This window comes from Lycorma delicatula, chromosome 1, assembly GCF_047948215.1.
Source record: "Lycorma delicatula isolate Av1 chromosome 1, ASM4794821v1, whole genome shotgun sequence".
Lineage (NCBI taxonomy): Eukaryota > Metazoa > Arthropoda > Insecta > Hemiptera > Fulgoridae > Lycorma > Lycorma delicatula.
Window position 1 is genome coordinate 379,275,576 of NC_134455.1, and position 144,179 is coordinate 379,419,754.

General features: G+C 30.2%; 2 protein-coding genes across 5 annotated transcripts; both read right to left on the bottom strand.

Annotated features, from left to right (window-relative positions):
* Window positions 1-22,398: 22,398 nt before the first annotated feature.
* On the bottom strand, window positions 22,399-62,053 carry LOC142317306 (uncharacterized). 3 transcript variants are annotated; one of them, XM_075353743.1, is made up of 7 exons: window positions 61,918-62,053; window positions 54,607-54,856; window positions 41,296-41,454; window positions 31,495-31,692; window positions 26,164-26,298; window positions 25,041-25,169; window positions 22,399-22,564 (listed from the first exon to the last, which is right to left on the bottom strand). In XM_075353743.1, exons 2-4 carry the CDS (start codon window positions 54,740-54,742, stop codon window positions 31,628-31,630), a joined length of 360 nt encoding a protein of 119 aa, XP_075209858.1. In that variant the 5' UTR covers window positions 54,743-54,856; window positions 61,918-62,053; the 3' UTR covers window positions 22,399-22,564; window positions 25,041-25,169; window positions 26,164-26,298; window positions 31,495-31,627. The 3 variants fall into 3 exon arrangements, with proteins under 3 accessions (XP_075209858.1, XP_075209859.1, XP_075209860.1); XM_075353744.1 differs by having other exon boundaries at window positions 22,401-22,564; window positions 31,579-31,692; XM_075353745.1 differs by lacking the exon at window positions 31,495-31,692 and having other exon boundaries at window positions 22,405-22,564.
* Window positions 62,054-62,823: 770 nt separating this feature from the next.
* Window positions 62,824-96,396, bottom strand: LOC142317305 (uncharacterized). 2 transcript variants are annotated; one of them, XM_075353742.1, is made up of 4 exons: window positions 96,295-96,396; window positions 87,973-88,122; window positions 70,186-70,318; window positions 62,827-63,354 (listed from the first exon to the last, which is right to left on the bottom strand). In XM_075353742.1, the coding sequence occupies exons 2-4, from the start codon at window positions 88,117-88,119 to the stop codon at window positions 63,332-63,334; spliced, it is 303 nt and encodes a 100-aa protein (XP_075209857.1). In that variant the 5' UTR covers window positions 88,120-88,122; window positions 96,295-96,396; the 3' UTR covers window positions 62,827-63,331. The 2 variants fall into 2 exon arrangements, with proteins under 2 accessions (XP_075209856.1, XP_075209857.1); XM_075353741.1 differs by lacking the exon at window positions 70,186-70,318 and having other exon boundaries at window positions 62,824-63,354.
* Window positions 96,397-144,179: the final 47,783 nt, after the last annotated feature.

Consider the following 144,179-nt stretch of genomic DNA (forward strand, 5'->3'; position numbering starts at 1 on the left):
ACATAAAATTTATAAATATTTAACAATTAGAAACATGTGTAAGCAGAATTATTTTGAATTTATTGGAACCTGTTACATATAAGAAAATATTTTACCCATGGGATTTCCCTTATCTGCTTTAATGTCAAAAATATATTGCAGAAATTTGATAATAGAACAGTATATGGCATAAATCACGTATATTAAATTTTATTGTGGGTCAGATTCGTGGATGATAATTTATTTATATATGAACCAGTTATAGATAATGAAGTAATTTTAAATAAATTCAGTTCAGATCATAAAACTTTATAATTTATATGAAATGGAACATAACAGAAAAATAAATTATTTAGATATATATATATATATATTAAAATAAAAACAATCAAATAATAACTGAATTATATAAAAAACCTACCTGAAATGAAATTTTTATAAATAGGAATTCTAATCATATTTGGTCCCAGAAGGTTAATATTTTTAAGTATGTACTTAAGCAGAGCAATAAAATACATAAACAACAAATGGGAATTTTGTAATTTTAGTATAAAGAATATAGCTATAAAAAAAGGATATCATATGTCATTGACTGATATTAAAAATATAATCCAGAATTTTTCAGTAATAAAAATATTACTACATTATTACCCATAAAAATAGTGAAATGTTTATCTAAAATACCCTTATACAAATAAAATTATAGGAAACTAAATTGATGCGTATACAAATAAAAAATACAAACCTGATAATCATATAATAAAACATTAAAAAGTAAAAAATAAATGTGGGTCTTCTGGTATTTATAAAATTAAATGGAACAATTACGAAAAGATATATAAAACAAATAGATCATTTAAAAATAGATGTAATGAACATTTTAAATCATTTAAAAATAGAATAATAGGTTTCTCGAATGTTGCTGACAAATTTATAATAATTTTGATTATTATTTAGTTTAGAAGGTAATTTGGAAATAGTTGAAAAAATTAATACTGAAGATAAAAAGTTTAACCTGCTAAATAATTAATATATACGAGTTCACAAATGAACTGCATGGAATCCAAAATTTACATGCAAGGCCATAATAATGAAAAACAATACAGTAGGATGCCTTAAACCAAACTGGACTGCTTAAATCCAAATTAAGAAATTAAAGAAAAAATAATACATTATTTGAAAAATAAATCTTTACTTCAACCGGAAATATTTTATTTATGTTTATTTTACTGAATTTTTCAATTGACCTTTTTGCAATTCATTTAGTAAAAACATATATGTATTTTAGCCTTTGTAAAACTTATTAAAGTAAATTTTTACCCAATTATCCAGATCTGGCCTTGTAAAGGTTCATCTGGACAATTGGTGTTTTCACTGTATGCAGAATCTAATATCCTTACTTACCACTTCATTTTTAACTTCTAAATTTTCTGATTTATACAAATTGGTGTCTTCAATTGCTAAATGATCTTTTTTGATATCAAGTAGTTCCTCTTTCAGCTGCAGTAAATCTACTTGCTGTAATAAAAAACAAAAAAATGAATGCTACAAAGTAAAGATTTTTACGATTTTTTTGTATAATTTATTAAATATATAAAATGGCTCCTGTAATTTGCTTAGCATACACATATAGGACAGCCACAGTTAAATTATTACTATTATTATTAGGTGACTTTAATATGCCCGATTTTGCCAAATATTATCAAAAAATGTTTCAACTCATCTTATAGATTTTTCTACAAATTGTAACCTTTTACAATCAAATAATCTGTTAAAACTGTAGTGGTAATTCTCATGAGTTTGTTTTTTCTAATCTTACTGACATATTATGTTAATAATGCTTACAGTAAAACGTTTTATCATGGTAAATATCATTTACCTTACAGATAATGTTGCCTAAGATTTTGAGTTAAATCTTATAGCTAAACAATTCTTACCAGATATTTTTATAACATTCACCATTTACTAAATAGGAGTTTGATTGTAAATGATATTTATTTATTATATTGCCATATAATATTGAAGTTTAAGAGTGAAACAAGGAAACTGAATTTAGTAGCAAATGAAAAATGCAATACCTGACTCGGATTTGATATTTATCACCAATATAGACTTTTTTTTAGAACTGCAACTACATATTAACAATATTGTTGATAATCATGTACCAAAAATATTTATATATAATGTAATTTTTGAAGCAGTTCTCTACTGAGAATTTACACAATTATTAATGAGAAAAACTTCCATAAGCTTCAAAAACAACATAGATCTACCTTATTATTAAGATATATTTAAGAACAAAATATTTGTAATACTCTTAGTCAAGATTTATTTTTTAATTATACTGTTAAAGTTGAGGAATCTTTATGCAATGGTTCCAAAGATTTTTTTAAAATAAGCTAACAAAAACAATGATAAATCTATTTTAGGTGGCCACAAAGGCGGAGCGAATGTCCTCAACACTGATGAGGCTAAGGGCCAATGTCGGAGGTCCCAGAGCATCTAAACGCAGGATATTAGCATCTACGGTGGTGTTGGATATATAGCCAATACTATTATTATCACATACAATATTGTATGTGATGGTGGTAAGGTGGGAGGCCTTCAGACTGAAGAGCAAATATAGGAAGTTGGCAATCAGGGTAGCCCAATTATATAGGACAGTTTCCTTGGATGCTTCACTAGTGGTGGTGTGAATGCCACCATTGGACCTCATAGCCAAGGAAAAAAGGGACAGGATCACAGAAGGCAAGGAGGAGGCAAGGACCCGTATGTTTATTGAATAGCAGGAGGTGGAAGAATCCAAAAGTACATTACAGCTATATTTTGATCCCAGAAGTAGCTGCTATATTGGTCAATAGACCATGGGTCATTTGGGGTCTACGTCTGCAGGATTGGAAGGAGGTGTACAGATCAATGTCAGTATTATGAAGAAATTAACAGAATGGAGCACATCTTTTTCATGTGTCCCAGGTGGAAGGAAGAATTGGCATGTGATGGTTTGGACTCGCTTGGGGGTCATGCAGTTGATGCTCTTCTTCGGTGAGAGTTGGACCATGTGTTCACAGTGGTTTCTGGTCAAATATTATTCAGTCGACTGAAAAATATTAAAAAATAATGAGTAATATTAAATAAACTTTGAACACTTTCTTTTTGAATATCTTGTTAAAAAATTCGGAGATGTATATACACAAGAAAAAATTTTAGCAGATGATGAAAGTTTACTGGAAAGGTAGGCTAAATTTCATTCACTTTATTAGAATAAAAAGAGCACACTTTGACATTAAGACATTTCAGAGTCAGAAACAGGATATATATAAATAAAACTTAATAGCATACGTAGATGCAGGCACACAAATTGTAAAAACTCCTAATCATGGCTACACCACTTTTATTGTCATTACTCTTTTTGAAACCAGTAACCAACTAGTGAACAATAAAGCTACCCCATGAACGTCCACTTAAATGAGGATGATATGTATGACATGTAAACAATGTGTAGACTTGTACACTCAGGCGTAACATTCCTGTGACATATGGTTTATTGAACCCCAACAATCAAAGTCTATAGGTATCCATGGTTTAGATTTTAATTGTCTATAAAAGCAACTAAATTTTACTAGGATTTGAACTTTACAATCTTTTGACTCAAAAATCAGCTGTTAAACAGCAGTGTTACTTAACTGCCTATTTGCAACTCAACAAATATTAGTAACAAAATATATATATACATATATATATATACCAACCTTTGTAAAACTGATTATAAAAGCAAATGTCTATATAGTGTATTTTTTGTACCATATTACTATCTCTTTTTCTTACACTGTACATAGTATTTTCATTTTTCAAATTTCTTCTTAATTTAACTGAAACACATTTACGTTTTATTTTTTTTTACTTATTGTATTACCCATTAAATATAGAATCACACAACCTTTTTTAAATTACCCCTTTCAATTATCCAGATTTGGCCTTGAAATGTCCATCTGGATAATTGGTGTGCCACTGTATATAAAATCTAACACTTACCACTTCATTTTCAACTTTTAAATTTTCTGGTTTAACTAAGTTAAACTCCTCAATTGTTAGAGATCTGTTTTGATTATTCATAATTTCAAGCAGTTCCTCCTCTTTCAGTTGTACTGAATCTATTTTCTGTAATAAAAAACAATAAATAAATGCTACAAAGTAAATATGTTTATGATTTATTGTACAATTTATAAAAGTAAAATAAATTGTATATGTAATTCGCTTATCATACACAAACAGCGCAGCAACAGTTAAATTATTATTATTATTATTAGGTGACTTTACTGTGCCAGGTTTTGTATGGGAAACCTAAGAAATGTTTCTTTTGCTAAATGTTGTCATACAAATCTAAATATTAAAAATGCTGTTACTCACCTGACAAATGGGTGTTGAGAACAACACCACCTTACAAGATGATGTTTTCTACAAATTGTAAGCTTCTGCAATCAAATAATTTGTTAAACTGTTGCAGTAATTCTCATGATTTAGTTTTTCTAATCTTAATGTTGCAATTTGTTCAAATAGTTAACAATAAAACTACCCTATCATGGGCCAATTAGATGAGAATGATATGTAAACAATGTGTAATCTTGTAGCAAAAGCTACAAGATGCTGCTAACTACTGCTTACACATGACTTTGTGCCAGATGCTTGGAAGGTTGCTTGGTTGGTGCTATTGGAAAAGGGTAGGAATCAGGAAGTTAATGTCACTGGCTACCGTCCTTTGTGCCTACGGAGTACACTTGATAAGCTATTCGAGCGCCTTCTTGTGGGTAGATTGACGACGGAGTTGCATGCTAGGGTAGGTAGTATGGTTTTTGCAAAGGTAGGTTCACAGTGCATTCTCTCAACCGAGTAATGAAGCTGGTCGATGAGGCTGCTTCTGGATCCTGGCGTATCAGGATGATTCCGGTTGTTGAAAACGCTTGCTATAGCCTGCCCTGGCGAGTGACTCATGATGAAGTGGGTAGACGTGGTGCAAGTGCGTACTCCAGCGGATCATAAATCTGTACCTGTCCCGTAGGTATGTAGCCGCCAACTCTGAAGTAATGCAAATTACCCATGAGTTGGAGGGTGATGTGTCGCACAGGGCTAGGTCTTCTGCTATGGAACGTCGCATATGATGTTGTGTGAGAATCGGGTATCCGGAAGAGGTCATGGCTGTAGGTTTTGCAGATGACCTGGCCCTGGTAGAATATTATTTACATTTATAGAAATGTACATAGTACTGTATTTCCAAAAAAAGTGTTTCTATTATTTTTACACCAAAGTTTTTTTTTTTTACATATGAAAAATGTAAAAATTAGAAATGAAATAAAATTAATTATTAAACCAAATTAAATGTACTTGATTAATTTTATTTTAACTTAATGGCTAACAGAAGTGTTAGTTCTCCGTTTACTATATTTATTTCAATGTTGTGCAGTGTACTTTGTCAGTCATTTATTTATTTTTTTAAGCGATTTGCAGTACAGCCAAGCTCTTTACCACATCCTGACCCCCATAGGGGAAGACCCCCTCCGCCTTGTGATAATCCCAGTCCCTCCCCACACATCCCCCTCCGTTCCTAGTCCTGATGGGTTTTACCATTTTACCAGAGGTCATCTTTTAGACCCTCTAAACCTGATAACACTTCACAGTCATCAGTCTGGCCTCTGTCAGGAAGCCAACAATGCAAATGCCTCTGCAGACACTTCCATCATTGTATTTACACAACTTACCATTGCCTTCTTCCAACCATGATCCACCTACCATAACTTACAACTCTCAATCAAATAAACCGATTTGCAGAAGTGTGATCCCCATGCCTTCCTCTAACACTGAAGGTTTCACACAAAAATTCTTCCCTTATCTAACTTCAATTAGAATGTGCACTCAGATCATTACTTGGTTGAGTCTTTAGACACCAAAAGTACTACTCTCACACCAATTACGTCTTGTGTTATAAAACAAAACGTTGATTGCAACAATAATTCTGTCTTGTAATTCAATTTACTCAAAGTCTTCTTGTTTACTCAAAAATCAAGAAACAGATTCACAAATTTAATAAACTTCTAATGAAAACTTACCCTATTTTTCTCTGCTCTGGTCTGCTTTCAGAAGCAGGGTAAATGCCTACACCCTCCCATATTGCAGCTTCATCACACATTTATCCAAAGATCCATTCTCATCCCAACAGGCAAATATCTGAGCTTATTGGGACGTCATGCCAAAACACCTACCTTGGTGAAGTAAGCACCCAGCCAGGCCCCTAGCTACACAGGTTGCTATACTATAATAGCATCAGACACCCTCAGCCATCCTCCGCAGAGCTAAGAATCTAAGGAAGCCAGCAACTATGTTCCACTGCCTTTTGTTCTTCCAATTTACTTGCAGATCAAAAACAAAATTGATTCTTGCAAGCTTTCTAACGGCTTTAGTATGTTCAGCTTTGTACCTGGAGCACACTATAAAACTTGGTACACATCATCAATGGGACTACACTCCAGAAACAAGCTGAATTAATAACCAAACCTGTTAACCAATTTTGTGAAGCACCATGTCCAAAAAGAGATTTTGTAATATGCTGATCGGGGGAAATCCACCTAACAACCTGAATACTTTTTAAAAAATCCTAAGCCAACTGAAAAAAAAACTGTTTTCGAAAAACCTTACATCTGGGTTGAATGAATACTGCACATGTAAACACCTCACATGTTTAACATATACAGTGGTGTTTCACATGCATGAATAATGTAAAATATCAGACTATTTATAATGTTTAAATAAACATCTGAACGATTAAATAAATATTTGAATAAAAAAATCCCTTCGACATGCTGGAAGGCAGAGGTAGATTTCATCAGTGTTAAAAAAAATTTCCACTTTAAAGTTAAGAAAAAACTTCAAATTTACTCAATATGACAATAGTTGCATGTGAAAAAAGTTTCACATGTTTAGCATATAACATGCCTCATCTTTTTACAACTTCAGGAGCATTTTGGTCATCCCTTGTCGTAAGGGTAGGTGATATCAAAAATTCTTAAAGAACAGAAGTTTTAGGTAATGTTTAGAGCACTAACAACTAATTTAAACCGATTGCCTACTGTGCCTAGGGACAGTTGATTGCCGACTGTGCCTAGGGAGGGTATAACCTTTTATCTTCAAAACTACATTTTTACACACCCTGGGCCAATGGTTGGCGATATCAAAAAACTTTACTTATATAAGTTTTAGGCCCTTATCGATAGAGTAGTAACAACTTTAAATGAATTCTATATTTTTCTTAATAATTAAGTTATAGTGATATTTTGAAAATGCACCCCCCTTTTCTGATTTTGTACGTTAATGAACTTAACTGAGATTTTGTGACAAGTTATTTTTAAGTAACAATTTGAAAGTGAAATATATATATAAGTGAAAAATATTTGGAAGACAAAAAAAATCCTACCAGAATGGCCACTCTGCCCCAATTCATCCTTGACACAAAAGAGGAGACAAAATTTACAGTGGAGTCAATAATTACAGAGGAATGTTTCTCCCTTTAGTAACCTTTAAAATCTTATAAAACTTGTAGAGAATACAAAGAGAAGAGGCACATCAATAAACAAATTGGGAAATATACCAGGGTGGGTTAGAAAGGGAAGATTCTGTGTGGAAAAAATAAATAGTAAAGAAGAGATTTTTTTGCCTTAACAAAAGATCGGGCAAGATTCAAATACAAATGCTAAATGTAATTGCTGAAATATATTTCTTAAATTATATATCAAAAAATTTCTTAAAGAATGTATCGGAATATACCAGTAGCAACAAAGTATGATCTAATCTTAAAGATTCTTAATTTTTTTAGGTGTTAAAAAAAATGTAATTTTTTTACATTTTCTGATATTATATATTTTGAAAAATATTTTGATAAATTTACAAGCATAAATTCAAAATAATTGCAAATTTATACACATTTAACTCTTAATTGCTGTCATCTGGTCATTTTTAACCCGAGAGGTATATTTTTGTTGGCTATGTTGCAATGACAGTTGCTACTTCCCAGATTTTCATTGTCCACTGTATTCAAGGGTGTTTCAAGGTCAGCTATAGTGCCATGTACAATGAAACTTATTGGTTTATCTTTTACGAGTGTTCACAATCAATCCGATGATAGTAGCAATGTTACTTTTTTTTTTTAGTAATAAAATTGTCATTGTATTTTTTACATTTTTAACAAATTATGAGTTTACTGAGTATAAGTACCTCTTGTGAATGTAGTAAAAGCTTGAATGAAAATGAAATTGAAGATATCTTAATGAACTGATGATCTGTAGGACCGTGAATATGATAGCGATAGTGAATGTGACATAGAAAGTCCTGACAATGTATGTGAAATTAAAAACAAAAACGCGATGAGTGTATCCGATGAATTGTTGAAGAGGAAATTAGACAAAAGTCTGTTTATGAAAAAAATTGTTATAAATGGAGTACTGAACTAATGTTATTAGGACTCATCTTTCTCAAATAAAAGGAACTGCTAAAAACTTGAATCACTATTAATTCAATTTATTATTGGGAATTACTGTTTACTGATGAAATGTTATACATTATATTAGAACATAAAATTATTAAATTATCCCTAAAACTACTGCTCCGCAACTTTCTTTGTTAATCACACTGATAATACTGAATTAAAAGCTTTAATGGACTACTGTATTTATTTGGTATATTTAATTCTAGTAAAGAAGATGTGAGGAATCTACAGAAAGTGATGGAACTGGAAGTGTTATATTCAGGGAAACCATGTCCCTTCAGCGGTTTTTATTTCTGTTAATTTTAACGGCACTAAAGTACACTCCAGTATACAAGATGGTGACAAAACTGCTCATATTTTCAAATTATTTAAAATGTTCCTCTCAATTGCCAGTCCAATTATCTAATTGTAGACAAGATGCTTGTCAGTTTTCAGGATCTATGCACCTTACGAATGTTCATGAAAAATAAGCCCAGAAAATATGGACACATATTTAAGAAAGTCACTTGCCTTAACTCATATGAGACGTCGACTTGAAGAATTTGGACTTCCAACATCGCTGACTTTATTAGAAATGTATTAAAAATTAAAAAAGGAAAAATCGAACCTGAATTGCTACAGAAAAAACACAGGCAATGTCATATGTGCCCATCAATCAATGACAACAAACATCTCAACGTCTGTAGTGAGTGTGAGACCATGTATGCAAGTACAAACAACTTCATAAGAAATGGTTGCAAAAATGAAGATCTTGAATAAAATCTTGCAATTTTTTTCTTCATTTAAAATTTTTCAATACATATTTGTCTCCAATTAGGTTTGAAATATCACAATTTATTGTTATATATATATGTATTATATATGTGACATATATTTCAAAATGTTAGTTTCTGTTCATTATCAAGTTTATGAGCACGTTAGTGTGTAACAAAAAGAGGAAAATAAATCACAACCAGGAGATAAGATAAGAAAACATTTTTAAGAAATTGACACATGAAAGAAGCAGTCATTTTTTTACATGTTGATAAAAAATTAAAAATAAAGTTTTTGAGGTCAATACTGACAACAGGCTCAGGAATCCTCCTATTTGTTTTTAATATGCGAGTAAACTTTAATACAAAATCAGAATGAGGTGTTATTGGTGAAAATGCATTTGAGAAAAACACATGTAATGTGTGATTTGTACAAGAAGTTTCACTTGTGAACTTCACAAATATTTTAAAAATTAAATGACTTTTGACAAAATTTACAAATATAATTTTTGTCTTTAGTATGAATATTAAGATGTTGCTTTAAATAAGAAGGATAATTAAAAACCTAATGGCAGAAATTGCAAACATAATTTTTCTCCATGGTATGAACATTTAAATGTAACTTTAAATCACAATTTTGATTAAAAGTCTTCTGACTGAAGGTACAAACATAATTCTTCTCTTATGTATGAATATTAACATGTATTTTTAAATTGGCTTTCTGATTAAATGACTTTTGACAAAAGTTACAAATATAATTTTTGTCTTTAGTATGAATATTAAGATGTTGCTTTAAATTGCTTTTGTGATTAAATGACTTTTGACAAAAGTTACAAATATAATTCTTCTCTTTTGTATGAATATTAAGATGTATTTTTAAATTGCTTTTGAGATTAAAAACCTTATGGCAGAAATTGCAAACATAATTTTTTTCCTTGGTATGAATATTAAGATGTATTTTTAAACTGCTTTTGAGATTAAATGACTTCTGACAAAAGTTACAAATATAATATGCTTTTTGTTAAACTGCTTGTTGCATCATTTAGCTTCGGAGTTACAGACTGGTGTGTCTGATATTAGTCAGTGACCTGTTCACGTCTTTACAAAGTGTCGCAAATTTCATTCTGTTTTTGAAAGTGTTTATTAAATAAATAAGTTTTCATTATTATATTAGCAAATTTTTAAATTATTTAAATTTTTACATTATTTTTCAAGTAAAACAATGGAAGAACAATGTCCCATAGTAATTTATGTGAATGAAGAGTGTCAAAACATTGTACTGGTACAGTGCCAAAAGCACTCATTAAAATTTGTGAATTTACTGATGAAAACCAATAACTTATTTTTTTACATGTTAATTCAGATGTTACTAGTGTTTGTAAATATCATGAAAATGTTTTTGTCAACATTCAGTCACCTGCATTGACAGTTCTGTTGCAACCCTTTGAGAACTCATAAAAAAACCAGTTAAGAAAAACTTGACAAATAACATCAGAGCAAGTTCTAAAAGAACACATTTTTCCAAATTTAAATTTAGTACCTGGAAAGTCTCTTTGTGTTAACTGTTTCAACAGTATTTTTTCTCAGCAGAACAAAAAACTATACGAATGTAAAGACTAAGAGCAATATATTGCCCCATATCACAAAATTGAACAATTGGATGCTGGTCGTAGCATTTTGGGTGTATCACTTCCATCAAAATTAATTAAAAATTAAGGTATTAGAAGCTACCATAAATATGTTTTTGTGACAAAAGGCATTGTAAGATGTTAGTTTACTTCAGACTCCAAGGACTAAGAAGATCATCTGCTGTCAAGTATTGCACCACTTTCACTTAGAGAACTCATATTACTTGTGTGTATGACTATCAATGGTGGATAGAAGTGGTAGATATTAGCCTTGAAAATGATGATCTGCAGGTTCATTTTTCCAAGAGAATTATTAGAACAGATACCACAGCTGTTGCTTAACCACACTAAACAATAAACTTACATTGCTACAAAAACATACAATTTCGTTGAAGAATAATTAAAATTTTGCTACAATTTATTTTTTGTATTAACTAAGCTCTTCAATCATTCTTTAATATCTTGATGCATTTTATACTGATTTTCGTTGTGACATTGGTGTAGTAATATCAAATTACTTATTAAAAAACTTGCTGCGTGTGGATTTTATAATAAATTGTTGTCTTGGATACATCTATTTCGTACAAACAGAATTCCTTATGTTGAAATTGATAATTTTATTTCTAAGCCTATTTATGTTAGATATGGGATTAAGACAAGGGATGCATTTGTGTTCTCAAATTTTCAATGTATTTATAAATTACTGTTTATTCATATGCTATTCGCATTTTTTTTATTTTTTGCACATGATATATGAAATTGTTTAAGCCGATTACAAATCTAGTTGAGATTCAATTACTTCCAATTAACTTGAACTGCCAGCAAAAATAGTATTTCTGCTAACTTTAAAAAAATTAATTTCATATTCAATTTGGAAGGTTTCAAAATGTTGATATAATTGTGCAGCTGAATAATATAAAATAATACTGCAATACCAAAGGTATCTTCTATTAAAGACTTAGCTGTATGTTTTGATAGCAAGTTATCCTTCAATGAATAAACTGGTAATACTGTAAGTCACTAAAAATGATAAATTTTATTAAGAGATTCTCTACAAATTTTAATTAAAATTTTAGGTCATGCATTTATGAAGTACTAAATTAAAATTAATAAACTCTGTTGTATGGTGACCTTTTGCTGACTTGCAATTAAAATTACCTGAAATACCACATAGAATCTTTCTTACATGTGCTGCATATAAAATCAGTGATTCTATGCACATTACCAATCATAACTTTATTCATATTTTTAATTTGTTAAAAATACCAAGAATTGAGTGATTTCAAATCAGGACAGATTTAATATTTGCTACTAAAATTTTTAGTAATTATTTTGACTATCCTAATTTATTGGTTTTTTAACTTTCATATTAACTACATTGCTTGGTATAATTTTCAAAATTTTCATGGTCAAATCAACTCACATAGATTATCTATATTACTATGCTACCAATACTATGTAAAGTATACTTAATACCACCTTAACCTTATCAAGAGCTATTCTAACTTATGAATGATAATTTTGTTATGAAATTATGTTGGTTTTTTTTAATATGATTTTGTATTCACGGGTTTCATGCATGTCTATATCAATTAAATAAATAAATACAATTTAAAATTTACCATACATACCAAATAGCAATTGTACAGTCTTTGATTTAGGGTAAAAATAGAAAAGTAGGCCACAACAGCAAAGACAATTCCAAAATTCCAGCAAGTACTTTAAAAGATCATTAAACTACCAAGAAGCCAAGGTAACAATTCAATTCAAAATCTAGCAACTTGAACTGAAAAATCCAAACAAAATAATTAAATCAAAATATGCAAAATCAGCCAGAAATTAAATAACAAGGTAGCAAGGGTTAATTTTACTGCAGCAAATTACAGAAACAATCATGAAAACAACACATGAAACAGAATGAAATAACGACAAAGGTATTTCCTTCTTACCTTTGACAAACAAAATCCTTTCAAAATATTACTGAATTAAATCAAACACTTAACAACATTACTAAACAGACTCTTCCAAACACCTCTCATAGACAGCTTTCTTATAATTCCTTAATGACTGTTCTTTATGTTTTATAGTGGCTTGAATGAGGTTATATTTGATATTGATTCATTTGTGATGGCACTATTAAATAATTACTCTGAACATGAATTTTTAATTAAATTTAAAAAAATATTTTTTCTGCATCCTGATCACCTTGCTATTTCTTATTAATATATTTACCTAACATTATTTCATGTCTTTTATTTAAATAATAAGTTAAAAAAAAAAAGACATCATGAAAACTAGAACTAAAGATCGCCCAGTTATAAGATTTGAACACTCACTATACCACTTGGTTCCTGTGACTAAAAATATACAAATAACTTACTTATTTAATAAAAATGTTTAATTAAGTTTACTACAAAACATCACGAGTTGGAAGCTGCCATTTTGGATTTAATGGAGGAATCCCCACCAAAAACTATACAAAAAGGTAATAATAAATTCCATTACAAGCTAAACCACCAGCCCACACTCTTGTTTTCGAAAAACTTTTTCTAATTTGTATGCCCCATTTTAGAATACACATTTTTTTCAACATGCCCACAATAATAAAGGTTACCAAAAATAGGGAAAAATACTAACATTATTCAGATTAAGCAGAATTCAAAAAACAATGCAAGCTTGTTTAAATATATAGATGTCAATAAGCATAGGTTCACTGAAGTTCTTTTTATTATATGTCAGTGAAATAGATTGATAATATTGGTTTGTAAATCTTTGTTTACACACATCTTTGTTCTACATTTCAAATTATGTGTGTGTGTATATATATATATATAAGGCCAACCTTTGTAGACGCGTTAACCACTAGACCAGACCGGTGGGTTAAAATTAGAACAATTTACATGACTGGTTAAAGTTCACACCTATAATTGATCAATACAAAAAATTCAAACTTAAATTCTATTGATTTATATTTGAATAGCATAACATTACTTACTTAGTCAGATAAACAAAGTAAACACCAACAAATACACAATAATAAAATTAGAACATATACAACAACTCTTCCTAACAACCCTTTCCCACAAATTGATCAGTGATGCCAACACATGCAATTGTATACTTTAATACATACGACCTCTGGATATAATCTAGGAAAAAAATATATATATACATACGTATAATATTGCACAACATACTTAAAAATAATTTTTCATTCACGGAAAAGTTAAGTGGTTTAATGTAAAAATAAAAATTGTACTGAAATTTTCATAAAATTCTTAGAAGCGATTGTAATATATTAAAATAAAAAAAAAATATTAAGCCAGCATTTAATAATAATAACAATGTTCTCATATACTTGTTAGGAGATGTTTATTGGTCCCAGATATCTTGAAACATGAACATCTTTGTACGCGCATCGCCGACAAAATACAGAATGCATCACCCTAATCCGAAGTCAAATGTCTAAATATCTCTTAAAGAAAATGATAGAGGCCTCCTCGACCTATAATCACTTTGTAACAGACACATTGCTTCTATGAAGTGATATTTTCTCTCCAGATCTGAAACATCATCATAACACAAAGCAGTAATTGTATCTGACAAGGGTTACTCCCTTATAAATCTGAATGTTGACAATTTCTACATAGTATCATTACAAGTAGACATAGGATCCAAGCATGGAAATCTAAGGCGCTCCACGGTAGATTTGTCCATTCCCACGAAAATGCTAATAAGGTCGCATAAACGCGTTGGCTGAGGGACGGACTTCTATTTAGAGAAACTGAAGGTTTTTACATGCCATCCAGGATAAGATCGTTGCGATGAACAATTACAAGCAGTTCATAGAAAATCAGTGATGAGTGTGGGATGTGTCACCAATTATCGGAGACAATTGATCATTTTATAACTGAGTGCGCCAGTCTGGCTGACAAGGAAATCTGCATCACCACGATCTTACATTAAACACTGTTCATCAGGCGTTCGCGTTGAAATTAGGACTCGTAGATGACAGGGAGCAGTGTCCTTGTTATGAATATAAGGCGAGGCCTGTGCTGGAAAATGAACACTATAGACTGTGTTAGATCTCTCGGTAAATACTGATAAAATTATTGCTGCGAATAGGCCAGACGTGGTTCTCCACAACATTAAAGAAAAGACTGCTCTTCTCATTGATATCTGATCACAATATTATTAAGGCTGAGTAGATAAAATAACTAAGTACAACCCTCTGGCAATAGAGTATAAGGAAATTTACAGACTGAACTCAGTAAAGTCATTCCCGTTGTGATAACAGCAACTTGATTAATAAAAATTCGAAGAAGTGGTTAGAAAAGGTTGGCCTGGATCCTATACTCAACATTCCAAAAGATCGGTAATTCTGGAGAAGTGTAGGATTGTACAGACTATGTTAAATGTACCACATCACTAAATGAGGTACGCCTCAATGGCCTCTCGTACTGGAGTTACGGATGTGAAATATCGCTGAGATGAAAAGATAATAATAATGTTTTCGTTATATATAAAAGTAATACAAAAATGTAGTAATTGAACATAAAAGTTCAAATAACATTGTCGTTAATAAATTAAACAAGTAATAATTTTAATTATTTCATTGCTTTTTTCCATGACGGTCGGAGATGATATTAATTTAAAAACACATACTTCCGTAACAACAAACCGAACAAAATTTATTATCTTTTTTTTTTTATTAAAAATATGTACTTCAGATATATTATAACAGTTTTGTTGTTTTTTTGGTGTAGGCTCTTATCATCTAAACTCCCTCCCCCACAAATAACTCTTGAAGACCGGACCTGTCAGAAAGTGGTCGGCAAGGAAGACAGTGGAGCCCACAGGTACCGATAGAACTCGTACATCCGCAACAGGCCTCTCCTTACTCTTTTTCTTTTTATCCTCCGTAACCAATGTAAGGTATTACTTCATTGTATATATATGAATGTAAATGAAATGTAGTCGTGTACAGTCTCAGGTAGACCGTTTCTGAAATGTGTGTTTATTGAAACCCAACTACCAAACAACACTGGTATCCATGAACTATTGTTCAAATTCACATAAAAGTAATTGCCATTCCTAGGATTTGAACTTGGATTCATCCACTTGAGACACACTAAGATCACGTGCTCAACATCATCAAGGGTGCCACAATATAAACACAAATCTTACTTGCTGCGCTCCCTTGTGAGCATATACAACCTGAAGCAGCGATGACCCAACAGGAACTTAGTAAGGAAATAGTTTACCTTGCAGCTGTTTCACATTGGTGTCAGATGACATTATTAAGCGGTTTATTTTTTAAATTGGTATAAACATATTTTAGAATATGTTCAAAAAAAATATCAACTGATATAAACTTTTTTAATGCAAGTAGATATCTATAATTTGTTTGTTCATGATAATGTATAAATGAGGTGAATGAATGTTTGTAAATGTCTTGAAGGAGAGAAGCTCAACAGCAAATCTCAACAAATATTTACTTCATTCTTCTCTTAAAGGATTTATTCTTAAAAATCTTGAATTTTAAAAAAGGTCAGTAGAATGTAAGTGGCAAAAATGGTTTAAAAGGTTAATTGTCGGAACATTTGGATGATTGTTGGGTTTTGATTAAAAAATTGAGATTTCTTCTGTTACTCTAAGTATGAGGAGAGTTATGTACATTGTTATTTGTAATGGACCAAGCTAAATCTCTGAGCTGTGAAAATTTTAAACGTAAATAATTACATTCGATTTTATTATTATTCCCAGTAATCGGCTGCCATTTAAGTCCTGATTGGATTAGGGATAGCTTTGTAAATAATAATCTTTGAACTAGAGACTTTGAAGAACCCTTTAACATAGATTTTGTTTATCTTTTCTGGTGTCAAGTTCCTTAGTCATTCATTACACCATCATTCTGTACCTTTATCCTTGAATCTGTCTTCTCCAAAGTATTTCATGGGTTTTAACTTGATGCCCACTATTCATGTAGTTATTATTATAATTACAAGGTCATCCAGAAAGAAACCAAACATTTGATATTCCATATCATCATATTTGCCTATTCATCATTTCATTTGTGTCATTACAAACAAATAAAATATTATTTTTAAAGAATCCTACTTGGTTTTTAGAAATAAAATTTTGTTTGTCATGTTTCCAGTCTGCAAATATGTCTCTAATGAGATTGTAAATTTTTTCTTGTATACAAAAAGGGATTAAAAGTTTTGAAGAGCAACTTGTTTGTATAATATTGCTTTAAATTTGGAAAATACTTATAGAACCTGATGAATTTAGATCTAAATTTACAAATGTCATTACTAATTATGCTGGGTTTTAAAATCCAGCTATCATGAGTGCTTCCAGACCATACGGCTTCGGTGCTGGATACTTTGTTGTCCACATTACAATGTTGTCTGGCAAATCCTTTTAGTTTATATAATGAAATATAATTATTTTTTTCTACAATCAACAGCACCAATTACATATCGAATTTTGAATCTAATACTCCACTTTCCTTTGGCTTTAGCAATTTCAGTTGCATTTCAGAAAAAAATTATCCATCAATTTTCCTTAAAAACTGCTTTTTCGAGAACATAATTGAATGCTTTTGTATTAGTTCTTCTGTATGAAATCCTTGCTAACACCATTCTGAAATCCTGGATATGATTAATGTCTGAGAAAAACTTCAGTTTTTTGTTGCATGCTTAAAGTAACTCTTCTAGTTTCATTTGTTTCAGGTAAAAAAAATATTGTCAAAAACTCAACAGATTCTTTCACAAACACAAATTTTCTTGTACTGATCACCACTGATTGTTCTTACACCACACACTGTTTTTACAGTACAAATGCTCATAAATGCAGCCATTTTATTAAACTGTAAATGTTTTTAGTATGGTTACTACTAACAATCAACGAGCTAGTAATAACTGATAAATTTAAGTAAATGAAACGTATTATTCCCCCAAATTTCAGTATTTACTTAGTAGTATCGGTAAATAGTATTTCAATAAATACTGATAAAATTAACTGAAGTAGTAATTGCTTTTTTATTCACAAATACTAAATAATTTACTAAAAATATAGCTAGTAATTACTGGTTTTCATTCCCCTTCCTCAGTGTGATAATTAACATTTTCTGCTATTATTTTTATCTTCCGTAAAAAGAATGACTGTTCTAGGATAACCTCACTCCAACTACTTCCACTACTCGCTCTCCTTGTATTCATCCTCTTAATAGACATTTTTTTTACAAAATTATTAAAAAATTAGAATGTAAAAAATTTATATTTATTGGTACCTTTTTTATTGCAGGCCATATTGTTTCAGAGGTGGCTGTAACCCAAATCACAGTTAAAAAGTTAATCTTGTCCTATCTTGACCTAATCAACCCTAAAATTAATGTGGAAACGTTAGCAGTTTACTTTGTAATTTATTTATATAAACAAAAATTATTTTGTTTAGCAAACCACTTATTTTGCATTTCACCCTAGCAACACAAATTTTCAACCATTCTTTCATGGATTACCACCCCCATGTCCTTGCGGAATGTGGATTCATTTTTAAACTGTCTTTTACATACACATCCTTATGATTTCATTCTTTATTTACCCTTAGCTGAATTGTAAATAATCGTTTTTATGTTTATATCAATAATTTTATTTTTACATTCCTTTATATTAATTATTTCACGTTCAGGTATGATAACAGAAACTTTTATTTTCACAATGCTTTAGATTTCTTGTTTCATATAATATTTTAATAAACAAATATCCTGTCAACCCTTTATATACATTAAATTTAAAAATAAATTTTCTAAATAATTAATATTTTTATTGTCTTCTTATCAATTCTTTCAATATTTATGATTTTATCAACCCATTCTTGGTTTGCTATAATTAATTGATAGGCACATATGTAATAATAATTATTATGTCAACCTTCTGAGCAGATTAAATTTATAATGTCTTAAAAGAAAAACATATCTTATCATTTCGTTAATGCTTGCTGAAATATAGCAACATTAACATGTACGCAAAAAATAAATGTTACTAACAATTACTATACTAATTGCTAACTACTAACATTTACATGCTAGCTACACTAATATTTATAGAGATTAACACTAACTATAACAATATATATGTGTTTACTTAAAATAATGGGTAACAGGTTTTTTATGTACGTTATTCATGTTATTAATAAATATTTAAGCGTAAATTAGGTTTTAGCATAACTGCTGATGAGTTTATTGGATAATAAACAAAGTATTCCAAGAGTTAATTAATGTCTGACTGTTTGAGTTTACAATAATATAATTATTAAATATACTAAAAAAATTTCTTGATAAGTTTAATGATTTTATTTTTTCATCTTTGGATTAATTTTTAATAAAATATTTATAATAGAATACTGGACTAGATGGCATCACCATTTAGTCCATCTAGAAACACTGAGTGATGCAGTGCAGGTCCTGGTCAATGTGGTCCCGCAAAAGCTACAAGATGCTGCCAACTACTGCTTACACATGACTTTGTGCCAGATGCTTGGAAGGTTGCTCGGTTGGTGCTATTGGAAAAGGGTAGGAATCAGGAAGTTAATGTCACTGGCTACCGTCCTTTGTGCCTACGGAGTACACTTGATAAGCTATTCGAGCGCCTTCTTGTGGGTAGATTGACGACGGAGTTGCATGCTAGGGTAGGTAGTATTGTTTTTGCAAAGGTAGGTTCACAGTGCATTCTCTCAACCGAGTAATGAAGCTGGTCGATGAGGCTGCTGCTGGTTCCTGGCGTATCAGAATGATTCCGGTTGTTGAAAACGCTTGCTATACCCTGCCCTGGCGAGTGACTCATGATGAAGTGGAGAGACGTGGTGCAAGTGCGTACTCCGGCGGATCATAAATCTCTACCTGTCCCGTAGGTATGCAGTCGCCAACTCTGAAGTAATGCAAATTACGCATGAGTTGGAGGGTGATGTGTCGCAGGGCTCGGTTCTCGGTCTTCTGCTATGGAACGTCGCATATGATGTTGTGTTGAGAATCGGGTATCCGGAAGGGGTCACTGCCCTAGTAGTACAACAAGAAGTGGCTGAACAGGGCAATGCAGCAATTTGCATGGCAAAGGAGTGGCTCGAATCAAATGGCCTTAAATTAGCAGAACGGAAGACGGTAGCAGTGGTCTTGGCTGGCAGAAGGCTTGACCCCATTGTTTCCGGAGTCGGTGAAACTGATGTTGCGACAACCAGCAAGGCTAAGTACCTTGGTGTTTGGTTGGACAGGCGGAGGACTTTTCTTGAGCACACTCGCGAGGTGGTTAGCAATGAGGACGAGTTAGTGCCCTAGCGAAGCTAATGAGAATTCTTGGCAGCCCATCTACCAGCAAGAGGAGACTCCTCGCCTCTGTGGCGTAGTCGGTGTGTTTGTATAGGGCTCCGTATGGATTACAGCCCTTAGCACCAGGCGGGCCAGGGAGCACCTGGATGGGCTGCAGAGAATGCTTGCCTTGCAGATTGCTTGTGCGTACAGCACTGTATCCAAAGAGGCGGTGTTTTTCATTGTCGAAGTTCCACTCTTGAGTCTCGTAGCAGATGAGCGGGGTACGGCGGCCGGTGACGCGTGTACATGGCTTATCAACCAGTGGCAGGAGAGATGGAGAGAGTCGAGAACGGGTGAATGACCATACCCCTCATCGCAGAAATAATTGTCTTGGTGAGGAGGACGTTCTTATAAGCTGACACAGTTTTTGAGTAACCATGGCTGCTTTGGGGCATATCTTCATAGGATTGGGAATTGGGCTTCTGCTCTATGTCAGTATTGTAGGGTCGTTGACTCCCCATAACATGTGCTATGGTGTGGGCGGTGGCATGATGTAAGGCGCCCAGTAGTGGAAGAGTTTGGGGAGTTAAGGGTCGGGAATGTAGTCCCTAATATGCTTGCCTCGGAAGCAGTGTAGCGGAGTAAAACTGCCATGGTTGAAGCTTTGTGCGTGGATGAAAGGCAAAAAATGGCGAGTAGGAGTACCTCGCACGTTGTGTTGATGTGCTCTTTTTCGGTCGGGGCTTGTGTTTTATTATTGTGTATTTCATTATTATTCATTGTATTGTATATTAGTAGATATATGTAGCTGGGCGAGATTAGTTTCTGTATGTATTAAGTGTATTGTATTTTTATGTATATAGGTGATATTGCATCATCTGTATCTAAATTTGTATTTTATTAATCATGTTTTATGTAGGCAAGTATTTGGTCGGGATTTATGTTGTGAATTATATTGTTTTATTGTAGCATATTATGCGTTTATCATAGTACTTCTCAGTAGTATTATGAGCAATTTCCTAAAAGGGTATTTATTACCGGTTTTTATTTGTAAGAAATTACTTTCGGGAGCAAGGGAAAAAAGTGTGTAGCATAACATTGTTCAGTACATTAAAATTGTACTGAAAAATTATCTGCAACTGTGTGGCCGTAAATTATACGGGATGGCCGTTTTTGCAGGGTGGTAACTGAGTTAACCTTATAAACCGGGTATATTTCTTTACAATCGTAACGAGAAAAAAATTATTTTTCGTAAGCCGTAGAATTCATGTTTTTCTTAAGTTTGTTGTTTTACTAAATTTAATGCAGAATAAAAATATAAATATATTTATAAACATATAAAATACACATTTTATCCACAAAATATTTTTATCCTACCCTGTCCTGTTAGTGTAGCTGTAAAATATATTGACTCAAAGTTGTTTTGAATATGTTGCTGAAGGGAAGGGTTTACATTTATTTGTGAATTTAGAGATTTTTTAAAATCTTATTGACCGATGCTAGTTAATATTCCAACCATTCACACCTATCTTCGTTCAATCAAATAATTATTAATGTTATTGTTAATATATAGCCAATCAACTTTATTTAAAATTAGATTTCAACTGCTTTATTCCTTTCTCCCTATACTCAGTTGTATTTTTATTTTTATCTGTTTTCTTTTAAAATATTGCGCTTTGTCATTCTGATAGTAGAAATCATTTGCTTTGTAATTTATTTATTTTTAAATTTAATGAGATCATTTTATTACTTCAAATGCAAATAAAAGTTCATTATTCTCTATTTATTCATATTAAATCATCATTCGAGTACTAGATTACGAAAGAGGGTTTGAGTGGCAATGCATGAAGCATTATGTAGAAACTTCTGGAATGACTGAGATGATTAAACGTGAAAACAATATAAATTTTTGATTAAGAGCTCACCAAGTAGGTATTGGATTCTTATTTTACCATATTTCTCTATCCTTTAAAACTCAGATTCATAAAATTAAAATTATCAGGAAGTTCAAAAAAATTAAATCCATTTTTACATTCAAAATAATGCAAAGATTCATTTTCTTGTTTTGGGATCGCTAAGCTCAAAAAAGGAATTGATTAATTAATAACGTCAGTATGTGTATATTTTTTTATATTTAATTCAACAGAATTTTTAATTTGTAATCTATTAATCTTACATTCAGGGAAGTAAACTTCTGATTCTACAAAGAACACAATTTAAAAAAAAACAAGTTTCTTTAAAGTAACTAAAAAACATATAATTAAATGTTAAATGTAATTTGTATGAGTTTGTTTTATCCCTTAATAAATTACAAGCTCAGTTACAGTTTTGATAATTCTTCTTAATTGTCCAGTATAGTGTTCACCTACACAAAGACAGGTCAATTAATTTATGTCAATAAAACAATATAGAAGTAAATCAATTATATTTGCAAAAGGATTTCAATCAGATCTACTCTCTTTCCTATCTTCTTGTTCAATACGAAACCTACTACTCCTTGCCTGCCCTTAATTTGAAGCTGTGTTAATTATTCTAAAATCACCTGACCAAAAGTCGTTTTCCTCTTCTTACCAAACCTTGCTAATTCCTGCTACATCTACACTAAATCTATTCATTTACCTCTTTAAATTTTCTAACCTACCAACCTTTTTTAGACTTCTAACATTCCACGATCCGACTCATAAAATGTTCTTTTTTAATATTTTACTAAGGTAGGCGTAAGTATTAGTTAAATATCTTTACTATATATGAATATGCAGAGAGTTACATTTTCTTGCAAAAAAGCAGCTGTGGTTTTCCATTGCTTTCAGCTGCGCAGTAATCAAAAATGAAAGGGACACACCCAAAGTCAATGTCTATTTATGATGAAACAAAAATGGTATAATCAGACTGATTTTTTTCATGCAGCTCACTGTGACAGGGCACATTTATCTCAACCTGTTTGAGAATTTTCATGTTCGTCAGATTCCTGCCGGATTCAGTTTCCAACAAGATGGTGCTCCAAAACACTTATATTGAGATGTTACCATATTCCTGACAACACTTCCCTAGATGTAGGATCAGATGAAGTACCAACTGCATGGCCAGCTAGATCTCTCAGATATAACTTCTCTAACTTTTTTCCTTGAAATTTCATTAAAAGTTGTTACAAAGGAAAGTTTGAGATTTGGACGATTTAAAACAAATTGAAGGCGTAGGTCTAATAATGAAATAATTATCCTGCATATCAGTTGTATATAATATAATTAAATAAAATTACATATCAAACATAATAGAAAATTAAAACTACAATCATATATAAAAAACGTATGAAGTCGGTTAAATAAAATAACTACTTCTACTATAAATAACAAATTAAATTTAAAAAATAAAATAAATAGAATAAATTTACGCTATGTAACCTAGAAAACCAATTTACATTACTGAGTGGATTTAAATCACGCTATTTATAAAAATTATAATCATTTCTTTTTTTTATCTATAAATGTGCTGCCATCTGTTGCTGCTTTTTTAAGTGTCATCATCATATTCTGTCTGAAAGTTGATCAAGTAGGAATCTTTTGTATTTATATGTTTAAATATCTGAAAAATGTCCTAACTTTACCTAGTATTATTTAAATTAAATTTCTTGATATTTTAATATTAAAATTAACTATTTACAATATTTAAATTTGTTATTATGTTTGATATGTAATTTTATATAAATATATTATATACAGCTGATGGTGAAGGATCCTGCAAAGGTGCTTTTGGAATAAAAAACAAGGTAAGTGTCATTTCATTTACTTTATAATTCTGTACTGGGGTTGTTCGAGTTGATTTTTTTATTATAAAAATACTACATATATATACATATGATCAAACTGAAAAACATGATTTATAATGTATAATTTTATAACAAATAAAATAAAAATATATATTTTTTAAATTCTTCTAAATTCGCATCCTCTTTTAACAATATATTAAAAACATTTAAAAACTTGTAAATAAATGATGATGTGGTGCGCATGCAAGAAACACTAATATATATATATATTTCCACACAGGGCAAGAAACTTAAAAACCAAACTGAGAGAGCTTAACTACAGGTATTTGAGGGTTACCTTTTACACTGCTCCTATTAGCACTATTATTGGAGGTGTATATTACTGCTCTAATCTATTATTGTCTGTTGTAAACTATTCATGCTTCAGTGCAATAATTTTCGAGAACAGTGGTTTTCCTTGTCAACACCATTTGTCTAGTGCAATTCTGACTAGACGATTTGTCTAGTTGCAAGTCCTACACTATCAATAACTGAAGGCATTGACAACAGTTTGCATCAGGTGACTCTCAATAATATTACTTTAGCATTGATGCATCAGCTGTGCAGGGTGATAACTTCGGATATCTTTTGTCAAAATATGGTAGATATGTTAAGTCTTCCTAACGTAATCACAAAATTAGATTTTATATTATTTTCTTTTCATTTACAGATTTTATGTCACAACCATGTTTAGTCTGTACCAGGTCCAATTTAAACTGCCTATCTGATAAATATTGAAACATGAACACTGAATACAATTAACAACAAATCACCCAAAGCTTACTAAAATGTCAACTCCATCAACAGGTTAAAATTCACATATTTCAGTCATTAATGAATTTCAAAAACACACTTTGCTCTCACACATTGACCATTTATCATTCACAAACATCTCAATAAATCGATATTAATTAAACAAAACAAAATACAGTTACAAACATTTTTTTTAAAACGAACACATTGAAATATATACACAGTAATGAAATTAACAAGAGACAAATCATGTTTGTTACAATAGCCAATAGCTTATACTTACACGGCATGGATAAAATACCATCCCATCTTTTGTCTTCACTGTGTGAAAATCTTTTATTCGAAGTTCATTGCTTTTCATATTAAGATTAACCTGTGGTGAAACATCATCATTCAATAAGATCTCAGATTCCTTTAAAAAAAAAAGATAAAGAACACAAATTACAAACTAAGTAATTTCCAATAAATGTTTTTTTTTTATTTTATTCTGACTGGAACTTAGTAATAATAAAACATATATACAAATCACATACCATAAAAATAAATATTTTTGGCAGTAAATACCATTAAAATCTGTCTTGCTAAAATTTTTAGAAAAATCCAAGTATTATGACAAAATTAGGCCAAAAAAGAAGAAAATTGTTTTAATTTTATTTTTATATGAATTTACTATTTAAAGAATAATTTAATGGTTATATATATATATATATTATACACTTTATTTTCTCAATGTGTACATTGTAAAAAATAACAAAATAGCAAACATATTAATCACAAATTTAATCCTGAGAAAATTGATTTTATAAGTCAATTTAAAACAAATATGGGGGTTGTTCAGGAAGGTTTTGAAGAATTTTTTTTTTAAACTTTCAACTTAATTCTCTTACAATTTGATTCATTTACCCAGATTTTCCAACTTTTTTTATATTATCAGTATGATGTGATGTGTCCAACTCTGCGAAATAAGCAGTTCTCTCACCTTTGCATCATTAGAAATAAATCTTTGTCCAATGAGCCATTTCTTCAGATTTCGGAGAAGGAAGTAATTAATTGAAGCCAAGTCAGGTGAATACAGCACATGCTTTCAGATGACATTGTCAAAGTGTAAATTATCATTGAGTTTTGCAACTACTATCAGAGACATGTGTACCGGCACATGATTGTGGTAAAAGAACAGTATCTTTTTGGCCAATGTGGCAGTACATATCAATCAGTCTAGTAAAACATCAGAACTGTAATGATCCTCATACTTGAAAGTTCATGTATTACTAAAGAATAAACCAAAACATGGTAAAAAAATGCATTGAAGTCAAATTAAAACATCAACATTAAGTGCTTACATAAAGTTTCACTCACATAACTACTCCACTAAATTCACTCTGAAAGGGCGAGTAAAACTAACTTACTGCTTCATTGTTGATTTTATGATCTTCAAATTTAATTAGGTTGGTCCCTTCAGTTACAAGAGGATCTGTCGCTTCATCAAAATTATCACACCCATTACTGATCGGCTCCTCTTTCACTTGCAAAGATTCACTTTCCTGAAACACAAAATCAATAATTTAATGTTATAGTTCAAGGCATGATGATCTTTCCATATGACACAAAAAAAAGCAAAAAATAAAACAAATACTGTTAGAGGGCAAAGCTTCATACACGTAGATATTCTTTACAGGTACATCCATTATCTTCAAAAATAAAAACACTCTAAGTTAAAATTTAAGTATTTATAATAAAAACAACAAAGTCGCTGAAAACTGTAAAACATTTCATATATTGAAATTTTTATTTATATTTATTTGTGTGTAACTTTTTTTTTTACGTGAATATTTAAGAACTGAATTATAGTTTGTAATTATTATATATAAAATATTGTCAAGTGAATGATTAATGCGAGACCTGACATTAGACACATCACTAATAAAAATGGCACTAGTCATTCTCAAGAATGAAAGAGAAGAAGAGGTTTTGCAATATTTTCTTCATGCAACAAATATGCACAAGTGTTACATAAACATGATATTACCACTGAAATAAAGGTGATAATCAGCCACACACAAGCAGCTCAATTATTTATACCACAGAAATTTATGTACAATGGACATCAAAACTGTCAGAGAACATTACCATGACTGTGCCCAGACGTACTTTAGTTGCTTCACATGAAACAAAATCAAACCTAGGGCAGACAGTTTAAAGCAACCAACTAATGGTCTTTTAAACAGAAAATTATAAATTATATATGACTCCATTCACTAAAAACATTAAAAAGGTGGAGCTACAATTTTAATAATTTTTTTTTAAACCTTACAGTCCAGTACACTCTTCTTCAATTCAGAGAAGCCCCTTATTGAACAAAATGTTGAAATTCATCAAAGTCACTCCCAAAAATTATAGGCTCTCCGTAGGAGATGATCCTCTCATACTCTGAGAATGACATTCCCCTGTCGTATATTCCCGATACAGAATAAAAATTGCACCTACAAGATGTGTTGTTATTATGGAAACCATATAAGTAAGGAATCACGATATTATTGTTGTGAATGTGATGTTGGTATTTGTCCTGCCCCTTGTTTTAGAAATTTCCACACTAAGAAGGAAAACATTTTCATATTTCAAAACATTAAAATTCATTTAAAAAAAATAATTTATAACTAGTATTAAACTGAAATATAGTAATAACTCTTTGAACAGGCAAACATGAATCTAAGTTATTATTCTGTGATCTTGAACTCTGAATGCATAAATTTATAAATATTTATGAACTATTTCTATAATTTAATAGTTTTTACAGTTAGATGAGAAAAGTATACATAGAAGATTCACAACATGTAAACAAATTTCACCATGCCTCAATGAGATAATGTTATGTATCAGACTACACTTTGTTTAGTTTGGTAGAGACTCAGATCATCCATTCCTGAGACATATGGTTAATTAAACCCCAACCACCAGAGTACACAGGTATTCACTGTTAAATTAATAAATCTTATAAAAACAACTTTTTTGTAATGAGTTAAACACTAGATCAGCCTGGTGGGCTAAATATATATATTATTATTATCTTTTATGACCGCATAGGATGATTTTAGTCAGTCTGTTATGCATGTCTCTTTGATGGGACTGTTTGGGCCTTGTGGTCCTCCCATTACTTTTTCATACATTTCAATCTTTGTGCCCTTTCTAGTGTTGAAAATGTTTGTGTTGTGAGGTTTTATCTTATAAGAGTTTTTGTTCATGAATTTCTCATTTAATTTTATCGTACCTGTGGCGTCTACTGATGTAATGCCAATTTCCTTCAGATCCTATCTTATTTCTCTCAATCATCTGCATCCTGCCTTTGTATTTTCCGAGTCGAGATTGTACTGCATTAGCAGTTTCCGAAGTCTTGAATACTGCATCCACATGATTATGTCGAAAGAATCCTAATCTCCTCTTATGCATATCAGTAATGGGTTCTAACTCTTTGTACATGATTTTGTTTGGCACACTCCTACCACTGCCCATCTTTCAGATACTTTTTATCCATGCAAGTTCTTCTAATTTTTTCTTTCCTTCTTCTGGAATCTGTCTGTCTTTCATTGTTTGTTCAGGTGGAAGAGTGTTTGCTGCATAAGTGGTTTATGGTTTTATAACTGTGTTTAAGTGTCTTATTTTTGTATTTATTGATAGGCATTTTTATTATAAGTGTACCAGGTTAATTTTTGTGCTTCAACTAGATTTTTCTTCTTATTCAGATAAAGGAATGTTTGTTTAGATTGTTTGTTACTATTTCTTGTTGTTATATTTAAATTGGGTTACTAAATTTTGGGTCCAATTTTATTTGTAATGTTTTGAAGTACTAATATCCGTGATTTAGTTTCATCAATACCAATTGCTACAAGTGCCAACTCGTCAGCAAAACTAGGAAGGTTTGTTTCAATTTTTCCACCCATTTTAACTTTTGTGAGACAACTTTTTGAGAGCTTGAGCCATTCCCTCATCACCATTTCTAAAATACAGTTGAACAGTAGTCGTGAGAACTCATTGCCTTGGCGCAGTCCTGTTTTGATCTCAAAACGTTCTGAGAGCTCACCCCAATTTTACCTTTGACACAGTTTGTAATCCATTATTAGCTTGAAATTCAAGATGTGTTCTGGGCAGCTCCTCCAGGCTCTGAAACCTTCCTTGTATTCTCCTGGTTTTTTTTTTGAGTTGTGGTTTGCTCCTGTTGAGGATGATTCTTGAAAGAATTTTATATGTTGTGTCTAGGAGTGAGACTCCCCAGTTAATTGTTAGGGTCTGTTTTGCCCGCATTTTTGTGTAGGAAATGGAAATGGATGAGGAAATGGATCGTCCACTGTTCTGGTAGTTCTTCTTTGATCTAGATGTTGACAAACTGTAGATGAAGGACAATTTTTGCTGATCTTCCTGCATGATTTCAGATCTTTCCAAAAGTCTGATCTTCTCCTGCTGCTATGTAATTCTTCATCTCACCCAGTGCTTGGTAGACTACTTTTATTGTGGGAGGGTTGATGTTTTCTGGTGGTGTTGGTGTTAAAGTTTAAGAATTTTGTTGGTTCTTCGCAATTTAGGATATCGTTAAAATATTTAATAAGGATTTCCACATTGTTTATATTTCTGTTAGCCAGTTTCTTCTATTGACTTCAGTGTTTCTTAATGATGTAGTCTCTTTATTCTCCTTAGGGGTCAGGTGGTTTATCCACCGGACCACTAAGATTATCCAAACATACCTTACACCCAAAAACTTACAGGTTTTCCAAAATTACAAAAGAAAAGTATACCAACAAGACGATTAATTAATTTCAAATCAGCCCTAAGTTATATTATTACTAAAATTATTGTTAAAGCAATTAGATCAAAGATAAATTTAGAATATAAATATAATATAAAAAACAGGTACGAATTAATAAATAAAATAAGTTAAAAATTATTAAAACTATAATTACTAGCTTTGATATAATTAATATGTACCCAGATAAACCCATTGATTACACAATCTCAAAAGAAAATAAATTAATAAAAGCAGGAGAAGACATAAAATTTATAAATATTTAACAATTAGAAACATGTGTAAGCAGAATTATTTTGAATTTATTGGAACCTGTTACATATGAGAACATATTTTACCCATAGGATTTCCCTTATCTGCTTTAATGTCAAAAATATATTGCAGGAATTTGATAATAGAACAGTATATGGCATAAATCATGTATATTAAATTTTATTGTGGGTCAGATTCGTGGATGATAATTTAGTTATACATGAACCAGTTATAGATAATGATGAAGCAATTTTAAATAAATTCAATCCAGATCATAAAATTTTATATTTTACAAATGAAATGGAACATAACAGAAAAATAAATTATTTAGATGTATATGTTAAAATAAAAACAATCAAATAATAACTGAATTATATAAAAAAAAACCTATCTAAAATGAAATTATTATAAATAGGAATTCTAATCATATTTGGTCCCACAAGGTTAATATTTTTAAGTACATGATAAACAGAGCAATAAAATACATAAACGACAAATGGGAATTTTGTAATTTTTGTATAAATAATATAGCTATAAAAAAATGGATATCATCACATAAGCATGAAGCTTGTGTGGTGCATGAAAATGTAATTTTATAACATATGAAAAATGTCATACCTGACCAGGATTTGATATAGAACACGATATAGGAATTTTTGCTGATGAATCGCAACTATGTATTAATAATATTGTTGACAATCACATACATAAATACTTATACAAAAATTTAAGAAGAAGTCCTCTAGTGAACTTATTACCGCAATTATTAATAAGAAAAAACCCATAAGCTTCAAACACAATATAAATCTATTTTAAAATTAAATAAAAATGAAATTCATTCAATGTGTGATTAGGAGGGTAAAATGATGTTGAGAAGATAAATGGGAATCTTTATCTTCCTTAAGTGGGAAGATAAATGACATGTCTTGTGTTTGACGACTAAACATAAATAGTGTAGTAGAAGTATGGAAAGGAAAGAAGACTATAGTTCCAAAAGTTGCCAACGATTATATTTTTATAGACCGAGTTGATAAGGTGGATCAACTGCAAGCGCATATCTATTCAAAAGAAAAAGACAAAAAGGGTATATAAAAGCAGTTCTGCCAACTTTTAAATATCACTGTATTTAATGCTCATAGTTTACATAAGAAAAGTGCTGAGAAGTACAATCATCTTCAATTCAGACAGAAAATTGTTGAAATTCATCATAGGCATTTCCAAAAAAGGTAGGCCCTCTGAGAAGATCCTCTAATTCTCTCTCTGTGTAATGACATTTCCAGTCAAATATTCGGGATTCACAAAAAACCTACACAAAATAAGATGTTTTTAGTATAAGAAACATAAGAAATGAATTGCAACTTTATCGCTATGAAGATGATATTGGTATTTGTGCTGCCTCTTGTTTTAGAAATTTCCACACTAAGGAAAACAAACATATTTCTAAAATAATTTTCATATTTCAAAAACTTTAAAGCTTAAATTCAGATTAGACAACTTAAAAAAGCTAACACATTGTTTGAAAAAATTTTAACTTATAATTTCAATTTTTTCAAATAAATCTTCACTTCAATAGGGATTTTTTTTATCAATCTTAATTTTACTGGTTTTTTAATTTAACTTTTTTCACTTCACTTAGCAAAAACATATATGTATTTTTTTAGCCTTTGTAAAACTTATTAAAGTAAATTTTTACCCAATTATCCAGATCTGGCCTTGCAAAGGTTCATCTGAAAAATTGGTGTTTTCACTGTATGCAAAATCTAATATCCTTACATACCACTTCATTTTTAACTTCTAAATTTTCTGATTTATTCAAGTTAGTGTCTTCAATTGTTAAATGATCTTTTTTGATATAAAGTAGTTCCTCTTTCAGCTGTAGTAAATCTACTTGCTGTAATAAAAAACAAAAAAATGAATGCTACAAAGTAAAGATTTTTACGATTTTTTTTTATAATTTATTAAATAAAAATAAATTGCTACTGTAATTTGGTTAGCATACACATATACATATAGACAGCCACAGTTAAATTATTACTATTATTATTAGGTGACTTTAATATGCCCGATTTTGCTAAATATTATCAAAAAATGTTTCAACTCATCTTATAGATTTTTCTACAAATTGTAACCTTTTACAATCAAATAATCTGTTAAAACTCTTAAGGTAATTCCCATGAGTTTTTTCTAATCTTACTGACATTATGTTAATAATGCTTACAGTAAAACTTTTTATCATGGTAAATATCATTTACCTTAGAGATAACGTTGCCTAAGGTTTTGAATTAAATCATATACCTAAACAATTCTTACCAGATATTTTTATAAAATTCACCATTTACTAAATAGGAGTTTGATTGTAAATGATATTTATTTACTATATTGCCATATAATATTGAAGTTTGTGAGTGAAACAAGGAAACTGAATTTAGTAGCAAATGAAAAATGCAATACCTGACTCGGATTTGATATTTATCACCAATATAGACTTTTTTTTAGAACTGCAACTACATATTAACAATATTGTTGATACTCATGTACAAAAAATATTTATAAAAAATGTAATTTTTGAAGCAGTTCTCTACTGAGAATTTACGCAATTATTAATGAGAAAAACTTCCATAAGCTTCAAAAACAACATAGATCTACCTTATTATTAAGATATATTTAAGAACAAAATATTTGTAATACTCTTAGTCAAGATTTATTTTTTAATTATACTGTTAAAGTTGAGGAATCTTTGTCTAATGATTCCAAAGATTTTTTTTAAAATAAGCTAACAAAAACAATGATAAATCTATTTTAGGTGGCCACAAAGGCGGAGCGAATGTCCTCAACACTGATGAGGCTAAGGGCCAATGTCGGAGGTCCCAGAGCATCTAAACGCAGGATATTAGCATCTACGGTGGTGTTGGATATATAGCCGATACTATTGCTATCACATACAATATTGTATTTACTGCTTCAATTTCATTGTATTCTGTACTCAAATTCAGTCATCTTTCACGTAATGCATTTCACACTGTGGGTTTAAGAAAAAATTTAAAAAATATATTTTGTCTTATGCTGCCTAAGCTACTTAATGTAATTGTTTTACAATACTTATCTCAAAATTTTAGCCAAAGATTTCATTTTCATAGTTTGCAATTGTTATTTTATATTAGTTTATGTTCAAAACAAAACTATATCAGTTTAAGGATAAAATCAAAACCTAAACTGACGATTGTTAACGTCTATATGCCTACAAGCGCCCATGATGATGATGAGGTAGAGTGCGTATACGAAGAGATTGATGAAGCAAATAAACACGTAAAAGGAGATGAAAATTTAATTATAGTTGGAGATTGGAATGTAAGCATTGGAAAATGCAATGAAGGAAATATAGTGGGTGAATACGGGCTGGGCAAAAGGAATGAAAGAGGGGACCGACTTATAGAGTTTTGCACGAAGTATAATTTAGTAATTGCCAACACCCAATTTAAAAATCATAATAGAAGAATAAACACTTGGAAAAAGCCAGGCGATACTGCAAGGTATCAGATATATTATATCATGGTTAAGCAAAGATTTAGAAATCAACTCGTTGACTGCAAAACTTACCCTGGAGCAGACATTGATAGCGACCATAATTTGGTGATAATGAAATGTAGATTGGGGTTTAAAAACCTGAAGAAAAGGTGTCAGATGAATCGGTGGAATTTAGAGAAGCTTGAGGAAGAGGAGGTAAAGAAGATTTTTGAGGAGGACATCGTAAGAGGTCTGAGTAAAAAAGATAAGGTAGAAAATGTAGAAGAAGAATGGGAGAATGTTAAAAAGGAAATTCTTAAATCAGCAGAAGCAAACTTAGGCGGAATAAAGAGAACTGGTAGAAAACCTTGGGTTTCAGACGATATATTGCAGCTGATGGATGAACGTAGAAAATATAAGAATGCTAGTGATGAAGAAAGTAAAAGGAATATCGGCAATTAAGAAATGCTATAAACAGGAAGTGCAAACTGGTGAAAGAAGAGTGGATTAAAGAAAAGTGTTCAGAAGTGGAAAGAGAAATGAACATTGGTAAAATAGACGGAGCAGACAGGAAAGTTAAGGAAAATTTTGGGGTACATAAATTAAAATGTAATCTGTTAAACAAAGATGGTACACCAATATATAATACGAAAGGTAAAGTCGATAGATGGGTGGAATATATTGAAGAGTTATACGGAGGATATGAATTAGAAAATGGTGTTATAGAGGAAGAAGAGGAAGTTGAGGAGGATGAAATGGGAGAAACAATACTGAGATCTGAATTTAAGAGAGCATTAAAAGATTTAAATAGCAGAAAGGCTCCTGGAATAGACGGAATACCTGTAGAATTACTGCGCAGTGCAGGTGAGGAAGCGATTGATAGATTATACAAACTGGTGTGTAATATTTATGAAAATGGGGAATTTCCATCAGACTTCAAAAAAAGTGTTATAGTTATGATACCAAAGAAAGCAGGGGCAGATAAATGTGAAGAATACAGAACAATTAGTTTAACTAGTCATGCATCAAAAATCTTAACTAGAATTTTGTACAGAAGAATTGAGAGGAGAGTGGAAGAAGTGTTAGGAGAAGACCAATTTGGTTTCAGGAAAAGTATAGGGACAAGGGAAGCAATTTTAGGCGTCAGATTAATAGTAGAAGGATGATTAAAGAAAAACAAACCAACATACTTGGCGTTTATAGACCTAGAAAAGGCTTTCGATAACGTAGACTGGAATAAAATGTTCAGCATTTTAAAAAAATTAGGGTTCAAATACAGAGATAGAAGAACAATTGCTAACATGTACAGGAACCAAACAGCTACAATAACAAGTGAAGAACATAAGAAAGAAGCCCTAATAAGAAAGGGAGTCCGCCAAGGATGTTCCCTATCTCCGTTACTTTTTAATCTTTACATGGAACTAGCAGTTAATGATGTTAAAGAACAATTTAGATTCGGAGTAACAGTACAAGGTGAAAAGATAAAGATGCTACGATTTGCTGATGATATAGTAATTCTAGCCGAGAGTAAAAAGGATTTAGAAGAAACAATGAACGGCATAGATGAAGTCCTACGCAAAAACTATCGCATGAAAATAAACAAGAACAAAACAAAAGTAATGAAATGTAGTAGAAATAACAAAGATGGACCACTGAATGTGAAAATAGGAGGAGAAAAGATTATGGAGGTAGAAGAATTTTGTTATTTGGGAAGTAAAATTACTAAAGATGGACGAAGCAGGAGCGATATAAAATGCCGAATAGCACAAGCTAAACGAGCCTTCAGTAATTAATATAATTTGTTTACATCAAAAATTAATTTAAATGTCAGGAAAAGATTTTTGAAAGTGTATGTTTGGAGTGTCGCTTTATATGGAAGTGAAACTTGGACCATCGGAGTATCTGAGAAGAAAAGATTAGAAGCTTTTGAAATGTGGTGCTATAGGAGAATGTTAAAAATCAGATGGGTGGATAAAGTGACAAATTTTTTTTTTTTTTTTTTTTTTTTTTGAGGGCGAAAAACGCTTGTGCGTTATCATCGCCCGGATCCTTTTTTTATATAGAAAATTAAATGTTTTAAAACTATTCTAAATGATGAATAAAACTTATAACTAATATCGAAGGTAAAAACTAATATAAGATCAAAGTAAATAGAATTTTACAAAGTCCAAGATGGGTGTAAAGGGCCCATTCTTGGATAACAAAAGACTAAAAAAAAACTAAAAACCATAAAAGATCTAATATAAAACTTAAAACTAAAACAACAAAATGAAATAAAATTTAGGACTAACACAAATTATATAATTAAAACTAGATTAAAAATAAAAATTAAAAAGTTGAAATAAAACATAAAACTAACATTACTAAAATCTTACAACTAATATCACAGACAGTCTTTAAAATATTAAAAATAAAAAAATAAATAAATAAAATAAATAAAAAATAACTATATAAAATTTAACAAATTCCGATAAGGAGTGTAAAAGGCTCCTAATCGGATAAAAAAAAAAAAAAAAATAAAGAATAAAAAAAAATCAAAAACTCAGAAAAAAAGAAACTTATTTAAAAACTCTTCTAGCATTAAAAAATATACGCAACGATATTAAATTTTTTGCATTAACCCAGCACTTTGAAGAAATAAAAACAACCGGGTTAAAATTTCATTATCATTGCACAAGACACCACGGATGTTTCTGGGTAGATTAAATTTACGATGCAGTGCCGCATAACATATGCAATCCACGAGTATATGGTGCAGTTGCATCGTGCGCATAGGGGTGCTTGTCCTCTTATCATCAGGTAATCGTGTGTGATCCTCGTGTGTCCTATCCGCAATCGACAAAGGACTACTTCCTCACGCCGAGTTTTTCTGTATGAGGTGTCCCATGGTAACACAGAATCTTTAATCTGTCTGAGTTTATTATCAACGGTAGAAAGTGACAAATGAAGAGGTATTGCGGCAAATAGATGAAGAAAGTAGCATTTGGAAAATATAGTTAAAAGAAGAGACAGACCTATAGGCCACATACTAAGGCATCCTGGAATAGTCGCTTTAATATTGGAAGGACAGGTAGAAGGGAAAAATTATGTAGGCAGGCCACGTTTGGAGTATGTAAAACAAATTGTTGGGGATGTAGGATGTAGAGGGTATACTGAAATGAAACGACTAGCACTAGATAGGGAATCTTGGAGAGCTGCATCAAACCAGTCAAATGACTGAAGACAAAAAAAAAAAAAGAAGATATTTCTTGTTCACGGTGGAGCATATATGTGATATCAAGCAAATATTTAAAAAAATTATCAACAAATTATATGGTGATTTATAAATTTGTATATAAGAACTTAATCTCTGGCAGAAATTAAACATGATAAAATTTTACACTTGTTTATTTTTAAAAAAATGTATAACCTGATTTAATGTTAATTATTATATCTACATGTATAGATAATAAAATATATGAAATTCAAAGTTAATGTCCTCTAAAACTGTAACAGAGATGTTTAAATATAACAGGGAACTTTTGTAATTTAATCTCAACAATTTCTGAATATAAATTTTTAAAAAACAAGAAAACCCTCAAAACATTAATTGTTAAATAACTTTTTTTTGTAAAAAGATATACCTAAAACTAAAGGGCTATTTCAATTATTAAACAATCACCAAAAGATACTGAGGAAATAGTACATATGTAAAACAATTACATGCAAAAAATGAGGAAGCAACAATGATACATATAACAAAACAAAAATAGAATTAGAAGTGTTCATCTTATAGAGTTATCATATTTCAAATTCAAAGATGAAAATACAAGTGAAAAAAGGTAAGCAGAATAAGTCATGAAATAAAATCTATTGCTGTGTCCAAACTGAAAGTCATAGGGAGAAAAACCGAGTACAAACATAAGGGTTTTTCTCATTCTTCATACTATAGAAAAGTGCTCCAGCAATACTAATGGCTACATCATGTTTGAAAAATCTAAAAAGATAAATTATAAAGATTTATGAAATCGAGACTAGAATTCTGGAACTTGTTCAATACAGCAGGATAATAAAACATGAACATATAAATGAAATATTCTCTCAGAAATTTTGCAGATTATTATCCGCTTTAACTGGCTTAATAAGGAACCATGTCTTGACAAACTGTAAAATCTAAAACTGAAAATAATGTAAGAAATCCACCAGGAAATCTTTATAAAGCACTCATCTAAACTGAAATTTTCCAGATGGGCCAATTTTTAACAATGAACAACTTTCGAATTACCATAGGGAACTAGCCTACAACGTTACAGTTTTTGTCAACAAAAATAAATTTAATTTGTTTGGGTGAAAAACTGAATGATTTTTATTAAAAGGAAGAACACTGAAGTTTAGTTAATAATTTAATTTAATTAAATTTTAAGTTAAGTTTTAGTTAGAAAAAATGTCTTAAGACTTCTTTTGTTAAGGTCGATGGGCAATTCAAATTATTTGATTACAAAGTAATTGAAATGGGTGTAATTAAGGATTATTTTAATTATTTACCATATAGAAGAAACACTCTTTAATATTTTTGACCTAAACATTTAGCTTACTAAGCATTTTGATGAATTACTATATATATACTAAATGATTGCAAAACTATATTCTTTTTTTAATTAAAGTCTTGTCTAGAGAAAACTTTCAATTTACCTATATTTATTAATAGTTACAAAAAAATTAAGAAAAAATTAACTAAATAAATTGATGTTTTATGAGTAATTAAAAGTGAAAATATTGATTTTTAAAACTACTTCATACAATATGCAGGAATGTAATAATATAATCTGTCTGAATAAAAAAAATAAAGGTCAATTACTAACATTAATGGCTAGTTACTTACTGCTGCTTCAAATATCAATTTAAATTATTTTCTTAATTTTTAATATTTATTTGAGTAAGTTTAGATATTAAATAATACTACTATCAAAGATCTAAATATAAATATATTTCTGAATAGTAATAGTAATACTTCAGCACTATATTAATATTTAAAGTAAATAAGGTTTTATATCTTGCATTAATGAACTACTCGAAAGGAAACTGAACATATATCATGTATTGATCATATACTTAAAAAACAAATTAAGACGATATATTAAAATACACAATAAGCGATAAACCACTATAACAGAGCACTATGCTGTAATGTTCCACTAGGCATTCAATAATAAGCTAGTCAAAAATAGTTCTATAAATAAATTTAGGAGGAAAATGGATATTAATCTACTGATATAACTCTTATTACAAAGTCATGGAATTTCATTTATATCTGTAGTTCAAGAAAACCAAACTGAACAAGGGTGAGGAGAAACCAAAAAGCATTGATGTGCTTCACATAGCAACAAGTAATAACATTTCAAAACCATGCAGCGAGTTGTGACGCACATTGACCTTGAATGACAAGAGGGGAAATTGCAAGAGGGGGTACACAACCTGTAACTGTGCAGGAATTGCAGTTGAGATAAAGGCCAACCACCAGTGCATACATACATATGAATATGCTGCTGACAAAGGTTACCAGAATATTCATCATCAAGGAATATTACACGCAGGGCGGATCGATCAAATGAGTGCAAGAAAACTTCTGTGCAGAGTACAACAGTGATTCATTCATACACAAATCATCCACAGATGAGTTCATAAAGTTGGAGTAAACTGGATCTGTGCTTGAAAAGAAGCATCACTACCCACCTGTTGAAAGGACCAAGACGCAGAAGGAAGATATTCTCACCAGCACACCGTAAAGGAACAGAAACTGAAGCCATACAAGATCATGGCTTTGTATTGCACACGACTACTGCAGGAAATCAAAAGTGGTCAACTCGACCCAAACCTCTACTTCATGACGAATGATGAGGCATGGTTCCACTTCAATGGCTACATTAATTTGCAAAATTTATGATACTGGTCCGGTTACAACCCATACAAATATTCAAGCTATCGCGGCATGATGTAAAGATAGGAGTGTAGTGCGCTGAGTCGGGAACAAGAATCATTGGACCCATTTTCTTCAAAGACACTGTGAACTCAGTGCATTACATTGCCATCTTCCGGCCCATTGTAGAGCAACTGACACCAGATTAACATTTTGTGTATTACCAGCAGGACAGCACAGCAGCATATGCCTCCTTGGCAGTTGTGTACTTAGTTTTCACAACTGACAGGACTGTCTTGAAGGATTCACAGTCTCCACAGTTGCCTGATCTATCCAGTTGCAATTTTTATTTGTGGGGCAACATGAAGGGCAAGGTTTACCAAAACAATCCATGAACTCATGATGCATTTCAACAGAATACACACAACGCCATCAACAACATCCAATGTGACGAATTACAGTAAGTCGTATTCAACATGATTTATTAGGCCAAACTGTGCCCAGACCATGGCAGTAAGCATTTCCAACAGTACCTGTAGAGATGGAGGAATCTGTGTAAGTAGGGTTTTGTCTTTCATTTACTTGTATGAGGCATATTCATAAAGTAAGGACCGTTTAATCAGATTATTACAGGAAAAGAGTGCACGAATGTAAAAACAACAATGTGAAACTGGAAATACAGCAAAAACTTATTTGATATCAATGTACCCCACAATGATATAAACGTCAGCAATAACTAATTCCTAGCTGGTGTTGGTAAGCAAAATGCTGATAATATTTAAATCCAATTATCTAACTCTTAATGAACTCATATGACAACCGCAATTTTTTTAAATTCTCACAGTTTCTAATTCCAGTCTCTCCTTAAGAAATACAGTCAGTAATTAATAAAGTAAAAAAATACTTACTAAAGTAAGTATTTATTTACTTTTACTAAAGTAAATAAAGTTCTAGCCTCGAATTTAGTTCCCCACTTATTTCACAGCCTCTTTCTTATATTAAAAAAAAATATATTTTGGTCATTATAACTTTCTGCATATTTTAAAAATGTGAAAATTAAATTGCTTTACAAAACAGGCAGGCCAACTTTTTTTGAAAATTACAGACCGATTGATTACTTTGATAAATAATGTAGCTAAGATAATAGAAAATTAATCAAATTTGGGTTAACTAAGTTTATAGATCAGCACAAATTACTTGATTCAAATCAGTATGGATTTCAACTGAACAAATGCACAGAAGGATGCATTACTACAATGATATTCCAAAATACAAATATTAATAGGAAATAGCTAGCAGTTTTTTTAGACTTGATTAGAGCCTCTGATAATATTCCCAATAATGCCTTGTTGCTTAAAAATGAAAAATATGGTATTACAGGAGTAATATTAGATCTATTAAAAAATTACTTATGGAGCATTTCAAAGTCTTATTTATTAATTCAGAACAGAGTACAGTCAATGTAACAGATTTTGGACTTCCGCAGGAAACTGTTTTATCATGTATACTATTTTTACTTTATCAATAATATGCTTAATCTGAAATTGTGCAACTGTAAAGCCATCTCTTCCGTGAATGACATTGCATTAATACTTTACTAATGATTCATGATTCAGTGTCTTTTACTTGTAGAAAGGGATAATTGTAATATAAAAGTGGCTTGATAATAATAGTTTTAAGTCCCAAAATCTGAAAAACTAAGCCAAAAAACTGAATAATATTGATCTTTTAATAAAATTCTTTAGGTTAACTCAATAATAATATTAACTTAATCCTACACTTAAAACTATGCACTCATACTAGGATATTTTGTTCATGCATTGTTTTAGAGAAGGTGAAAAATATTAAAAATAAGTTTAACAGCTAATTAAAATTTCAAACAAAAAAACATGTAAAACTCATTTGAAAAAAAATAAAACTAAGATTCATATTTTACACTTAATTTTTTTTAATATAAATAAAAATTGACTGTTACAGTTAAAACACACAGTTGCATTATAGAGAAACAATCAAATCTCTCACTCCCTATATTTCAACCTCATTCTTTGTTTTTAATAATGTATAACAGGTACTAATATTAATTACATGACATACCAGGTTCTTCAGAAGATATATCTGGCAGTATAAAAGTATGTACAGGTGTTTCTACAAAAAAATCTTGCTCTATGTTATCCAACACTAGCTCGGATCTAACTTGTGATACCAAATTAACATTATCTGTTGCTCTTGATATTCCCCTATTTAGCTTTTTATCTGGAATAAAGTAGAAAACATGGTAAATTTTAATAAAATATACATAGATTAAGACAATGATAAGAATTTATCGTAATTAATATTGGGGACTTACTGGGAAACAATACAAATTTTAAAGGGCAAATCTAAAAGTGGAGTAATTATTCTAGGAGAGAAAATAAAAATTACATATAAGTCAGAAGAAATGGATTTATTGCTAAGAAAGAAACTAATTCAGAAAAAAATAATAGCAGGGCACTGACCTCAAGTAGCGGTCATGTAAAGTTCTCTCATGAAACTCAGATTCTAGCTGCCTTTTTTCAGTGATTTAATCATACTTTTTAAATATAAATTTAATACCTACTGAATGACAATATTTTGTTTTTCACAGTGGTCTAGTCATCTTTATGAAAGGTATGCTAATTAGTCATAAATATTACAGTTATTATTTCAGTTCAGTAGTTACATCTTTGTAGTTACTGAACCTTGTTCAGAAACAAGCTCAGAGATTAGAAATTTATCTGAAGAATATATGTCAAGATACAAATAGTGGGGAAAGTAATTCCTTACTATATTTGCTCGCTTGGATTCTACACAAACAAAAATATCACCTAGTAGAAGTTAATAACAAACAACTACTTATGCAGAAAATCACACTAAAGATGAGGTTGATTAATTATTTACTGAGTTAAATAAACACAATAGAAAAGGGAGTAGTCATGAGAAGCTAATAAAAAAACAAAAATGTTAATTAAAAAAGGAAAGGTTTGAATTAGAACACCCTACTGATGGATGTCCAGTTTCTGTTCTAAAGTTTTACTGAAATAATAAAAATCCTTGTGGGATCTAATGAAGATTTATTTTCACATATTATTACAACATTAAAACTACATAATGTTACTACTTAATGCTGAGATGACTGATATTATTTATAGATGGTAATGATCCAATAAGCTTTAATTATTGTTAGATACAAATTTTTTGGAAAGTGTAAATTTAACAAAAATCAATTTATAACACAAACTTTTAAATTTTGAAGGGCAGGGTCTAATTTATATAAACAAGTGATTATTGCTTATTAATATAAAATTTTAAATCAACGGAAGTTGAAAAAATGGATGGTAAATAGAAAAAAGGAAGGTATTTGGAACATGGACATGTACTCTCAAGGTAAGGATAAACTTTCTGAAAATTCTATGCCCATATAGATGATTATTGGACGATTACTGGATTACGTTAAATCTCTATTTCGCGGTCCTTAAATACCTGTTCCTTCTACAGCTGAATTTAATATTGCTGTATGTGATACTACTCCTTAATTTTAACTGCTAGGTCAAATACTTCAAAATATCCTGAAAAATTCTGCAGTTGAAGGTTCAATGAAAAATCTTTTAGTGAAGACATCAGGCAGGACACTGGAGGAAAAGTGTTAGCCTGCGTCAAAACATCCAAGAGATAAAAATATTAACAGCCAATGGTAGTGCAATTAATGAAAGTGCAGCATATGAATAAGTACAGTTTTGAAAATGTGTTGTGGAGTGCACATGCTTTCTTTAATGTTAAACAATTAATTTTCTCAATTAGTTTTCAATTTGTGCTTATAAAACAAGGGTCGGTAATCATCAAATTGATTAAGGAAATGATTTAATAGTCAAAAACTACTTGTTTTTGACAATCCAATATAAGGTCACTTAAACTTTCTAATAAATATTGTGGATGAGCAAGTTAAATGTTCTTTCATATTCTCAAAAAAAACATCTGTAGTGAAGGTTAGAACAGGCCCTTTTGATTCTGTGTACTCCCAGTCATGAAATTGATTTAATTAAAACTTGATATTAGCCATTTATTGAGGACTACAGACTGGGGAAATTTCACATATTTAAGACTTACACTTGAAGTAAGTTTTCTAGATTAACAATCCCTCATCTTTAGAAAACAATATGGCACATCTAATGGAATGGAATTCTGAAATGATACTTAACATACCAAGGTTATTTCATTTGTAATGTGAAGGTATCCTTAAGTTTGGGGTTGTTATTTGACACGCCAATAACATAAAATTTACTTATATGTAAACTATACAACCACATTCCAAGAGTTAAATCTTTTTTAAATACCCACTAGTGTGGATTGAAGGCCAAATATAAACTTAATAGCTGAATATTATTTTATTAAAAGTAAACTCAAGGACTTTTCAACATCAAATTTTACATAAAATTGTTTAAGATCATTTAAATTACTAGAAAATAAACGTGAAATATTTAGCCTTACCACATTGTATAAAGATAATGAATTAAAAAGAAAATAAAGTGATATGTATGAACAGAATACTTTTCTGATATTACAAAAAATATATCCACACTGTCAAAACAGCACTTTATATTTAAACAGAATTTTGAGTACATATAATTACTACTATGTTCTTTACAGATAAAAATAAAAACTTTATTGTCTTACTTTTTAGTATATTTGTTATACAACAGGCAAAAAAGTAATTATTGTATTGTGTATATAAATATCACAAAAACTCAATGCAATACAAACACTGCATTTTTTTTTTACAATCCACTCTTAAATTAAAATGTATAATATAACTTTAGAACAGGCTAACAGCTGTTAGCATGAATTTATATTATATACTGATAAATTAGAATATCACCTTTTTCTGAGAGATCAACACTGAAATACATTCATAACTTTCAACATGTATAATTATAAATTTTCATATCTAATAACTTCTAATAATTGAAAAAAATCAAAAGGTACATACATGGTGATACCATTTAATCACAACTAATATTTGGCAATAATGCAATAAAAACTCAATAAATATGTCATATGTTTGGACTTTTGATTAATTCAAACTGGTATGGATGGTTTGAATATTTAAGAGAGTAAAACATAAACATAAATCACAAAAACAATAAACAACTTATTTGGAGAATAAGATAACAAGAGAATGTATATTTAACCAGACAACACTAAATTTAATCATGTTAATGTAGACAGACACAAATTCCAAAGTAAAATTCTGGGGAGAAATCAGCAAACTCAATTTAAATATTTAACTCAATTTTAAATATTTTTTATATTTTAATATATTTAAAAACAAGATTAATTATAAATATCATTAAAACTAATGAAAACACACAGCAAAATACTATGTGTTCTTTCAATTTCTTATAAAATTCTTATCTTTTTGTTTCAATGCTCCTTTTGGTGCTTTTTCTTTTGTCTCCCAACGGGTCATCCCTTTTTAACATCCAACAAATAGCCAGCTATTGTGCTCAGTTCCATCTTCCTTGATATCTCCTCTCCATCTCTTTCATGTCTTGGTGGAACCTTTCACCTTGCACCAAGATTTTTGGGAAAGTAATAGAGGAGAGAATCTAGGAAATGCACCTTTAGCTTCTCATTTTACAGCTTAAATCTTAGAATTTTTTAACATATTTTGAACAATATTTTTAAAATCTTCATGTTTTTTGTTGTCAAGAAACTCAGTAATTGTGTTCTTGAAGGCTTTCCAAGCTTGTTTTTCTGCTTCCTCAATTTTAGATTCAAATATTTCATCTTTAATAAGTTTCCTTATATCTAGCCCAACAAAAACACCCTCTTATCTTTGTTTCTGATAAACCTGGAAACTGACTGCAAAAATATTTGTAACACTCACCATCTTTTTTAATGAATGAGATTGACAAACTGTTGTGTAATATTTACGTGAAACAGGAAGTTTTGTCAGACTTCAAAAAGAGTGTTAGTGTCATGATACCAAAGAAAGCAGAAGAAGAACAATGTGAAGGATACTGAATAATTTGCTTAATTAAACATGCATCAAAAATCTTAACTAGAATTCTGTACAAAAGAATTGAGAGGAGAATGGAAGAAATGTTAGGAGAAGACCAATTTGGTTTCAGAAGTATAGGGACAAAATTAATAGTAGAAGGAAGATTAAAGAAAAACAAACCAACATACATAACCCACTGGGTTGGTCTAGTGGTGAACAAGTCTTTCCAAATCAGCTGATTTGGAAGTCAAGAGTTTCAGTGTTCAAGTCCTAGTAAATACTAGATCATAGATACTGGTGTTCTTTGATGGTTGGGTTTCAATTAACCATACATCTCAGAAATGGTCAAACTGTGACTGTACAAGACTACACTTCACACTCATACATAAAAACCTCATTCATCCTCTGAAGTAATATCTGAAAAGTACTTCCTGGAGGCTAAACAGGAAAAAGAAAGAAACCAACATACATGGCATTTATAGACTTAGAAAAGGCATTTGATAACGTAGACTGGAATAAAATGTTCAGCATCTTAAAATGTTGACGGTTCAAGTATAGAAATAGAAGAACAATTGTTAACATTTATAGGAACCAAACTGAAACAGTAATAATTGAAAAATATAAGAAAGAAACACTAATGAAAAAAGGGAGTCTGACAAGCAGGATGTTCCCTATCCCTGCTACATTTTAATCTTTACATAGAAATAGCAGTTAATGATGTCAAAGAACAATTTAGATCTGGAGTAACAGTGGAAGGTGAAGATAAAGATGCTATGATTTGTTGATAAAGTAATTCTAGCCGAGAGTAAAAAAGATTTAGAAGAAACAATGAATGACATGGATGAAGTCCTTCGCAAGAACTACCTTCCACATGAAAATAAACAAAAACAAAACGAAAGTAATGAAATACAGTAGAAATAAAGCAGATAGACTACTGAATATAAAAATAAGATGAGAAAGAACTGGGGGTAGAAAAATTTTGTTATTTTGGAAATAGAATTACTAAAGATGGATTAAGTAGGAGCAATATAAAATGCTCAATAGCACAGGTGAAATGGACTTTCAGTCAAAAATATAATTTCTTACAAAAAAATTAATTTAAACATCAGGAAAGCATTTTTGAAAGTATATGTTTGGTGCATAGCTTTATATGGAAGTGAAACAAGGATGATCGGAGTACCTGAGAAGAAAATATTAGAAGCTTTTGAAATGCGGTGCTATAGGAGAATGTTAAAAGTCAAGTGGGTGGATGAAGTGATAATGAAGAGGTGTTACGGCAAATTGATGAAGACAGAAGCATTTGGAAGAATATTGCTAAAAGAAGAGACAGGCTTATAGGCCACATCTTGAGGCATCCTGCATTAGTCATCAAACCAGTCAAATGAATGAAGACAAAAAAAGTATTATTTAACTTATAAAGGGTATAGTTTAATAACAGACAGTTCTATGATAAAATCACCAACTGACTTAGAACAAATACTGATTTATCTATAATAAATCAACCTGCAAAAAACTTCTTGATTTGCAAATACACCGTGCTTGGAAAGCAATGCTCTTTGCTAAACATCCAAGGAAGTTGATGAAAAAGGATTATTTTTCTTTAATTAACTCTAATTATATCCAAGCTAATAATGAATATTTACTGAACAAAATAAGCTGATAATTTTAGCTTATATTGTTAAAATCACTGATTTTTAATATTTATATGGGCATGTTGTTCCTGAATTTTATTGAGAACAAAATGACATGAAGAACCTGTACTGTAATAACTTGTAATATACAAGAACAAGTGAGTTAAACTCTGGCTAATTGACAGAAGTACAAACTACCCAAAGTAGCATTTTAAACAAAGGAAAGGAGTTGAAAATTGTTTTACTTATTGATTTTCTTAATTACAATCTCCATTGACTACTTTGGTAGAGTTCTCTGTTTCTTCAGAGCCAATTCTTTATTATGATTTTGTAAAAATAAATAAAGTTAAAACTTTCAGGAAATGTGGGAACTTCTGACTTCATCAGGATGGTTCTGGCACTTAGTAAACAGTCATAGTTAGGTGGACTAGTCAGGTTTTGGGAACATAGCCTTAAAGATTAAGTGACTGGTGTAATTCCCTGCTCTCCCTCAGCAATAAGTAAATACATAAATTCTCTTTACATTTTAATTTGCATATAGAAGAAGCAAAATGAAGGAGATAAAAGAAAATTTTAAGGACACAGTAACAATTCAGAGATTAAACAGTAAAAACTTTATTACGATACTGTTTATTTAATTGAATGCAGGAATGGATTAGATCTAATGAATTAATTCAATGTTGATGGAGAAATTCAATTTAGTACAGGGTGATTCAAAGAAACGGGAAATTTTGAAAGTTGTGTTGGTTTGGAAACCGTGGGCGATTGGTACCACTTGATAAGTGGCGCCAGCCTCTCTGTTGTCATGGATCCTTGGAGTGGTGCGTAACGTGCATTTGCTATCAAAGCGTTTTACAAAAACAATGACAGTGTGGAGGGAGCGTGTAGAGAATTTCGCCGTCATTTTAATCTGGGATGGCACGACCGTCTTCCATCAGCACATGCAATTAAAACATGGATATCTAATTTTGAGGAAACCGGTTCGGCAATGAAAAAGAAACCTCCAGGCCATGAGCGAACCGTCCGTACACCATAGAATGTTCAAGCTTTACAAGATGCTGTCACACGAAGTGCACATCGGTCAATCCGTTGTCTTTCAGCATCTTTGCAATTGCATAGTTCAATTGTTCGAAGAATGTTAGTGAAGGACTTGCAATACCATTCATACAAGTTGCAGATCATCCAGGCACTGAAACCGAACGATGCAGTTGTGCGAGCACAATTCTGTAATGTAATGCTTCAGAAGATAAATGATAACGAAGAGTTTGTTCACGAACTGTGGATGTTAGACGAAGCGCATTTCCACCTCAGTAGATTTGTTAACAAGCAAAATTTCAGATACTGGGCACAAGGAAATCCTACGCAGCTACACCAGCGTCCGTTGCACAGCCAGAAAGTGACCGTGTGGTGTGCTATGTCATCTTACGGTGTTATAGGCCCTTTTTATTTTGAGGATAACAACGTTCTTGCGATTACAGTGACGTCGGCTCGTTACGTAGCCGTGCTTGAATCCTTTGTTGTGGAACAACAAAAGAGTTTTCTACCGATTCTTAACACAGCCTGGTTTCAACAAAACGAAGCAATGTCACATACTGCATGAATATCGATGGCAGCTGTACGCCGATTGTTTGGACAACGTGTCATTTCACGAAATGGTGACATTAGATGGCCTCCCAGATCGCCTGTTCTCTCAGCTTGCGATTACTTTTTGTGGGGTCACCTTAAAAGCAAAGTGTTCCACAGTAGACCTGCTACAACAGAAGAACTGAAGGCAAAGATCCGAAAAGCAATTTCGGAAATTCCAGTTGAGATGTTATGTCAAACCATGAACAATTTAACGAAGAGACTTCGTGAGTGTTTATGTAGAAGAGGAGGTCACCTGGAAGATGTCATCTTTAAAAAAATAAACTAAAATGTATGTATCCTGAAATGGCAACATTTGTACAATTACATGAAATAAAATTAATTTTCTAAAAAATATTTTTAATATTATTTAATTTTTAAAATTTCCCGTTTCTTTGAATCATCCTGAACATGACTAAAATAAAGATAATGAATAAGACAGAATGGAAATAAATGAGCACTAAATATTAAAATTTAAGAAAACACACAATAAACTAAAGTTGCAGAATCTTGTATTATGGTAAATCAAATTGCAAGGAATGGATACTTGCCCTTTTTTTGTACAGAAAATAAATTTGCTGCAGTAAACACAGATTTAATAGAAGAAAATTTAAAAATATAAGGTGTATCTGGAAAGTAAAGATAAAAAGCCCTTAAAATTTTATTGAAGTATTTATTTACAGATCTTTAACTGACTACTACTTACAATATATGTCTTCATTCTTACATATTCAATATAATCACTGACATATACAATCATGTAACTAACTTTAATTCAGCTTACATTTTGTGAGAAGGCAAATGCTATATGTCCAGCATCCCTTCTTTTGTTCTGAATAGCCCATCAAGAATGTCATGATAAGTACTGATGGTAATTGAAACAATTAAAACATTTTGCGGCATGAAGTCAGGAAGAATGCCTTTCCTCTCTCAAAAAACAGAGACTATAATTGTTTTGGTTTAAGTTAACATTTTGAATTTTTTACTTTGGAAAATGATCTGCAATAACTGCAAAAATTGTTGCTTCAATTCAAGAATTCAGAGATAAACCCAAGCTTTCATCCTCATTCCAACTGAGTGTAAGTAAAACTTAAGTGCAGAATCAATCTGTTTTTTTTTTTATGTTTGTCAGTTAGTTAACATTTTTGGCATCTAAAACCGTACAATTTTTTACAGTCTAATTTTTTTTCACATCATGAATCACAGAATTAAGATTCAGAAATCAATTTTATCAAATGTTCATCTGTATGAATACAGTCTTCAATTCTATGAAGAAGACTGCATTTCTTTATGAACTATTCACCTTTCTTCCAAAAACTCAAAGCACCACTTCACGACATTTTGTCAATTTATAACATCACCATACTGCAACAACTAATTCCTTCACAACCTTAGAGGATTGTTTCCTTACTTTCCAGACATGCTGTGTTTTTTCATGAAGTATAATGATTTAAAGCAAAAATTATGGTTAATTGAAAAAAGAAACAATGAGTGAAGGTATCTGAATGTGGATAAAGAGAATTTCCAGTTAGGTGGGTTGATAAAAATTAAATAAGGTTTCAACAAGAGTTAGAAAGAAGGTATGATCAGGTCAAAATCTTGAAAAATGATAAGTTTAGTGGCTGGTACTCTAGAAACTAAAAAGTAAATATTAATGAATTAAGTTCTAGGAGACATTATAGAGATAAATAGTCAAGACTGATGAAGATTAGAATGTATGAGACAAATAGTGATGACATATAAGATATGGTAAGGCTCTAAAACTGACACTGGAAAAAAGCTGCAGAGATATGGATTAATAAAATGCAGCAAGAAAAGAGAATAATGTAAAAAATGGCAGCCGAAAGAAGAACAAGAGCAACTGCAATATGATTTGGGATCAATAAGCTGTGTAAATATTAGTACTATAAAAGTATTTAATATTTTACGAATTACTGTTTAACTATATATAAGCCTATAGGCACATACATACACTATATATATATATATATATATATATATATATATATAGTAACTTAAAATAGGTTTATATATATATATATATATATATACAATCAAGTGTGAATTTCCATATCTATTGTATAAATATTTTTTATACTGTTCTTTCTAAAGAACAAAAAATTCAAGGCCAAATTTATATTTAATAAAGTTAACTGTCTGTACATAAAGATAAGAATATTTTTTGACAAGATATACTTCTATTAGAATCAATCTGTTTTTTTTTTTATGTTTGTCAGTTAGTTAACATTTTTGGCATCTAAAACCGTACAATTTTTTACAGTCTAATTTTTTTTCACATCATGAATCACAGAATTAAGATTCAGAAATCAATTTTATCAAATGTTCATCTGTATGAATACAGTCTTCAATTCTATGAAGAAGACTGCATTTCTTTATGAACTATTCACCTTTCTTCCAAAAACTCAAAGCACCACTTCACGACATTTTGTCAATTTATAACATCACCATACTGCAACAACTAATTCCTTCACAACCTTAGAGGATTGTTTCCTTACTTTCCAGACATGCTGTGTTTTTTCATGAAGTATAATGATTTAAAGCAAAAATTATGGTTAATTGAAAAAAGAAACAATGAGTGAAGGTATCTGAATGTGGATAAAGAGAATTTCCAGTTAGGTGGGTTGATAAAAATTAAATAAGGTTTCAACAAGAGTTAGAAAGAAGGTATGATCAGGTCAAAATCTTGAAAAATGATAAGTTTAGTGGCTGGTACTCTAGAAACTAAAAAGTAAATATTAATGAATTAAGTTCTAGGAGACATTATAGAGATAAATAGTCAAGACTGATGAAGATTAGAATGTATGAGACAAATAGTGATGACATATAAGATATGGTAAGGCTCTAAAACTGACACTGGAAAAAAGCTGCAGAGATATGGATTAATAAAATGCAGCAAGAAAAGAGAATAATGTAAAAAATGGCAGCCGAAAGAAGAACAAGAGCAACTGCAATATGATTTGGGATCAATAAGCTGTGTAAATATTAGTACTATAAAAGTATTTAATATTTTACGAATTACTGTTTAACTATATATAAGCCTATAGGCACATACATACACTATATATATATATATATATATATATAGTAACTTAAAATAGGTTTATATATATATATATATATATATACAATCAAGTGTGAATTTCCATATCTATTGTATAAATATTTTTTATACTGTTCTTTCTAAAGAACAAAAAATTCAAGGCCAAATTTATATTTAATAAAGTTAACTGTCTGTACATAAAGATAAGAATATTTTTTGACAAGATATACTTCCCCTCCTATCATATACTAAAAGAGTGTATCAAATATAAAAATTAAAATTATATAAATTATTTATAAAATATATAAATATAAAAATTTATTAGTGTTTACAAATAGAAACAGAATGATATCAACCTAAAATACCCAGTTTACACAAGTTTTATACACACACAAATTCTAAATTTATAGTAAAATGAACTAGATCTAATAATATGGTTTAAAAAAGGCTACAGGAAGACTTTAATAATATTCAGGAAATGTTTTACTTGCCAGTTTCAGAAAGATTATGTACACAATCCTAAATTATTAATTTAAGAAGACAAAAAACAGACTTTTGAAAATTAATAGTTACTCTTGATAGTAGATGTCTCAGTAAGTAAAGGAAAATTACACTTTGAAAACTAATCCCATGAAAAAAGACACTACCCATTCTTCTTAACTATGTGCCTAAAATAACACATATTGATGGTATGAAAAATAAAAATTTAGCACATAATGGTTTTGATTCAAAAAGGTGCAACAACAAATTAATACAACACTGCTAGTGTGGGACTAAAAATAGTTTTCTTAAATACTAAATTCTTATCCAATCTTATTCATGTAAATTAAGAAGATTCAACTTTACCAATGATGCAAATAGGTTTAATTTTTGTCGTTTTCTTTATTTGTAACTTTTTTTGGTCCATTCCAAATGAGTAAATACAAAAAAGGAATTTATTTTCATTCAAAAGGGCCCAATAATACAGGTTTGTATTAAGATATAATAGCAAAAATTTAATTATTTAAAATACCAATTTTTATTAAAACAGTTAGAATTCAGTCAGATTTACCTGTGGACCATGAATTTAACATGTTAACAGACATGAACTAATGGGTTTTTTATTTTTTTTTTGTATGAAAAACAAGGATAACAAGAAAATAAAATACTATCTGAGCAGTTTAGCGAAAAATAAAAATTTCTATATAGTATATAGAAGTGCTTGATAGAAAAAAGTTTGTCGTATGTCTACTATGAAAATTTTTAATAAAAAATCCTAATTAATAGCTGATATCTTGAGAATATATTTACTTGATTTGGATGAATGGCATGCTAAACAAAAAGTCAGTCTATTTTATAAATCTAATCTGTATAAAATCTATAGCTATAGATTTAGTTAGCCTCAAATCATTACTACATAAAAAAATTATTAGAGAAGATTACTAGAGAAGAGTATTTGATTTATGAGTACGAGAATAATGTTAAGATAAGTTGAAACAGATTGGTCTAAATGATGGTATCATGAATATAATATAAAAAAAAGGTGGACCAGCCTTTTACTACAGAAGTAACACACACAAGATCTATTCAAAATGTATTGAAATTTATTTCATTTCTTGGTGAGAAATAAAATTTGTTACTTTCAACAACAATGGATAAACAAATTATAAAAAATGGCCAAACCTGCAGTCAATTTCAGTTGACGGTGACAGCATGCCAGAAAGCTATCAACAAACTAAAATCTAGCATTAACTAAGCACGCATTTTATCAATGACTGACAGACCACCCAAGAAATTGAAAATAGTTCTGAACATGTAATTTTAATATATTTAATGGTACTTATGTACTAATGCCACCGCAGCTACAGCTTTATTTAAAAACAAAGTAGTCAATCAAAGTAATCAACATAGATTCAAAACAGTCTCTTTATTAATTTTAATAAATGGTTATTTTTATTTATTTTATAAATATAATTTAACCAAACTTAACCTACGCTCGCTAACCTTGACTAATTAACACCGTAATTTTTTGAGTATTTATTTAATAAATTCAGTAATTATTGTTATTTAAATAATTACAATAATTACTGAATTGATTAAATAAATACTCAAAAAATTACGGTGTTCATTAGTCAAGGTTAGCGAGCGTAGGTTATGTTTGGTTAAATTATATTTATAAAATAAATAAATATAAATAACCATTTCTTAAAATTCATAATGAGACTCAATAAAATAAATACTCAATTTTAAATAAAGCTGTAGCTGCGGTGGCGTTAATACATAAGTACCTATTTAATATACTAATATATTAATTTTAATATACAGAGTGATTGTGAAATTGATGTCTGGCAAAAATGAATTTGTATAAACAGAAATAGTTATGTCAAGACGTTATACAAAATGAGATGTTCTTAGGTGGTCAAACTTATATGCCAGTGGTAGTCCTGATTTCATGAAGACTATGATAACTGGAAGAGTTTTGGATAATGGGTATGACTCAAAAATTAAGGCATAGTCATTGTAGTAGAATTCTTTATAATCTCAAAGAACAAAGAATGCAAGATCAATGAGGAGAGGCTAATGAAAGTCAAAGAGGTGCTGACTTATTAGTTATACAGTCTAATGAAAAGATTCCAGTTTCAGTTGAGTAAACAAAGAACATAAAAACACTAGCTGGTAGCCATATTAAAAGAGAAATTCCAGAAATGTTTCCAGCAATGGAAGAAGTACAGAGTTAAATGTGTAAAGTCATAAGTAAACTACTTGGAAGGAGATTAGGCCTGGAGACCAATAAGCAAGCAGTTTTCCCTGGTCAAAGGTCAAATACTTTTTGAGTAACCCTTGGGAATAGGTTATTAAAAATGAGGAAAAATACAACTGCATTTAAAAAAAAAGTATATTACCTATGAATAGTTAACGTTACATAGTCTGGTTACAGAATTAAAAAAAAAAATTATTTAAAAAATTTATATAAATATTTTTACTGTACACAAATATTAAAAAAAATGAATACAGTTAATAAGAATTACAATAGAATAAGTCTTTACATAAAATGTAAAGACTTAATAAATATTAGATGAAAAGGAAATACTTACAATCATTTGTATCAACAGCTTCACTCCTTTTAAGAGGGTAACTCTGGGTTGCAAACATTTTGCTATCATCTGTTGAATCACCGTTGCTTGTTTTATTATTTTGTTTAACTATATTGCCATTTTCTTCATCTTCCATAATTCTAGGTGAAGAAGGAGTGGTGGTAACTGGAGGGCTAGGGTTACAAAAACCCACAAGCAACTGTGACTCGGCCACTTTTAAGTCTTTATTTGTCTCCAGTACAGAAAAAAACTGCAAAAAACACAATAATAGATAGTGCATGGCAAACATATCTCAACAATAATGAAATACTAGTATAGAAATTAAAGATAATAAACAAAAATGAAAATTATTAAGCTCACAGAAATTTATTAGCACATATAAACATTATCATCAACAAATCATTAATAACAGTAAAGTGAAAAAATTCTATTGCAAAGAACCAGTGATGTAAAGAAACTGTGATCTTTCACTTAAAAAAGCTGATGTGGACATCACATGACTTCCTTGTATGCCTATTAAATTAAATGTATGCATTTTTTGCTGCACTTCATTTAAACTTATTTCATTTGAAAGTGAGATAGTATCCTCCAATTATTTAATAAAGTGGACAGTTACACAATTGTATTGTGGTAGACACCACATCATCAAATTTTTTTGTGGTGTCTGTATCTGCATTTTATATTAGTTTATATATTAATTTAGGTGAAAATGTGTCGGATCCATAACCATATTGGTTTTTTATCTGACTTCATATACATATATTTTTTAACTTTTCTTTTTTTAATTTAAATATACTGATTTATTAATAATTATTAACCTCAGTAAACATTTTTGAATTAAAATGAAAAGTAAATAAAATTTTATTTCACTAATAACTTCTTTTTTTTTCTTATTGTTATTGAATTATTTCTTGTAAATTTTTCTTTCCAATTAAGGTTTATCAATTAATCAATATATTTAAATTAAAAAAAGTAAAAAAAAATATGTATATAAAGTTGGATTCAAACCGATGTGCCTTCCGCTTGGAAGATCCAGGTACATAATTAAAATTTTATTTGGCTATAACTCTGGATCCAATGAAAATAAGTACCACTTATGATATATTGTTGAAAAGCTCTCAATGAGGGCTTATTACTACAGTTAATAAAAAGTCCAAAATCGAATTTTTTTTGATTTTGTGCTTTTTTGACACTTCTGGTCAGACGATTGCAATCAAAAGAAGAGGTACACAACTAGATGTTACAACAGTCCTAAATCCAAAATTTCAACAACCTATGGCTAATCGTTTTTGAGTTATGTGAAATACATATATACAGATATCACCCCGAAACTAGTCAAAAATGGATTCAGGGAAGGTCAAAATGGATATTTCCATTGAAATTTGTAAACTGGAATTTTTCACGATCACAATACTTCTTTTACTTCATATAAGGAAGTAAAAATACATTAGAGTTCAATAGAATTCAAGAAGACTCAAGAAGACTATAGCACTATCAGAAAAATAAAAGTATTAAGATAGGTAATAGAGATTTTAACATCACTTATTGTTACTGATGCAGGATATAAATTTTGAAGGTCATAGCTCTTATAAGGTTATCACAGAGCACTACAACATGAGGCAACTTTAAGTTCTTATCCCAGGCTATAATTATGAAAAAATCCAGCAATGTTAGAAGTTGTCATATTAACTATGGAAAAAATTATTCTGTATAAAACAACATCAAGTTAATACTGATCATTTTTTTTCAATGTTCTAAGCAGTACAAGCCTCCTATATTCTAGAATATACATTAACTTCAACTCTTATTTAAAGAACAACATTTTGAATTCATAGAAGAATTATAAAAGAAATTATACCAGCACCCTACTGAATATACCAACAGGAGTATTCAAACTATATGATGGAACCACTTTATAGAAACTATTGCTAAGAAAGGAAAACAATTAAAAGATAATTAGCAAATGTAACCACATATTCTCTGAAGAATATTCTTAAGAGCAGCATCCAAACATCATTGGCAATCAAATAATAAAACAGTATTTAAAAAAAAAAAAATAGTTCTTTTATATTAAATAAATATACAAACTACAAAAATATGTAACAGTGTTTTTAAAACAAACATTCTTCAAAAAATTGTTCTATTTTATTAAGAGCTAAAAAATTGACCCCAAAATTTGATCCAATCCCAAGCTATATTTATCAGTTACCATCATAATTATTTTGGGATAGAGGAGTATGGTCTACATTCAGCCCTCATAATTGGAGGATCAAGGACCCTAGCCAAGAAAATCCAATTCTGGTATAATTCAGAGAATGCAGAGATTGATGATATAGAAAAAATAATAGAAATGGGAAGAGCACTGAAAAGATTTTTATAATTACAGTTTATGTGAAAAGCCAAAAGCTACAACACTAAGAATTACATGCCCTGTTACATTATACAATTTTACGGCTGTTAAAACCTGATGTATGATGATTCTTGGCAACTAGAGAAAGCTGTTAATACTTAGCAGTGCTGAGGGAGATTCATGCCTAACAGCTTCACAGCTTCAGAACTGGAGATTATGATCCAGTGAAAAATTCCACTCACTGATAATGAAGGAATTAATTATAAATATAACAGTCATCAAGTAGTGTGAATAAATAATGACAGACGAAATCATATCAAGGTGATTTTCACATCACATTTAGTTTGAAAGTGACCTCCAAGACCTTGAAAATAGCTACTGGACAATATCAAGAGAGATTAAAGGTTTGGAAAGGAAAGACTTTTAGAGGAGTTGCAAGACAGAACAAAGTAGAGAATACTACTACAAAAACCAAAATTCTTCACAGATTCTAATGATCATCAAAAGCAAAGTAATGTCCGAGAGCCAAAAAATATTTTTTTTTTAATTGGAGGTTTTCTGACCAGTCTTAATGGGGATTTTCAGAGGTTTGGAAAATATTTAAGCAACCTTTTCACTTTCTGATTAGACCGACATGTGATGATGTATAATTCTTTAATTAATAGTTAATCGTTAAATAGTTTATAAAAACAGGTAGAAATACCTTCTTTGTAAAATTCCATAAGCCACTTTTTTTTTACATACTATCAGAACTTGTATTATTTACTTTGTAAATATATTCATTTGTTAAGCTTTATATTCATTTTTGTACTTAAACTTTCATAAAATGTTTGTGTCTTCTTCGTGAAAAGTTGCCTCAATCTTATATATATACAAATAGGGTATAGCAAATGTAAATTGAGCCTTTAAAAATCCAAACGGTCAGTACATTTACATCATCCAGCACTGTAAATCCAAATGCTACGGTCTGTATAATTACTGTACATAAATGCAGTATATAGTACTCAAAAATACAGCAATACTTATTTCATATTATGTAAATAAGTCATTAATTTTTATACTATTTTGGTCAAGGTTATACACTATGTGACCCATTCTGGCAAATGGAAGGACAGTTACTTTTTTATCCATGGAGTACACATTTATCAATTTCTGAGATGATCTGCACAACATATAATTACTTACCGATCAATATAAATTACATATCGATTATTTATACATAATCTACTTAACAATATTACACCACTTACATCTCCTCAATGGCAAAAGAGAAAATCGTTTTAATGAACAAACCTCTTAATTACTAACAATGCTCACTTACAAAATGCATGGAAAATATTGTGGGCTTTTCTAGAGGAAACACACACAAACCAATGATCAAACTCAAGTAACTGAAAGTGTTGAAATACAAATAATAATGAGATGACTAATATTTTTCATTCAATTCCCAGATTTTAAGAATGTGATGAAGATGGAAAAGAATGATTGAAAATGATGATGAGTTTTTATCTCTTATACATGGATGCAATAGTAAAGCCTGCAAAAAACACTTAGGCAGTTGAGAATGATCTGTCAATGTCTATAAAAATGTGAAAACACTTCACCTGCTCATGCAGAAGCTTTCACTATACTAGAAGTTTAATTAAAGTGTAAAGAGCATCAACCTAAATATTTCAAATATCGACTGTTACCAAAGGAGACATCTGAAAAATGTTCAAAAAAATAATAATTTTTCGGAACCTGTATTTTTACTTAGGCTATTGTAAAAATATATATAATTATTTTAGGAATTATCTATATACATACATGTACAGTATTTAAGTTGCCAGTATTTGCTTTAACAATAAAGTATGTGAGTGTAACTCATATATTAATATTACTCATATTTTGCTAAAATTAATCTGAATGTTAAATTTTTCTGTTATTTTAATCATTTTTATTGAAAAATCCAAAAATAATCAAATAAAAAATTTGAATTTACATAGATCCCAAAATAATTTGAATTATTTCGCAGCATAAATTAAAAGGCAGTCCACAATCAAAGAGTGGAGTAATACTGCCCAAACCTAAATTATCATTGAGATGATACTATCTAGATGGTTCCAATTGTTTTAAATAAATTACCAATTGAAAAAAAAAGAATTATAAGTTCAAAGATGAAATTGAAAACCTGTGGAGTGATACTGGTCAAACCTAATCTAACAATGTGAAAATTCTACATAATTATTTTTCAATAAATTATCAAAGATATTAAGATAATTAATACGTTCAAAGTTGAAATTAAAAAACCTGGTTTACTTGACTAAGGTGATGTAGAATTCTTATTTTAAAAAAAAGAAGTTTTCTTGTTTTTATGTTAATAAGAAGTACATAATAATTATGTCTTCATATATTTAATATTTAACAGGTTACAAGTACTTATAACAAATAGTAACTTCATAAACTATTTGTTAATGAACATTATTAATGTTTTTAGCTACCGTTTAGATATTAATTGTATCAAAAATTTATTATTAAAAGTTTTAATATCATTATCCTTATAAAATAATCTCTTTTATCTAATTAAAAAATATTTTAATGGCTATTTAATATTGTTACAATAAATTTTTAAAAATATTCTTAAATACATGAATATTTTTTCAATGAGTTACATAAACTGCCAGAGTTTGCTATTTTAAGGTATATATATATATATATATATATATATATTTTTAGTAATCTCTTATTTGTTTTAAAAACATATTCCTAGTTGAAAAGTTAAATCTGGAAATTCTGAGCAATTACTTAATCTTTATATACTTTAGATTCTTTTCATACTTTAATATAATGTAGTAGAAATACTTAGGATTAGAAAAACATAAGATCTAAATGTCAGAAAGCAGGTTTGGACATTGGGTACCAAGATCAAAGTCTGTGCCAGATTATCAGTACTTTTGCCAATTAGCAATCAGTTTTGTGAGTTATGGCGACCTGTTCAGATTTGTAATTTGATTTGTAATTCGTTCTGTGGGGAGAGATTAGGGGCAAAGTTCAGGTACGTCATCATACTAAACATCATTTTGTAGGTCACTGAATTGAATTTATATTTAAACATTAATACAGTCACTACAGAGAGAGATTGCACCAGCTTTTGTGCTATTAGTCATGTGAACTATGAAGAATCATCTTATGAAGAGCGCGTCAGTCATCTTCAATACGGGGGCTGAGTCCAACTTTGACTATTAAGATAAGTTGGTGGTTTATTTTGCACTTCCGACACTTAATTTATGTTGATTTCTTTTTCTGTCAGTGTAGAAAAATTAGACAATCAAGTAATTGCTCAGTATAAGTTGGAATTGTTAATTCACTGCATGGAAGTACTGGTTATTAAAAGTATATACATAACACTCAAAATTTAACTAAGTATTTTTGTACTTCAGATACACCATATGTTCAAAAATTAAATTATAATAATTAAATATAAGAAATTCAAAATCAGAACTGTATACATTTCATATAATAAGGTATGGCATTACATTATAAAGTTACTGTTGATAAAAAAGAATTAAAAAAAACACAGAAAAATGGGAGCTTAAGTAATTTTAAAAAAAAGTTTAAATAGATTGAAAATTATAAAAAAAAAAAAAACACTTTCCCAATGTTAGTTGTGTGTAATGAGCCAATTATGAAATAAAATATTTATTGATAAAATGACTGAACAGTAAATAATATGATGTTTTATACTATTTAAATAATGTATAAACTGTGGATCTTTAAAATTTAAAACTGCACTTATGATCCCCAAAACATTTAAAATGGGATAAGGTTTGAAATGCAATATAACACAGCATGAAAAAACTTCATATGTTTGTTAATAGAACTAAACAAATATCTTTTAAGATAGTCTACAGTCAGGAGACCTTGTGTTGTATGATGAAAATATTCCTATATACACACACACATTAATTGGAAAAACATAATAAGAAATTTAGGTAAACAAACCACAATTAATCAAAAATTTAAAGGTTATATGACCTGAATATGAAGTGGTCAATGTCAACAATTATGATAGATTTTATGTCTTTCATCATTTTTATCTTACACAAATTAGAATAGTATGTTTTAGGGCTCCGGAAAATAGAGTTCAGTCTTGGAAATTTTATAATAGGTTCTATATGTTTAGTTACAAAAACAGGTACAGCAACGAAGCAAAATTTAACAATAGTAAGCAAGCCTTTTATTAATTTAAATCTAATAAAGAAACATTTCAAAAGTAAAGGTCGAGCAAAAAAAACAAATTACAAAAAGAACTGCACAAATCATAATTAATTATATATATATATATATATATATATGTATAATTACATACACACATTGCATAACTTTGTAGTTTATTAACACAACTTACAGGTAAATCACATAAAATTTGCAAATTTTGAATATGAAAACTGAAGGAAAAACGTATATTTATATACTTAATTTACACTAAGCACAAATTAAAGGACTGGAACCGTTAATTAATAGATACAATTTGTACAGCGTTTTTGGGATTTCTGTAGCAGGGGTCACAGTCATAATTTCGTTAAACACGTGAATAAACTAGCACCATAAATCACTCATATAGTTACAATAAAACGCAGAAAACAATTGCGCACATATTCAAATATATATCAATAATATTAAACTTAGCTTCAATAAAATCTCTTCATTTCTCTAAAACACGTAGGTGTATAGTGGAAATTAACCTACATAATTTAAAAACTGTTATCAATGTTTTTTTTTTTACTGATCAAGAATTCTGATTTTGGGTTAATATATTTTGAAGGTCACGACAATTTGCAGTTAAATTATACATTTAAAAACAAACTTATTCAATTTATGAAATTGTAATAAAAACAACCTCAACTAAAACATAAATCGTATGTCATTCACCTTATAATTAAAATAATAATTTAAAAAAATTCTACGCATGAGATACGCACCAATCCAACAAATACGCAGTGTTTACATAACTGTCAACATTCCAACATACTGACAACTGTACCGAAATGACCCTGGATGGGGAAAAAATACATTAAAAATGATAACTTAATTATTTAATTACAACATTAAATTAAAAATGTAGCGTTCGCACAGCTTATTTAATGAATAATTCTTCTACAACCAAATTTATTTTCCTAATGTTAATTCAGATGTCACAGAGTTTCTTCACTATTATATTTAAACCAGTAGATAGCCATATTTAATCCAAAATGTTAACATTATTTAAAACGTATTAAATTTATGTCTGTTTCAACTAAAATATACACTGGTATGAAAATTAATTTATTTTGTCAAATATAAAGTTTTATATGTAATAAATGACGGATTTAATAAAATTAATCTTATGTAATCCTTATAACATGGCGATGAACAAGTAGATACTCTAGGCTTTTTAAAATTATTACATTCACTGTTGCAAAGATTTTGTAAATCTATATTATAATAGTAAGCTGTTACGTAGAATATGATTAAAGTGTAAAAAATGCAATACTCCTTAAAAATACAATACTCTATGTCATTAAAATGTGACCACACTTAACCAAGTCTAACTTGCATCGTCAACTTAGTTGAGAATATTTACAATAATATCTTAAATTATTTTTTCAAAGTTGCAGAAAGTTAATAAAGTTTCATTTAAGTATTTACCATATTTATTTTAGATTATTAGTTATCAGTACAAATTGATATGTGTTACGTGTTTACCAATATCATTTGTCTGAAAAGATATTTATAGACCTCAAGTAAAAGTGACGTATTTATGACCACAAATTCCTTCTTTTTTTTGTGTGCCGTATATCATAATTTATTATGTGTTTCAATACATCGATATGTTGCTAGTAAGATAAGCTATTTTTGTAAATAATAAATAAATCCGTAATCCTCATAGCAATTATAGTACACAAGTCACACATACATACACACAAGCACATTTCTGAGAAAAAATGGTCATATTTTTTCTAGTCTAAATAAAACATTTTACATTGTATAAACGTCGTTCAAATTGTGTAATAAAACTGATTCCTTTGTGAATATAAAAAACAAATAACCGACTTAAGATGCCATATAAAATGATTTTGTAACAGCGTTTTAAAACTGACGCCATACATAACCAGCTCCAAGGCTACATGATCTGAAAAGGTTAAAACCCCACCATTATTACTAAAATCTGCAATAGACAAAGTGTAATAAATTAAACTACAAACAACCAAACTAAAGCAACTTGCACATGTAGATTTTATGCATTCTTCTGTCTGATTGACAGGCAACAATAAACAATCTAATTCCTTGTTTTCTTCCTCCTCTTTGATTTCAATTTTAACATCAGTGCTTAATGGGTCTTCTTCTAAACATGATTCAATTATTGGTGCATTCAATATCTGCAACAAAACAGAATTTCAATCCATATTAATATTATTTATTAATCAACATTAAATAAATTAAGAAAGTATAGCAACTTATTTAAATAAACTTATCAGTTTGTATTAATTAAATATATTAATATTTAGCAAATGTATAACTAGCATATAGTTTTTTAAAAAGCTTTTTTGGGATAGACTGTGTTGTAAGCCTTAGCAAGGTCAAGGGAAGTTGTTTTAATTGGTTTATGGTACAGAAATATAAGAAATGAAATTAACAGAAAGTACAAAGCAGAAAAGGAAGACCGATTGAAAGTGATATAGTTATGTAAAAAAGTAAATACGAGGGTTGTCCAGATTGTAAACAACATTTTGATATATAAAAATTAATTAAACAATTTTTATTTTATATTTACAGGAACCCTAAAACTACATTTCAACATATTTATCACATAAATTCCAATACTTGTGATATCATGATACCATTTCTTGATCCCCTTCATTGTACACTTCTACCACCAAGTTCAATTCACTGACAACTACTTTTAGATCATCACTGTTTTGAAAGTATCTGCTTCCTAAAAACTCTTTCAATTTGGGGAATAAATGAAAGTTGCAAGGGGCCAAGTCAGGGCTGCATGGTAGATGCTGAAAAATATCCTGGTCAAAACATAGAAGCAAAGCTCTAGTGTCAGCAGCTGGATGCAAGCAAGCATTTTCATGGACAAATTGGGAGGGACGTTCAATGACATGTGCACAATGTCTGAAAGGACCGGAGACACATGCCAAGGTCAAACAATCTTACAATCAATGTAATGATATGACATATAAGTGTGTGGAAAAACGAGAATATTCTAAGGGTAATTAAATGAAAATGTAAAACTAGCAGAAATGTGGATAAAATGCTACTGTTAGCACGTGAAAAGAGACCTAAGTGGCAGAAATACATACAAAGATGTTATAGAAGTATCAATTTAAAACAAACTTTTTTTTTTGTATAGAGGAACACTACAATTTTATCTTTACAGTCTGAAAGATTCAAACAATAATAAGATTGTAACTGATGACATACCGTCTCAAATATAATTCTGTTGAAACAGAGAATGCAATAATTTATAAAAAAAAGGCACTAGTAAAAATGATTTGGTTCTAGGAAATGCATGAAAACATGACAAAACATTTTAGCCCTCACATTTATTTTAGAAAGAACGTGATGAAATACAAAATTTTTAAAGGAGTTAATTATGTAGAGTAGAATAGAAAACAATAGAAAAAAATTGAAGTATTAAGAAAGAAAAGAAATTACTTCAAATAATTCTATGCAAAGTAATTGAAAGTGATTAAGAAGAACATCAAATGATTTAGTTCTTGTTTGTAGATACTAACAACATGTATACTAACTTTTGGAAATCATGAGTTCTTATGTGAAAAGTATAATGCTACAATGTAATTGAATTTCAGTAGTCTTGAACCTTCTTCTATATTTCCTGTAAATATTATATTTTTTTTCTATATTTTTCCTACAACCATTTCACTTACTTTGTATATTCTATTCTGTGTAGTTGTTAAATACACTGTCATTTATGTAACTTTGTCTACAATAATTAATCCAATAATTTTGCATATTTTATGGAAGTGATTAATTTTCTTTTAAAGTAATGCTATGAACATGTTGACATGTTATGAATAATATTTCTTACATGCCATCAATGCAAAGTGATGGAATATAATATGAACTTCAATGCTATACAACGTATCAAATTTGGAACGGTAGTTTCTTGGCCTTTCATCTGGTGGTCCTGGGTTTGACTACTAGTCAGACATGACAGCTTTCATACACTATAAATTTCCATTTTCATATTCCCACACACAAATTTCTTTGTTGGCTTCTGCAGTGAATTAATTCAGCAGTAAAAAAAGAAGTAAATCTTTGGTTCATTGCCCATGAAATTTTTTTTTCTACACATTTCCTATAATTATTTTCTTTTTTACAGCTCTACATTATATCACAAAGGACATAATTTATATTTTCTCATAATTACTCTCTAACCTAGTTACCAAAACATGTAACTATTTTGGCTGTTTTAAAAATTGACTATATGAACAGCACTTCTTCTAAACACAGCTAATTAGTATACACTAAATTTATTGAATATTGATATTGTGTATATTTCAAATTATAATGACTTTTTTTTCTAAAACATGTGAAAAAAGACAGCAAAAAGTAAGTGGTAAAAAATTTAATCTAAGTATTTACCAACCAAGTGGGTAATCTAAGTGGTTTACCAGCAAAAAATAAAAATAACCTTCTTGTTTCAGAAAGAAGCAATGTGTAATAGTTCAAAAAAGATAAATATTGTACAAAATGTGATTATGCAGTCATGGTTTAAATCTATAGTTACTTTTTTGTTTGATTATACACATCTGCAGTAGCATAAATTTCCTGTAAAAGCCTATTCCACTGGCAGTGAAATCAAATGAGCATTTACATTCTTTTATTACTTTATCCATAGTGTTACAGTAGTTTTCAGGAGCTGAAATATTACATTTGAAGTAACTTCACCTAATATTTTAATATTGTATAATCCAACTTCTCTTCTAAACTATAAACTACTCATTGCTGATATGAAGCTTTGATAGTTTCACATAATTTTGCTTTAATGTTTGAAATACTGAAAGTAATATGGCTCTGAAGAAATAGATTCCTGACTAGAGAAATATGGCTGATTGCATTATGTTAAAAAATTTGCTTCTATTTGAGGTATAAGACTTTCAAACATCTGTTATTGTGTTTTTTAATCCATTAAAGTTAAATTGAATAACTTAAACTTTGAGCTGTTTCATTTACTTTTATATCAAATTTCTTAAATTTAAAATCTGCTTACAGTAACTTACTTCCTTAGATCTTTTGAAGAGATTTTTGATTTCCTTTTTTTGGTAACAAAATTACTAAAAATTACATCCCTATAAAGGTACATTAAATACCATAACTGTGGTTTTAAAATTTATTGAATGAATTTTATTAATTAGGATGAACATAAACTTTTTTTTTTTGTCTTCAGTCATTTGACTGGTTTGATGCAGCTCTCCAAGATTTCCTATCTAGTGCTAGTCGTTTCATTTCAGTATACCCTCTACATCCTACATCTTTAACAATTTGATTTACATATTCCAAATGTGGCCTGCCTACACTATTTTTTCCTTCTACCTGTCCTTCCAATATTAAAGCGACTATTCCAGGATGCCTTAGTATGTGGCCTATAAGTCTGTCTCTTCTTTTAACTATATTTTTCCAAATGCTTCTTTCTTCATCTATTTGTCGCAATACCTCTTCATTTGTCACTTTATCCACCCATTTGATTTTTAACAATCTCCTATAGCACCACATTTCAAAAGCTTCTAATCTTTTCTTCTCAGATACTCCGATCGTCCAAGTTTCACTTCCATATAAAGCGACACTCCAAACATATACTTTCAAAAATCTTTTCCTGACATTTAAATTAATTTTTGATGTAAACAAATTATATTTCTTACTGAAGGCTCGTCTCGCTGGTGCTATTCGGCATTTTATATCGCTCCTGCTTCCTCCATCTTTAGTAATTCTACTTCCCAAATAACAAAATTCTTCTACCTCCATAATCTTTTCTCCTCCTATTTTCACATTCAGTGGTCCATTTGTTATTTCTACTACATTTCATTACTTTTGTTTTCTTCTTGTTTATTTTCATGCGATAGTTCTTGTGTAGGACTTCATCTATGCCATTCATTGTTTCTTCTAAATCCTTTTTACTCTCGGCTAGAATTACTATATCATCAGCAAATCGTAGTATCATTATCTTTTCACCTTGTACTGTTACTCCGAATCTAAATTGTTCTTTAACATCATTAACTGCTAGTTCCATGTAAAGATTAAAAAGTAACGAAGATAGGGAACATCCTTGTCAGACTCCCTTTCTTATGTTCTTCAATTGTTACTGTTGCTGTTTGGTTCCTGTACATGTCAGCAATTATTCTTCTATCTCTGTATTTGAACCCTAATTTTTTTAAAATGCTGAACATTTTATTCCAGTCTACGTTATCGAATGCCTTTTCTAGGTCCATAAACGCCAAGTATGTCGGTTTGTTTTTCTTTAATCTTCCTTCTACTATTAATCTGAGGCCTAAAATTACTTCTCTTGTCCCTATACTTTTCCTGAAACCAAATTGTTCTTCTCCTAACACTTCTTCCACTCTCCTCTGAATTAGTTAAGATTTTTGATGCATGACTAGTTAAACTAATTGTTCTGTATTCTTCACATTTATCTGCCCCTGCTTTCTTTGTATCATGACTATAACACTTTTTTTGAAGTCTGACGGAAATTCCCGTTTTTCATAAATATTTCACACCAGTTTGTATAATCTATCAATCGCTTCCTCACCTGCACTGCGCAGTAATTCTACAGGTATTCCGTCTATTCCAGGAGCCTTTCTGCCATTTAAATCTTTTAATGCTCTCTTAAATTCAGATCTCAGTATTGTTTCTCCCATTTCATCCTCCTCAACTTCCTCTATAACACCATTTTCTAATTCATTTCCTCCGTATAACTCTTCAATATATTCCACCCATCTATCGACTTTACCTTTCGTATTATATATTGGTGTACCATCTTTGTTTAACACATTATTAGATTTTAATTTATGTACCCCAAAATTTTTCTTAACTTTCCTGTATGCTCCGTCTATTTTACCAATGTTCATTTCTCTTTCCACTTCTCAACACTTTTCTTTAATCCACTCTTCTTTCGCCAGTTTGCACTTCCTGTTTATAGCATTTCTTAATTGCCGATAGTTCCTTTTACTTTCTTCATCACTAGCATTCTTATATTTTCTACGTTCATCCATCAGCTGCAATATATCGTCTGAAACCCAAGGTTTTCTACCAGTTCTCTTTATTCCGCCTAAGTTTGCTTCTGCTGATTTAGGAATTTCCTTTTTAACATTCTCCCATTCTTCTTCTACATTTTCTACCTTATCTTTTTTACTCAGACCTCTTGCGATGTCCTCCTCAAAAATCTTCTTTACCTCCTCTTCCTCAAGCTTCTCTAAATTCCACCGATTCATCTGACACCTTTTCTTCAGGTTTTTAAACCCCAATCTACATTTCATTATCACCAAATTATGGTCGCTATCAATGTCTGCTCCAGGGTAAGTTTTGCAGTCAACGAGTTGATTTCTAAATCTTTGCTTAACCATGATATAATATATCTGATACCTTGCAGTATCGCCTGGCTTTTTCCAAGTGTTTATTCTTCTATTATGATTTTTAAATTGGGTGTTGGCAATTACTAAATTATACTTCGTGCAAAACTCTATAAGTCGGTCCCCTCTTTCATTCCTTTTGCCCAGCCCGTATTCACCCACTATATTTCCTTCATTGCATTTTCCAATGCTTACATTCCAATCTCCAACTATAATTAAATTTTCATCTCCTTTTACGTGTTTATTTGCTTCTTCGTATACGCACTCTACCTCATCATCATCATGGGCGCTTGTAGGCATATAGACGTTAACAATCGTTGTCAGTTTAGGTTTTGATTTTATCCTTAAACTGATATAGTTTTGTTTTGAACATAAACTAATATAAAATAACAATTGCAAACTATGAAAATGAAATCTTTGGCTAAAATTTTGAGATAAGTATTGTAAAACAATTACATTATTAAGTAGCTTAGGCAGCATAAGACAAAATATATTTTTTAAATTTTTTCTTAAACCCACAGTGTGAAATGCATTACGTGAAAGATGACTGAATTTGAGTACAGAATACAATGAAATTGAAGCAGTAAAAGCACCGCTGAAACACAAGAGTACTCTCAGTTGGGTGAATGTTTGGTCAAATGAGGCAAATGAAACATATTCTATTACTATTATAAGCAAATGGACAGCCAATAGACAGTAATAAATTCCATTTTTCTGGATGACCAGACAACAATTCTTTTTTTTTGTAAATGTAGTGGTCACTACAGCAAGTAATCACTTGTATAAACAGGGATATGCTAAATACGCTTTTGTGAATGATGACATGAAATATGATGGTTAAAAGAAAAAATGTTATTGTCATCAGCAGTAAAAAATTTGGTCATAAGAAATCGTGTTGTTTGACATACTTTCATTTCATAGCAAATAGTTTGTTCCTAGTATGAAGGTTGGTGATTTTTTTTATATCTCTCAGCAATAAAGCAGGAAAACATTAAAATTTAAATGAAAATACTAAATATTAATGTTAAAATAATATTAAATATGTTTAAAACAAAAAAAAAACTAAAATTGCTATGAAATTTAATTCCCACTTACTTCTTACTGTAATAATATTCAACAAAATAAAGTAGCAAAAAACATTTATTATGAGTAAAATCATAAGCTAGTTTCAATTTAAATGGATATATCAAGAAACATATTAGAAATGTAAAATGAACAAAACATGTATACAAATTTTAAAAAATATCACAAAAAACTGACAACTTTTACAAAAAAAATGAATAAAAACACCAAGAAAAAGGAAAGGATAAATAGTTGAAGAAGAGAAGCAGAGAGGTAAACAAATGGTAAAAACAGAAAAGGTAAGTGAAGCGCGTAAAATATTTCATTTATAATTTTGAAGCCAAGCAAAAATTTGAAATCTCAAATTAAAATATCAGAATTTTTAAACACTTTTAAGAGCTTACTGGAATATTTTTTTTTTAACGAACATTATAGAATTTTTTTTCATAGTGCAATTTTGAGTTTTAAAAATTGAAAAATTAATATTAATCCACAAAATAAATAATAAAGAGAAAAATATGTTATGTATATGTAGCATTTAAATTGTCTTACCACTTCTGTGGGCATTAATCTGTTGACCTTTAACTATGGGGACTTCAAGATTAGCGGGATTCAATGGAATGTTATCATTCTCTATGTGAAATGGCTTTATTTCAGGTAGTGTTAAATGTGATTTGTCAGTTACCTGTAGCACAAAAAAAAATAAATCAAATATAATTATAAAAAAGTATGGGTTAAATTAATAAATTATCTAAGTTTATTTAATTTTTTGTAAATAGTTACTCTTAATAAAACAAAACTATAAAAAAAAAAAAATTACATTTATTTTCATACTTTGTTCACATTTTCACTTCCTTGTATGAAGTAAAGGAAATAATGTGATCGCGAAATGTTTTGGTTTTCATATTTCAACGGAAATATTCATGTTGACCATCCCTGAATCCATTTGACTAGTTTCAGTGGGACGTCTGTAAGTACGTACATGTATGTATCTCGCATAACTTAAAAACGATTAGCTGTAGGATGTTGAAATTTTGGATTTAGGGCTAGTTTATTTAATTGTGCACCTTCCCTTTTGATTGCAATCAACTGAAGTAAAAGTGTCCAAAAAAGCCCAAAATCCCCAAAAATTTGGATTTTGGACCTTTTCTTAAATGCAATAAGCCCTCATTGAAAGCTTTTCAACGATATATCATAAGTGGTGCTTATTTTCATTGGTTCTAGAGTTATAGCAAAATAAGATTTTAATTAATGAAATATTTGGACTAGGGAAGGCACATCGATTCGAATGAGACTTCATTTTCTTTTTTTTTTTAATTTCTTTTTCAACTTTTTTTTAATTTAAATATATTGATTTATTAATACCCGCGATTGTAAAAAATTACAATGTGTTTTATTACATATGTGTATATGTACTAGATTTGGTGAAACATCTGATTATTTTATATTAATTGAAAATTATAATTTAGAATCATATTATTTTTGTTTTTTCTAGTTTAATTTTATTTAATTATTCTGGAATTTCTGTTAATTTTTATCTACATTAAAGTTAACTACAGAATGACTGAAAAATAGACCCTCACAAGAACAACATAAACACGAGACATACATGCTTGATCTTTAATAGATTGCAAAACATTATCTTTTAGTTTATTACTTCTCTGATATTGTCAGACAATATTCTCCACAAGTCAGAATTGATCATCAGTATCTGTTTTTTGTTGCCAATCATTTAATCACTCTTTGGTTTGATATAATTCTCCTAATTTTAATTTGTGTAAATGTTTTCTAAATTTCAAATTTTCTCTCTATTTTCATCATCCTCTCTTAATCTTTTTATCCTTTCCTTGGCCTTAACATTTTCTTCCTCTTTATACTAATCATCTTCTCGTAATCTTTTTATTCTTTCTTTAGTTTTAATATTTTCTTCTTCTATATTTATCATCTTCTCTTAATGTTTTTATTCTTTCTTTGCTTTCAAAATTTTCTTCCTTTTTATTCTTTGTTTGGTTTTAACATTTTCATCCTCTTTATAATTATCATCTTTTCTTAATTTTTTATTTTTCCTTTGGTTTTAACATTTTTTCTTCTTCATACTTATTACCTTTTCTTAATTTCTTTATACTTCCCTTGTTCTTAACATTTTTTCCTTTCATATTCATCTTGTTGTTTTTTGACATATATTTCTTCGTGTTATTTTTCTTTTTCCTGTATGATTGTTTCTTTTTCATTTTTGATTATTCACCAAATAATCCAATAATAATAACTGAATATTTTACACTTTAAGGTTGATATTAACATTTGTAACCAGTATATAGTTCACTAAACAGAACAGTTTACTTATTATTAACTTTTATTTACATGACACATCAGAAATCTGAAACTTCTGTTAATCAGCAACTCATGAAGATACAAATTATACTGAACTAATAATACGAGTAACAAAGGGACTTTTACTCTATCCTTATATGTCATGTAAGAATATTGAATTAATAATTGTCTAAATATTTGATGTTAATAGAAACTAATATTTCAGCAATTGTATGACTGTCCACTTTATTAAAGAATTGGAGGATTGTATTTCACTTTCAAATGAAATAAGTTTAAATGAAATGCGGCAAAAAATGTGTATATGTAATTTAATAAGTCATATGTCCACATCAGATTTTTTTTAATAATCTGTTTGTATGCGTTTGTAATTAACACTGTTTAACAAGAGTTAATGATGAAGAAAAATTAATCAAACATATAAGCAGATATGTTAAAATACTGTAAGAACTCTTATCAAAGATTTTATATGAGGTAGAATTTATACAAGACTTTACCCTGTCTTGACAACAAAAAAAAATCTAGTCTCTAAGAATGTAAACTTGAAAAGAAAATATAGATAAAAGTAAATAAATCTTCTAATTTAAAGGGGCGAACAGGTCTATTATTTAGCAAAAAACAATGGTATACTTCAACTGAAACTTTGAAAATATTTTATGCCATTTATTAGAAAACCTGAACATTTTTCTAAGATATATAACCAACAAAAAATTCAATTAGAGATTTATTATAATGGGGCACACTCAATAAATAAAAAATTAATCAGGATACGTATAAAATTTCATCATTCAACATTGTAGAAAAGCAAAATTTTCAACTCATCTTATTACAAACTACACTAACTACAGTACATATTGATATACTTTATAAATTAGCATTACAAAATACAATTCATCAAATATATTAATATTTCCACTTATAACCATGATCTTTGCAAGAATGGAAAGATCCTTTATGAACTGAGAGGTTTTTTCCAACGTTATAAAACAATCATTTTTATAATCAGATAACAATTTTTAATTCAATTTTTTAAAGTTTAAGATTTATATTAAAGAGTATAGTTATAAATGAAATATGATAATGAATGGAAGTTATTCTTTATAATTTTTTTAATAACTTCAAAATGTGCTGTCTGGCAACAGTGCACTAAAAGAAAAAAATAGAATCTATAAAAAAACCATATGTGTATATATATATATATACAATATACATTTAAAAATTTATCAGATTATGATTTTCAAAATATAATGTTGATTTTGAATATAACAACCAAAACATATCAAAAGTGATTTGTTGTTTTTAAATATAAATTTATGAAATTGTGGTTCAGTGTTTATACAGATAACAATGTGTTTAAGATATAAAACAATTTTATTTATCCTTATCAATATATAAAAAAATCAAACATTTGTATGCTAAACTGCAAGCGCATACAAATATGTTGGTATGAATATTCTCACGATGTGACTAATTCACTCATGACAACCACCAATCACCATTAACAATTTACAGTGTCTGATGAGTTTACCTATTAAATAATTAACATCTCTGGTCTAATTATGATGCAATAAAACTTATACAGAGATTGGATGTCATATTAAAGCATGATATTATACGATAAAATAATTTGCAAACAATTTTAACGTTTTTTTACAAACTTACGTTATACTTTTTAGTCATAGATTAATTATTATTTTACATTGCGTGAGTTTAATAAGTAGGTTAATTTTAATTTAAAACCCCGCATAGCCGTTTTGCAGACTTTGCAATTTTTTTACACCTGCATCCTTAATTTACTCCTCGACAGGGGGATGTTTACAAAAGTAATGGTGGAATATTGTATTGTCACACGATCTTAGTAGCTGTGGATAATTTCATCAGTCGCCAAAGTCAGGAAGTATGTTAAATTAAGGATGCCAGATTTGTGGACAAACATGAAAAATAAATTTAAAAAACACTATGAATTAAAATAAAGCAGGGAAAAATAAAAAGAATTTTGGTAATTTGAGAAGTCACAAAAACGACATTGACCTTGAAGCCGAATGGCACTTCTTTGGATCATCCCTTGGGAAAAGTGGGATCATCCCTTGTGATGGTGTGGGATTAACAACAAAACGAGAGATGGCAAAGGTATGCTTGCAAAGGCGATTAAACAGTCAGATAATAAACAATGAAATGTATTCATTTTGTAATCACAAGCTTAAAAACCTCAAGTATTTTTTGATTAAATCAGATGGGGTAGCTAAGATTTCAGAAACTCTAAAAAAAACTGTTTTGACTACTGTGAAAGAGTTGTTGGTAATAGAAGCTACCACAAGTATGTTCTGGTCTCAGAAAGCTTTGTAAGATGTTACTTTACTTCAGACTCCAAGGACTATGAAGACCTATGAATACTATGTGTCAAGTATTGTACCACTTTCACTTAAGGTAAAAGAAGACTGTATTGCTTGTGTGTATAACTATCAATGGTGGATAGAAGAGGTAGATATTAGCCTCGAAAATTACTATGTGCAAGTTCATTTTTTCCACTCAGCTGGACTAAGTATGTAATTTCAGAAGTCTCAACTACACAAAGTGTGGGTATCAATCTGCAAAGTTCTGAGAAAGTTGACTTCATTTGAACTAACTGCAGTGTGAGGTCGTTCTTACACAATTTCAAGAGAATTTTCAGAAGAGATATCACAGCTGTTGGTTAATCACACTAAACAATAAACTTTCATTATTACAAAACAGGCTATTTTATTGGAGAATAATTAAAATTTTGCTATAATTTATTTTTTATTCGATAGTGATTACAAAAAAAAAACCAACATAAAAATAAAAATCCAATCTTGAAAAAAGATGTAGGCTACTCATTGAAATTTCAGTTTGGGTAATTTCAATCAAATTTCAAGTATTTTTGAATCAAAAATGTATTAGGTTACTAGAACTGGTTAAGTTATTAAATTACGACCTATCATTAATAATTAAAAAAAAAACTATATTGTAAACATCAACTTCCACAACATAGAAGCTAAATATAAAAAACGTAAAGTGCAAAGAAAAGACACTCCCTTGGAACACTTATTTAACGAATCAAAATGGTATCACTAATAACAGGTTTTTCATGATTTTTGAGAGGTTATAACTTTTTTTATTAGTACAATACACAAGAAACTTTTTTATTTGCCATAAACATCTACAAAAACACTGTCAGTTGTCCAAATTCAGAGATTTTTATCAACAGCTCCCATCAGAGTTATTGGAAGCCAAAATTTGTTTTTTTTTTTTTAAATTAGTTTTCAAAAATTCATAAAAATGTAGGGGTAAGTAAATCACCATTTATATAATTTACGGTAAAAATACTAACATTTTTTTTTTGTCTTCAGTCATTTGACTGGTTTGATGCAGCTCTCCAAGATTCCCTATCTAGTGCTAGTCGTTTCATTTCAGTATACCCTCTACATCCTACATCCCTAACAATTTGTTTTACATATTCCAAATGTGGCCTGCCTACACAATTTTTCCCTTCTATCTGTCCTTCCAATATTAAAGCGACTATTCCAGGATGCCTTAGTATGTGGCCTATAAGTCTGTCTCTTCTTTTAACTATATTTTTCCAAATGCTTCTTCTTCATCTATTTGCCGCAATACCTCTTCATTTGTCACTTTATCCACCCATCTCATTTTTAGCATTCTCCTATAGCACCACATTTAAAAAGCTTCTAATCTTTTCTTCTCAGATACTCTGATTGTCCAAGTTTCACTTCCATATAAAGCGACACTCCAAACATATACTTTCAAAAATCTTTTCCTGACATTTAAATTAATTTTTGATGTAAACAAATTATATTTCTTACTGAAGGCTCGTTTAGCTTGTGCTATTCGGCATTTTATATCGCTCCTGCTTCATCCATCTTTAGTAATTCTACCTCCCAAATAACAAAATTCTTCTACCTCCATAATCTTTTCTCATCCTATTTTCACATTCAGTGGTCCATCTTTGTTATTTCTACTACATTTCATTACTATTGTTTTGTTCTTGTTTATTTTCATGCGATAGTTCTTGCGTAGGACTTCATCTATGCCGTTCATTGTTTCTTCTAAATCCTTTTTACTCTCGGCTAGAATTACTATATCATCAGCAAATCGTAGCATCTTTATCTTTTCACCTTGTACTGTTACTCCGAATCTAAATTGTTCTTTAACATCATTAACTGCTAGTTCCATGTAAAGAATAAAAAGTAACGGAGATAGGGAGGGAACATCCTTGTCAGACTCCCTTTCTTATGTTCTTCAATTGTTACTGTTGCTGTTTGGTTCCTGTACATGTTAGCAATTGTTCTTCTATCTCTGTATTTGAACCCTAATTTTTTAAAATGCTGAACATTTTATTCCAGTCTACGTTATCGAATGCCTTTTCTAGGTCCATAAACGCCAAGTATGTCGGTTTGTTTTTCTTTAATCTTCCTTCTACTATTAATCTGAGGCCTAAAATTGCTTCCCTTGTCCCTATACTTTTCCTGATACCAAATTGGTCTTCTCCTAACACTTCCTCCACTCTCCTCTCAATTCTTCTGTATAGAATTTTAGTTAAGATTTTTGATGCGTGACTAGTTAAACTAATTGTTCTGTATTCTTCACATTTATCTGCCCCTGCTTTCTTTGGTATCATGACTATAACACTTTTTTTGAAGTCTGACGGAAATTCCCCTTTTTCATAAATATTACACACCAGTTTGTATAATCTATCAATCGCTTCCTCACCTGCACTGCGCAGTAATTCTACAGGTATTCCGTCTATTCCAGGAGCCTTTCTGCCATTTAAATCTTTTAATGCTCTCTTAAATTCAGATCTCAACTACTATCATATACCTACATATAAAAAAATAATTCAAACTGTATATGCCATCCCTGCCTCTTGAAAAAAAATTACCAAAATTGAAATTTCACAGTTTTTCATGTTCAACTTTATTGGTAATTTTCTCATACAAAGAAGAAAGACAGGTAAATAAACCACTGCACCAATCTTTTACCTTGAGAAAATATGATTAAATTGATTTTTGTTTCATCCTTCCAGGACCAATAGTTTTTTAGTTATGATTTTTCCCACAAAACCCTATAATAACAAAAATAGGTGTGTGCACCATATCAAAAATGGCTGCAACAGATAAACTACTTAAATAAAAAATTAAAAAAAAAGTTTTAAGATCATGAGACATGTTGAAAACAGGTGAATAAGTTTCAATTTTTTTTTGAATTGGTCAAGCAACCTTTTGAGACACTTAAATGGATTGACCCGATACTAAACTGTATATAAGTAATTTTTTGAGTTGTTTTCACCTAGTCATTTATCTGGGGGCCAGCATTTTATTATTTATATTCAGAGATTAAATGTTGCTCATTCTTGAAGACTATGAGAAGTAAACTGGACTTCTTTTCTGCCTCTAGATGCTGAAATGGCTTGGATGTCTTTTTCAGTTTTTTACTTCCTTGTACGAAGTAAAGAAAGTATTATGATGGTAAAAAAAAATTTCAGTTTTCAGATTCCAACAGAAATAACCATTTTGACCATCCCTGAGTCCATTCCTACTAGTTACAGAAACATCTGTATGTACATACATATGTATCTTGCATAACTCAAAAACGATTAGCAGGAGAATGTTGAAATTTTGGATTTAGGACTGTTGTAACATGTAGTTATGAATCTCCCCTTTTGATTGTAATCAACTGGACCAAGTGTCCAAAAAAACCAAAATGCAAAAACATTTGGATTTTGGAATTTTTTTTAATTTCAAAATTCAGCCCTCATTGAGATCTTTTCGGTGATATATCATAAGTGGTACTTATAAGTATAAAATTTCTGATTCTAGGAGAAGCGTCAAAATTATCTCAATACCAAGGCCAACGGTTTTATATAAAAGCCCGCCAAATTTTCACTCGTTCATATTGCGTTCTTACTGTGCACGTGTTACTCCGCTATTTCCTACTAGCAATCTTTAATTTTCATCATCTTTATTATTATAGGTAAATGAAACAACATTCTCAACAATTAAATATTAAATAATTATAAATATATGTCTTAGTGTAATTCCACCAATTATATACGAAATTATAACATTTCCAAATAAAATATATTAAATGTAAGATATAGAAGGATTACGCACTTTAAAATAATACTTTTCTGTCTTTTAATTTCAGCAATAAATAATAATTATATGCACTTGTAAAATATATTAAATAATTACGCGGTTTAAAATAATTTTATTTAAGCTAGTTTAGCATAATTTAAATAATCGCTAACTTCATAGCAAAAACGGCGTGGTGTTTTGGGTTTAATCTATAGTTCAAACACCTTATTACAAAGCTAAGTACATTTTCATTAAGAAATAGTTTTAATGTAAATTTAAATATATAGTTTATTATTTTACAGATGTCACAAGGCATATTCATTCCTGATGAACAATTAAGGCATGCTGTTGAGGCCGTCCTCAATGCTGACTCCTCCAACGATTTGGAATCTACTCGATTTTCAAAATTAACAACTACCAGCACCAACTATCTATAAGCCTCGCTCTGCATCCTCTCATAAAAGACTAGTTTTCGAATCTGATAATTACTAGATTATCCCCGGCGACTGCTTTTGGTTTAATTAGGGCACTAATAGATGAAACTAATAGTAATTTAGAATCCAGTAGCAATAATGATCCCCACTGGGTTGAAGATGGGTGGAATCAGTGGTTAAATACTACGGCGGAATTAGCAGAACAAGAATTAGTAAATGCATCATCTAAGGTAGAAGAAACAATACCGTTCTTGGAAAATGAAGCTCATCCCTTCTTAACATAGCAACATTGAAATGCAATTTAGTGCTGAGAGCAACGTTAATTTTATGATTAACCCGGGACAAAAATATATGGAGATAATAAGCAAGCTGTTTCCACCGGTCACTTTTAAAAAACGAGATGGTTTAGTGCCTTCTGCGATGACCTTGAACGATGACCGTATAATCGAATACGATTATTTTGATGATCCTTATGAAATCTGCGAGAAATTAAAACTGTTGATGGCATCGAAGAAAGCTGGCAATGCAGCCCACGAAAATGAAATCATACCAATAGTCAAACAGCTGAAGGAACGAAGTTTGAAAAAAGGAGAAAGCGAAATGTAGTCGATTCATTTGAGAATATGCAAGTCAATAAGTTAGGTCAGACGGAATTAGCTCAAGGATTCCGTTCGGGATCACGCATTATAAGGCGATATCGATGCTTGCGAAAAAAGAATCTGTAATCTAGCGTGTGCTGAAAATTATGATGATGCTGTCAAAAAAGATGACTGCATGTAGTTCATCGAGCAGTACGCTAACGCTGTAGGGTTTTTGCGCGCGAGAAAAGGAATCATTTTAGTCGTCGATTTTAAAGGTACTCGCGCTAAAAACGCGGCTCATCCAGCAGAAATTCGAGTCATCACCAGAGATGAAAGTATGATTGGGAAAACAATGAAACCCTTCAACGATAATAGAAATGCAAACGTTCCTGCCGTTCGACAGCGGTTAGACGAAACTACCTCCCGATTGAAAAGCAATAACGGAAAAAACGTTGGAATCCAGACTGAAATGGAATCAGATATAAAAGCGGATGATTCATCTGAGGAATTTTAGTTCAGAATAAAATGAACGCGAATAAGCGGTATGTTAGTGAGAAAAAACAGATTGGCTTGATAAGTTCAGTTGCAAGTCTACCAGATAAAGTATTCGGCAAGGTAGGCAATGTTTAGGGAACTGTACTCAATTAGGCGATAGACGTGCCCCCTTTCGAGGTCGCATACCGGACAACCAGTACTGAGGTCCTGGGAACAAACTAAAAACAAGATTGGAAAGAGGCGATCCAGGTATAAACCCGCTCGATAAAGCCTGTAAAGCGCATAATATAGCGTACAGCGTCTACAGCGATTCTCGACGAAGAGCGCAGGCTGACAAAGAGTTGGCAGAGGGTATCCACACCTGATTCTAGTTATACTGAGAAGGCTCCCGCGTAAGCCGTAACAAACGCCATGAAATTAAAAGGCAAATTCGGTGAAAAAAGTGAAGAAAAAAAGATGCGGAGAACCATAAAGAAAAAAGGGAAGGGCATTTACCTTGAGCCGTACCGTTCAAAGATCGGATGCGGTTTAAAAAAACGTCGGCTCGCAATCGGCAGACGACATTACTACCGCCGTCGTCGTCATGGCGAAGGAAGACGCTAGAATTACTGCGCAAGTACCCCAATCGCCCTTTGTCGAATGTAGAACTGATGGGGTTTGCGCAGAGAGTGAATATATCATATTTCAGAGGAGTTTTTATGCGCAATACTCTATCGGCTAAAATAAACAAATCCGAATCGGGAATAGTAAACCTAGACGGCGTCATCAATCCGGGTACACATTGGGTTTGTTATAAAAAACGAGGTGCAATCGTGGTTTATTTCACTATTCACGGAGCCTGCCTAGAGTTGGCTCATCTTAGATTCGGCGGGGAGAAATTAAGTATAATTTAGACTGTTTTGATTCAGTCGTCTGTGGGCTGTGTCTGAAGGTTTTAATATGTTCTGTCTGACCAGAAAATCATCCATGTTGTCCGCAGATTTTTTTCTACCTATTGAAATCGGCGAAACTGCGTGGGAAATCGGCCTCATCGATTTCATGTTTTACAACATTTCTAACGTAGAAAAAGGGAAAAATACAATGTTTTATTATGGCGCTGACAAAACGATAAAGCTAACTCCAGGGATATATGAGATCGCGGATTTGAGAGTAAACTGAAACGTGCGATGGGCGATTGCAAAGAAGATGAAAACAAAGAGGACAATGAACCGAACGCAACAGATAACAAAAACCAGCGAAACAGCGAATTCGCAGTAAAATATTCCTCCAAATTGTTTATTAAAGATCATGGTCAATCCTACGATACATTCGCGGATCTTTTGCTCTGAAATAGATTTTACAAAACCCGGCATACATCTGGCACTTATCTAAGAAACCGGTCAGTATTTCATCTGTAAGCGCGATACGTATAACATGTAACATCGTCCAGGGTTCGTACGAGGGCAGAGAAAATCATATAATTCACGAATTCTTTCGTAACGTCTGAGGGAGATATAAGATTATTGGAATGCCACACAGCGTCATTTACCTACCGGTCAACACCAAATCCATACGAAATATAACCATGTGCGTGTGCAACCAAGAATTGCAGCTGATAAATTTCGGAGACGAGACGTTTTAAGTTACCCTGAGACTGCATTTCAGACAAAGAAACGATAGGGTTGATTTTCACCGATGATATCAAATATACATCTGTACCCACAGCGCCACCGTCGAAGATTCAGTCTTCGAAGCTTAAAGAGTTAACACGAGAGAACGTGCATTTTATGGAATCTTTAGTTTACACAATAATGAGCAGACAGATAATAAATGTAGACTGCAAGCGCGGTGTTCGATGAAACCATTTCGGGTAGAGTACCATACCGATTATTCTTATGCGACTACTAATAACAGCAATGAGATAAGAATCCTCGTTCAGCGACAAGACGTGAACATGCTTTATTGCGACAGTTATTTACACATCTACGGGACGTAGATGTGGCGACATCAACAATGCAGCAGATGCGACACTAAAATTATGCAATAATTTCGGGGCGTTTCTTTTCGACGAAATCCGGTACGAGATAGGACAAGAAGTCGACAGGGTAAGAAACGTGAGTGTAACTTCTACTATGAAAAATGCTTTCGCTCAAAAATTCGGAAAAAGACGACATATTCACGGCGGGTTGGACATCATCTGGACATAATCACCATCATTAGTTGGACATTATCATCTGGCGTAGACGATATACTTCCGGACGGCGGCGGTTACATCAGCGAGAATCTGGCAAGTTTAGCGTCATAATACCGCTGAAGATGCTCTTTAGATTTCTTCGAGGACAGAATATTGCTGAACGTGAAACAAAAATTCATCCTGCTTCGACCTTTCACCGATAATGCGGTAGTCGTTCCGGCTGGAAAGTTCACTTTTAAGATCATGAAAATCGTATGGGATAATACCGTTTGGAATGTATCAGATGAAAGGCGGTTATCGCTTCTCAGGCTCTTCAAAAGAGATGAACCCATTTCTATGGCTTTCCGCAGATAGGACTTGCATGAATATCCGTTTCTGCCTAACGGAAAAGCCACTACATGTACAGTGAAAACGACTCATGCGGAAAACCTCGTTACATAATCGTAAGATTTCAAACGTCAAGAAAAGGAGATGCAACTAAAAGCGCTTCCAATTTTGATTCCGTTTCAATTAAAAACATCCGCTTGTATCTCAATTCGACATACTATCCGTACGAAAACATTTAGGGAGATTTGCTAATATTGTATGAAATGTTTGAGTTTTTATTGATCTTATTATAACAGAACGTCTGAAGGAGCATTAATCGTTCCGAGCAAATACCCTTCTATACCACTGATCTTTAAAGACTGTTCGAAACAGAACGATACTTTGAAATCTGGCGTAATTGACATAAAACTCGATATCGAGACCTCTATCAGCATTCCTAACACAGCACATTGTTTAATGATAAATGAATGTGTTACGCAAAACAGCCTTTAACAAGGACAATAAGAAGCGTTTCTTAACCAGTTCAGTTCGCTATCTATCAGCCTAAACATGGGTTCCTTCTTAGCAGATTAATTGTTTTCATACATCTGATACCAACGTGTATCTCAAAGAATTACCCACCGTTTCTCTGGGCGAGCAACAATTCGAACATAATTTATTTAAACCGCCTTTGGACTACTACGATATATTGTCTCAATCTACTAAATCTAAACTACAGTAATTGCAAAAAGAAATAGGCCATAGTTGAAATTCTGGATTCATCTCGTATTCAAGGTTACCATTCATCCTTAAAAGGTAAGGACCTAATTTTACGATATATATAAAAGGTAAAGACAAGAAGACCTTGGTAAAGAATATTCTAAATGATAATCGCTGCAAGGTGTTAGATCTCGACGGATACGATATCCTCCATCAACAGATTTACCTGTAAAATGGACAAACTAATTTTTGCCAAAAGGATTTGTCCTTTTGGCAAAAAATTATGACTGTGCCATGAAAAAAGCTATGTGGCTGTACATGTAATGGAACGAGCACATAGGTTTCTACATGTTGGAAAAGGTGGCAGATGCTATGAAAAAAGCGCAGGAGTGCTATTTAAACAGTCCCGAACGAGGTTCTCCGCTACTTTTCCAAGCAGTTGATCATTGATCATTGATCATTACGGTTGGTACGTCCCTGCAAAGGTTTATGAATATTTATCTGTTTACCTGCAACAATATCCTGAAAACAAGATCCAACACCAGTTTCCTGAAGACGCTTAAGACTGGAGTCAAGATTAAACCTTTTTTATTTTATTCATTATATGTATTTTAAACTTAACGTCTATCTGTTTGTATACATTTTGTATTTCAGCTTAATACAATATGTAACTAGTTTTAAGTTTTTGAATGAAAAATAAATTGACTCGCAAAAAAGTTTTCATTTCTAGATTAAACCGCCCTTCCTCTAAGCAATAGGGTTTTGAAGCGTATTTAAATGATGCATTCGAGTTGAGACGTTTACTCTTCGAACCATAACAGTTATATGATTGTAATCTATAACTTTCTTCGTTGCAGCAGTTGCTATAGACGCAGACGAATTTGACACTCAATTTCTATTAGACTACGGGTATCTCAAAGGAAATAATGAGAGCCTGTCTGATGAAAAAGCGATAGAAGACGATGTGAGACTGTTTCAAGAATCTTTTCATCTTCCGGTTAATGGGAAGTGAAGAGTGAGACCATAACCTTCATGCGCGAGTCCCGGTGTGGTGTACTAGACATGATGCCTTAAAAAGTCTCAAGAATCACCTGGAGAAAAATAAAATAAAATGGCACTACCAACGGGCAACGGCTGAAAAAATGGAATTAGCCAGGATGACGGTTGCGGAGCGGGCAAAGCACACATCGCTGAGTTTTACATATGATTACTACGGATATGATATCCTTATTTCAGACAAATACGGCATCCACACAGGTGCGAAAAACGGACGAGTTCAGTGCTCCAGCAAACTTGACGGACCGGAAGGTATCTTGGGGCTTGCGTTTTTCCCAACACGGCCAACACACCCAGGCAACCTCAGCACAAATGAAGAGGATTGGAGTTTTGATCTCAAAGCTAAAGCAGAAAAAGGCAAGACCAGCTTGTTGAGCATGTTGATCGCAGTACCGGTCGTATAACACACTGGGTATGTTATAGAAAACGTGGACGAATGGTAGACTATTTTGATAGTTTCGGTAATTTGCGTCCACCTAACGAATTGATGCGTTATTTAACATTCGATTCGATTATAAATTGCAACTACAAAACCAGACAGAATATAAACACGGTTATCTGCGGACATTTATGTCTTGAATTTCTCAGTCGTGGTTCGTCAGTCTACAAGTAAACATCATCATCACATGTTCTGCATAAGTGGAAATATGTCTTTATTACACGGTACATTCTTTCCACCATTGGATTTGTCTAATGACGAATGGGAATTGGCGTTGATAAACCGAACATCATATAACTCGATTCCGAATGTCGAAGAGGAAATCAACAACACAATTATTGTCGTTTCAAATAAATTTCCAAAAACGATTAAGCTGACACAACCGACTGGATCGTACGAAGTGGATGTTATCGCTAAATAAAATCAATTAACTAAAATCAATTTGACTGATATACTGTTACTTGCAAGTATGTATATTGTCTAAAAATTCAGTATAATAAAATCTATAGTATTTATAAACAATGGCCACATCATTTTTTCCATACACTCAAATTCTATAATTTCCAGTACCATTGTCACAGGAATCGGTGCTACCCATACTTTTAGTATATTCAGCTATCATTACTAGTTGAGCAATCACGGTGTCTTTTCTTTCTTTTCGGCTGTATCTTTTCATATTTGCTAATGAATGTGTACTATTGTGGTTACTAACAACTGTTATCACTGTATTCCACCAACCAACTGCGAAATTTGCTTTTTCAATGGTAATTAGGAAGACTAATTTCTCTGATACTCCCATCACAAAACAACCTTTTTTTGTTCAATAAATTAAACAGATCAGATGTAGAAAAAAATTGTCAAAAAAATTTTATGCTCATTAGGATTGCCACAACATTTAACAAATCTAGTTCTATTTGTGTCCAAAGACCATTTTCAGATTTTTCTTTGTTTGCACTTCCATATGGAATAATGGTACAAATACCCATCTGAACTACACAAACACCAAAGCTTAAATCCAAATCTAATGGGTTTTCCCTTGATAAAACATTTTAGCTGAATGCCTATCAAAATATGGCACCATTTCTTCATCAATAGGTAGATTATGAGAAAAAAAAACACCAAATTGTAAGTAAAAATTTGCAATGTAAGAATAACATATTGCACGCCTAGCATGTGATTCATCACTCCATAAGTCAAAGGTACGTAATCGCACCATTATTTTTAACAACCAGTATTCATTATCAGATTTCAAAATAAATAATTTTCATGAAACGATGAATAAAATCAACCCTTAAATAAGCAAATAAAATAGAAATATTATTTTTAACAAGCATATTGCAATCATTATATACCTTACATGGAAGGGATTACACGATCTCATAAAATACAGTAAATTGATATATAAATAAACTCGCTAATCAAAAACCATATAATTTTTTTTTGTAATTGCAACACCTAAATAAAGAAAGGAAAATTGTACAATTGAAAACTTAAAAAAATTTTTTTTTTTAATTCCAATAAATCCTTTACATATACAACACGCTGCATCATTTATTTTATGAATACTGTGAATTTCTGTTACAATAACTTTGTCAGAAATTCCCTCATCATTTTGTTGTAAATTATTTTCTACATGATAATTTAGGCTATAAATTGATAATAGCCTAAAAAAATAAAAGTCTGCCTTTTATTTTTCATGTTATAATATCATGTTAAACCACTTTTGGAACACTCCCAATTCTAATTACTAGCTTCTGTGATAGTTTGCTCATTTCTGTTCAACTGTTTCCAGTAAAATCTTAACAGTTATTTAATACTTTTAGGGATAACAGTTGTCCTTGGTGACCAAGTAAAAAATCACAAAACATCCTTTTTTTGTTCAGTAAATTAAACGGATCATATATAGAAAAAAATTGATTTCAGTATTGAAATTGATCACATTAATTTTCACAAACTATATGAAAATCACTTAGTAATTCTGGAAGAAATAAACATTATTATTTTTTCTTATTTAATTAGTAAGAATGCATTTAAGTAATACAATTTTAGAAATAAAATTTGAGAGAATCAGCTAAGAAAGTTTTTAAGTGTATTAGTTCTTATATGTAGGTGTAGAAATCAGTCGCGTAAAAAAACCAAATGATGCAACGTGCAAATGATGTAGGTTCAGTAATTCCAGTATCAGTCAATTAAAAAATTGACTGATTTTTGTGATTTTAAAAGTGATTTAGTATTGTGCTAGTTAACTTATTCATGAAATATATTTACAACAGTGCAGTGAACAAGCAATACTTGTAATAATGTAAGAATTGTACATTTTTATTTTCATAGATACATAAATTTAATGTTTTATAAGTAAATCACAAGTTTTATATTGCAATTAAGTCCTTATAACAGAGTTCATAAAAAACAAAACACACACTCTTTCTCTGTCTTTCAGACATAGCTTTGTAGTGTATAAATTTAGAAGCCTACTACCCTTCTTCTTTCTTTTCCTGTTTAGCCTCCGGTAACTACCGTTTAGATAATACTTCAGAGGATGAATGAGGATGATATAAACCCTAACCAATTTAAACAGTTAGCCCATTCCTCCCAACTTAGAAATCGAGCCCAGCAACTTTGTCATCATCTGTAATGACAGATCAGTCAGATTACTCAGTTGTGTTCAGTCACATGTACAACAAATGCAAACTGGATCAACCATTATTTGCATTTGTTGAAGTAGATATCTGCAGTCTTCCATGTCTGGTAGAAGCAGCTGTGAATTTATGTAACATCAGAATATTTATTGCTTGTTTATGTTTCATATTTGGGAAGAACAGCTTAATAGAGGCGCTATTTAGAATAGCTCTCCTTTGCCAATGAAGTCTACTGGTGTCTGCTCTCCAGCTTAGATAATATTATACAACTGGAATTTTTTTGCTCTTTAATTCTTTTCTGAAGTATGTTAACTACGTTTCACGTACAAAAATTTAATTTTTAATTTTCTCAATAAATGAATTTAGTTCAACTATTTCTACAAAAAGTCAATTGTAATTTTATTGTTTGTAGATAATTTAATTTTCTTTTTATCAATATCAAGTTTATTCTTACTCTTATACTTTTTATAGTTTCACAAATAACAAATTAATCTACCATTTTTTTTTTTTTTACAGAACTTTCATTACAATCGGTAAGCAGTTTTTTAATTGACTGATACCGGAATTACTGAACCTATCTCATCTGCACTTTTGCTACTTGTGTTTTTCCATTTAACTTTTACAAATATTATATACAAAATTCCTGTATTTTAATGATTTTCTCTCTCTCTCTCTCTCTCTCTCTCTCTGCAAGGGCAACATTGCTGCTACTGATGCCTATTATTAACTCTGTATGTTATGTGGACGCAGCACCATTACCAAATATGAAAAGACAACTTGTAAAGCCTTTTTAACAGCTTTGTATCTTTATCTCCTTTACCTGGACAAGTGCTATTTAATCCAGCCATTAACTTAATAATGGTTCAAATACAACTCCATATAACTGGACATGTATTGCAGGCAAATGTACAGCTTTAGTTAAAAAATTATGATATTAAATAAAGTTTATTAGATTATAGTCTTTGATCACTCACAGACAAAAATACACCTAAAAAGGTCATGTTATCAAGAAATGTAGCTCAACGAAAATTATGAACTAAAAAATTAAAAGTACTTACATTAACACCTGTCAAACAATCTTCTGCCTGGTTAATGGGTAAAAACAAACATTCTATTTCCTTGATTTCTTCCTGTTTGATTTCTACTTTTACATCAGCACGCAACAGATCTTCATTTACACCAGAGCAATGAATAGCTGTATCCATTATCTAATAAAAAGCAAAATATAGCACTAGATTAACAAATGTCAATAATCACATAAAAATAATTAATTTCTTTACACATTTAAAACATCTATACTTTTCTTTAAAATAAATAAATCTTTATAAATAAATTGGGATATTACATTTTAATTCAACAAAGTTACAAAAATTTTATTGCATCACTATTTTTTGGATTTTTATGATATTTGGTATATAACTACCCACCTTGTAGTGTCCATATTTTTATATTTTCAAAAAAAGTTTTTCTTGAGTAATAGACCATTTTCTAATTTTCCAAGAGGTAAAAACAGCAATTTTCATCACTTTTTCCATGAACTGACGCATTCTTATTTTACAAAATACAGAGGTCAAAAAGTGCTTTTGGAATGAGTAAAGATGTAAGTTTATTTTAGTGTACTCAAAATTCATTTTGTTACATAACCAAATCTTGTAATGTTTACTGAAGTTATGTTTACAAATTGTTGTTTTCAAATATCGGGCCCAAAATAAATAATGAAGGGCTGAAAGTAACAGGCCTGTTTTTTACCATTTAACTCTTGTAGTACTTATAAAAAAAAATGGCTGCCAAATTGTAAGATTTTAAAAATATCTCATTTTTGGGGCCCAAAAACCACATGTGGGGCAGGCACAAAAAATCTGAAATGTTTACACCAGTTAGTACCTTTTATGTATTTTAAAACCAAATAAAATTTATTTTGTTACTCAAAGGGGTTGACGAATAATGAAGCCAACAAAACTGCTAAAAACACCGTTCCTTCTAACCATAAACAATGTATACAAAAATTCCGATTATAAAAAATTACAACTAAACTCTTTGGAATGAATAAATTGATAATTAATAAATAGTCGATTACAAAATGATAAACAATTCAAATTCATTAACAAGTTGTTCAATTCACTGTTACCATATTTTACTCCTGTTAATGGAAGTTATGAATAAATCGTACACTTTTTGATTACAAACTTAACTAGCATAACTTAGTGCTCCTGCCATTCTTTTATTGAGTAGAACTTTTAAGTCTTCATTCATTTTTGGTGTAATGTTGTGTCCTCTTCCAGCAGTTGATAGAAAAAGCGTGAGAATCTTTAAAATATTTTCCAGTTGAACCCGTGTTTGATCATCCCTCAATGAATTCTTAAATAAAGTACCAGGACTCTGCAGTTGGAAAAAGTGTATTCGATATTCCTCTTCATTTTCATGTAGTTTGACTTCAATGACTTTGCCTAACCACCACCTGCCATCGTATACGCAGGAGAAGACATAATTTTTACATTTTGGCTTTGGTAAACTTAAAAAGCAATCAGAAACATTGATGTCCTTGTGTACTGATACTAATGTAAATATTTCTGATTCAGAGGTTTCCCGGACTTTCATAACACCTTTCTTTTCTTTCTTTTTCCTATTTAGCCTCCTGTAACTACCGTTTAGATAATTCTTCAGAGGATGATATGTATGAGTGTAGATGAAGTGTATGTAGTCTTGTACATTCTCAGTTCGACCATTCCTAAGATGTGTGGTTAATTGAAACCCAACCACCAAAGAATACCGGTATCCACGATCTAGAATTCAAATCCATGTAAAAATAACTGGCTTTACTAGGACTTGAATGCTGTAACTCTCGACTTCCAAATCAGCTGATTTGGGAAGACGCGTTAAACCACTAGACCAACCCGGTGGGTTTCATAACACATTTCTGACTTGTTAGAACTGTGAAAGGTTCTTGTTTCTGGTACTGTTCTGATTACCTGACAACGAGAACTGAGGTATTCTTCAGTCTCTTGAACATTTTTATTAGAGCAAAAAATAAATGTTATATTTTTAATATTGTCTATGCAATAATTGTACATTTCAGAAGGTGTAACAATTTGATTGTTGACTGTCCTTTGAAGGCTTGCTTTAGTCATTTATTTTTTAAATTCCACCAATACCATCACATGGTCCTTTTCCATGGTATGAGGCAAAAAAAAAGCCATCCAGCTGTGATTTCAAAATCTTCTGGATGGTAGCACAAATTTATGAATTTTTTTTTATATTGGGCTGAGGAGCCATCAGAAAAACAAAAAAATTGTTTAACTTGTAGCAACAGTGTTTTTACTTTATTTATGACTTGCTTTTGGAAGAAGAAGAACAATGTAATATCATGCTTCAAGTACTCACTAATCACATAGTCGCTTTGGCTTTGTAATTTTCCTTCTTTTTTAAAATATGAAAAATGGATGTACTGCGGCATACATTTTTGACCAGTGATATGACTGGACTTCATCCTGTATCACAAAAGGAAAATTTTGAGAGAAGTCTTCCATGACAATATATTCACCCTCTTTTTCCCTTTTAATGTTGAGGAAATTAGCTTGTTTCTTTGCAACAAAATGATGCCTTTTTAGATTATTTAAATTTTCAGTAAATTTATATAAGTGCTCTTGAAATGAAGAATTTGAGTAGTTAGTTAACAACGGTCAACAGAAATCCACTGTTTGAAGATAATTTCAGAATCAAAATCATCCCAGCTCTCTTGCAGTAATCTGACCACTTCGTTAGTGCCTGGACATTTCTCACAACGTGACAGCATGCATGTTTCATTTTCTATATTATGGTTGAAAGGAGAATTTTATAATCAAATTTTATTTTTAGAGCAGGTAAAATGAGTTTTACATTTTGGAGTTATTTTTGTAACTTTATTTTTTTAAATTTGTTCCTTTGCACTGCTCTATAATTTTTGAATCTTAACGAGGGAAAATGTCAAGTGCTGAACAAGCTTAATTCACTAACTCAACTATAACACATTGAGGTATATCTTGGCATTCGATTCGCTTTCTGTACCATCTTGTGGTTTTTGTATTTTATTAAGCATTTAAGCATTTTGTACAGTACTCTGCCTGGAATTAATTTTAAATTTGGACTGCTTGTTGAAAGTGTCAAAGATAATTTTTTAAGAGATTTCATAACTGGTTTAGTATGACAGCTAAATGAGTCAGAGTAACTTTTCCCATTAATATGAAAATATTTATCTAAATATTCAGTTTTAGGAAAAGTAAAAATATTTTTTTGTTTCAATACATCCACTTCTTAAAAATATCAATGTTATTTGCTGTTCAGACGAACTCTAAAATATCAAGCATTACTGAAGAGCTATTGTAACTCAATTTGTAACATACTGTTTCAGTATGAATATCAATTGAACACTTCATAATTCGTTTTTAGAAAATGCAAGGGTTCTTACAATAACAATACAGTTAGTATAAATTATAAAACTACCAACTGTACCTTACTTTGTCTTACCCCAGTTTTTCTACAGCTAAAATAAAAATTGTTCTAACAAATTTAAAAATAAAGATATCACAATAGAAATTTGCAGCTAATAAAATTACTTTATAAACAAGTTACATTACCTAACCGCAGTATTAACACTAGCAACAATACAACATATCACATTGAAATCAAAACAGTAACTGAGCCTTCTACAATGTTTACATTCAGGATTACACAACATTTATTCCAAGCATGTCTATTCATTTCCATGATTAAACATGAGTTTGTGTCAATGAGTCATACTTTAAGTAATAAATATCTAGAATATAAGCTATCTGATTATAGACATATCAAAATATTTTATATAGTAGGCCTACATTATCATCTGAAAAAATATATGTTGTGAATTTCTTGAACACATTGTACACGGTTATAAGGAACACTTTTTAACAGTTTTGATGACTTCATTATTCATCAATTCCTTTGAGTAACAAAATAAATTTTATATGGTTTTAAATTACATAAAAATTAGTTTCTGCTGTAAACATTTAAGATTTTTCTACCTGTCCCACATGTGGTTTTTGGGTCCCAAAAATGAGACATTTTCAAAATCTTATGATTTGGCAGCCATTTTTTTTAATAAAGGACACTCGGTAACAGTGCAATTTTTTTTATAAGTACTAATAGTATCTAAGAGTTAAAAGGTAAAAACAGGCCTATTACCCGCAGCTCTTCATTATTTATTTTGAGCCCAAAATTAAAAAAAAAAAAATTGTAAATGTAACTTCAGTAAACATTACAAGATTTGGTTAAGTAATAAAATGAATTCTGAGTACACTAAGATGAAGTTCCACCTTTACTCTTTCCAAAAAGCTCTTTTTGACCCCTTGTATGTTATAAAATAAGAATGGGAAAAGTGATGAAGGCTCTTTTTACCCATTGGTAAATTAGAAAATGATGTATTACTCGAGAAATTTTTTTTTTCGAAAATATAAAAAAATATTTTTTGGCTACTACAAGGGGGGGGTTCAAATATCAAAAATAATGTTGAATAAAATTTTTTTGAAAATTTATTGAATTAAAATGGAATATCCCTATTTCATTGAAGAATAATTAAAATTTTACTAAAATTTTTTTTTTATTCGATAGTGTTTACAAAAATAAACCAATATAAGAATAAAAATGAATTTCTGAAAAAAGATGTAAACTACTCATAGAAATTTCTGTTTGGGTAAGTTTTACAAGAATTTTTGAATCAAAATTGTATTATGTTACTGGTATTGGTTAAGTTTTCATTAAATTACGACCCATCATTAATAATTTAAGAAAACTATTTTAAAAATACTGAAAACGTCAACTTCAACAACATACAGGCTAAATATAAAAAATGTAAGGTGCAAAGAACAAAAGAAACCTCCTTGGAGCACTTATTTAGCGAGTCAAAATGGTATAACTTTTAACAAGTTTTTAATGATTTTTGAGAGGTTATAACTTTTTTTATTAGTACAACACACAAGAAACTGTTTTACTTGCCATAAATATCTATAAAAGCATTGGAAGTTGTCCAGATTTAGAGGTTTTTATCAGTAGCCCCATCAGAGTTATTTGAAGCCAAAATTTTGATTTTTTTTTTTTTAATTTTTCAAAAATTCATAAAAATGTAGAGGTAAGTACAACACCATTAAAATTATTTATGGTAAAACTACTAACATGTACCTAAATATAAAAAAATAATTTAAACTGTGTATGCCTTCCCTGCTTCTTGAAAAAATTTTACCAAAAGTGAAATTTCACAGTTTTTCATGTTCAACTTTATTGATAATTTTCTCACAGAAAGAAGAGAGAAACGTAAATAAACCACTGCTCCAGTCTTTTACCTTGAGAAAATATGATTAAATTGCTTTTTGTTTCATCCTTCCAGGACCAACAGTTTTTTAGTTATGATTTTTTCCGCAAAACCTTATAATCACAAAAATAGGTGTGTGCACCGTAACAAAAATGGCTGCAACAGGTAAACTACTTAAATAAAAAATTTACAAAAAATATTTAATGTCATGAGACGTGTAGGAAACAAGTGAATAAGTTTCAATTTTATTTGAATTGGTCAAGCAACCAGCTTATGTTTTTTTGAGACACTTCAAATGGATTGACCCAATAATAAAGTGCATATAAGGAATTTTTTGAGTTGTTTTCACCTAGTCATTTATCTGGGGGCCAGCATTATATTATTTATATTCAGAGATTAAATGTCACTCATTCTTGCAGACTATGAGAGGTAAACTGGACTTCTTTTCTGCCTCTGGATGCTAAAATGGCTTGGATACTTTTTTCAGTTTTTTACTTCCTTGTACAAAGTAAAGAAAGTATTATGATGGTAAAAAATTTTGGTTTTCAGATTTCAACAGAAATAACCATTTTGACCATCCTGGAATCCATTTTTACTAGTTTCAGCGTGACATCTGTATGTACATATGTATCTCACATAACTCAAAAACGATTAGCAGGAGAATGTTGAAATTTTGGATTTAGGACTGTTGACATCTAGTTAGTAAAAATGTAGACGTAAGTACATCACCATTAATATTATTTACGGTAAAACTACTAACATTTAACTACATACAAAAAAAATTCAAGCTGTGTATACCTCTTCTTGCTTCTTGAAAAAAATTTACCAAAAGTGGAATTTCACGTTCTTCTTTTTCATCTTTATTGGTAATTTTCTCATAGAAAGAAGAGAAATCGGTACATAAACCACTGCACCAATCTTTTACCTTGAGAAAATATGATTAAATTGCTTTTTGTATCATCCTTCCAGGTTTTTAGTTTAGTTTTAGTATTTTCCCTTCCCTTACAATCATAAAAATAGGTGTGCACACCTAAACAAAAATGGCCACCACAAGTAAACTGCTTAAATTAAAAACTAAAAAAATAGTTTTAAGGTCCTGAAACATGTAGGAAACAAGCGGGTAAGTTCAATTTTTTTTTTAATTGGTCAAGCAACCAGCTTGTTTTTTTGGGACACTTCAAATGAAATGACCCTTAACTACAATTGCCACAACTCAAACCAAATCTAGAATAAACACTAACTTTGTTTTAAACCATAAATTATAATCTTATATGAATTAAAATCCTCAGACAAAATAAAAGTTTGAGAGTAGACAATCAAGTAAAAGTTTTGTTTTCCTAAATAATAATTTCTGCCTTCAATAAAAAGATATTATTTTTTATTTGATTTTTAACAAACATTTGCTCACTCGTTTCATACATGGAACAAATGTCAACAATAATAAAACTTGATAAGAGTAAAAAATTCACTGAAAAAAGTTATTAATTAAATAAGAAAATGCTTACATTTTTGAAGAAGCTTCAGTCTATATGATTTTAGTATACTTTAGAAGTTTGTTAAAAACTACAAACAGTAGTAAGTAGATTATAATATTTGTACAGAATTTAATTATATAACTTCTTTTTAATTTTATAAAATATACAGAAATACTTTGGTATACTGTGTAGAAATAATCTTCTTCACTGAAGAATTGTCTAGATCTTCACCATTTCATTAATGTGATACTTTATTAAATATATTTTATGTATTGATCAAAATAAAATATTTATTCCCTGTTATCTAAGTATATTTGGATACTTAATCACTCTATTCTAAATACAATGCATTCAAAACTGTATCACAAGTAGCTTTTTACCAAACACTCAACATAAACAATAAAATGCATCAGCTGTTGAATAAGATTCTTCTTTTCATTGAGTTGTGAAACTGATTTTATCTAAAAACATTTACAAATACTACAACTAATAGAAAATGATATCTAAAAACTTTTAGAGATGTAATATTACGATAGAATCCATTACAAGTCATAGAAAATAGCAGCATTTCTTCACATCCTTTGTGTAAAGATTACTGAATTGGAGGTTGGATACTGAATCCAGTTTCATAGTCAAACTATGACCTTTACAGCAGTCAAAAAAAAACAAAGTCACTGATGTGGTTCACTGAAACCTTTGCTACTTCAATATAATCTCATAACTACACCTACCATGATTACTTAAACAATAACATATTGACAAACTAAAGGTTTTTCTAGGGTTATCTTGCGATTGTGAATTAAAAGAATAAATTTCTTTTCATTGAACATGACTGCATTTTGTTAACATTTATACAATTATTGTACTGTTATGTAACGTTCGTCAATTACTAATGACTACAAATGGAATAAGATATCACAAGCGGCCTCTGACAAATGCAATGAATTAACATTACACTGACCAGACCAATTTTAATCGCTTAACGTACAAGATACACAATGAAAGGGATATCAGAGAGGGCTCCTTGGCCGAGTTTTTCCTTAATAACTTCCCCATCAAAATGTACACAACCCACTACGGATATCTATGATACGGAATGTCAACAAAAACTGCAGAATTAATATATCATTAATGTTGTAACAAGTAAGTTCACCGGGGAGAAACTATAGAAAAATTATGACTTAAGATTCAATATCTTTCTTTCTTTCTTTTTCCTGTTTAGCCTCCGGTAACTACCGTTTAGATAATACTTCAGAGGATGAATGAGGATGATATGTATGAGTGTGAATGAAATGTAGTCTTGTACATTCTCAGTTTGGCCATACCTGAGATGTGTGGTTAATTGAACCCAATCACCAAAGAACACCGGTATCCACGATCTAGTATTCAAGTCCGTGTAAAAACAGCTGGCTTTACCTGGACTTGAACGCTGGAACTCTCGACTTCCAAATCAGCTGATTTGGGAAGTCGCGTTCACCACTAGACCAACCCGGTGGGTCAAGATTCAATATCTAAAACAGATTATTTTATAATTTAATATTACAGATTCGATATCTACGTATCTAAAAACAGAAAAAATTACTCACAATAAAATGTAATAAATATTCTATTGAAACTTAGTTTCACAAATTTGCTGTTAATTTTTAAACACTACTAAACATAACCTACTAAACATAACTTGAAATGTAAATACACAACTTCTAATTCCGATCAGTCATGCCAACACTCAATTTCAACATATTTATCTTGTAGGATCCAAATTGAAAAAAAAACTTTTCTAGTAAATATTTAACTGTATTCCATTTAACTTGTTCAACCTCCCTTTCAGTTTTATTCACAAAATATTTAAATTACTGTTTTTAAATAAATGATTTTCTTGTCCGAAAAAATCTCAAACCGCGCTGTAGTTAAATCAAAACCCACTCCGTCTTAGTATTTTTCATGATTTAGTTAATATTTATATTTAACACTGTTCACGCATACAACACGCTGTTTGAAAACAGAAATCTGTCTCAAAATTTATTTTCAAAATTGGTTATCATTCTTTTCTTAGACAAAATATTATTTAGGAGAATAGAACACATACCGCATGTGTTCGGGATGAACTAGATGTTTTGCATGTCCACGATGACCCGGGAAAAATCGATTCAACCACACCGATATGGATATATCTACATCCAATGATAAACTGTGAAAAAAATTAAACATTAGGTGTCTTTTAAATTTGATTGGTTACGTATCCACACCACCCACGTGGTGGTGGATGCGTAATTACAACCACGGCGCGTTGAATTTTTTTTTTATTAACGAGTGAAATCTTTCCCCAGAAGGCCTACTATAAAATACTCGTAATATTATTTTTTATTGATTTATTTATTTTTTATGTAATATCTACAACAGAAAGTTCTTTAATTATAAACTCATCACAGTTGCCAAGGAAGTCGGGATACTTAATAAGTCCTTTCATGCCGAATGTGGTCTGATTAACGTTCTTCTAATTCGTCATAATTACATTTCATCATACGCATTTAAAGTTTTGTTGTGATCGTTTATCAGTTATTTCCCACATTACATAACCGTTTCCCCTATTCTCATAAACGGTGTGTACATGACGATCGTATCATGAAAGATGAGACAGTAAGCAGACGTGTTGGTATATTGTTTTTTGTTTCAAAATCGATACGTAAGTCTATGGTTTCCGTTTTAAACGATTCTATCTGCTTGGAACAGTCGATCATGATTAACAGAACATTAGTTTTGAATTCCGTTAAACTGTATGCGGGACACTCATCTTCTGACTTGTAATAACAGGACCGAAAGCTGGCAAACATTTCATACATCATATTCCCAAACCTTGTAAGTTGTCGTACAGATAGTATTATGAATTAAAATACAGGCGTACGTTTACCAACTTGCACATACCGAAATAAGTTATAGTCTTTGTGGCTTTGTCTTTTCTATCCGCCTGTTATCTGAATATCACTTATCTTGGTTTATCCGTATGCGAACATGTTTTTACCGTCCAAGGATGTGCATTTGTTTGCAGTAAAGTCGGATACTCGTGGATCTGCCACGTTCGAAAAGCGATTGCCAACGGTCTATTTCGTTCTACTACTTTTAGCATCGGTGACGTGAGCATATGGAATTTTCCATGCCACCTTTGTAATCTTCAACTTTGAATCGAGTCCATCTTTCGTGAAAGATCTAAGTAAAACAATCCTTGTTTCACATTCAATACTACGTGCTTATAATCATCGGTGAATACCATCAGCATACGAAGTGGCACATAAAAACAAAATCTTCCCGTTGTTTCATATAAAGTAAACTTATCTGACACGTTAAACTTCTATTTCCCCAAACAGAAACGGAACCGCGTTGTTCGTCAATATTGATTCCACCGCATTTTTATCGCCAGCCTTAGTAGTCAATGTCCGTTCGACCATCAAAAAACTTTTATTTGATAACGTGTAGACATCCTGTTGGTGAATCGGTATTCTGATTTAATCGTTGATGTTATAAGTCGTTGAACGTACGATAGATAGATGGGTATGATATTCAAACTGAGTGATTGTGTTATCACAGGAAACACTTTCACCAACCTCCAACATATCCACCGCTGCTGCCATTACTATTCAATATAAATCCAAGTTTGCGAAGGAAAAAAACGTTCTGCGATGTTGACGCTCTGGTGTTTAAAAATCGACTGATCGGTTTGCGTACCGCACTACTACTGTTATTGCATATTAACCTCATCTTCCAGCTTATGTCTTAAATGTAACCTGACTGTTATGGTCTCTCCACGAAAATTGATAAATTTTCCGTTGTGATCGGTAAACCTTAGTGATTTTGTTTATACTCTTTGTATTAACCAATAAGTACGGTGTTCACGTTGTTAATGACAACCGGTTTCGATGATGTGTGCGATATATTTGGTGCTAGACACATCTTTTCAAAACCTAACAGCGATGTCAAGCGATCTTCCGACATTAGGTTAATCATGGCGGTACATTCAACTTCACATTTTAGTTGTTATTCAGACACATAAACAAGATTATTCCGTGTTTTTCTTTTAATTCATCACTTACATTTTTGCAATATCGTCCAATCCGATCGGTAGTCTTATTCTTTTAAATTGGCAAAACGGTTGTTGATCCCCTCTTTGACAATCGGAATCGAGTTGTATGTAGTTAGGTTTATCAATGGTAATTCCCACTAACCATTGGTTAGATCTAAAGCTGGAATGTAGTGTGTAATAATGAAGTATCTCCACTTATGCAGAAAATGATTATGTTTACAGTATGCATATGAACCACGACTGAGGAATTGAAGAAACAAATGTTCACAAATAACCGTGTTTGTACGCTGTCTGGATTAATAATTGTAATTTATAATCCTGCCGGATACAAATAACGCATCATCAATTCGTTTAGTGGACGCAAATTACCGAAACTGTCAAAGCAGTCAACTAACTGGCCTCGTTTTCGAAAACATACCCAATGTGTACCTGACCATTGCTACGATCTAGATTCACTATCGCGGGCTCGTTAGTTTTCTGTTTCATTTTGATTTGCATGGAATTTCTCCCGTCACCACCCCATTCGGTCGCCCTAAAGCATAAGAACAAATGTCTGTGCTACAAACGGCTTCTGAGCCTCGAATCAGTTTAGCAACCAGTGTCCTAACTAGCTCCTACAGCTAATTTAATTGCCTGAGCGAACTAAGCATGGTGCCACACACCACTTGCTTCGTGTCCCACCGCTCACTTGTCATATATTCTAAAATGGTTAGGCGCACCCCGTCAACTACTAAAATATTTATGACATTCAATAAATTAAATTTATCTCGACAAGACAGCAATTCGCTGCCACGCCTAAGTCGCTGAATGCCAGCAAGTACCTGTCCACCTGATGGTATGCCAGAGAGGCATACCATCCCCCAGATCCTGTATAAATCTATACAAGGGCCTTCCCTTAGTTGTAAAGTAGTGTAAAGATAGGGATTCTGGCACAAACTTGACGTTTGACTTCCCTCCACTCCCTGACGTCATCACCGCTACACCGCTGCATCTTAAAACATTTTTTTTTTAAATAAAAAAATTAGAATAAATAAAAAAAAATTCATTTGCGTCATACTTATTTACTTGTTATTTGAATAACAATTTTTGTATAAATAAGTTAATATTTTTTGTATAGTTAAGTTAATATTTTTGTATAATAAAGTTTTGTATAAATAGCGGGAGATTTTTAACAGTTTTATATTACCTTCGATATTATCTTTTTCTTCAGTCAGGTGAGTCTTAATCAATTATAAACTTTAAATGTTAAATATATCTATTAATTACGCACTTTAAATAATATGTAAAATACTTTCCGGTTAAATAATACGTTTAAGAATCAGACTTTCAGTTACAAACTCTAAATGTTAAATGTATTTATTAATTACGCACAGGTTGTAATTTTATATTCCAGTTTTATTACACGTTTTACATATGTAAAATATTTTTCCAGCTAATTTTGTTTTAATTAATACGATCTCTGGAATAAAATAACATTATTTCTTTATTGGTATATAAAGTGTGTAGTAAGTAATATGTTTATTTATTTCATCATACGAATAAAATAATCTTTGTTTCAGTGTAATTCAAGTTTTAAAACTAACAGTGGCTTGTTAGGAATATTTCTATATATTCGTCATCTTAAAAAAAAGACGTATCTTTAAAATTTATAGAACACTAACATAGATTTTATCTGATATTTAGTTGAGTTCAATGCAAATATTGTTTCACATATGTCTCAAGAAATTTTTCCCAGTCACAGCGCGCAATTGGAAGAAATTATAAACCAAGTGTTAGACGAGAATGAGGTGAAGAGGACTTCTTCAACCGAACGGAGATTAATACTCCGAAGGTTCGACCGTAACAGCGATAAAATCGAATATCAGAAATTAATAGATGATGAAAACGATGACGCCTTAGTAGAGGCAGCTGATTATGCAGAGACTGGCGCTAATATAGAGGAGTCGTCTTTGTCAATAACAATATTCTCCGTAGAGCACCGCATTAAATTCCAAAAGACAAATATTATTCATTTATATAATCGAATAAAAATAGATTTAACAGTTTTATAGAAAAACTAATTATACTTTTTCCAATTTCAATTTCGTGACGATGAGGATGCACATTTTGTAGTGGAACGAAGTCTAAACACAGAAGAAACGGAAAGGTATAAAATAACAATGGAAGTAAAAAATACTCCTTTGCCAGAAGTAAAACATTGCGTTGTGATGATGTTAACAGTTAAAGATTCGATAACAAAAAAATGTACTGAATTTTGTTATAAAGTAAAAAACGGGTCAATTTTACATAAATTTTTAAATTGCGGTTTTGAAGTTTCAAAAACCGAAGGAAAACCTTCAAAAAATAGTTTTCCTATTAAGGATTTCTTATCCAAACAATTAAATGAGCGTGAAGCTATAACGTGTCAATTCTGTAAAAAAAATTTAATTCAATTTATTACTGTACCATGCGGACATCCGGTTTGTTATAATTGTGAATTTAAATATTTTTTAAACTTACCCATCGAATGTATACTATGTGAAACGTTAATTTTAGTTTTAAATAAATGTTTTTAGTTTTATTGTAAATTGATGCATAAGTTTTATTTTGTTTCCCATTTTTCAGCTAAACGAATCAATTATTAAGGACGGATTATATAGAGTATATCCATTTTTTAATGACATAACAGAATCAGTAATTCTTATCGTTAAATACGATAAAAATACCGATGAGCAGGACCAAGAACAGGAACAAGATGTTGAAATAAGATCTTTAAGCGAATATGAAATAAAAGAAAAAAACATCGGTAAAATTTGTTTTAATCAATAAATAAAAGTAATTTACGTACCATGTGGACATCACGTATGTGACCCATGTAACGAACGTTTAATGAATAGAGAAAAAATATGTCCTTTTTGTAGGAGTTTAGTCCAGTTACAGCTTCAAGCAAGGGATGAAAAGGTATGTTAATTATTTATTGAGACGTAAATTTTTTCCTTAAATCTTTAATTTTATTTTGTTTTTGTTTAAGATCGATGTCGCAGCCAAATAAAGAAATAATAAGGAGCTACTGTGAGACTGGTCAATTTTCAAAAAGAATTGGAAACATTAGAATTTGATTTACGACTGTATGCTATCGGAAGTGGAATCAAAAAAATAAATCTAGGAAATGATTGTCGTGTTTGCGACGCTGGGCATAAGGTTAAACACACTTTCTTTCATTAAAAATTATTAAAGATTGTGGTTTAAATCGGTACGAAAACGATGGATTCGTTTCATGTAAAGAACATAATTCGACTGTAATCTCCGAATCTAATTTATTCTTTGTGGAATTCAACATAAAACATAATGAAATTTGCAAAGTTGCCGATGAATGTTGCAGTTGTGTAGTTTTTAAAGATAGCATAGTTTGCTTTGACTTAATGATGAATACCTTTTATAATTGAACTCGACTTTTTCCGAAAGTTGAATCGATGTTAGAAGTAGGGGATTTTATTTCACTGGTGTGTTGGATTGTGTGGCTTGCATCAAATGCCGTGTTGAAATTTTTCAATGGTTGGATGATGTCCCATTTAAGGAGCATAAAAAGGCTTCGCCTAATTGTAAACTGGTGAAAGCAAAACGAAAGGTGTGTTGTATTTATAATTATCATACGAACAATTTTATCATTAGTATTTAAGTAGTTGTCTATTAATTTTGAATTATTTGTTCTAGACTGATCACTGATAGAATGCACCGAAGAAACAATGAGTTCATCTTCATCCGAGGGAGAGTATTTGAGCTTAATGGAAGAGAATTCTTCTGATAGGACTGCTTGCAAATCCGAGTCTATTATCACCAGCGATTCATCGATCATAGAATTTTTACCATACATTAACATTTCTCTTATATCAAAAGTATTCAATAAAAGATTATATTAAATTATGCATTGAAAAAGAATTTATTTTATACTTATTGCAATCTTTAGTATATAAGTGAAAGATATTGTAAAAAAAATCAGTTTATAATAAAACGATGAATGTTAAACAAGGAATAGCAAGAGAGCTTCACAAGCAGGCTCGTAGAAACTATTCAACAAGAAAGTATAGATTATTTGTATCAAGTTGACCTCGTAAAGATGATAAAATACTCCAGGTTTAATGGAGGATATAAATATATTCTTAGAATTATAAATTGTTTTTCGAAATTTGTTTTCGTTTTTCCATTGAAGAGCAAAAAAGCAGACGATGTGAAGGTTCTCAAGCCTGTATTTTGTAAATATAAACATTTTCAACGGTTTGAAAATGTTCCACCATTCTTAATGGTGGAACATTAAAGAATGTTTAAAAGAATGGTAATTCGAAATTGAAATCTTTATTACTAAAATTTAATATAAATCATTATTCAACTTACTCTGATAGAAAAGCCTTAGTAGTTGAGCGGTTAAATAGAACTCTCAAGACTAACATACGGCGTAGATTTACTGAACAAGGTAATTACCGATGGGTAAGTTTATTGGACGAGTTGGTCAATATATTTATTGTTGTATTTAATAGGATGCACAGAACTATCGGATTTAATCCTAAAGACGTTTCTTATAAAAACGAACACGAAGTGTTGGTTTTTTCTTAAAATGCCAGTCATATAACCCTCGAGTCGCAGGATATGTATCCTGTCTAATAAGAATATTACTGTCCCTGTCAAAATTTATTATTGCTTCACCAATCTTCAGTTCATTTCCATCAAAGTGTACAGCGTACACGCTGTATGTCTCTAATGGCATCCAACATATACTCTTGCACTAACCCTTCTCAAATGCTAGTCTTCTCATAACTGATGGTGTCGGTTCATCTCCTCCCACAACTCTTTTGTATCTTCTTTTTTAACATCATTAATATCATCTTCATCATCATCATTATCGTATCTTTGTTGGTGTTGTTTTGAAGTCTGGTTAAATCGCTTAAAGTTTAGACTATTGGTTTAAATTTCTTTTGTATCACTTGATCCGTTTCTGTTATTCCTTGGGCAATAGCGCAATGTTTTTTTTAAAGTAAGGAAGCACCGAAAAAAATCAATGGAACCTGTAAAAGGAGGTAAGTTAAGATTTTATTTACTTTTTAAAAATTTCTGTAGCTTAAAATGTTTTTCCCATCAGCTGATGAAGTCCATAACTGTAGTCCTCATTAATCAGATTCTTGTTTTTATTGTTTCGATTATGCAATTCTTACAGTTATATCTTCAGTTATTTATTCTTTCTTAATATGATATGCACCCCTATCGTACTTTTTACATAAAATTGTCCTTCTTCTATTCTAGTCATATGCCCAAACCAAACTAAATTAAATCTTTCATTCTACGGACTGCTTCACAATCAGCATTTCAAAATAAACATAAGGCAGAGGATTGTCTTACCCAGTAAAAATTGTATTCACTGATTCAGCAAGCCTTTGTTTAACTACATGCACAATCATAAGAAAGGGCTTTTTAATAAGAGTTACAGTAATAACCCGTAAAAATTGTATTCACTGATTCAGCAAGCCTTTGTTTAACTACATGCACAATCATAAGAAAGGGCTTTTTAATAAGAGTTACAGTAATAACCCCATTATTAAGAAAGGTTGCTAATTCTCATTTCTTTTTACTTATATATGCTATTTATACACCAGATTCCTTGTTAACTGACTAGACGAGACCGAGCAGTTAAGCAAACAAGTTGATTAAATGAATTATTTTCCTATTAACAGCATTACTACAAGCAACAATCTGAAAATTCTTAAGATAATAATGGTACTATATTTTAATTATAATTACATTTTTTATACATCAAATAAACTTTTGTTTAAAATTTTAGTCCATTAATAACAATGAACTCTCTCTATGAATCATGAGACCTTGTCAATGGTGAGGGGGACTTCAGTGCTCAGTGATACAGAGTAGCTGGACCAAAGGTGCAACCATATCAGAGAGGTATCTGTTGAGAGCCAGACTAAGGAATGATTACTGAAAGAGGGCAGCAGCTCTTTAAGTAGTTGTTAAGGGCATAGGTAAGGAGGACTTAAATGGCCATGTCAACATTACTCAATCTTCTGAGTACTGCACAGCTGAAAGCAATGGAAACTACAACTGTTTTTTTCCTCAAGGAAAGTAGCTCTACATTTTCATGTAACAAAGATGAAGGTGCCTTCCTCAGCAGAATATTCCAGAGGTAAGCCAGTTCCCTGTTTGGATCTCCAAGTGAGGAATACTAAGGAAGGGTCACTAGAAAATTAAAAAATAACATTCTACGAGTTGGAGCTTGATATATTAGAAGTCTAAAAAAGGCTGGTAGGTTAGAAAATTTAGAGGGAAATGGATAAGTTACATGTACCTATAGTAGAAATTAGTAAGGTTTTGTGGGAAGAGGAAAATAACTTTTGGTTAGATTAGTTTAGAATAAATAACACAGCATCAAATAAAGGGCAGGCAGGAATAGGTTTTGTAATGAACAAGACGATAAGGAAGAGAGTAGAGTATTTCAAAAAGCTTAGCAATAGAATCATTGTAGTAAGGATAAAATCAAAAACCTAACCCGACAACGATTGTTAACATATATGCCTACAAGTACCCATGATGATGATGATGAGTTAGAGTGTGTATAAGAAATTGAAGAAGCAATTAAAATATAAAAGGGAATGAAAATGAAATAATAGTTGCAAATTGGAATGCAAGCATTGAAAAAGGCAAGGAAGGAAATATTGCGGGTGAATATGAGCTGAACAAAAGGATAAAAGCGGGGACCGACTTATTGAGTTTTGCACGAAATATAATTTAGTAATTACCAACACCCAGTTTAAAAATCATAATAGAAGAACATACACATGGGAAAAGCCAGGTGATGCTGAAAGGTATCAGATAGATTATATCATGGTTAAACAAAAGATTTAGAAATCAACTCGTCAACTGCAAAGCATATCCAGGAGCGACCAAATATAGCTATCATTATCACTGATAGGAACCAAATTTAGTGACAAAGAAATCTTGTAGATTGGGATTTAAAAACCTGAAGAAAAGGAGTCAGATGTATTGATGGAATTTAGAGAAGCTTGAGGAAAAGGAGGTAAAGAAGATTTTTGAGGAGGACATTGCAAGAGGTCTGAGTAAAAAATATAAGGTAGAAAATATAGAAAAAGAATGGGAGAATGTTAAAAAGGAAATTCTTAAATCAGCAGAAGCGAACTTAGGCGGAACAAAGAAAACTGATAGAAAACCTTGGATATATTGCAGCTGATGGATGGATGGAGAAACTATAAGAATGCTAGTGATGAAGAAAGTAAAAGGAGCTATGAAAATTAAGAAATACTATAAACAAAAAGTGCAAATTAGAGAGAAAAAGAGTGGATTAAATAAAAAAAGAAATCAAAGAATTTTATAGAAATGGAAAGAGACATGATCACTGGTAAAACAGACTGAGGATACAGGAAAGTTAAGGAGAATTTTGTGGCAGATAAATTAATGTCTAATAATGTGTTAAATAAATATGGTACAGCGATGTAATATAAAAGAAAAGGTTGATAGGTGGGAAAATATTGAAGAGTTATATGATGGAAATAAATTAGAAACTGGTGTTATAGAGGAAGAAGAGAAAGTTGAAGAGGGTGAAAAGGGAGATACAATACTGAGATCTAAATTTAATAGAGCATTAAAAGATTTAAATGGAGAAAGAATCCTGAGATAGTCAGGATACCTGCAGAATTACTGTGCAGTGCAGGTGAGAAATCAGTAGATAGATTATACAAAGTGGTGTGTAATATTTATGAAAAAAGGGAAGTTCCATCAGACTTCAAAAAGAGTGTTATTGTCACGATACTAAAGAAAGCAGGAGCAGATAAATGTGACAAATACAGAAAAATTAACCTAACTACTCATGCATAAAAAATCTTAACAAGAGTTCTGTACAGAAGAATTGAGAAGAGAGAGGAAAAAGTGTTAGGAGAACACCAGTTTGGTTTCAGGAAAAATATAGGGACAAGGGAAGCAATTTTAACTCTCAGATTAATAGTAGAAGGAAGATTAAATAAAAACAAACCAACTTAGATGGCATTTATAGACTTTGAAAAGGCATTTGATGATGTAGAATAAAATGTTCAGCATTTTAAACTATCAAGATCTGTATGAAGGTATCTGTTAAAAAATCATCGCCTGGTAAGTTACCTCCAGCTATCCAGGCTTCCCCACACAATCTCTTCAAGGATATGAAGACTGATGAAGCGTCCAAAGAAGCAAAGCACTTTATAAAAGTTATCAATACTTAAAAGAAAATCGGATAGTATTTGACAAATAATCTGCACACATAATTTTGTATATAACAGAAAAAGAATATTTATATGGATACAAATATTATTCAGTGAAATCTTTCCGGTCACTGTACTCGCCGTGAGAATGTCGAAATCCTACTAAAGGAAGAAAATCCTTCAATACAGTTTCTTCAGGAAACTCACTTCCTTCCCCAGGATGGTGTATCTTTTTGCGGTTACATCTGTGAAAGATGCGACCATTAAACTGAGGGCAGAGGACGTGAAGGTGTGGATGTTTTCCTGGAAGCAATCGTATTAGCCACGCCTATTCCACCAGCGACAAACATTGCTGCCGTCTCACTGAAGATACTTGCGCCATTTAAAATAAATATGCACAACTTATATCTTCCGCCAAATTCCGATATCAGTGAGGATGATCTGTCCAGTCTATTTTCAGACATTTCATTTCGCTGCCTAATAATTAGCAATTTCAACACCGATGAATCATCATCATGTTCTCAAAGCACTATAGTTAATCAACTGAGGGAGAACTTAAATCTCTTCTTACTGAACGATGGATGGTACAGATTTATGTCATCTTCATCAGGTACATTTTAGTGCATCGATCTGTCCTTGTGTTCGTCATTTCTACTCCTACGTCTTACCTGGAAGAGATCACTGATCGGTTGTTATCTCAGTCGTTAGTAGTAATTGTTATCTCAGCGGTAATAGTGAACGCGACAAATCACAAGAGTGCTTAATCGAATAAGAAACACAGAAATGTAAACTATTGTTTTACACACCAAATGAAGAGATCGGAGACAAGTTTAAAAAATATTAGAACATTGGACTCGAAAAATAGACGCAACAGAAACTAAATGAACACTCTTTATTATTAACCAAGGACCGAAGAAAAGGGTGCCACAAGGACCGGCTTCGTCGATTGTGACCATCAAGAAAGAAAGAATGAAGTAGGAAGTCTGCCTACGCAGACTTATTGAAACAGATCAAAAGTAGTACTGGCGAAGATTTTGCTGCGTATATCTTACCTGTTAAAAAAGGCAGTTCTGAAACTTTGGAGTTACGGGTCATCGACTCGCCAGCAAAAAGAGATCAGGTTAAGAGACGCCTGAGTTCTAAATTTGCAGATGCTGTGGTAAAAGATAGGCCACATGAAGGCAGAATGATAGCTTTATACGATAAAGATTTAGATATTGACGCCACTGCCGAAGAATTCACCGCGGCAATTAAAAAAGTAGTTTATGACATCTCTTCGAAAAAGAAGTAGTTTCGAGTCTCTTCGAAGCGACCCGCGTTCGGCACAACACAAAAAGAGACGGTCCTATTCCGGGCACGAGATGCCAAGATTCTAGACGATAAATACAGAATTAAACTAGGCTGAAATTCTTGCCGTATCGAGGTTAGATCTGATGAAGTGAAATGTTATAAATATTGGGGCTTAGTTCGTGGTAATTCACGACACGGCTAGAAGACCGGGCGCAGGCGGCCTTGTCAACCGCAGAGAGGTGGATGAACATTCAAAATTTAAAGATTTCTGTGCCCAAGACGAAGTTTATGCTTCTTAAGTGTGTAGACAAATTATCGTACATTCGTAACCCCCGTATTAAATATAAAGACTGTGTAATCATTCGAGTTAGAGTTCATAAGTACCTAGGTGTTTTGTTTGATGAAAAGTTGCTCTTTGGTAACCACATTAGGTAAGTAGTGGCGGTCGCCGTCTGATGCACAAACTTAGGAGGATTGCTCGGAATGACTATAAGTTGTCGGGCCGTCAGATGTACATGGTGTACCGAGGTGTCTTCGAAAGCATGACCTCTTACGCGGCGCCCGTTTGGACGCATAGATTGAATATGAATAGAGTATTTATTTGAAATTTAAGTAGTTTCCAGTGCAGAGCCTTAATTATATGCAATAGTGGTTTTAAAACAACCTCCTACGGGACTACCATCGTATTCGGAAAGGCTCTCCCAATCGATTTACTGATGAAAATTCGGGCAGTCATGTCCCGAATAATCACTGACCTCTTCGTAAAGTCATGAGTTTGCGAAGAGGCAGGGAGGCTGAGGTATTTAGGATACAATTTCGAGCCGGACCAGTACCGGAGCGGAACGGTGATCACATTGCACCGGATCTAAATTTCGTTCAATTGCCCATCTCCCGCAGAGCCTTGCGATGGAAGCATGGCAACTGGAATGGGACACCACGACTAAGGGAAGATCCCTGCATAAGTTTATCCAGGATCTGGAGGGATAGTATACCTCGAGCTCCTTTTTAAGAGCAACGGGTGCTCACCAACCACGCTAACTTGAACCAATAATATCTGTTTCGGTTCCGCCCACCGCTGATGAGCTGTACGTCTGCGAGGAGGTCCAGTCAAATGAATATCTAATTTTGACCGTCCTGCTCTAGGGGGGACCAGTGACCGGGCCCCCCTGGAACTTAGAGGTCAAGGGGAAAATTGGCCACTCACAAGAGGCGAGAGCCGCATTGTCGCGTAGGAGTTCCCAGATACAGTTGATTTGTTCAAACAGCATTAGTAGTTTATTTAACGGAAAGATTCTTACTGCATGGCCGTGGGAAGCTAACCCTGAGTATAACTGACCACCAGCCAATTATTATGACTCCAAGCACTCTAAAATGGTGGACAGGTACTTACTGGCATTCAGCGACCTATGTGTGGCAGCGAATTGCTGCCTAGAAAAAATAAATTTTATTATGGATGTCATACATATTTTTAGTAGTTGACGGGGTGCGCATACCCATTTTAGCAAATATATGACAAGTGAGCGGTTGGGACACGAAAACCGGTGGTGTATGGCACCGCGCTTAGTCCGCTCACTCTGTTAGGTAAGCTCTAGGAGCTATGTTATGATACTGGTCGCTAAACTGTTCGGGGTTCATTAGATGATCTACTGTGGCGAAAATCCGCTATGTTCGGGACAATTAGGGTGTTTCTCTCAACAGTTGTTTGTGGAATGCCAGTCTCAAGTCAAGTTGATTTCTTCGACTACGTGCAATGCTTTCATTTGTTCCACAGCTGCTTCAGGGATGTATGGGTCCTGGTGATTTTTAATGTTTAATAGAAAGAAATTTTTTCTGTTTCTCAACGAAAGTTTTGTGCAAAGCGTAAATTGTATACCTACCAAGAGGTTTCTTAACGTACTCTGTACAAAAATTACGTTGAACCGCAAATTATAAAACCAAAACATAATGAGCATGTTCCACACCAGTAAATATATCAACTTTTAAAACATGGTGACCGAATTAGGTGCTAATGAACTAAGTGAATCCATAACTTGATGTGTTTTACTATGAGACGAGAGCTCATCTGAATCCGTAAGTTATCTAAAAAAATGTTATATTCTTTTTATAAATTGTTAAGTCCTTTTTGAATCACCAGCTACAATGTGTAATTTTTCTAATATGTTTATATTCATTAAACATTTAATAAGAATGATATATCTGAAGTAATTTTTTTGTCAAATTTAACCAACTTTTATATTAAATTTAACTGAATAATATTTTGTAACCTGTTCAATAACACTGTACATTCTTTTGATCAAATTGTATGTTCTCTGGGTCAAAGTTACATCTACAGCTGATTAAGCTAAGTTTATGAGATTCTTAAACAGTACTGGATCATAATCCAAAATTCTGTATATACTTCATGCTGAATTTGGTGAAAATATCCAGGCCTACTTACTGGAGTAATTTTGTTGTGGTCAGCATTCATAACAATGCCAAAGTTCACACAGTTTGATTAACCCAGGACAGAAATGAATTAGAGCGGCAAAACTTCAATCTGACTGTGTATTTGGCCAAGGAATTTTATGCAACAGGTTTATAGAGCTAATAAAGTTATTGGATGTTATCAGTATTAATGGAGATTATGTTAAAAAAAGTAAAATGGTTTTCAAGAAGACATCTTGTTGAGTATTTTTATGACAAGCATACACGATTTACTTAATGACTCCCTCCAGGTGTACCTGGTATAAATGCTTAAATTATAAATAAATTTAAAAAAATTAATTATTTAACAACTCAGTAATAATACCATGGATAAATTCCAACACTATGTTCGTACAGTAACATCTACACACACGTCTGGGGCGGGCAACAACACAGTACTTTGGTACCTTTACTTATGTCGGCCAAAGAGGCAATGGTTTTGCTCAGGAGCTCCCTATGGAGTAAGGGATTGACGGTACTTAGGTGGTTGTGATTGTGTTTCTTGGTTTCACTATTTGGGACGGGGGTAAGAAGCATGATTGTGATCTACTTTTGCTGATGATGGGTAGAGTGCTCATTCCTCTTCCTGGTTGTGGAGTCGTATTTAGTGTGGGCTGCTATGTGCTTGCTCCACCAGAGTGTCAGTCAGTTGAACCCTTGGTGGGGATTATCCCATGGATAAGGGTATTGGGGCCCTTACTCCTACATGTGAGCCCTGGGATGTTATCATGGATCAGGCAGTACCCGATTCCCTAGTCAGGATTAAATTTATGAGGAAACCCAGGTACGATCAATCATCTGGGACACGCCAAACTGTCTCTCTGTCTGTACCTTGACATATTAACTGGCGTAAATATAGGCTATGGAGACTTCTACATCAACAACTTCTGTGGCAGAGAGTTGTGTAAAACCCCTTGTCTAGCGAAGCCTTTGTCTTCAGAAACAAAGTGTTTTCAAACATAGAGAAGCCGGATTGAACCAAAGTTTCAAGTGAAAGGAAGCACAGTGATACCAACATATTTGGCTATTTGAAGAAAGGACAGAGATTGTAGCAAAAATCAGTCCATTCATGATAACTTGAGGCATCACATTAGCCGCTGGAGTAGTGGTAAAGGAGGTTTTAGACTATCATTGGACTGTTTGTAGAAATCATGAATGATGTACAATCGTTACGGTTACTGAAAGCTAATAAAACTGGAGTATTAGACACTGAGGTCATGCTGGATGGTACATTAAATAACTCAAAGGGTGTTATGTGGAGGGACTTATTGAACTGCACCAAAGAGGAAATTGATGATGAGTTACATGTACAAGCTGTGCTGATGATTAGATATTCAACGAAACAGAGAAGTTGTTCCCTCCTAGTTGCACCTTTTATAAACTGAAGTGTCTAGATAAAACATAAGCAGGATTTCACAGATTGATTAAAGGATTTCAGATTCTTTTATCCTGAAATCATTATGATGCTTTGGATGTCAATGATTCAGACCTATAGTGACAAAATATATCAGGAAACAAAACTGCATTTATGGTGAGTCATTGCATCCTGATGACCCATGCAGGGACCTTCATGTGTGTCAATTGTCATGGGCACCATTCTGTGAGATTCTGGAACTGCCCAACTTACAAGGAAGAAGTAGTTATTCAGGAAGTGAAAACAATTCAAAATTTAGCCACTTGGAAGCTAGGAAAATTGTGCTCAGTAGAACACTGAAGGTTGTGACATATGTGCAGGCTGCTGCAGCCCCTATACCTCTAAATGATGTAATCTCTGAACTAGGAATGGTCCTACCAAACATAGTCAAATGTAACATCAATTAAAAACTGAAGAGTCGACCATCAGGAGGAAATAAACCAAAATTGATGCAGAAGAAAGCAGACTCATCTGAAGAAAAGATTATATCTTTAAGCCTAGGCATGAGCCTATGACTAGTAATAAAGTAAAGGAAATGGAAGCCAAAATTGAGAGAAAGCTTGAGCCTACTACTTAAAAATTAAAAGTTCAGATTGAAAAAATTTCCACTAGGGAACTGCAAAACCAGAGATAAAATTATAATAAAATAAATTATAATATAATAATAAATAATATAATATTATAATATAATTATAAATTATAATAAAATTATTATTGAGAACAAACAAAAATGCAGCCTCGAAGGCATGGAGACCTTTAAATTTTAAGACGTGCACTTCAGCTGCCTCACAAGCTTTAGTGGGGGGAGCATTTAGTTTTGATTCTGATACACCGCTGACCACACAATTGCAGCTGGTATCAACTGAAGCTGGCAGCAGAAGATCCTTTCTGATTTACTGCAATCATAAGAATCCATCACTGAGGCCTCTGGCATTTGACATCGAGGCCTTCAGGAAGATGGAAAAAAGAAGAAAGAATGGATGGCCTTAGGGTAAACCTAAGCGATAGATTTTAAGACATTAGTTCCTTTAGGGCACCATCGCCTGACGTTATGATCAATGGTCGAGTTATGCCGAAGTGTACAAGTTTTAAATATCTTGGATCTATATTGAATCAAAGAGGCGGCTGTGAGCAAGATGTGAACCATCGAATCACCGTGGCATGGTTGAGGTGGCAGCAGATTTCGGCTGTTCTTTGCAACAAGCGTATGCCTCCAAAACTTAAGGGCCGAATGTATACTACAGTGGTTAGACCCGCACTTACATATGCAGCAAAGTGTTGGTCACGATACGAACAGTTTGATCGAGATCTCACGACCGCAGAGATGAAAATGTGTCGAATGTCTCTTGGTGTAACTAAGTTGGACCACATCAGAAGCGAATGAATACGAGGCTCCCTTCAAATAAAAGAGTCGGTGGCGGAGAAAATCTCTCGAGAGCGAAACGATTGGTTCGAAAAGATTGATTCTCAGCACCCTTTAAGTGTTACAAAAAAGATAATGGCTCTTGATATCCCGCCAGTCAGGAAACGAAGAAGACCAAAGAACAGTTGGTGTAGGCAGTTCGACGATTTGGTGATCGACGATTCAAACATGGCTTGACCCGGCAAGAGAAGGACGAAAGAATGACACTCCGTTCAATGAGACCAAACTGAATTGAAATTTTTTACTGTTTTACTGCTTACCCTGGAGACTTTTGTCTCACAACAGGAATTATATATGTAATATTAGTCATTATGTAAATTAATAAAGCAAGGAAGAGAGAGTTCCTACACACTTTTAATTTAATGTTTTGTTTTATTGTTATTTTTTGACATTTCAGTTAGAATTGGTCAAGTGTTTTAAGTGCTTTTAACATGTTTCTTTTTATTAGTGCGTTAGTTATCAGTGGCAAGGGTCTTTTACATCCTTGTCACGTTGTGTTTCTTTGGGGTTTTAAAATCCTTTGACAAGGGTGATTAGCTATGACAAGACTAGCCTTCTGACTATGTCGCTAGCATTTTTATCCAGGAGGGAAAGAGATTTTTTTTTTCTTTTTTGATGTGGAAAAGGGCTAATGATTTTATAACAACAAATAAGAAATATAACGAACACAACTATAATCTATTATTAACGTCATACATGAAACATGATGTAATGAGGAAATTATTTGAAAATAATATAAAATTTAAATAGCTATAACAATACATTACTAAATTTCAACTCTTCAAACATGTAGCTTAATCTTAGTTCTTTCAATGTTAATATTTCCTCAGGATATTATATAACAAATTAAATTCTTATTGTTTAAAATAACTAATCTCTTATTTTTTTAACTTCATTTAATACAGAATAAAAAAAGAAAAATATGTTATCAACAATACCCTATTAAATGTAACAAATAATTATATAATAAGCTAAAAAATTATTTTAATTTTCTAAATAATTAACATTAAATTATATTTTGTGTACGGAAAGGGCACATCATGTAATACAAACAATTTTTAAAAATAACATAGCAAATATTTTTAAACAAATAAAAATACAAATAATAGATTAAATATATGGCACATTTTTAAGTCTAAAAGTTTCAAAATTATGATAAAAAAAATTAGGTTGTTTATAAAACTTCATATAAAATTCTGAATTATACTATAAACTAAGTGACTCTTTTTCATTACATGGTAATTACACAAAATTTTTTTATACTTTTAAGTAATTTTGTTGTATCAAGTATTTGCACATTTTATAACTGTTTTCTAATGCAATTTAATGGTATTTAAATTTATAAATTAATGGTATTATGTAATTTATAAATCACAAAATTTTATACTTTTAATAAAAAATTTTACAATACTTGCTGTTTATACATGATATGCATTTTGGAATATTTTCATCAGAAATATTCTATGTTGATGTTCTGAATTATACATAAATTAATACAATCTTCAGTGTATGAAAGAATTACAATAAAGCATATATATGATGTTATGGAGATACCCATGTTCCCAGTAATGCTAAAAAAGGATTGATTCAACTATCTTGGTTGTCTTTGATTATATCTACTAAATTCATGTCATAGAATGGATTGGACTGGAAATTCTGGTGGTCATTTAATAACAGATCCTGATTATTTATGCCTAAAAAAGCTTTGTAAATAAATTCGTTTGAAACATTTGTACAATGACTTTTTCACATATAAGTAATAACAACTATACAAAACTTCTAAAAACACAAATAATCAAGATCTATTATTAAATGACTGATGAAATTTCCAGTCTAACCCACTCAAACTCAAACAACAAAAGTATGTTTCATGTATTTGTGCAGTGAACGTCATGATTTTATTCATGTATTTGTGTTTTGATATTAATATTATGGTGAAATTCTTAGAAATCTGTAATGTAAATATCCTGAAATGTATAACTTTAATATAAGCATAATCCAATAACATATTCAGAAAGATGTTCACAATTTTTTTTTTTTTTTGTATGTGAAATGTTATATCACAAACAAAAATACTTATAAAGACATAATTTATACTAATATGAACAATATTATGATCTATTTTCTTTAAATATGTAAATATGAATTAAATACATTAATATGTTTATTAGCAAATAAAATTTAATTACTAGATGTGAAAACTTTGTTAAACAAGAAAAATGAGAGCTTATTTTTTATTTTAGAATCAAATTGTTGAAAGGTTAGAGAATGATCTAACATATAAAGAGAAGCGAGTCAAGAATGTGTATTATTACCTTTATTATTTATTTTAGGAACATTTTTTAAAATAAGAATTAGCGGAGAGTAATAATGTAATCAGTAATCAACAAAGAGATATTAAAGAAACAATGATACTAACTGATGATACTTCTGATCTCTAATTGCTGACTGGGCATCTGAGTACACAAGTCAAAGAATAATCAGTAAAGTTCATGATAGTCTCGGAAATTCTAATTTAACTCTAAATTTGCTAATAAATATGGAAAAATTTGATAAGAATAAGTATTTCTGTACCAAAATTAAAGAAAAGATATACAGAAAGAAATATCAATGAAAAGAGAAAAAACTGCCTTGTTAACACAAAAAACTCATGTTTATATTACATAATTTAAGTATGGAAATTTTAACTATGTTTGTGTTGTTTATCCGATTTTACTTTACAAAGTGCAGACATAAAAGACTTTAAAGAAATATAACACTGATAATAATACTATTGATGAATAAAAAATTTAATAATAAAGACAAAATTCAGTACTTTGGTCACATTATAAAAGGAGTAAGATACAATCTGCTGCAGTTATTCTAGAAAGTAGGAGTGTAGCACGAAGTTGAATTCCATGGTTATGGAAATCTAGGTGAATAGTTTATTATTTCATTGACTTTTAAAATCAGGTTTCACAAAATTAAAAACGCCATTAGAATAGCCAACCTCTGTTAAAAGATGCAATTCAAATAAAAATGAGATTCTGCTAAGACTATCATATAGTAAAGTAGGCTTATTTTATGGAGTTCATGGGGCAGCAGTAACTTATTTTACTTAACAAAAAAATTATGATCTTTATAAAAGAATTTATGGTGAGGAAATACATTTTTAGTTTCTTTAAATTCAATTAAATAACTGTCCTTTTCTTTGGAAGTGTTCAAAATACAAAAGTAGTTTTAAGTTGAAATATTATCTGAGTTTTAGAAAAATAAAACTGATAATACTAAAAATAAAATAATACTTCTAATTTCAAGTATAAAAATTTTAATTTGTGCCCATGTAATGAAAAATACAAAAAATAACAATTCAGTTCTAAAATTAAATCACTTTTTTTTATCAAACTATCAAACAAAAAATTGTTTTATTCCTTTATATATATATATGAAGTTAATGTGAAACATTTTATTACTTTTTATTGGGTTATATTTAGTAAATCTTAAAAAATAAAAACATAAATAAAAGAATGATTAAAGCTATTAGTTACAAAAAAGTAATTATTCACAAATAGACTAACATACGTATCAATTTTTTAGGAGTTTCTCCCATGAAAGTATAATCATATTTTTATCAATAATTTCCCTCACCAGTACTTTTCCTCATCTGAATATATAGATAATATAACAATTACACATTAGTACTGGTCATCAGAATTAAAATATAATAATAGTAATGGCAAAGCAGGTATCTGACAAATTTTCTTTTCTTTTATCTGTTTTATTTTGACTTTATCTATAAACTGTTAATGTGAAATACAATATAAAGACAAGTGAAACTAGAAATTATTAAAAATCTAATCTTTATCTATTCACATTTTTTGGTAAATTTATAAATATGTCAGTCAGAAGTTTAGTTAAATAACCATTTAAATTTTACAAAGTTACCGTTTTGGTCAATTATTATAACATACTTTTGATTAGAATGTATCTTTTACATTAAAATTTCAATTAAATTACAGTAAACAATAGTAAAGCTAGAGTTAACTGATTCAATGGAAATAAGTTTAATGTTTCTGGAATTTATTTTTAAGTACAATGTTTACAAACTTGATCCACAAACATATGTATTTGGAGTATATTGTGATCAAGAGAGATCAAGGCTACTTTTAATATACTAAAAGACACTACTGCTCCTACCTGAATGAGCCCATTTATAGGTTTATAATTCTCTTATTCAGCTCTTCCTTTTTCCTTACTTTTTCTAGACTAGGTACCATAAAACATTAGTGACTGCCCTGTAACACTGCTTAAGGGTTTTATAAAAGCCAAAATTAGTTGTTTACACTCATACTGGGTAAGCTAGGTTACATACTCCTGCTAAATTCATTATATGTGAATGATTTGGCAGATGTAGTTTGTATAGTTCTACCAAATCCATGCTGAGCATGGTGAACCATGCTCAGAAATATATGATTATATAAGTGACATTTAAATCTTCAAACAAGCAGAATTTTAAATTAAAACTGTTTTTACGAGTAAAAAAAAAGATTTTTTAGAGTTATTGTATGGTATTAATCCATCTGACTGGTTTTACATCCAATTACTGGAGAAAGAAGAATTTCATGTGCTATGAAACTCTCTTTCATCTCCCACAAAAAAAGTAATACCACTAGAAGTTACCCTGTTATAGTGATTATAAATAAATATTTGCAATCTTCATTTACCTGTTATATATATTAATATTTACCTTCTTGTAAATTTTTAAGTAATTATTTTTCTGCATTTGATATTTTAGAAATTGATAACTCTAAATGAAAAAATAATACTAAATCAACTTTTTTTAGCAGTTTTTATTTCTTGCTCAAGTTTTAACAAATAATTAATAGTTTTCAGTCCTTTTAATAACAATATCAGAAATTGTAACCTTATCCCTTTTCATGAGAAAATGTGTCTTTTTAAAATATTTAAATTGTTCTACCTCCAAAAATGTATAATGAATGATGTATAAAAAAATTATTGTAAAAAATTTCTAATTCTATATTTATTTTTCATAAATTGTCAAATCAATCTCAAATTTTTCATAGAATCTCAAGTACATGTTTTAAGAAAAAATATGATATCAATTGCATTTTGAAAATCAGCATCAGGCATATTCTATTGACTTGTGGAAATCTTATACACAAAAGTTTGTTATTTGTCACTGTTAAGTTGTTTTAACTTGGAAGAGAATGTTTCTATGCCATGATAGAAAGTATACATACTACTAATCATTAAAAAAAAGTTAGTGATAGAAAATTATTTACTTCTGAAAGTTGAATACACGATGGAGTATTTTAAACAGAGTGATTGATGATGTTTTCACTATACTATTACATCAAAGAAAGAAAAAATTAAATTTTTAATTTTATTTGAATCATAGAGATTAAAACTTAAATCCTATTCTATTTTCTTTTAACTAAATGTCAAACATGTACTGTAATCTCATTCCTCTTTGTAAAATCTTGTAATAAAACTTCAAATTCCTGTAAGTATGTTATAATAGTTGTAAATGATATAAAGTATGAAATACATAATATATATGCATTGAAAAAATCTGATGAGGACATCACATGACTTTCTTGTACGCCTATTAAATTACATATAGACATTTTTTTAAAATGAAAAGTACATAAAATTTTAATTCATTAATAACTTCTGATATTTTTTCATGTTTTTTATTTTTTATTGTTATTATTTATTGCAATACCTTTTTTTACAATCAGAGGTTAATAATTATTAATAAATCAATATATTTAAATTAAAAAACAGGAAGTCTGATTTGAACCAATGTGCCTCCCAAGCTAAGATCCAAATATTTAATTAATTAAAATTTTATTTGGGTACAACTCTGAAACCAATGAAAAGAAGTACCACTTACGATACATCGCTGAAAAGCTCTCAATGAGGGCTTATTACTGCAAGAAGAAAACATCCAAAATAGGAGATGCACAACTAGATGTTACAACAGTTCTAAATCCAAAATTTCAACATCGTATGGCTAATTATTTTTGAGTTATGCGAGATGCATATGTATATACGTCACACCAAAACTAGTAAAAATGGAATCAGGATAGTAAAAATGCATATTTCCATTGAAATCTGAGAAATTTTTAACGATTACAATACTTTGTACAAAGAAGAAAAAAAGGAAATAAAATAAAATGGTTTACATTATCATTATTTAAAAAAAAAAGTGTATACTCTAAATCTTGTCTCAATAAATCTTATTTTTTATGAAATCAAATATGACAAAAATATTTACTGTATGCACGATTTTTTTTTTTATAAATAGTAAGTTTCCTTTGACATACTTTTTTTAAAAATAAGTAATTAAAATGATGTAACAATTACTTAAAATATATAAATTTGTGGTTACATATTTATACGTACAATTTGTTTAATTTTAATGAAATAATTTTCATTTGGTTTGTGATATTGTAAGAACTAAGTACAAGCCCAATTTATAATAATTATTTGAACACCTCCATTATCTATGTACTTAGGAAATCGAGGATTTTTCTTTCACAGACAAGTTTTTAGGGAACCACTCTCCCCATCTCTTAGATGACTCAATGATGTTTGTTTTAACTCTAAAGATCTACAGAACCTTAGAATAGAAGCAAGTAAGCCTTGAACACCAATAAAACCTCTTGGGATAGAAGACAGACATTTTTACAAAGGATGGAGAAATGTATGACTGAATAAGAATTTTTAACCGACCAGATTATACAATAAATTTTTTCCAGAAATTGAGATGCTACACAAAGACACGGTTAGGTTTTTTTAAAAGAATTATGCATCCCTGAAATTATATTGTATGTTTAAATATTTAAAAAACTATTTAAATCTCTTATAGAAGTTTTTTACTGTAGGGGATTTAATAAATTATTATGACAAATTTAACTAAATTAGCTGATAACAATGGTTGAATTAAAATTGGAGATACTGTTTATTATGTGAGGATTATGATCTTAAAATTATTATTTAAACTATTTTTAATGAGCGATTTGTTAAGTATGATCAATTCCACTCTTAAGTAGTAAAGAGTGTTTTTCCTTTAAATATTTTTTTATAAGAATAAATTTAAAAGTTTTACTCCATCTTTGGTTCCTTTTCTTCACTTAGATGTCATAATTTTTCCCGTTTTGCTTTACGATGTCAAGATATTTTAGTAGTATAATATGAGGGTGAATCAAATATAAACTGGAATACTTGTTGTTGTTGTTGTTGTTGCATATGGGGGTGAATCAAATATACACTGGAATATTTGTGGCTGTTGATGCATGGCTAATGGAGAGGGGCTTGGCTTCTCAGTGTTGTACATAGAGGGGATCCTGCTCTTAGAAAACAAGGTTACTACCTTTTTCTAATAAGTATCACAATGTCAGAGCAGGAGGTATCATTGCGCTTGTGCAACGTATTATTATTATTAAATTTCTCATGGCAGAGGGTGTGAAACCATCTGAAATTTTGAGAAGACTTCAGGCACATTGCAGGGACAACACACTTAAAAAGACTCAAGTGTATGATAGGCATAAGCAGTTTTCAGAAGGAAGAGAACTAGTTGAAAATGAAGGTCACAATGTCGCCCAAGAACAAATGCTACTGCTGAAAACGTTCTCATGGTTCTCGCCTTATCAAGGACGACTGTTGATTAACAATTGCTTCTGAGTTTGGAATAAGCTACAGAATACTCAGGCATTTGCCTGAGTATTCTGTAGCTTAGAATTCAAGATCCCCAGTAAATCATTACTGGGGATCTTGAATTTAAAAACAAGGTAGCACGATGGGTCCCTTATCTTCTCATTGAAGATCAGTAGCTATATTGGGTAGAGGTGTGCCAGCGATTGTTGAATTGTTACCAAGCTGAAAGAGAATTTTTTTACATCGAATCATGACCTGTGATAAAAGTTGGGTGCACCATTACACCCCATAATCAAAACAGGCAAGTATGGAGTGGCAAAAAAGGGAGAAACTGCACCTATTAAAGCCAAAACTTGACTGTCAGCTAGAAAGGTTCTGGCCACAGTATTTTTTTATTTTAAAGGAGATTTGCATGTTGATTTTTCCATGAACATTGTACAATGAATTCTGCGTACTACTGACAACTTTCAGATGAAGCAAAACTCTCATATCGTCAAAAAAGATGTCAATTCTAATCTAATTCATCATTCTGTTTCATGACATTGCTTGGTCGCATACCGCAACTCAAACTAAAAAAAGAAAAAATTGCATCATTATTCTGGACTACACTGGAGCACCCTTCATACAATCCAGACTTATCGTCCTGTGATTATCATTTGTTTGGGCCACTAAATGATGCACTTGGAGGACAGAAATTTGAAGGCAATGATGCTGTTAAAGTATTCATGCACAATTGGTTGACGTCATGACCACCTTAATTTTATGATAATGGGATCAAAAAGCTACCTATCTGCTGAGAAAAACGTATTTCCAAAATAGAAAAATAATATTGTATGTATGTTTATTATCCTTTAATAAATTATAATGCAAAAATTCCGGTTTAGATTTAACTCATCCTTATAGCAATGTTATCAACTTGGTTTATAATATAAATTATATCATTAATAATAATTTACAAGGTCTCTGAATACCTGGCAAATAAAAATTAATAATTCACAAGTGGCAAATTGAAATCTACTTAATTTTTTCACAGTTCTGATTTTTTCATCAATATATCACTGAATGTAGACAATTACTTAGTAGCAAATAGTAATACTATTTTACTAATACCAACATACATATTTTAAGCTGTTATTTTAAATATTGATTTTATTCTACTTTATACACTTATCTAGTTCTTTATAAGATTTGCATGTACTTTATATTTTTTATGATATATCAACTGTCTGCAGCATCTATGATACTAAAACAAATGTTATTTAATGAATCAAATAAATAAATATTTTGTCATTATAATTATTACTCTAACAAAGAAAAGTACTGAAGATGGAGTAAAACTCCCAAAACATGAAATTTCTAATACACCAATAAAAAACGAAAAAAATTTTTACTGTTTGGTAAGGTCATTACAAAAACTACTTACCAGTAACAAGTAGTTAAAAAAAAAATAACATGTTTTAAAAGTAATTTAATGATTACATTTAATTATTTACTCTTATTAACTAAAGGCTGAGGACTGATTGCAATTACTTTTTATGATAATAAGTCATTAAAATGGGAATTTATCCCTTGAGGGAGAAAGGAACTGGATGCTATCTCTATAATGGTTAGCTGAGAGCACCACTTTATTATTGATTAAACTGTGTGACATATACCAGGTTGTAATAACATTAGTAGTCTTAAACTAGCTTTTGAGTCGATTAAAAGAAAATTACATTAATATAGTCACTTTTTATACACAAAGAGTACGTACTTATGTACCACTGAATAAAAATTATCAAATAACATGTAGATTTAAGTATATAAATTAATTAACATTGTTATGATGATTATCATTTATGAATATTAATTCAGAATTCAGCTGAACAATTGTAATATGTTTGAGCACTACTTTAAATAAAATATTACAGATGATCATTTTAAAAATAGCCTGAACAATCAAAATGAAATCAATAATTATAATCTAATGATAAAATCTACTACATAAAGCTTACTAACCGAACATTTATAATTACATACAAAAAGCATAAATAAATTATATACAAACAAAATATTAAAATGACAAGTTAGCAGCAGAATATTTCTGTATACTATATAAACGAATTAATGCGTGAGTAAATGAATAAAACGTATGTCATTTTTAACAATAAATAATAACTAACTGGTAAGACTTTTTTGACAAAATATTGTATCAGTCTAATATGAAAAAATTATGTTCATTTTATAATTTATTATTTAATTAATAAAATTATTGTCAATGTTCTACACCTTATAAATAATTAATTGTTCTTAAAAAATAATCTAAAATTTATTTACAATATTAATTGTACATTTACAATTAATAAGTAATAACATTAGATAATATAACAATTTATTTTATCACTAATATAATTTACTTAACTTATTCAACGCTAATTAGAAGATACTGAATCTATCTCACCAACTGCTTGTTTCTCTACAGTCAGTAAATTTTTAGTATTTATTATTTTGCCTAGGTTTGTTATTATTTTTTTAACATTTCTTCAATCCGGGCCTCCGTGGTGTGAGTGGTAGCATCTTGGCCTTTCATCCGGAGGTTAGGTTCGAGTCCCGGTCAAGCATGGAATTTTCACACATGCTACAAATCATTCATCTCACATCCTTTGAAGCAATACCTAACAGTGGTCCCATAGGTTAAACAAAAAAAATTTAGTTCAATACAACAATAATAAAAAATATCTTTTAACATTAATAAACTGACCAAATTAAACCAGCTAATACTATATTTAGGTTTAATTTTAAAGAAATTATAGTGCGATAGAGGAACTATTTTCATAGTAGACACAGAAGTGAATTTCACTATGAAATAGAATTTTTTTTTTTTTTAAATAAAAGGTAAAAGTTTTAATATAAACTTACAATATCACACATTTCTTTTCAATCTTACTGTTTACCACTTGCTTCATTTGGATAAAATAAGTTCATAGCGAGGACAAAGTAAGTCCAAATAAGAGTTTTAAAGACGTCCATTTCATACATTTGAAATGACAAAAAACAAAACACGCACTTGTTATTGGTGGGCTATATTCTTAAGCTAACTCAAAATGTTAAGCACGGCAGTTCAATTTATCATCATTGTTTCTGCTCTAATAAAATAATGTATTTTCTGTAGTAAAAATGAAGTTTATTTTTTTGGGATAACAAATGTTTAGGGTTGTTTTAAATACATTTGATGCATCTACTCTATAATAAATTATTACTGAACACTGGAAGCCCATTTAAAAAACAAAAAAAAAAATAGCCTTTTTTCAAATTTCATCCATCTGTTCTCTTGATTTCTTTCTTAAAATTCATTACTATGTTATCAAGATTTAAATTTTTCTGTATGTTAAAAATATTAATTTTACAAACAACTATTCTATAGGCTGTCATATTCACTGGATTTTTTATGACTTTTACAATTGAATTATTTTTTTTAAAATTAAACAAATTTTTTATTACTTTTCTGTCATCATTTTTTAATTGCTTCCCATACCGTTAAAAAGTCCTACATTTTTTGGAGTCAATCACCATTTCACTGGTTTAATGGAATTCTCATTTCTTTTATTCTAGGCGAATCTTAAATCTCAATTTCAAAGTAATTACTAATCCTATGTGTATATAAAAAAAATTTGTTTTATAAATTCCAATCTTTGTTTTTCTTGGGAGTTTCTATTCTCTACACATAGATTCCATATATTTTAATTTTTATCCCTACCATTCTGGCTATTTATTAGGCAAATATAAACAGTATACTAGAATAAATACTATAAACTAAAAAAAAATTACTGTATCTATTACTAGAAAAAAGCAAAACAATTTACAGTAAAATAAACCTCTCATTCCTAATAATGAGTTTAAATTTAATATTGTACATGGAACATGCTTTCCTTTTATGACACAATAACTGTACTTGGAACTCCTGCTGTGGCCATTTACATATACGAGTGCCAACTGTGTTATGTATTAGTGACAATTTTAGACTGAAAATTGGTTGTTTACTAAGTTAAGTATAACAAATATATAAAATTCTATTTGAAAAAAACATAAGTTTTTTGCATGTATAGGTTGTAGTATTGTATGTATGTAAGCATTAAAAATTCTTTGTTTTTTTAGATAAAGCTATCGCAATATTTATAATCCCATTTTTTATTAAAATATCACCACATTTATTCAATGTCATTTTAATGTCTATTTTAAAACTGTATTATTTCTTTTTCTATTCCAGATGTTATCATATAAAAATGTCATGTAAGTACAAAAAAATTTTCAAAGAAATATTGGTTTTTGGCCAAAAAAATCAATCAATAATTAATTTTTTAAATACCTTCTTCATTTACCTTTTTTTTTAATAAAAATTATGGATTGGTAAATATGAAAGAAGTCAATCCCAGGCAAATATAAACAGTATACTAGAATAAATACTATAAACTAAAAAAAAAATTACTGTATCTATTACTAGAAAAAAGCAAAACAATTTACAGTAAAATAAACCTCTCATTCCTAATAATGAGTTTAAATTTAATATTGTACATGGAACATGCTTTCCTTTTATGACACAATAACTGTACTTGGAACTCCTGCTGTGGCCATTTACATATACGAGTGCCAACTGTGTTATGTATTAGTGACAATTTTAGACTGAAAATTGGTTGTTTACTAAGTTAAGTATAACAAATATATAAAATTCTATTTGAAAAAAACATAAGTTTTTTGCATGTATAGGTTGTAGTATTGTATGTATGTAAGCATTAAAAATTCTTTGTTTTTTTAGATAAAGCTATCGCAATATTTATAATCCCATTTTTTATTAAAATATCACCACATTTATTCAATGTCATTTTAATGTCTATTTTAAAACTGTATTATTTCTTTTTCTATTCCAGATGTTATCATATAAAAATGTCATGTAAGTACAAAAAAATTTTCAAAGAAATATTGGTTTTTGGCCAAAAAAATCAATCAATAATTAATTTTTTAAATACCTTCTTCATTTACCTTTTTTTTTAATAAAAATTATGGATTGGTAAATATGAAAGAAGTCAATCCCAGTAAGTTGTTTAGCAATGAAAAACCAGTAAGCAGGAAGCACCTTCTATAAACAAGTACATTTATAAAATGTTTTAGATATATTAAAAATAAAAATATTTTTGCCTTTTAAATACCTAAAATTTATCTTATTTAATGAACTTTAAAGAAAAAATATTTAAAAATATATTAAAAAATATTTATAAATGTTTAATTAGATCTATGAACACAGGTTTTTTTACGTGAATTACTCTAAATTACCATAATAGGTTAAATTTTGTCCTGAGAATTCTCAATGTCAAATATTAAAATATGGGTCAGATTTTATTGGATGTTCTGCAATGTTGAAAAGGATAATTATAAACTGATGAATTATTTAATAATAATATATTTATTATCAATGTAACAAACAGTAAATTAAAATGCATTATTACTATATCAAGAAAAAATTAACACAAAGAATCTATGAGAGATTTGGGTAACAAAGAATTAGATTTAGTGGATAAAATCATAAAATGTAAAAGTTACAAAATACTTCTTTAATTAACCATATTTATTTCAGCTACTAGTTTTCTCCATACTTCTCACAATATAAAATATTCACAGAATAATTCCTATTTCTCACTCTATTTTTTCAAGAAATAATATTTTTCAGAAACACCCATTTTATTATTAAACGTAATTAATTACATATTATTATGTTCAAAATGACAGACCATAATTAAAAAATTCAATAATGTAACAAAGAAATTTTACAATTATAAAAAAAAAACGAACATCAATCTGCTACCTTACGAATACAAAATGACAATAATACTACTTTAATTATTCTAAGGCAGGTAATATTAGAATTTATCGAGCCGTTTCAACAATTATCTTTTCAAGGCACCAACTGAAATTACTTCCTTCAAGAAAAAGGATTAGACGCGAAAAACCCATTATGTTCTAAATAATATGCATTTATTTATTATTGCTTATATTAAACCTAAAAGATTATCAGCATTCATATATCTGAAATAAATAAATTCTAATTAATTCTACTGTTTGCCAAGATCCCTATTGTCCTTATAAAACGCATCTCTGAGCTTTATGATTGATATCTGCTTACAAATTTTTATGAAGCAGAACTAAAAGAAAACCTGTTTGAAGTCAAGGCATATTAACAAAATGGATTTACAAATGTCAAGTATTAATTACATCTGTTAACTCTTGGTTAACTGGAAAGGAAGGAATTTTTTATGGCAAATTTGACCCAATTCTGAAAATAGCTAAGGAAATAATAAGTACATGAAACGTGGATAAGAGTTTTTATAAATTACAATATAGTTGAGGTATTTTTCGAAAATACTACGGATGGAAAAAAGAAAGAAATTAAATTAAAATAAATAAATAAGTAAATTAACAGTCTATCAGCTGATAGAGTATTTAAAAGGAAGGATATGCTCGAATGAAGAGGGATGGATAATTAAAGGAAAGATCGCTAGGACGGATATACAAAGCACAGTTTAGAATCTATTCTTGCCTTAACTAGATTTTTATTAATTTAGAGATTATATCTTTGTATAAAGTGTCATCAAGAAAATTTTATATAAATGCATTTACAAATTTGAAAAAAATTTTTTTATAAATTAGTTTGCCTCGTCAAATGATCTGTGTTAATATGAAGTTATCTAATTACAATATAAAGCATGTCAAAAGCTATATATATATTTGATACATTCTACAAACAACAGACAAATAAAAAAAATATAATTTTACTAACAAATCTGACCAAATTTATAGACAGTAGAGGTATTGAAAAATGTCAAAATCTTTTTATAATGCATTTAAAGATAAGAAGCTGTTAAAAATGAAAACATTACTGCATTAAAAAGAAGCTTATATCAGGATACTGGATATAATTTGGACCTTACAAAATCCAAAAAGTATAGATCTGGTTTATGGAAGGATTGATTTTAATTGTACATTTTTATCATATAATCTGGTGGCCAAAATTCTGATTTGTCAAATTCAAGAAATGTGTAATGGAGACATTTGAAATGATTCAGGTACTGGAGCAATTAAACTGGGTAAGGTATTTAGAGTGGTACTTATTCATGTCTCAAGGCCAGAACATCACTGGAAGATGAGAGAGGCAATCCTTCAAAAATACAAAGCTCAACTGCATCAAGAATTTGGGTCTGAAGAATAATATTCAGTGTAAAATTTTACTATTGCATGAAAGGAGTTACATGCTTTATCATAAACGCTTGTAAAACATATACTCTCATATACCTTATAGAACATGATTATTTTTGCAGGAACAATATGTCATTGCTCCAACCCTCACACTTACCAGACTTTGTATTCCTGTGAATTATTTTTCAAGATGAAGCTAAAGCTGAATAGTTACCGTTTTGACACTAAACAAGATCTAGTGTGAACTGCAGCAGGTTCTCTTGAAACAGCTACAAGACAAGAGGTTTTTCACAGAATTTTGACAAAAGGTGTAGAAAAATGAGCAGTGTATCAATGCACAAAAGACTTCTACTCTGAAGGGATGGCAGTTAAATTTATTTTAGTTACCATTCTTTTTAATAGACCAAGACACAGAATTTTTTCACACCTCACAATGTAATTAATTAGGAAGTAATGAATCTGTAGCAGCTGTAAGTTAAGTTGGTAAGGTTGAGAGCAATGTAATTTAGGGAGCATATGTGATATATTGTTCTTTAACAACTTTTTTAATTTTAAAATTAGAAATATGATGATTTTTAATTTCATGAAAAAATAAAACATATTTTCTCATGAATCTTTTTCTCAAGTAAAGAAAAAAAAATTATTGTTTTTTTCTGCAGGAACTAACATATCTTTGCGGAAAAAACTTTTAAAAATGTTCTATATAACAGAGACTCTTATTGCATGGATCTAAATTGTATACAATCAGAAAGAAGGAACATTATTGTATAAACTTGAATTGTTGTGGTAAAACATGGCAAAAAATGAAATGAAGGTAAAATATGAAATGGGGAATTATTGAGAAGAATAAGAAGCAAGGATTTAATGAAGATGATATGAAAGAGGAATACATCTTGGTCAGAGTATATTTTAGGTAGAATCTCATGATCTTCATTGAAGTATCATGAGAAGAAACATGGAAAGAAGGATTGAAGAAGGATTAAAATAGATACAACCAAGAGATGGAGAAATTCATTTGAGATCTGATAAAGAATATTTTCTGTACAATAGGTAACATAGGAATTTTTAATGAACAAATGATAGTTTCTTTTATTGGTACTTTAATTATACCAATAGAAAGAAGAATTCATACACGTTAATGTACACAAGACTTCTTTTTCTAAAGGTTTAAAATTGGGGATTTATAAAAACATTTTACACATTTTACACTGCCAATATTAAAAATTTAATATGAAAACTTCAGTTCAATTTTTATACTTCTAATTTTTTTAACTGAAATTTTATGTTGACAGGTATAACAAATTTAATATTTTTTGAAAATATTAATTGAGTACATAAGCTCAAAGGTAATGTATAAGAATATGCTGATGAAATTTTTTAACGCATGAAAAATGCCAAAGTTCATTGGGATTTTGAACACGGGATCTTCTGGATGAAAGACTGAGATGATAGCACTCCATCACAGACGTTGGCAAAAGTTATTTCTTAAAACTCACCAATTCATTAATTTATATATGCGTCAGTCAAGTATATATATATTTAATTAGTAATTTTTTATATCTTGAATTTACTGTTTATTACACTGTTATCAATGTAAATTGTTAAGGCAGTTTTTATGAAGGCTACATTAGTTTCATTAAGTAGTATACGCATGGGTAGTAAAAATTATATCAATTAATAATATAACAGATTTTAGATTCCTATTTTAATATTAATGACAATAATAAATTACATATTTGTAATTTATTGTTATTATTATTTATAACACACTTAAGTTAAGTATATTAACAATAATTCGTCTTCCTATTTTTATATAACAGTATATACAGACTGGAAATAAATATCATTAAATTAATGCCTACTTACTATTATAACTTAATAACGACTAGCATACATGAATTTATTTTCAAACTGGAAAAATAGAACAATAATAAGTAGTTTTAAATTTTATATAACATTAATATTCATACAAATTATTGTATTGTACATAATATATATTAGATAAGCATATATTTAAGCACTTGCACAGTAATAAATGTATACATTTAATGTTTATTTTGGCTATAAATAAAAATAAGTAATGAAAGTTAAATAGAACTATGACAGTAAATAATCATTTTTAACATTTAAAAAGGAATTTTTAAAGTAAAAGTAAAACTAAAAGTGAAGGAAAAGTATAATTTACAGTGATCTTTTTTCAATTTTATCTATTAAGTTTGTAGCTGAATGACTAGCTTCTTAATTGTAGTTAGATAATGAATGTAGTCTTATTTGATTCTTTAATCTTTTTTCTTTCATCAACAAAATTTATTTCGTAACTGAAAACGTCTTAAAAAGAAATTAAAGAAAAGTATAATTTTTTTACTTTTTTACATCATCAGTTTTACGTCCATGTAAAATATACATACACAATTTAAAAATATGATTTATTAATTGGCAAAGAGATTAATCTTTTACATAATTAATTAATGAACCGAATTGGGTGTTTTTTTAATCAATGGTTTTTTCTAATGCTATCAGTCATTCTTCAAGTAATAGTTATTACAATCAGGAATGGTTACTTTTTAAATATATTAATATCAATTTTGATAAACTACATCAAAAAATATGAAATAAAATTAAAAATAATTATTATTGCTATTGGGACAAAGTAGTGTTTGAAAACAATTCTTGGTGAAGTCTTGCCCAAATAAGAGACAAATCATTTTCATTTGCAAATTATTATTCTATTGCCTATAACTTGGCATTTATAGACCTAGAAAAGGCATTCAATAATCCCTTTTGGAATAAAATATTCAGCATTTAAAAAAAATTAGGGTTCAAATACAGAGATAGAAAAACAATTGTTAACATTTACAGGAACCAAACAGTAACAGGAATAATTGAAGAACATAAGAAAGAAGCCGTAATAAGAAAGGGAGTCCGACAAGGATGTTCCCTATCCCCGTTACTTTTTAATCTTTACATAGAACTAGCAGTTAATGATGTTAACGAACAATTTAGATTCGGAGTAACAGTACAAGGTGAGAAGTTAAATATGCTATGATTTGCTGATGATATAGTAATTCTAGCTGAGAGTAAAAAGGATTTAGAAGAAACAATGAACGGCATAGATGAAGTCCTACGCAAGAACTATCGCATGAAAATAAACAAGAACAAAACGAAAGTAATGAAATGTAGTAGAAATAACAAAGAGGGACCACTGAATATGAAAATAGGAGGAGAAAAGATTATGGAGGTAGAAGAATTTTGTTATTTGGGAAGTAGAATTACTAAAGATGGACGGAGCAGGAGCGATATAAAATGCCGAATAGCACAGGCGAAACGAGCCTTCAGTCAGAAATATAATTTGTTTACATCAAAAATTAATTTAAATGTCAGGAAAAGATTTTTGAAGGTATATGTTTAGAGCGTTGCTTTATATGGAAGTGAAACTTGGACGATTGGAGTACCTGAGAAGAAAAGATTAGAAGTTTTTGAAATGTGGTGCTATAGGAGAATGTTAAAAATCAGATGGGTGGATAATGTGACAAATGAAGAGGTGTTGCGGCAAATAGATGAAGAAAGAAGCATTTGGAAAAATATAGCTAAAAGAAGAGACAGACTTATAGGCCACATATTAAGGGATCCTGGAATAGTCGCTTTAATATTGGAGGGACTGGTAGAAGGAAAAAATTATGTAGGCAGGCAACGTTTGGAATATGTAAAACAAATTTTTAGGTATGTAGGATGTAGGGGTATACCGAAATGAAACGACTAGCACTAGATAGGGAATCTTGGAGAGCTGCATCAAACCAGTCAAATGACTGAAGACAAAAAGAAAATTGCCTATATCAAAACAAAATCATATAATCACATATTCATTTTTAAATATCTTGTCCTTATCATAATAAAATAATGGTTGTTTTGAGTTTAATACCAAAATGTTCTTATGTAGATAAAAAAAAAATAAGCTCATCAGTTTTTTTAATTATTTATCAAAAATAATCATTCTTATTAAAATAACTATTAGGTGTTTGAGAAAAAAACTGATCGTCTAGAAAACTTAATATAATAATTGACAGATTGGATGAAAACAATTAGTAAAGATTAATAATAGTATGTATTTAAAATACATTTAAGATAAACTTAAAATTCAGTATGGTTACAGAAAAATAAAAAAAAAGTTATAAGTCAAATTTCGGTACTGAAATAAAATTGTGTGGTTAAACAGGAAACTAATTGGGAGATAAAATAAAACATTTTTTTTTACCATTAATATGAAGGTTTTTTATTATTAATCTTCAAACTCATTGACTAAAATATAATGCAATTAATGAAAAAGCCAAACTCAAAAGTAAAAGAAAAAACCATTAGTATTAATTTAGTATGAATTTTAGCTACATTAAAAGCACTATTAAATTTTACTTTAAAGTTATAACACTTCAATATGGATTATAAAAAAGTCTTCTCCATTGTCTTGTAGAAAAACTCATGCTACAATGATAAGTTTAACTTGATAATCAAAGAACATTGCCAGTATGTGAAGGTTCATACAAAAACTTACTAATTGTTTAAAAAATTAAAAGTTCAGACTGAAATTTAATAAATCAATAAGAATGTAAAATAAAAAGCTTATTCAATTTAATAAAAAGAAATAATATTAAAGAATGTAATAATTTTATTTACTTAATGTTGCTTTTATTATGAATTTAATGCTTATTCGAATATTACTACTACTTTTAAGAATCTATTTAAAAAATAAATAAAACAAATTGACGTTTAAAGTGGTTTGTATTTCATGTAAATGTCATATGATTTTGACAAAATGAAATATTATCTTATTATTTTATTTATTTACTTTTTTTAAAATCTATTACTAAAGCATTTTTTATATACATATGTTGTTTAAGCTTGTGGGGAAGTAATATTTATTTTGATACAGGAACTAAATTTTGGAGTGCTTTCCTATGATCCATAATGAATTTGGTATTATTTAATATAATGACGATGAATTTGATCAAGATGAAAATAAGAATGTAAACAACTAATATAACTACAATGTTAACAAGATATAATCAATTGTTTGTTTAGTAATAATATCCAGTTCTTTCCTAAACTAATCTTTCTTGACACATCATGTACAATTTTGTTCATAATGATTTATACAAATTAATATATTATAATTTATAGTTACAACACTTCATTTAATAAATATTTAAGTAATAAGTAATCATTTTGTCCTTTTTTTTAATTACTGAATTAATGGTTCTTGTTCTTAATAAAATCAACAAAGAAATATCTGTTACAATTAATTTGTAATAAATGAAAATTCTCTCAAAATATTATGCATTTTTGTATTTTGGTTACAAAGCAAAAAACAAATTAAAAATAAATTTATTAGTACACTTTTTTTATTAAAACTTTTGCTTCCACTTAACATATGTAAAAATTTTAATATATTGGTATTAATAATAAAAAAACACAATGTAAAAAAAAATAACTGAAACATGAATGATATGTAATCAAAACACTAAAATATGGTTGAAGCCGATTCCATGATGATGTAACATAGGCAACATTCACAACAAAATAAATTTTAAAATTTATTTTTTTGAGAGCGGTTTAATGAATAATTTTCTACTGAAGCTCGAAGGCTTTTGAATTAGAAATGAGATTTGTAGAAAATGAAAAATGCCTTGTTTGATAGGGATTTGAATCCATAACCAAAAAAGTGACAGAGTGGTAGTCCACCATATATCTTAATTCAAGGTAAATTTTACAGCAAAACAATAATACTTGCTGTGTTTATTTTCCTTACCTATGGCAGAAATGGTATTAAAGGGAAATATTTTACAATAACAATGATAGAAAAAATTTTATTACATAGGCTACAGAGTTGCTCAATTCATATTTCTGTAAAGATATTAAAAAAAAAAAATTAATAAATCATTGAATTTTCAATCGGACAGTAGACATTTTATTTCTTCTACCAAATAAAAATCACTGTTGCATGGTTTCATATAAACTACTTTATGAAATGAGGTATAAATTAAATTAGAAATATTACAATAAATGGAAGAAAACAAAAATAACTCTGAAATGGCTACTATAATTTTTCATACCAACAAGGCATTTTTGGGAACTTTTTTATTTTTACAATAAATTGATTTAAAAGATTTAGTTTTATTCTAAGATTTCAAATAATATATAGATATAACCAACTACTTAAAAGGTGAGATAATTATAGTGATTATTTTTTTTTTAGGTTGCAGCCCTTTGTAACCAATTATTGAATGATGGTTTTTATAAATATTTAAATAGCATTACTATTAAAAAATTGTATACTCAGTTTTATAAGCATTAATAATATATAAGTCATAACTGTTACTATTGTTTACTTAAAAAAAATTAAACAAGCCACCAAGTACAGAATATTAAGGTAATACATATATTAGGAGAGTAAAAAAAAAATATATATATATATTACTTAATTTTTCATGAGAGTACTTTTATGGGATCCTGCATCCTTGGTCATGATTAAAATAATTTCTTTACTAGATAATAAAAATTTAAAAATAGAAAGAAATTTGTTTTATTTATGTATAAGTACTCCCATGAAAAATTAAGGTAATATATGTTTATCTCAATATTCTGTACTGGGTGGTTTGTTTAATAGAATTTAAATATAATATAACAGAACAGAGGAATAATACGAATCTTAAAAATATTGATTTCTTTAAAATAATATATATATACTTATTATCCTTATTGTTACAATTAGAAACATTTTTCTTCGCATTTTTGTTATGTTTTATTTGAGTTTTTTAATGTTTTTCTGTAAATAGTGTTGCTCAGGTATTAAAACTTCATAAAAGTTAACTAAATTAATCAGTTAAAACTATTATAATAATTTTATACTCCAGTGTAGTAATACATTGTAAACTATGTTTAGTGTAAATATTGTTAGATATATTTTTATGTAAATTAGACTCAATGGATATCAAGCATCAAATACAGCAAAATCAAAATATATTACAATGGCTTGATGAAGATATGATAGATGACGAATTTCTAGTAGACTCGAATAACAACAGTGAACAATCAGATGCAGGAACAATAAATACTGACCACAACAGCTATAGTTAAGTTTCTGATGAAGATGATTATAATTACATTAATGATCTGAACCCTCAGTATGTTGGCAAGGACATTATTACTTGAACTTTGTGGAATGTGCACCACAACAAAGAAAAGGTAAGAGGGGAAACAAACATTGTACTTCATCCTCCTGGGGTAAAAGGTGAAGCAAGAATCATCAACACAGTTTATGAAGCTTAGAGACTTTATTTTTCTGACTACGTTATTGAGAAAATCACATTAATCTTTGTCTCCAGATAATTTGAAATAACTTTGAAAGTGATGTACTTGACACTAATACTGATGAGTTAAAGGTAGTTATTGGATTACTATACTTGGCTGGGGTAATGAAATCATCTCACCAAAATGTTTAGAATCTGTGGGATACCAATGGGACTGCGCCAGAATATTCTCGACTGGTTATGCCTTATAAGCAATTCTATTTGCTTGTGAGAGCAACAAGAAAAGGATTTGATAAACTCACTCCAATCGGAGATATTTTGGAAGGATTTGTTTAACACTGTAAGGAATTTTATAGTGTTGGAAAATATGAAACTTGGGATGAAATGCTTGAAGGGTTCTGCGGCTAATGTAGTTTTAAACAGTATAACCAGAGGAAGCCTGCCAAGTATGAATTAAAGGTATTTGCCTTGGTTTAACTTTAGGTTGTCCAATACGGAAGTTTTCAGTGGAACCCAGCCCAATTGATTATTTCAGCTTGATAAGTCTAGTAGTGTATTGCAACAAATGATCGAACACATCAGAAATTCAGAAAGAAATGTAACCGTGAATAACTGGTTCTCATCGGTACCCCTGGTTAATCAACTTGTTAGAGATGAAAACTTGACAGATATCCGAGAAAATAAAACAGAAATTCTTCCTCAATGAGGCAACACAAGGTCAATACCAATGTACAGTAATGTATTTACATTTTGAAAAGAGGGTATGTTAGTCCTATACGATCGAAAAAAGTACAGTACGTGATTCTTATTTCAAGTATGCATGATATTGATAAAATTGGAAGAAAATATTGGATATTTGTGTAAACTGATGCTATTAATCTTTTATTAACTTATGAAAGATGGTGTTGATGTCAGTGACAAAATGAAATCTAAATATTTCATGGCTAGGGTTTCGTACAGATAGTCCCTGCGATTATTTTTTTTACCATTATTGATGTTGGAGCAATCAATGCTCAAATAATTTTATTTAGCAACACATTAGAAAAAAATGGTTCGAAGAAAGTATCTGAAAAGTCTAGCTTTTGAGCTTTTTAGAAATCACTTAATAGTTAGAAGTATAAAAAAATGGTCTGCAAAATGATTTATGGCTAAAGATACGGAACATAGGAATTTAGGAAATTCTTGCTCCTAACAAAGAACAAATTAAATGCAAATGTTTTCCTAGGAATAAAAATCTTAAAACAGTAAAATGTATATCATGCATTGTTTCCATCTGCAGTGAACATACAGTGACAATTTGCAAAACTTATAACCAATGAGATCCTGAAAATAATGACGGCTTAAAATAAATTTAGACTTTTTTAAAATTTACTTTTGTATAACAAGCAATTTTATAATATAACCGGTGTTTAAAAGCTTATAATATTATGAAATATTTGTAAATTCAGTTTCTCATTGTATTAAAGTTTGTTATTTTACTATTCAGTTATATTTTATAAAATCTCTGTAACTGAAGTAATAAAAACAATAATGAAAAAAGGTATAACAGATAATAACAAATAAGTTCAACTAAAATTAATAACAAACAAGTGACAAAATGACATACTGAAAGTGGATGAGCGCTCTGTTCACCTTTTGACTAATGACAGATTAACAAATTAATAATGGATGCTTCTTTTCTTTGTAAATGATGCATATAGACAATGCAAATAGAAACAATACTATGCATGAAATGCAAATAATTTTAGTTTAAGGTTTTATTATCTGTGTAACAACTCTTAAAAAAAGTAAGAAACAGAAAATCTAATTTAAAATTGTAATGAACTGAACAATGGGTAAAATATTTTTAGAAGTGATGTAAGTAATTTTATCTTTTATTCACTAATAAACAATACAAGCAAATTAATTCCATTTCTGATCACAAGTTTTATTTGTTACAAGGTAGAAGTGAATCTGAACCAATGATAGCTTCATAAAATTCTTTAGTAAAACTGAATAACATTCTTTAGTTTGGTCAAAACAAATTTAATTCACTCAGTTCGTGTTCACTTTAATTTCAAATGCAAATGTGTTATGTAAATACAAACATACATGCAATGCAGACGCTTGTAAACCTTAATGTATTACACATAAACCAAGTTGGTACAAAACTAAAGTTAAAAATATGAATAAATATAAGTAAAAGTGGTTTTTTAAATACTGTAATAATCTGAGTAAATTTTCATATGACATCACAGACTGTATTTAATGTATACCTCAAAAACATCATGAAGATGAAAAAACCACGAAAATAAAATATTAGTCATAATTAAAATACAAGGTATGTATGACTGAATTAGTTATGACAGTATTAAAATGAAAATTTAGAATGTGTTATAATTTCAGTTTGTGACAAAAAAAAGACGAATAAGTACATACTGATACACACAACTGTTCTTTGTGTAAAACAGGCACAGTATCTACTTGAACTTAAAAGTTATGAAAGCAAAAGACTTAATTGATACATTATAATAATTAATTAATGAAATATTATATAAAAAAAAAAACTGTAAATTTTTTATCAAAGGCATTTACACACTAAATTACACATCACCTGAAAAAAATCTACAGTAAATAACTTATATAATATGCAACAATCTTTTTGTTCTTTTCTTAAGTATTTTATGGTAAATTAATATGAACACTATAATGTTTTCCAATTATACAATTTCCTTATATAATTAACATGTAGTCTGCTAATCAAGAATAAAATTGCATCAGACTGTAACTGCACAATAGGAAACAAACAAAGCAGTGGTGGGGTGGAGTAACAGCATAGTGCTAATCATATATTTATCTCTTTTCCAACATTTTCTCTTGCTTAACGTCTACGTGTATATAATAACTCTTAATGCAAGAATTAGAAATAATAAACTTGAAAGGATTAAATATGTGTGCGCATATACATACACACATAAACTATTTTCTTTTAATAATATAAATTCACTTAAACTAAAAATCAGTTTTATAGAAAATAAAAATAATGGTGTAGAATTAAGTAACTTTTAATCCAGAATTTTATGTTCTTTAAAAAGTTAAAAGTCTACTACAAAGAATAAATACAATTTCATTTAACTGTTGTTCATGATATTAGAGGGATAACCCAAATCCTTGCATATAGAGGGGTGAATCTGGTGAAAGTGCACATATTTGAGGGGGGAGGGGAAATGCCTTGGTTGTATGACTTGCTATTGACCCATATTTAAATACACTTGAGTTTCTAATACTTAAAGTATGGTATGGAACATCACTTCCAATGGCATGCAAGTAACAACAAAATGTCTTATACTTTACCATTCAAGTTTTGAATTTGTAAGGTTTCTGCTGTATATCTTCATCTGATTCACTTACGGAGTACTTTCTGCTTTGTGTCTTTGAAGGGCAGTTTTGGATTCCCACATCACATAATGGATTGTCTCAAGCCACTTCAGGTCTCTGTGATCAGTTCTCCACAATCACAGTGGAATAGTTTTGCTTGGCATGATAAGTCCGTAGGTAACAGAAATATTTTGCTCTGGTGAATTACTAAATGTGGAGTGTTAATTTGCACAAACTTCAGACAGGCATGCTGAATACAAGCTGTCCTTTGACTTGAAACTGAGAAAATGCTGGTGAGTAAATAACTCAATACTGTTCTGTGGCTCATAATGACATGTGAATTGCAGGTCAATAGCCTTTATTCTGTCAGCACATCAGATTACGTTGCATTTGCCAAAAGTTTCATACTACTAAGAGGTGTGAACAATCAAATACAATGTGAACAGATTGCTGTGTTGCAATCATGTATAATTATACTAAATTCAGTAAGTTTGATCAGGATAGGTATGCTATGCAGTTACTGTGCAGGGAAAGCTTGTCAGATATACACAACTAATAAAGTAATTTACAACAATGATTATCTCATTAATTACAATGTGAAATAGTATATTCATATATTAAACTATACTATTTTTTACATGAAGTATATATGACAACATCCTGAAATGCTTCCATTCATACAATATTTTTTTTATGTAAAAATACAATGAACATGATAAGTTTTACATATATGTACAACATAAATATTTAAAAATTATAAAATTTCTGTAAATATTGTATCCTAAAAATAGTAAACAATTTTTAGAAAATTCTACTTGTTTAATATATAAATAGTAAATTAGTAATTTTTTTTTTTAACAAAGATGTATATACAATAACATTAAGAAGATTTTACATCACTACTTCTTATTACACATTTGTTAGTTTGTTTTTACACATTTGTGAAATACAAATATTATATCATACTGTTGGTACAATATGCAATCACTTTGTACATTTAATTATATTAAATATAATATAGTTATTATTAAAATTCTTATCATAAACATTTTTTTTTTTACTTTTATTTCTCTAATAACCGCACACAAACAATCCTACACCACCAATTTACCTGATGCTAAAGCAAACATTGACATCAATCTAGAGCTTAAGTTAGTACATTTTTACAATTGATATTTGGTAAGCTTGTCTTTCAATAAAAATTAATCTATTGGTATAATATAGATAACATTACATATACGTAAAATACAACAATAACAGAAAAAACAACATGAAATCAATGTTAGAAAGTGGTGTTTACTATGTTATACAATACGTTGTTTAAATTTTTGTAAATTTTAATACAAACAAGATTACAAAAATTACACATAATATATGTACTTTATAAACTTATGTAACAAAAACGATTTCAACTCAAATAAATATTTTAAATCTTTGACAATAATGAATAATGTAATAAAATTTATCCAATATTCATTAAAAAAAAAGACTATAAAAATACTGATAATGAAAGATTATATTTATCTTAAAGTATAAAATTAAAAATATATTCTGAAAAAAATTATCTTCTACACAATGAAAAAGAAATGTGTACCCTGAAAAAATTATTTTCTAATTAATGGATGCAGTTATTTCTATATTTTCATATCACTGAATGTTATAAAAATGTGATTAAGCTGTTTTGAAATAATAATAAAGTATTTTCAATTAAAGTACTTTTATTAACCTTCCACAAGCGAATGTGGAAAGTTTTTGAAAGTTTTACGGTTTGAGGTTTTCTAATAATATATGAAGTTTTTCTTAAAAGTAATAAAATACCCTTTTAAAAAAGTATTTATTTCAAGTTGTAATATGTAAGCTTTGCTTATTTATCACTTTGATGAAAATGGAATCGTAACTTGTGATGCAAATGAGATATCAAACATAAATATTTGTTATCGTAATTTAATTTAATAAAAAACAAAAATCAAATAAAGGTAATTAAATTACAACATTAATTCTTTTAAATACAAAAACAGTACAACCTTCATTTTTATGTATATTTTTCTCTTTAATTTGTAAAATTTATTTACTTATTAGCCTGAAAACTCAGTTTAATAATGCTTAATTACAGCCACCCTTTTTTGATGATGATAAATGTATTTTGTATGTGAAAATGCTAACTTCTGAGACCAGCATTTGAACTACCATTATAAATAGATGTAAATCAGACATATAATGAAAATAAAACAATGTAAAAAAATACATGCAGCTTAATAATACATATCATTATAATCTAAATACAAAGATTAATTTAATCTAAATATACAAACATATGGGTATATGTGTGTGTGTGTGTATTACATTAAAATTATTAAGAAGTATTATTGTAATAGCTTCTGTAACAGTTTTATGTAACAAAAATCAATAACACTATATAAAAACCAAGATATATCATTGTAATCTATTCTATATAATGATACTTCAATACAGTAGAAGTCCATTAGTCCGGCATCCAACAGTCCGGAATCGCTCTGGAAAATTGTAAAAATTTTGGTTTTCTCCAAAAGTGTGTCTTTAAAGCAAATATCTTATAATCTTTATCGCTCGAGAGCTATTCGGAAGTTTTCTGGGTAGTTCGGGATCATCCAGAAGTGCTCGGTATTGTTCGGAAACAATTAGCGCCCGGCTAGTCTCAGCTGTCACAACAAATTTAGGTGCGGTGCAGCTCCGTTAATCGATCATGAAGCGTCTTCGCCATTTTTTTGTGCGTTGTTGTTTTGTCCTTTCACATCGCAGTAAACGTAACTTTTGAAACTGTTTATAAAAAAAGTGATTTTCGTTCTAACTGTACAGTGACCATGTTTTCAAAACCTAAGCCTTCGAGTTCAAAAGGAGAGAAACGAAAACACGTAACACTGACTCTCAATCAGAAACTAGAAATCATCAAACGGCTAGAAAAAGGCGAGAACAGAAATGTTTTAATGAATGAGTTTAATATTGGCTCATCAACTATTTATGACATTAAAAAACAAAAAGATAAACTAATGAAGGTTGCTTCTCAATCGGTAACAACTGAAAAATTGGCTTCTAGACAAACATTAAAAAAACCAAAACTGGAACAGCTAGATAGTGTATTGTTCAAATGGTTTAGTGCAGTACGTTCTGAAGGAAAGCCGGTAACAGGGCCAATGATTGTTGAAAAGGCAAAGAAATTCGGCCAAGATTTAGAAAGTGACTCGGATGCCGAAACGGAAGAAAAGGAAAAAATCAGCTGGGCAGAAGCTGCAGAATCGCTAAATAATTTTATCTCTTTTGCTGAGGCTAGTACTAGCTACAGTGCTTCAGAAATTATTTATTTCCATATCATTAGAAATAAATTTTATACTAAATGCCAAAAGTCAAGAAAACAAAAAGACATTCGTGACTTTTTTTAAATCTAAGTGAAATATGTTTTACAGTACGTGTACATACATTACATGAAACGTAAAATAAACTTTGTTGTATGTATTTGCATACTGTATTTGTAGTTTAATTATTAACCTAATTGTTCTTATAATTACCGCCCGATAGACCGGAATTTTCGGTAGTCCGGCACCGAGCCGGTCCCGAACGTGCCGGATTATCGGACTTCTACTGTATATTCTTTTCAATTAAGAGCTGTCATTAAATGTTTTTTTAATTATTGTGAATTAAAAAAAAAAAAAAATGAGTTTCCTTTATTGTTTAAACAGTGATCAGATTCTGACATTAATTTAAGCAAAATAAATTATATATATATATATATATATATATATATATATATATATATATATACTGTTGAGATACATCCATCCATAATCAAAATTTTGACATTATATAAGCATTAACTGATACTGCTAAAAAAGAACTTTTATTACTGATGTTAATCTTTTAATTTATTAAAAATAATTAAAACTTTAAAAAGTGCAATTAGATTTTATTACTATTTTTGGGAAGCCTGGATTTATCAAATAGGCAGTTCATCTATTAGGCTTATAGGCTTATTGTGCAGCTATCAGATAGGTAACTGAGCCCCTGAATAGATTTACAAGTAGAACCTTATTAGATACTATACGGACGGAGTCATATGTCCATAACTGATAAGGAGGAAGAGGAGTGAATTAAGATGACCCACCAAGATAGGTTAGAATAGTTTAAAAAGATCACTACTACAAACTTATTTAATTATTCTTTTAGTGATATAAGTGCACACCTGATTACAATTAATTCCTTTTTTTTATGAAGAGGAAGATGTGAATATTATAGCATGGGAAAAAGACAGGCCTGACCAGAATTTGAGCCCAGAACCTTCTTTATAAAAGACAGAAATGCCAAACAGGAAATAAACAAAGTATTGTATCAGTAAATTTAAAAAAAAACAATTCTAAATTTCAAATTAATGGAGATGTCAATGATCATAATACAAGGATTAAGGTTATATAAAAAGTTAAATTATTTCAAAAGACTCCCTATATAATTGGGGGCTAAATTAATACAAAATGTTTCAGTAAGAGTTGTAGAAATGAAAAATCAATGATAATCTTAAAAAAAAGTTTAACTGATAATGAAAAATGTAGGAAAATATTCACAATTAACAACATAAAGATCCATTGCATATATGGGTTAAATTAATGAAATTATTTCCAAGTAGACTAAAAGATTGTAAAGAAGAAAAATATCACTACATCATTTAGGATATTTTTAACTGACAATGTCTCCTATTCAAATGATGGATATCTTTCATCAAAAAAATAAATATGTTATTATAGATTAAAATATAATATCTGGTGGTAGTAGTATCATATAATTACATTTGATTTTGGTAGCATAGCTTGTTAATTAAAAAAAAAAATACTTATGGCTCTTCCTGTGCTTCTTTAAGCTATTTGGATTTTGTATGTTGCATATGATAATAGCAAAAAAAAAAGAAGAGCTGTAGTCTGTCAAAATAGTTTTAAAACCCATGATAATTAAAGATTAATAAAAAAAAAGAAAAGTCTATTGACATTATTTGAGTACAATGCTGAATGAATT

What these genes read in the sequence shown, in the direction of transcription:
- LOC142317306 (XM_075353743.1), bottom strand. Translation starts at nt 54,742, where the DNA reads ATGGAAGATGAAGAAAATGGCAATATAGTTAAACAAAATAATAAAACA. An exon ending in AGCTGTTGATACAAATGATT is followed by an intron (nt 41,455 to 54,606) that starts GTAAGTATTTCC and finishes ACTTTATTCCAG; the next exon opens with ATAAAAAGCTAAATAGGGGA. An exon ending in TATATCTTCTGAAGAACCTG is followed by an intron (nt 31,693 to 41,295) that starts GTATGTCATGTA and finishes TTTTTATTACAG; the next exon opens with CAAGTAGATTTACTACAGCT.
- LOC142317305 (XM_075353741.1), bottom strand. Translation starts at nt 88,119, where the DNA reads ATGGATACAGCTATTCATTGCTCTGGTGTAAATGAAGATCTGTTGCGT. An exon ending in ATTGTTTGACAGGTGTTAAT is followed by an intron (nt 63,355 to 87,972) that starts GTAAGTACTTTT and finishes GTTTTGTTGCAG; the next exon opens with ATATTGAATGCACCAATAAT.